The sequence below is a fragment of the Chrysemys picta genome, chromosome 3 (assembly GCF_011386835.1).
Source record: "Chrysemys picta bellii isolate R12L10 chromosome 3, ASM1138683v2, whole genome shotgun sequence".
Taxonomy (NCBI): Eukaryota; Metazoa; Chordata; order Testudines; family Emydidae; genus Chrysemys; species Chrysemys picta.
This window is the reverse complement of record NC_088793.1, coordinates 7,091,835-7,235,193: the sequence shown is the minus strand read 5'-3', so window position 1 is coordinate 7,235,193 and position 143,359 is coordinate 7,091,835. Positions and strand designations below refer to the sequence as shown.

Here is a 143,359-nt window from a genome sequence, read left to right as displayed (position 1 = left end):
CAAACTCCTTCCAAAGAGAGAGGCCCATTTCCCAGGCTGCTGCTGGGCTGGCGTGGGCTCCAGGACTGGCCGGGGGTAGACTGGGGGTCTTGGGATTTTTAATGAGGGGAAGGATGGTCCAGTGGTCAGGGCACTAGCTTAGGAGAGGGGAGTTTGGGGTTCAAGTCTCAGCTCCACCAGACTGCCTGGGTGACTTTGGGCAGGTCACGGAGCCTGGTCTACACTCGGAGACTAGGTTGGCTTAACTACACGGGAAACATCCATCCCCTGAGTGACATTGTTAAGCCGACCAAAGTCCCCGTGTAGCCAGTGCTAGGCCGAGAGAGTTATTCTGTCACTCTGGTACCACCGCGCAGGGAGGTGGGTTACCGAAGACCCCCTCCGGGCAGTGTAGTTAATGTCGACACTGAAGCACTGCGCCGCTGTTGTGTTACAAGTGTAGACGAGCCCTTAGCCTTTCCATTCGTGTTTCCCATCTGCATCGCACGGCCCGGCCTCATCGGGCTGGGGGGAAGTGCTGCGAGATCCACTGCTGAGGAGTGCTAGGTAAGAGAGATGGGGGGGGGGATATCAAATTCATGACTGTCTGTACCCCAGTAGCAGCCGGCCGGCTGAGCGAGGAAGGCTGGTCTGGTGGATATGGCAGTTATCAAAGACTCTAGAGATCTGGGTTCATTTCCGGCTCTGCTACAGCCTCCCTGGGTGCCTTAGATGGATCCTTGAGTCTCTCCATGCCTCAGTTTCCCAGCTGTAAAATGGGGGTGATGATCCTTCCATCCTGTTGCTGTCTCGTCTACGTGGACTGTCAGCTCTTTGAGGCAAGGGCTGGCTCTCGGGCTGTGGACGTGGTGCCGTGTACAATGGGTAGGGTTGCCAGATGCCGGTTTTTGACCGGAACGCCTGGTGGAAAAGGGACCCTGGCAGCTCCAGGCAGTACTGCTGACCGGGCCATGAAAAGTCCTGCCGGTGGCACAGGAGGGCTAAGGCAGGCTCCTTGCCTGCCATGGCTCCCGGAAGCAACGGCAATTCCCTCGTCTGGCTCCTAGGCATAGAGGCAACCAGCGGGCTCCACATGCTGCCCCCGCCCCCAGCACAGCTCCACAGCTCCCATTGGCTGGGAACCATGGCCAATGGAGCTGCAGGGGCAGCACCTGCAGACGGGGCCGTGCACAGAGCCACCTGCCTGCCTCTACGCGTAGGAACCAGAGGGGGACATGCCGCTGCTTGAGGGAAGCGCCGCCCGGAGCCTGCACCCCTGACCCTCTCCCATTCCCCAACCCCCTGCCCCAGCCCTGATCTCCCTCCCGCCTTCCGAATCCCTAGATCCCAGCCTGGAGCACCCTCCTGCACCCCAAACTCCTCATCCCCAGCCCCACCCCAGAGTCTGCACCCCCAGATGGAACACTCACACACCCCTGCACCCCAACCCCCTGGCCCAGCCCAGAAACCCCTCCCACACTCTGAACCCCCCCATCCCAGAGCCCCCTCCTGCACCCCAAACCCCTCATCCCTGGCCCCACACCAGAGCCCACACCCCCAGCTGGAGCCCTCACCCCATTACGCCCCAACCCCCTTCCCCAGCCCATAGCCCCCTCCCGCACCCTGAACCCCTCATTTCTGGCCCCACCCTGGAACCCACAGCCTCAGCCCGGAGCGTGTACCCCCTCCCACACCCCAGCCCCCCGAGCCAGCCCGGTGAAAATGAGCGAGTGAGTGAGGGTGGGGAGAGCGTGTGACAGAGGGAGAGAGGGGTGGAGTGAGCAGGGGGGGAGGGGCCTCGGAGACGGGGTGGGGGCGTGGCCTCAGGGAAGGGGTGGGGCAAGGGTGTTTGGTTTTGTGCGAGTAGAAAGTTGGCAACACTAACAACGGGGCCCTGCTCTCCGTTCGGCTACGGGTGCTCATGTAGCACAAATAATCACGACGCTCCTGAGGAAGGCTGAGCAGAGACGGGGGAAGGGTGGCAGGGCTGGGGTACAGGGTCTCTGGGTCAATGGGCGCTGCCTCCTGAGACCCAGAGGTTACAGGGATGGACCCCTGGGCCAGGCTGGTGAGGAGAATTGCCCTGATTTGCCGTTTCCCTGCCCCTGGCAAATGGTCTGCTCCCAGGCCTGCCAGTGGGACACACCCCTGTGCAGTGACACCTGCCTCCCCCGCTAGTGGCTGGTCCACCTGGAGGATAACAACCTACTACCAGCGAATGGAGTTACTCCTCGGCTCAGGCGGTAGAGGTCTGCGCTATGGATCTGAAGGTAGCAGGTTCAAGTTCTGCTGAGAGCCCCGGCTAGCGTTTGTTACAGCATCTGGGGGCCAGGTACCAGGGGGCCTTCAGCCAGCTCCTGGAGGAGTCCCCCGTCCCATGCCGTGCTCTGAGTGTGCTGTCTGCCTGGTGCTGCAGCGGGGACTCACGCTGGGATCCTCGTAGCCTGTCGGCAGCGACTCTGCCAGGTGAGCCTCCCGTGGGAGCTGGGAGGAGCCAGAACGGCTCTGCTCATGGCCAGAAGTCGCTCTGTGCCGATCGCACAGGGACCCTGTAGCCGAAAGCAGCCGGTGTTGGCGTGTGCTGAGCACGGGCTTGTAGGAGGCCGGGGATGCGCTCAGGCATGGAGCAGGCAGGACCAAAGGCCAGCGTTTGGGAAGCTGGTATTTCGGCCGCCCTAGGAAAGGCAGGGTAGTGAGCAAAGGAGCGGGCTAATTATTCACTCCGAGGGGAAAACAGACCGGGGGAAACTGGACGAGTGGAACTAGGCAGAAATAAATCACCACAACTTGGAGATACGGGATAGTTACCACAACATGAGCATAGACTGCAGTGTGGCCAATAAACACCACAACAGATCCCCCCACACACACATCTCGGCCTGCAGTGTGCTGCGTGCCAGGACCGCTGGGGCCTTCACGAGATGACACCCCTCATCCTCCTAGCCAAGATCTTCAGCCGGGCCCAGTGATTTCAGATGCCTCCATTTTCTGAGGCCCAGCTTGGCTCTCCTTAAAGGGTCTAATTTGTGGAGGGGAGGGTGAGAATCAGGGTCTCAAGTCAGGCGCCCAGTGTCCCTGGTCACCTCTTACTGCTCCTAAACAGCCCTGTGGCCTGATCTAAAAGAAATTCATCATCCAACACCATCCAGCCTCTTCTTCAAAGGGGAAACCAATAGGAATTCTGGGTGATCAGAAGCAGGTGGATAATCCACTAGTCCTGTATGTCCCCCGAGGGCCCCTGCTTTGTGGGAGGGAGAACATCCAACTAGAGCAGAGGGAAATGATCCCATAGTTGGGACCCTCCTTCCAGATGGTGGTGTGGTAGCCTCTTGCACTGAGGGCTCTTGTTCTCTCAGCGAGGGAACTCCAGTTATTGGGAAGAGACAGGTATTAGTTATGGGGGATTTGATCATTACAAACATAGATACCTGGGTTTGTGATGACCGGGAGAACCACATGGTGACTTGCCTGCCTGGTGCGAAGGTTGCAGAGCTCTCGAGATATCAAGATAGATTTATATGTAGTGCTGGGGAGGAGCTGGTGGTCGTGGTACATGTAGGTACCAATGACATAGGAAAGGATAGGAGAGAGGTCCTGGAGGCCAAATTTAGGCTGCTAGGGAAGAGATTGAAGTCCAAGACCTCCATGGTAGCATTCTCTGAAATGTTTCCAGTTCCACGCGCGCAGGGCCGGCTCTGGCTTTTTTGCCGCCCTAGGCAAAAAAGCCTCCCGCCGCCCCCGGCCCCCCGGAGGGGAGCGTAGCACGGGAGGGCGCCGAGTCTGGCCGGGGCCCCGCTCTCCCCGACCGGCCAGAGCGCCGGGAGGAGGGCGGAGAGCCCGGCCGGGGCCTCGCTCTCCCCGACCGGCCGGAGCGCCGGGAGGAGAACAGAGAGCCCGGCTGGGGCCCCGCTCTCCCCGACCAGCCAGAGCGCCGGGAGGAGGGCGGAGAGCCCGGCCGTGGCCTCGCTCTCCCCGACCAGCCAGAGCGCCGGGAGGAGGGCGGAGAGCCCGGCTGGGGCCCCACTCTCCCCGACCGGCCAGAGCGCCGGTAGGAGGGCGGAGAGCCCCACAGGGTCTCCATGCGTGAATGAGACGATGGTGTAGGGAGGAGGGTTTAAATTTATTAGGAACTGGGGAAGCTTTTGGGAGAGGGGGATCCTATACAGGAAGGATGGGCTCCACCTAAACCAAAATGGAACTAGATTGGTGGCCGGGCCAAACCTGAGTGGCGCTGTAATGCCACCTGCCAGGTCTCACTGCCCAATTGTCCCATGCTACACACTGAGAAAAGCTGGGCTGAGGTGTCCCGGGACCCCCTTCTCCCGGACCCCCGGCTGTCAGAGCTGGATCCAGCAAACAGAGGAGGTTGTAGATTAATAGCTATGAGCATTCCAGGTCTGGGGTTTCCATCTCGTCTAAAAGCCCGGTCAGAAGTGCTGGCTCTCAGGAGCGTTCTCTGGGGGCAGATGGCTGCTGTGGGGCAGTGATAAGGGAACCACCCCCCTCCACACACACACTCAGACGCCGCTCATTAAAGGAAAAGCTATAACTATTCATCACGTCCCCCGGGACAATGAGCGCTGACCGCAGGGGGGATGATAAATCTGGGCCAGGCGATCTTTAGGAAGCGTGTGGGGGGCCTCTGATAAATGATCTATGGCAAAATAAATGGCAGGTGGCGAAAGGGGACTGGCTGTTAGCAGCTCTATGATTAACTTATAATGAGCCGCAGCCGCTCGCCGGCTGGCTGCAGAGGTGCCCGGCTGGTAGCCTGTGAGAAGAGCTGGCCGGTCACAGGCAAGGCTGGGGAGCGCGTGCCAGGCTCTTTGGGTGGAGTTTTGAAGCAGTGGGTCAGGAGACAAGGAGATTGCTTCTTAACTCCAGGCCAGGAGGTATTTATGTCATAGAGTTTAAGGGCCACGGGGACCAGCGGATCATCTAGTATCTCACAGGCCACCAGCACTGCCCAGCACCCGCCCAATAAACCACTGAGCTCCGGCTCAGAAACCTCCAGTGACGCAGCGAGGGGACAAACCTGCAGCAGGAGCAGACAGAGGTGCAGTGGCAGAGCTGGGTACACTGACGGGCGCAGAGCCCCAGCATATGCTGTCATGGGAGCTGGGGGGATATTCCAGGCTCGGGGCTGGGGCAGAGGGTGCTGCAGGCTCAGACTGGGTGGGGCCCTGGGCTGGAATAGCATGGGGGGGGGTAGCAGGTCAGGACCGAGAGGCATTGGCAGAGCTGTGGGCGGAGCTTGCATTACATCTAATCATGATGATGATGAGGGCAGCAGCTTGGTCGTGCCATTTTCATCCACCATCCTGGCGCTGATGGTAAATGTAGTAAAACTTGAGGGGGGCGGTTCCTAAATTTCTCTCAGCCGCTCCCAGAGGCCCAACGCCCGTCTTCTCCCCTGGCAGCACAGACCACCCGCAGCAGCGGCAGCTTGGTTTTTTTGTTTGTTTTTTTTAATTAATGGAGATAGCCCATCTCCTAGAACTGGAAAGGACCTTGAAAGGTCATTTGAGTCCAGCCCCCTGCCTTCACTAGCAGGACCAAGTACTGATTTTGCCCCAGCTCCCAAAGTGGCCCCCCTCAAGGATTGAACTCAAAACCCTGGGTTCAGTAGGCCAATGCTCAAACCACTGAGCTATCCCTTCCCCCTTAGGGCTGCAGTGGCCTGCGGGATACAGGAGGTCGGATCGATGGCAACCCAGATCCCTCCTGCTGAGGAGAGGAGGAGAGGAGAGGAGAGGAGGGGAGGGGAGGGGCTTTGGGCAGTGAGCCCTGGAGGGTGGGGTCCCAGCGCTGTTCTGGTGTGACCCCCCCGTCCCCCCACCCAGCCCGCACTGTCATAATGACGGGGTGGTCGGGCCAAACCTGAGTGGCACTGTGACACCACCTGCCAGGTCTCACTGCCCAGGGCGGGATGCTCTTCTCCTCCCTCCCCCTAGGGCCTCCCCATCTCACCAGGTGGGGAGGGGGTCGCTTTCCAGCCCCTCTTCCCTCCCCCTTACTGGGCCCACTAACCACCATTCAGAAAATCACACGCGGAGCACGAAGGGATGGACAAACAGGAAAGTTACATGATGCATGGACTAGCCACCACCTGGCTCTGCACACACACACACACACACACACACACAATCGTACACACTCTCTCTCTCTCTCTCCCCGGCACTAGCCCAAGCTCTCAGGGCTGGCTGTAGGCTGCATTGGCAGCGCTGCGGGAGGAAGTTTCCACACCGGTTGCCTGTACTATGCCCGGCTCTCCTAGCTTGTCCTGCCAGCCACCCACCGCTGCAGCTGGGCAACCATCAGATGTCTCCGTTTGCTGGCAATTGCTGCTGAAAAACCGAAAACCGACGTTTGCAACGTTTTCGGCAAATGGATGCAAAAAAGATTTAATGCGCTTTTTGTCAGAATAAAATGTTTCGTTTGACCTGAAATGCGACATTTCGGTTCAGTTTTGAGCAGTTTTTTAATGCTTTAAAAATTTTAAACTCAAATTAAAGGAAATGTTGAAACAAAAAGTCACTTTGCATTGAAAAATCAAAACAATGATTTTTTTTTTTTTTTTGCGGGGCGGGAGGGGGACTGTGATTAACCGTAGCCAACAATCTATGGGCCCCACCTTGAATTTCTGCCTGACGCCTTGCCTGGCCCAAGCTCTACTGCTGTCAAAGGGAGTTTTGCTCAGTTAAGAACCAGAGAATGTGGTCAGTGAGTGAGGCCTTCGGGCTTTGGCCGGAGAGATTTATAGTGCTCCCTTGGAATATGGTTCCGATCGGAGACGTGACGGTGGGAATGTCCCCTTCTTACTGCTCATGTCTCAGCTGCTGATTTCACGTGTTTCTCCCGTCCTTAGCGCTGCAGCCGCTGGAATCCCACTCTGCTTGGGTGTCATTAGCAATATTGACAGCTAGCTTTGGACTGTGGGATCTGAATGACCAGTCTGAGCTTGTAACACGCGGCAGAGAGAGCCCCGACGGCCTTCAGGGCTTTGATTGTCAGCTACAAAACTACTACTCGGAACAGATCTCCAGTGCTAAAATCCACAAAACTTTCCGGAGTCACAATACGATCCCAGCCCAGCTTGTCTGAGGCTTGGCTTTACCAAGGAACTGGGTTAGTGCGATTTCTGTGTAAGTAATTCAATTACTGAGTGAAAAACAGCACAAAGTCACTCACTATGTAATTACTGAGCAGTAGCTCCAGATGATTATATACCACTCTGAATTGCTTGCGGAATGGACACATTCTTTTACCCATTTTAAGTCCCTACCACCCACATGTATCTTTGGCGGAGCGACTTTGTAATGTGCCCCACACAAAGATTATGGGCTAGCTAAGCAAGAATGGTTTGATCATTTCTCCTGGGTAGGGGGTTGTGCCGGGGTGATGGGCTCGGTTCATTCCAGCTGTTCTATAGACAGGTGTGCAGGGGTAATCGACTTCCTGTGTCTGAGGCCGGCTGACACCTACAGATCAGATCAACCGAGCTACGTCAATCAGCGCTGTGAACAGTGTTGTACCTTGAGCGACGTAGTTATGTCGATCTAACCCAGCGGTGGGCTAACTATGGCACATGGGCCGGATGCGGCCTGCCAGCTGTTTTAATCCGGCCCTCGAACTCCCGCTGGGATGGGATCTGGGGCTTGCCCCGCTCCAGCTGGGGAGCAGTGTCGGGGGCCACCCTGCGCGGCTCCCAGAAGCAGCAGCATCCCCCCCTCCGTCTCCTATGCGTAGGGGCAGCCAGGGGGCTCCGCCCTGCACGCTGCCCCCGCCCCAAGCACCACCCCTGCAGCGCCCATTGGCCGGGAACCGTGGCCAATGGGAGCTGCAGGGGCAGTGCCTGTGGACGGGGCAGCGCGCAGCAGAGCCGCCTGGCCGTGCCTTGGCATAGGAGCCAGAGAGGGGACATCCCGCTGCTTCCGGGAGCCGCTTGAAGTAAGAGCCACCCATCTCTGAGCCACCTCCCTGCGCCCCAACCCCCTGCCCAGTCCTGATCCCCCTCCCACCCTCCAAACCCCTCAATCCCAGCCCAGAGCACCCTCCTGCACCCCAAACCTCTCATCCGCACCCCCACCCCAGAGCCCGCACCCCCAGCTGGAGCCCTCACCCCTTACCCCCCACACCCGCTGCCCCAGCCCGGAGCCCCCTCCCGCACCCTGAACTCCTCATTTCTGTCCCCACTCCAGAGCCCGCACCCCCAGCCAGGGGCTCTCGGATGCTGGCGGGGAAGGTGGCCCAGGGGCACGGGTTCCGTTTCAGCCGGTGTCATGTGAACGTGCCCCCTCAGTGCCCAGACGCAGTCAGGGCTCGACCTGCCCCGTGCACAAGTCCCACATGCCTGGCACTGGGTCCGTGCCGTGGATTTGGGGGACGGGTGGCGTTCCCTGAGATCAGCCTCAGGCCCTGGGAGAGCATCAAAGGGACTGTCTTGAATCGGAGTGTCAGGCCCATGTCTGGATCCCCGGCCCGCCAGCCTGTGATCTCAGCACGGTTCGATGCGAAGCACGTCCTGGCACGTCCTGATCTGGGGCAGCTGGCAATTAACGACCCTCGTTCTGGGTGTCACATTAATATCGTCTTGAGAGACGTGTCCGGGAACAACAACCACAACTAACTGCCCGATGCCGTTTCTTTGTCCGCGTGCAGCTTAGGGGCCGTTTCGGAAGTGGCAGCCGCTGGGGTTATTGGAACGGGGACACACAACACGGGCATCAAACACGGCATCCTGCCCACCCAGGTAAGGCCCGGGCCTGGCGGAACGCGGGCTGGCCGGGGAACCAGAACTCTGTTGGGTGAGAAGCTTCAGAATAGGTTTGGTTGAGAACGAGCCCTGTGGGAAGAGAGGGAGACCCCCGGGGGGTAGGACGCGCTCAGCTGGGCTGTGACAGACCCCGAGTCGAGTGCCGGCGCTGAATCCGGCAGGGCAGGGCCTTGAACCCGTAACTAGGCCGGGAACGGTTTGCCTGACCCGTTTCAAGTCAGACACAGGGTGCTGTTTATCCCCCACTATAACCCAGCTCAGAATTCACTGCGCGGTGTCCAGTTCCTCTGCCCAGGCCCCAGCCTCCGAGGGAGGAAACTCCCTGAGGCTGAGCTGCCGGGGCGCTGCCCGCAAAGGGGGTCTCTGCTCACGGTGCCCGGAAGACGGCGGATTTTCCCCGTTGTAAAGTGAGCGGCTCCTTCCTCCCCATGGCTGGAATATCGCAACCCCCTGCCTCTGCTTTCAGTTCCTGAACAGGGAGGAGTGGGAGGGGTTAATAACAAACGCTTGGTCCTTTCATGCCCTTCACCTCTCAGTTAACGACTCCTCCTCACACCCCTCGGAGAGAGGAGAATCGTCATCCTTAACCCTAATCTACAGGTGGGGAAATCAGCCCCAGCCAGGTGAAGTGAGGTGCCCCTGGCCACGCAAGAAGTGCTGGAAGGCTGGCGCCCACTCCTGTGCTCCAACCACTAGACCATGCTGCCCCTCCCCACCCTGGTTAGTCCCTGGCACCCATGGGACCGCGCGGAGCACGCTGAGAGGGGGAGTTGCGCTCTTCTGGAAGAGCCGCCAGAGCGTATGATGGGCACGTCCCGTGCCTCTCGCCAGCATCGCCACGTGGCTGGATCTGGGTCTCAGTGCCAGGCTAGTCTGGACAGGATTCCCCTCACACTCTGCCCACCTGTCTTGGGCCATGTGTGGTGGTGACCGGCTCTCTGACCATGGCTCTCCCTGGAGTGCTGAGAACAGCTGACATGCAGACCTGGGACTGAGCACATGGCCCCTCAAATAAACAATATGCATTTGAATATGGATAAATGTAAGTACGTCCAGCTAGGAACAAAGACTGCAGCCCACACGTACCGGCTGGGGGACTCTATCCTGGGAAGCAGCGACTCTGCCAAAGACTTGGGGGTCATGGTGGATAATCAGCTCAACATGAACTCCCAGAGTGATGCTGTGATCAGAAGGGCTAATGCGAGCCTGGGTTGCATAAACAGGGGTAGAGAGGTTATTCTACCTCTGTATTTGGCACTGGTGCGACCGCTGCTGGAATCCTGTGTCCGGTTCTGGTGCCCCCCATTCAAGCAGGACGTTGATACATTGGAGAGGGGTCAGAGAAGAGCAACGAGAATGATGAAAGGATTAGAAAATGTGCCGGATAGTGAGAACTCCATCTCTTTAGCTTAACAAAGAGAAGGTTAAAGGCTGAGTTGAGCCCAGTCTATAAGTATCTACCTGGGGGAACAAATATTTAATCAAGGGCTCTTCAGTCTAGCAGAGAAAAGTCTAACGAGATCTAACGGCTGGGAGTTGAAGCGAGGCAAATTCAGACTGGAAATAAGGTGGAAATTTTAATGGTGACAGTAATTAACCATTAAAACCATTCATGCAGGGCTGGATTCTCCCTCACGGACAATGTTTCAATCACGTTTGATGTGTTTCTGCTCTAGGAATTACTGGGGGACGTTCTCTGGCCTGGGTTGCCCAGGGGGTCAGACCAGATGACCGCAATGGTCCCTCCCGGCCTTGGGATCAATGGTGCACTCCAGGGATGCTGAGCAAAGAGTTGCATGTTGCAAACGGAGGCAGCTTGAGGCCTGATTAATAATGAGGTGTCAGCAGGGAGGGAATCCTGCGTTCCAGCAGCTAGAGATGGAGCACACCTGGTAGGTCACAATGCAGCACCCATCCCCCTGCCAGGGCAGGACATAATCTCCCCTGCACATGCCCAGGAGAGGACACATCTGATGTTAGCCTGATTCTGGCCACGGCACCTTACATAGGATGGGGCTGTTTTTACTGTCCCTTTCCAGCCCGTGATCACATGTCCACCCGCCCCTGTGGAGGTAAAAGAGCCCTGGCTCTCCAGGCTTGGCACAGCCTCCGGACTCTGGACAGCTGTTCTCTGCAACACGGTGGCACTTGCACTCTCTGGCACCTGCGCCCTGACACGTTGGCCATGGGACTTCCAATCCATTAGACACATGCACGTTTCTGCTGACGGGGATGAATTGGGTTTGAAGGGCAGCCAAGCTCTGGGGGAATCAATGGGAGCGGCTGCCTCTAGGATTCAAAAAAGAACTACTGTAGCTAAATTCATGGAGAATAGCCAGGATGGACAGGGATGGTGTCCCTAGCCTCTGTTTGCCAGAAGCTGGGAATGGGTGACAGGGGATGGATCACTTGATGATTACTTGTTCTGTTCATTCCCTCTGGGCACCTGGCATTGGCCACTGTCGGTAGACAGGATACTGGGCTAGATGGACCTTTGGGCTGACCCAGTGTGGCTGTTCTTCCGTTGTTATGAGAGTCGAGACCCAGGGAAGTAATGGGGTTGAAGGAGGAACTGCTGTTTCCTATTGTAGTTTAGTTCAAACTAGCACACACTGCCCTGCCAAGGGACGTCAGCCTCTGCCTAGAGGGAGGGGCCCTGTTTTTCAAATGGGAATTAATTTGGGGAAGTCCTATGCAGGATGTCAGACTAGATGATCACAGTGCTCCCTTCTGGCCTTATCTGTGCGTCTTTGATGGGTAAGCAAGGAGTTCAGCCTCTATGGCCCGTGTCTTCTGAGCTGGCCTACAAGGGGTCCGGCCCAGCTGGTGGCTTTGGGGACATGGCCATCTGGTTACTAGGAACTGGAGCAGGGTCCACTGACTGAATTCACACAGTGGGCACTGAACAGCCATCAGATGGGAACAGGTTCCACTCACTGCCAAGCCAGGCCAAGGTTCTACGTCCCCTTAGCCCTCCAACCCCATCCCCTGCGGTACTTTGGGGGAGCGTCTCAGTGCCACTTCTGCCTGCTTCACGGTTTGTCTGGAGGGCCCCGGCTGTGCTGGGCTCTGCACACGCAGAGTGAAAGACGGTCCTTGCCCCAAAGAGATGACAACCAACAGCCCAAGGGAATTGCTTTCCAATGCTAGTGAACTCTCACTGGACTTGTTCTTTGGTGCGTGGGGGACATTTGAGGGTTTTCCTCGCTCTCGGAGCGTTCGCTGATGATTTTCCTATGCACTCAGATAAGTGACACCTGACTTATTGTAACAATAGTGCACTGCGCTTGTATAGCAACTTCCCCTGGTTGACCTCAAAGGACTTTGCAAATGCGAATTTAATTAAGCTCCATGACACCCCTATGAAGTAGGGCTGCATTATCTCCCACTTTACAGATCAGGAAACTGACCTGAGAGATCAGCGGCTTGCCCAGTTCCATTTCATAGGGTGAAGGACAGAGACAGAAATAGAACCCAGGAGTCCTGACGCGCAGTCCACTGTTCTAACTGCCAGGCAACACTGCACCATGCATGTTTCTGCTTTGTTTTGACAGCTGGTACTGAGCAGGTCGGCTCCTCCTGCCTGAGGAACGGGGGCTTCGCGGGGCTAGACAAGGATTTGTGGCGCATAGTTATAAATGAGCGACCATAATGCACTGCTGGTGCACAGCCCGTGATCTCCCCTACTGACTTACGGAGGAGCTGAGGGCAGGGCTCCAGGATGGGCACATCCTGAAATAAATAGAGCTGTGCTTAATTCAGCCGTTAGCCAATCAAATGTGCTTCATTTCTAGATGGAGAGCGTTCGGTCTCAAGAGCAAAGGATCTCAGTGTCAGAGCCTCGAGCCAACGTCCTTTGGAAGGGGAGAGGGGGACAGGTTGCTTTTTAAAATTGCATTTGTCTAGAGCTTCTCGGAGGGTTCGAGTGTTAAAATGAGTCCAGCGGGGTGGGTGGGAGCGAGTATTGCCTCAGGTCCGGGTGACTTGAAAACATCTAACTTGGCTAAGCAATTTTTAACTTGTTCCTTCCTAATTTCAGCCTCAGATCCTACCTCATGTTCACTGGCGTTCACTATGTTAGACAGCCAATCTCGCGTAGTGGAGAGCGTGCGGTGAGATGGCTAGAGGTGTCCCATGGCTCTGCAGGCTACCACATGAGGATATTGCCACCACTTTGTGTGTTTACAATGAAACATCACGTAAAAGGTGACTACCCGACAACAGCCCATATGTCTGGGTCCCCTCCAGGCTGTCAATTTCAGTTGCCATCTGAATGTTTGAGCTGAAGAAAATCAAACCAGTGGAAACATTAAAAAGCTGCTTCGTGAGATGCTGCAGACCGAGTAAGCACGTGGGAAATGGGCTACCCTAATTTCAGCTCAGCATCGCTGACTCTTTGGAGAGCAAAAGGGTCCTAGCAATCCTTGGTGAGCACAGGGAGGTAGCTTGCTATAGGACCGTAGCGGGATCCTGCGGAGAAAAGCAGTGAGCCGTTCCCTCTCCCGGGAGATACACTCCACCACTTCACTGCCTCCTGCTGCTCACCTCACAAGAGAGCCTTGATTTTTCACGGACACGTGGATCACTGAAAATAGTTTTTCAGTATTTTGTGCTTTTATTAATAATCTGGTCCCCTTATTCTACCAGGGCTGGATTTGTTCCGGGGGGGGGCGGGTGTGTGTGTGTCTGCCGCTCGCAGTATGGGGCCCTGAGAAAAGGTTGATTTTTCTGAACGTAGGATGGAACTGTGTTGCCAGAGGATGGGAATGTGCGTCATGTGTAACGTACAGCGGGGCACGTGCTGAGCAAATCGCAGAGCGGCACCAGTGGTATCCTTGGCACGGAGCTGCCTTTTACAGACTCCTGGAAGTTAGGTGAAAAACTTCTGCAACACTTATCACATTCCCTGCCCCCGCCTCCATTCTGCCAGTGACCCCAGCCTGGATTTTCCCTCCTTTCACTTATCCAGGCCAAGATTTATACTAATGAATTTGGGCCCTGTGACAGGGTCTGTAACTCACCGCTGTGGCGCCTCCTCCTGGCCGCTTTGGGGAATTAGTTTTGCGCCAGTAGAGCGCCCTCTTTGGGTGGCGTTCCGCCTGTCGTCTCGCCTCTGTGGGGTGCACGGACTTGCGTTACTCCCGACATCGGCGTCCTCTTCCGGAGCACTGCCCTCCGACAGTGTCCCTTTGTCCAATCACACCCCCTTCCGGGGGGGGGGGGGGGGGGTAAACAACAGCCCCACACCTTCAAGTCCAATCCTCACAGTCTAGGATCTGGTGTGGTTCTGACCGGCCGCTCCCTGCGGCCCGTGGCCGTGCGTGGGGTAGCACAACAAACAAAGGGGGAAAAGGGGGGGGGACTCAGGCCCGCCCACTACTCTGAGTCCCGGTCCAGAGGCCCTCGGGTGACAGTCTCACTGTCTTCCTTCTCCTTCCTCCTCTGACTATCCCTCTGGACCGCTTCCCCAACAGCCCTTCGCTACGCTAGGCCTCCTCCTCCCAGGCCTGCCGCCTAGCAGGCTATGGAGTAGGGCCTTCTCCCACTCTCTCAGGCTGGCCTGCACTGCGCTGTCTGTGGTGCTGGCCTCCCAGCTCTGGAGACAGACCTTCCCCTCTGGAGGTCTGGGACAGACTGACTGCTCCTGCTCTGGGCAGCCTTTTATATGGCTAAGCCGGGCCCTGATTGGCTGGCTCCAATCTGCCTTCTTATTGGCTCCCAGTAAGCCCTCTCCTGATTGGCCGCGCGTCTACGCAGGCGCCTAGGCCTGCCGCAGCCCAGTCTCTCTAGGTGTGGGGTAATCGCCCCACCACAGGCCCCAATTCGAGAGCTCTTAAAGGGGCCTGAGCACCCACTCTCTGCAAATTCAGGTCCAGTTTGGAAAGGTTTAGTGCCCTGCTGCCATCTCTTGACTCTTTCCACCCAGCCCAGCCCACCACGCCACCACCTCTCCATGTTCAATCCCTCCTCTGGGTTGGCTCTGAGCAGTGAGTTAACCTACCGTGGGATGGAAATGAATGGGAACCCAACACGTGCACTTTCTGTAACTCAGTGGAGGTGGGATCTTGCCGTCATCCTTCAGAAGGGCGAGCACCTGGGAGTCCCGAACATTAGAACAGCCACACTGGGTCAGACCAATGGTCCATCTAGCCCAGTATCCTGTCTTCCGACAGTGGCCAGTGCCAGGTGCTTCAGAGGGAATGAACAGAACAGGACATTTATTGAGTGATCCATCCCCTGTTATCAACTCCCAGTATTTGGTAGTCAGAGGTTTAGGGACACCCAGGGCATGAGGTTTGTCCCTGCCCATCCTGGCTAATAGCTAATCCTGGCTGATGGACCTATCCTGCATAAACTTATATCATTGTTTTTTGAACCCACTTATAATCTTGGCCTTCACAACATCCTCTGACAAGGAGTTCCACAGGTTGACGGTGTATTGTGTGAAGAAATACTTCCTTTTGTTTGTTTTCAACCTGTTGCCTGTTAATTTCATCCAACATCAGGCCTCATTGTCTTGGGTCCTGGGCATAGGCCTCCTGAGAGATCGCCCTGCCCTAAGGAGTTTACAATCTCGATTTAGACAAGACATAGGGTAGGAGAAAGGGAACCGTTATAGATGGGGAACGGAGACAAGTGACTTATCCTACGTCGCACGGGAAGCAAGTGGCAGAGACCCCAGTGGACTCCAGGAGTCCTGAGTGGACCCAGGTGTGAAATTTTCATAGCAAATCTTGCAGTCAGTGGAGCTGAGCCTGGCTTTGAGGTTGGCTGAGTTTTGACTTTAAGAAGTTCACCCCGTGGGAAAATGTTTTTCCCCACTTCACCCCATGTGACTCTCCTCCCCGTGACTGACAGCAGAGCAGCCAGGACACTTCCCTTCCCCAGTTTGCCCACTCAACTATTCCAAAGCCTCCTTCTCTCTGACACACCATGCTGTCCTCAGGAGGGCCCAGAACCACCCCCCCCAGAGCCATACGATAACCCATCCCCGCCACGTGCTGTTCTGGGACAGGCTTCCCAGGCCCTGGGACGTGCAGTCCCTGAGGCCTTAGGGGATGTTACCTGCCCTTACACCTCAGTGAAGAACCAACTGCAAGGAAGGATGTGTCTCTCTCTGCTGCCCTATGTGACACTTCCTGGTCCCTCCTATGGTCCTCAGGGAGGCAGTGGCTGTGCCTAAGGGCTGTCCAGGAAAAGAAGATGTGGGGAGCCGCCAGATTATGTCCCTGGGGGTCCAGGAGGCTGTTGGTCCCATCTGAATGTTGCAGCAATGCACTGAGGTGAAGATGGAGGGATTGAGGGACCATTGTGGGTTGAGGGGGGTGAGATGTTGCCTTGGGGGGAAGGGAGTCTGAATTTGTCCAAGCAAACCTGAAGAGGGTGGACGTCATTGCAGTTCCCCAAGGACTAAGCCCCAGAGTTCCCCTCATGGACGCCGTTGCAAACCCACCCCTCCATGCTTTGCCTGGCTTCAGTTCTGGCCACTAGACTAGCCAACGTACCAGCTGCTTGGAACCTGGTCGTAATTGCAAGAAAGGGGCTGTGAGCTCTCTAGACTGGAGCGTGCCTGGATGGCCTGGAGGCTGGTGACAGGGGGGTACCAGGCGCTTAGACAGACTCATTGTCAGTGTGAGAAGAGGATGCCATGCAAACCGGTCCCACCAGGCGTGAGGAACCACTTAGTGAAAGGATCATGTCACTGGGCCATCTGTCTCGTTCCATGCTTTGGGTAAGGGTTATACTGAGCGCAGCGGCCTTAGCTGCACGTGACCTATGTTTGGCGAGGGAATGGGGAGCTGCTTGATTGTGCAAAGACTGTGAAGTGCTTTGGGATCTCTGTGGGTGACGGGCGAGGTGGAAATACTGAGCCATGGTCCTTAGTGTCAGTTCAGAACAAACTCAGGATGGACATCTGGTATCTGTTACAAAGCAGCTGGCCCTTGTTTCAGAGCAGGATGGACAGCAGAGGGGATAAGGTGTTGGAGCAAGACTCAGTCAATGTGGGTCCTAGTCCTGGCTCTGCAGAATCCCAGCAAGACCTTGGCAAGTCACTCAATCTACCTCATGCCTCAGTTCCCCTGTGTGTCCAAGGGGAATGATACCCCTCTACCCCACTGGGAGGCGGTGAGGCGAAGCTCCATTAACAGTGGTGGAGCACTCAGGTTCTGTGGTGGAAGGGGCTGTATGAATCCCTTCCTAGGTGAGGAGAACTTCTTCTCACCCGCTGACAAAGCGGCAAATGATGAATCTCTTCCCCCAGGTTAGTCAATCAGCTGTTAAATTGCTCTGTCCCTGCCACTCCCTCCCCAGCGCCAGCTTTGCTCTCAATTGCCCATGAAAAATGGGAACAAAAAGATCTCTTCCAATGTGCAGTGTTGAGGCAGACACGGTCAGGGACGGAGTAATAGTGGCCCCAGGCACATTCCTAGCTCCATTTTGTTTCACTTTCCGTCCTCCATTGTTTTCATATTTTTCTTCCCTTTATCCACCGATGAGCAGCTTTTGTTCTTGCTGGGGAGATGGGTACACCCAGCTGGACAGGTTCCTCGAGAATCGAAGTAGATCTAAAATTCAACTTATAGGCCGGTTAGCTTGACATGGGTCCCAGGCAAAATCATGGAAAGGCCGGTGTGGGATGCAATCAGTGGCAGCGTAACCAACACAATGAAGCTAGATAGAGTCAGGCTAGAAATAAGGCGCACTCATGTACCAACTTACCAAGGGCTGTGGGGGGAAGTAGGTCTTGCCAAATAAACCTGATATTGTGTATTTTTTTTAGTTTGCTCCATAAGGTAACTGTGTTGACATAATAGTTCAGGTTTCTATAAGGCATTAGACTTAGTCCCACGTGACATTCTGATTAAAAAAGTACCACCACACAAAATCAATATAGCCCTAACCCTAAGGCTCTGGCCGGTGCTTACTTCAAGTGGCCCCCCGAAGCAGCAGCATGTCCCCTCTCCGGCTCCTACGCAGAGGCACGGCCAGGCGGCTCTGCTGGGCACTGCCCCATCCATAGGCACTGCCCCTGCAACTCCCATTGGCCATGGTTCCTGGTCAACGGGCGCTGCAGGGGTGGTGCTTGGGGCGGGGGCAGCATGCAGGGCGGAGCCCCCTAGCTGCCCCTATGCATAGGAACCAGAAGAGGGGGATGCTGCTGCTTCTGGGAGCCGCGCAGAGTGGCCCCCGACCCTGCTCCCCAGCTGGAGTGGGGCAAGCCCCAGACCCCATCCCCAGCGGGAGTTCGAGGGCCGGATTAAAACACCTGGCAGGCCGCATCCGGCCCGTGAGCCATAGCTTGCCCACTGCTGGATTAGGTCGACATAACTATGTCGCTCAAGGTGCAACATTGTTCACAGCGCTGATTGACATAGCTCGGTCGATCTGATCTGTAGGTGTCAGCCGGCCTCAGACACAGGAAGTCTGTTACCCCTGCACACCTTTTCTATAGAACAGCTGGAATGAACCGAGCCCATCACCCCGGCACAACCCCCTACCCAGGAGAAATGATCAAACCATTCTTGCTTAGCTAGCCCATAATCTTTGTGTGGGGCACATTACAGAGTCGCTCTGCCAAAGATACACATGGGCGGTAGGGACTTAAAATGAGTAAAAAGAATGTGTCCATTCCGCAAGCGATTCAGAGGGGTATGTAACCATCCGGAGCTACCGCTCCGTAATTACATAGTGAGTTACTTTGTGCTGTTTTTCACTCAGTAATTGAATTACTTACACAGAAATCGCACTAACCCAGTTCCTTGGTAAAGCCAAGCCTCAGACAAGCTGGGCTGGGATCGTATTGTGACTCCGGAAAGTTTCGTGGATTTTAGCACTGGAGATCTGTTCCGAGTAGTAGTTTTGTAGCTGACAATCAAAGCCCTGAAGGCCGTCGGGGCTCTCTCTGCCGCTTGTTACAAGCTCAGACTGGTCATTCAGATCCCACAGTCCAAAGCTAGCTGTCAATATTGCTAATGACACCCAAGCAGAGTGGGATTCCAGCGGCTGCAGCGCTAAGGACGGGAGAAACACGTGAAATCAGCAGCTGCAGACATGAGCAGTAAGAAGGGGACATTCCCACCGTCACGTCTCCGATCGGAACCATATTCCAAGGGAGCACTATAAATCTCTCCGGCCAAAGCCCGAAGGCCTCACTCACTGGCCACATTCTCTGGTCCTTAACTGAGCAAAACTCCCTTTGACAGCAGTAGAGCTTGGGCCAGGTAAGGTGTCAGGCAGGAATTCAAGGTGGGGCCCATAGATTGTTGGCTAAGGTTAATCACAGTCTCTTGTAACAGGAGTGTGAGACATCTCTTGCTTCTTCTTGGGCCCTACAGCCCCCGTCTCTACCAAGCCATCAACAGCAGGCATCTCTGACTTATGAGCACAACAGCAAAGAAGCTGGAGCTCTGAGGATCTGGGCACAGAGCCCATCAAACAGGGAGCAACTGGTAATGACTTCCTCTCACCTCCAACCTGGCATGAATTTGAACCAGTGACTTAAAGCGACACACTCCAATCCTAATTCCCCCAAAGCCAGCAAATCCCCTAATCACCTGATTGGCCTGACCAATGATGCCTACACCTAACCATGGCCCAATCGATCTGACAGAGCCCTGTAGCAGGCTTGCCTCTTTCATTTGATCCATTCCAGCTTTTCTTTTCTCCCTCCTCTCTCCTATTACATGCTAGAGAAGAGAGCTGGGCCAAATTTTACAACCAACACTTGTTGGGGGCAAAAAAATGCAGATTCAGCGATGCTAAAATGTTTCGTAAATTTGTATGGATTTGACTGAATTGTTCAGTTAGAAACACCCCCCTCCCGCCCCGCAAAAAAAAAATAAAATAAAATCAATCAGTGTTTTGATTTTTCAATGCAAAGTGACTTTTTGTTTCAAAATTTCCTTTAAGTTTAAAAATTTTAAAGCATTAAAAACTGCTCAAAACTGAACCGAAATGTCGCATTTCAGGTCAAACGAAACATTTTATTCTGACAAAAAGCAAAATAAAATTAAATCTTGTTTGCACCCATTTGCCCAAAACGTTGCAAACGTCGGTTTTCCAGCAGCAATTGCCAGCGAACGGAGACATCTGCTGGTTGCCCAGCTCCAGCGGCGGGTGGCTGGCAGGACAAGCTAGGAGAGCCGGGCATAGTACAGGCAACCGGTGTGGAAACTTCCTCCCGCAGCGCTGCCAATGCGGCCTACAGCCAGCCCTGAGAGCTTGGGCTGCTGCCGGGGAGAATGTGTGTGTGTCTGTGTGTGCGAGTGTGTGTGTGTGTGTGTGTGTGTGTGCAGAGCCAGGTGGTGGCTAGTCCATGCATCATGTAACTTTCCTGTTTGTCCATCCCTTCGTGCTCCGCGTGTGATTTTCTGAATGGTGGTTAGTGGGCCCAGTAAGGGGGAGGGAAGAGGGGCTGGAAAGCGACCCCGTCCCCACCAGGTGAGATGGGGCGGCCCTAGGGGGAGGGAGGAGAAGAGCATCCCGCCCTGGGCAGTGAGACCTGGCAGGTGGTGTCACAGCACCACTCAGGTTTGGCCCAGTCACACCGTCATTATGACAGCGGGGGCGGGGGGGGGGTCACACCAGAGCAGCGCTGGGACCCCACCCTCCAGTGCTCACTGCCCGAAGCCCCTCCCCTTCCCTCCTCAGCGGGAGGGATCTGGGTTGCCATCGATCCGACCTCCTGTATCCCGCAGGCCACCGCAGACCTAACAACCTGCTGCTGCAGGTGGTCTGTGCTGCCGGGGGGAGAAGACGGGCGTTTGTCCTCCAGCCGCTGGGAGCCGCCACGGGGAATTTAGTAACCGCCCCCCCTCGAGTGTTACTACATTTACTGTCCGCGCCGGGATGGTGGATGAAAATGGCACGACCAAGCTGCTGCCCTCGTTATCATGATTAGATGTAATGCAAGCTCCGCCCACAGCTCTGCCAATGCCTCTCGGTCCTGACCTGCTCCCCCCCCCCCATGCTATTCCAGCCCAGGGCCCCACCCAGTCTGAGCCTGCAGCACCCTCTGCCCCAGCCCCGAGCCTGGAATATCCCCCCAGCTCCCACGACAGCACATCCTGGGGCTCTGCGCCCGTCAGTGTACCCAGCTCTGCCACTGCACCTCTGTCTGCTCCTGCTGCAGGTTTGTCCCCTCGCTGCGTCACTGGAGGTTTCTGAGCCGGAGCTCCGTGGTTTATTGGGCGGGTGCTGGGCAGTGCTGGTGGCCTGTGAGATACTAGATGATCCGCTGGTCCCTTCTGCCCTTAAACTCTATGACATAAATACCTCCTGGCCTGGAGTTAAGAAGCAATCTCCTTGTTTCCTGACCCACTGCTTCACAACTCCATCTAAAGAGCCCGGCACGCGCTCCCCAGCCTTGCCTGTGACCGGCCAGCTCTTCTCACAGGCTACCAGCCGGGCACCTCTGCAGCCAGCCGGCGAGCGGCTGCGGCTCATTATGAAGTTAATCATAGAGCTGCTAACAGCCAGTCCCCTTTCACCACCTGCCATTTATTTTGCCAAAGATCATTTATCAGAGGCCCCCACACGCTTCCTAAAGATCGCCTGGCCCAGATTTATCATCCCCCTGCGGTCAGCACTCATTGTCCCAGGGGATGTGATGAATAGTTATAGCTTTTCCTTTAATGAGCTGCGTGCGTGTGTGTGTGGGGGGGATTCCCTTATCACTGCCCCACAGCAGCCGTCTGCCCCCAGAGAACGCTCCTGAGAGCCAGCACTTTTAAACGAGATGGAAACCCCAGGCCTGGAATGCTCATAGCTATTAACCTACAACCTCCTCTGTTTGCTGGGTCCGGCTCTGACAGCCGGGGGTCCGGAAGAAGGGGGTCCCGGGACACCTCAGCCCAGCTTTTCTCAGTGTGTAGCATGGGACAGTTGGGCAGTGAGACCTGGCAGGTGGCATTACAGCACCACTCAGGTTTGGCCCGGCCACCAATCTAGTTCCATTTTGGTTTAGGTGGAGCCCATCCTTCCTGTACAGGCTCCCCCCTCCCAAAAGCTTCCCCAGTTCCTAATAAATTTAAACCCTCCTCCCTCCACCATCGTCTCATCCACGCATGGAGACCCTGCAGTTCTGCCCGTCTAACTGACCCCGCACGTGGAACTGGAAGCATTTCAGAGAATGCTACCATGGAGGTCTTGGACTTCAATCTCTTACCTAGCAGCTTAAATTTGGCCTCCAGGACCTCTCTCCTATCCTTCCCTATGTCATTGATACCAACATGTACCACGACCACCAGCTCCTCCCCAGCACTATATATAAATCTAGCTTGATGTCTTGAGAGATCTGCAACCTTTGCATCAGGCAGGCAGGTCACCATGTGGTTCTCCCGGTCATCACAAACCCAGCTATCTATGTTTGTAATGATCAAATCCCCCATAACTAATACCTGTCTCTTCCCTATAACTGGAGTTCCCTCCCCCAGAGAGGTATCCTCAGTGCGAGAGGATACCACACCACCATCTGTAAGGAGGGTCCCAACTATGGGATCGTTTCCCTCTGCTCTAGTTGGATGTTCTCCTTCCTACAGAGCAGGGGCCCTTGGGGGACATACAGGACTAGTGGATTATTTACCTGCTTCTGAGCACCCAGAATTCCTTTTGGTTTCCCCTTTGAAGAAGAGGCCAGAGGATGGAGGATGACAAATTTCTTTTAGTTCAGTCCATGGGGCTGTTTAGGATCAGTCAGAGGTGACCAGGGACACTGGGCGCCTGACTTGAAACCCTGATTCTCACCCCCCACCCCTAAAAATTAGACCCCTTTAAGGAGAGCCAAGCCTCCGAAAATGGAGGCATCTGAAATCACTGGGCCCGGCTGAAGATCTTGGCTAGGAGGATGAGGGGTGTCATCTCGTGAAGGCCCCAGCCGTCCTGGCATGTAGCACGGTGCAGGCCGAGAACGGGGGGGGATCTGTTGTGGTGTTTATCGGCCACATTACAGCCTATGCTCACGCTGTGCTAACTAGCCCGTATCTCCAAGTTGTGGTGATTTACTCCGCAAAGTGGGTTCTCGTTCCCTCTGAAATATCCTTCTCTCGGCCATGTGTGACTGGCGCAGATTTGGTTTTGCTGAAGTGTTTCTGCCTAATTCCTATCGTCCAGTTTCCCCCGGTCCGTTTTCCCCTCGGAGTGAATAATTAGCCCGCTCCTTTGCTCACTACCCTGCCTTTCCCAGGGCGGCTGAAATACCAGCTTCCCAAACGCTGGCCTTTGGTCCTGCCTGCTCCATGCCTGAGCGCATCCCCGGCCTCCTACAAGCCAGTGCTCAGCACACGCCAACACCGGCTGCTTTCGGCTACAGGGTGTCTGTGCGATCGGCACAGAGCGACTTCTCCTGGTCATGAGCAGAGCCGTTCTGGCTCCTCACAGCTCCCACGGGAGGCTCACCTGGCAGAGCCGCTACCGACAGGCTACGAGGATCCCAGCGTGAGTCCCCGCTGCAGCACCAGGCAGACAGCACACTCAGAGCACGGCAGGGGGACTCCTCAGCTGCTGGCTGAGGGCCCCCCGGTACCTGGCCCCCAGCTGCTGTAACAAACGCTAGCCGGGGCTCTCAGCAGAACTTGAGCCTGCTACTTTCAGATCCATAGCGCAGACCTCTACCACCGGAGCCGAGGAGTAACTCCATTCGCTGGTAGTAGGTTGTTATCCTCCAGGTGGACCAGCCACTAGCGGGGGGGGCGGGGAGTGACGCTGCACAGGGGTGTGTCCCACTGGCAGGCCTGGGAGCAGACCATTTGCCAGGGGCAGGGAAACGGCAAGTCAGTGCAATTCTCCTCACCGGCCTGGCCCAGGGGTCCATCCCTGTAACCTCTGGGTCTGAGGAGGCAGCGCCCATTGACACAGAGACCCTGTACCCCAGCCCTGCCGCCCTTCCCCCGTCTCTGCTCAGCCTTCCTCAGGAGCGTCGTGATTATTTGTGCTACATGAGCACCCGGAGCCGAACGGAGAGCAGGGCCCTGTTGTTAGTGTTGCCAACTTTCTACTCACACAAAACCAAACACCGTTGCCCCACCCCTTCCCTGAGGCCACGCCCCCCACCCCGTCTCCGAGGCCCCTCCCCCCCGCTCACTCCATCCCTCTCTCCCTCTGTCACTTGCTCTCCCCACCCTCACTCACTCGCTCATTTTCACCGGGCTGGCTCGGGGGGCTGGGGTGTGGGAGGGGATACACGCTCCGGGCTGAGGCTGTGGGTTCCGGGGGGGGGCCAGAAATGAGGGGTTCAGGGTGCGGGAGGGGGCTATGGGCTGGGGAAGGGGGTTGGGGTGTAATGGGGTGTGGGCTCCAGCTGGGGGTGTGGGCTCTGGTGTGGGGCCAGGGATGAGGGGTTTGGGGTGCAGGAGGGGGCTCTGGGATGGGGGGTTCAGAGTGTGGGAGGGGTTTCCGGGCTGGGCCAGGGGGTTGGGGTGCAGGGGTGTGTGAGGGTTCCATCTGGGGGTGCGGACTCTGGGGATGAGGAGTTTGGGGTGCAGGAGGGTGCTCCAGGCTGGGATCCAGGGATTCGGAAGGCGGGAGGGAGATCAGGGCTGGGGCAGGGGGTTGGAGCATGGGAGAGGGTCAGGGGTGCGGCGCTTCCCTCAAGCAGCGGCATGTCCCCCCTCGGGTTCCTACGCGTAGAGGCAGGCAGGTGGCTCTGTGCACGGCCCCGTCTGCAGGTGCTGCCCCTGCAGCTCCATTGGCCATGGTTCCCAGCCAATGGGAGCTATGGAGCTGGTGCTGGGGGCGGGGGCAGCATGTGGAGCCCCCTGGTTGCCTCTATGCCTAGGAGCCAGACGAGGGAATTGCCGCTGCTTCCGGGAGCCATGCAGAGCCAGGGCAGGCAAGGAGCCTGCCTTAGCCCTCCTGTGCCACCGGCAGGACTTTTCAGGGTCCCTTTTCCACCAGGAGTTCCGGTCGAAAACCAGCATCTGGCAACCCTACCCATTGTACACGGCACCACGTCCACAGACCAAGAGCCAGCCCTTGCGTCAAAGAGCTGACATCCACGTAGACGAGACAGCGACAGGATGGGAGACGGGAAGGATCATCACCCCCATTTTACAGCTAGGAAACTGAGGCATGGAGAGACGCATTGATCCATCTAAGGCACCCAGGGAGGCTGTAGCACAGCCAGAAATGAACCCAGATCTCTAGTCTTAGATTACTGCCATATCCACCAGACTAGCCTTCCTCGCTCAGCCGGCCGGCTGCTACTGGGGTACAGACAATCATGAATTTGATATACCCCCCCCTCCATCTCTCTTACCTAGCACTCCTCAGCAGTGGATCTCACAGCACTTCCCCCGAGCCCCATGAGGCCGGGCCGTGCGATGCAGATGGGAAACACGAACGGAAAGGCTAAGGGCTCGTCTACACTTGTAACACAACAGCGGCGCAGTGCTTCAGTCTCGACACTAACTACACTGCCCGGAGGGGGTCTTCAGTAACCTACCTCCCTGCGCGGTGGTACCAGAGTGACAGAATAACTCTCTCGGCCTAGCACTGGCTACACAGGGACTTTGGTCGGCTTAACAATGTCACTCAGGGGATGGATGTTTCCCGCATAGTTAAGCCAACCTAGTCACCTAGTGTAGACCAGGCTCCGTGACCTGCCTAAAGTCACCCAGGCAGTCTGGTGGAGCAGAGACCTGAACCCCAAACTCCCCTCTCCTAGGCTCCTGACCACTGGACCATCCTTCCCCTCATTAATAATCCCCAGACCCCCAGTCTACTCCCAGCCAATCCTGGAGCCCGTGCCAGCACAGCGGCAGCTTGAGAAACGGGCCTCTCTCTTTTGAAGGAGTTTGTCTTAGTCAAACTTCCCTCTGCCCAGGCTGCCCGGCACTGCCTTTCACGCCACCCAATGGCTGGCAGCTCAGACTGGCGGGCTGAGACCGTGTCTGCTTCGCAGGGAGGGTTTCCCAGCGGGCTCCAGCGCGGGAGTGACTCCTGCTCCGAGGAAGGCAGGCGGGCGTGCGGCTTTGCTTGAAGTTAATGGAAATAATTAGCTAATTGCAGAGCGCCCAGTAGATCACTGCAGTTGTTTTTTCTCCACAAGTTATCTGCTAATTACCTCCGTGCGGCTTATCTCTGGGCCCCCAGAGATCCATGGGCATCCTTCTATTTACAAAATAAAACGCAGGGACACACGCACAGCAAAGCACCAGTTCCTCCCGCACGCACAGACCCACCGCAAGGGGGTTCAGAGAAGCCATTTGATGGTCCCACGCCGCTGAAACCCCCCAACTCTACGCTCAGCGAAGGATGGAGAATAGCATTCACGGGGAGGAAGTGTCGTGGAGGGGTTAGAGCAGCAGCCTGCCTTCAAGGAGCCTGTTCCATCCATCTAATACCTCCCCAGGAAGAAACCAGCACAAAAGCAGGGAGGAAGCCCCGTTCTTAGGCTGGAGGGTCCTGAGGCCACCTTGCCACAGCATGGCCGGCACTTCTTGCTCCAGGTGCTCTCTCAAAGTGCAAGAGGATGTTGTGCTGATTCTTCTCGTGCTGTCAAAGCCCAGCTCTGCCAACTGGGGAGAACGGGAATGAGACAAACCAAAGGGACTTTCGCATGAGAGACAAAAGGATGGTCTCAGCGACCGGCCGGGATGGTCTCCAAAGGAATGTGAAATGGACACGGCGGGGAGGTGCCAGGAAGGGACAGATCAAAGCAGGCTTTGAAATCGGAAGGGGACACAAGCTCCTTGGCAACGAAGAATCATAAAATATCAGGGTTGGAAGGGACCTCAGGAGGTATCTAGTCCAACCCCCTGCTCAAAGCAGGACCAACCCCAACTCAATCAAAGAGCTCTGGATCCGAGACGGGCCCCACCCGAGTTCACGTGCAGCACAGGCAGGTCAAAGTCTGCTGAGATTTAAAAAAAAAAAATCACAGAATGAGTTTGGGATTTTTGTCGGGTTTCTTATATCAAAGAAAACGTAAAATCCTTTCCCTCAACCTCTTTGCTGCTGCCTGTGCAGAGGGAGAACGCTGGAGTCCGCTCTCCTCCGTCAGCATGGCGTCCGGGGCCAGGGACCTGAGCACAGGCACGCATGAGCTGATGCAGTTCTACTTCTACTTTTCTTTTGTGCCTTGAAATAGCTGCAGAGAAACCAACCAGGAGAGAGGCCCTGCATGCCCAGTGTGGTGTGGAGGTCCTGGCTTAGATCTTAAATTCTCAGGCCAGGTCTGCACTAAAAAGTTAGGTTTCCTGAGCTCCGTCGCTTAGGGGTGTGAAAAAGGCACCCCCGAGTGACGTGGTTAAGCCGACCTAACCCCCGGTGTAGACAACGATAGGTTGTCAGAATTCTTCCATCAGCCGAGCTCCTGGGAAGCGGATTATGCAGAGTGATGGGAGAACCCTGCTGTCCCTGTAGTGAGTGGCGACACAGAGGCCCTACAGCGGCACAGCTGTAGCGTTACTCAAGATAGTTCAGTCCAAAGCTGACTGTGAAGAGCTACAAAGGGACCCCACAAAACTGGGTGACGGGGCAACAAAATGGCAGATGAAATTCAGTGTTGATAAATGCAGAACAATGCACATTGGAAGCATAATCCAAATATTAAAGGGCTAGAAAACATGGGAAGATTGAAAAAAATGGGTTTAGTGTGGAGAAGAGAAGAGCGAGAGGGACATGATAACAATTTTCAAATACATAAAAGGTTGTTACAAGGAGGAGGGAGGTAAATTGCTCTCCTTACCCTCTGAGGATAGGAGAAGCAGCAATGGGTTTAAATTGCAGCAAGGACGGTTTAGGTTGGACATTAGGAAAAATTTCCTAAATTTCAGGGTGTTTAAGCAGGTTAGGGTGGGCTGTCAAGGTGGTTAAGCACTGGAATAAATTGCCGAGGGAGGTTGTGGAATCTCCATCACTGGAGATTTTTAGGAGCAGGTTAGACAAACCCCTGTCAGGTTACCTAGGGAGGTGGTGGAATCTCCTTCCTTGGAGGTTTTTAAGGCCCGGCTTGACAAAGCCCTGGCTGGGATGATTTAGTTGGGGTTGCTCCTGCTTTGAGCAGGGGAGTTGGACTAGATGACCTCCTGAGGTCCCTTCCAACTCTGATATTCTATGATTCTATGGATGGTCTAGATAATACTTAGTCCTGCCATGAGTGTAGGGGACTGGACTTGATGACCTATTGAGGTCCCTTCCAGTCTTACAAAGCTATATACATATAAAATGATGGGGTCTAAATTAGCTGTTACTACTCACGAAAGATCTTGGAGTCATTGTGTATAGTGGTAATGAGGTGGCACCCACTTCTCACAAGTACCCTCTTGTTCAAGTGCGTGTCTGCACCTCTTTCAGTCTGTGGTGACCCCTTCTGGCAGTTTCTAGTAACTCAGCCCTCCAGCGAAGCCACACACAGTCTGTACGGAACACAACTCAAACAGACCCTTAATTTAATAATATATGGAGATATACCTATCTCCTAGAGCTGGAAGGGACCCCAAAAGGGGTTCAGCCCCCTGCCTTCACTAGCAGGACCAAATACGGATTTTAGCCCCAGATCCCTAAGTGGTCCCCTCAAGGATTGAACTCATAACCCTGGGTTTAGCAGGCCAATGCTCAAACCACTGAACTATCCCTCCCCCAATAACACCTCAACCCCAAAGCCGTGCCCCCAGGGCTTCCTACCTGGAGAATCTTTGCCTGCTCTGGTCTGTTCTAGCCCTACCTCTCCAGCTGGGCCTCTTAACAGGTCAGATCCACTTCTCAGGGTTTATCGCTGTCCACTTGTAGGCCACTTCCCCAGGGCCTTATAGGGGGGAACTGGGCCTACCCACTACTGCAGGTTCCAGCCCAGGGACCCTAAGAATAATAGCCACTTGCCACTATGTCCCTTTAACTAAAATGCTTTCAGTCCCTGGGCCACTTCCCCGCAGCCCCTGCCCTCGCCAGTGCTTCACCCTTACTTACGGACTCTTCTGTGTTCGGGCCCAGCAGCCAGGCAGCCCTTTCTTGCTCCCCAGTCCCGACCTGCACTGTCCATGGTGCTACAGTCCTTCAGCTGGCTTGGCGCTTCACCTTCACTTCTCAGCCTCCAAGCAGTAACTGATGGTGGTCTGCAATGCAGCTTCTTTTATACTAGCCTGCAACCCTCTGATTGGCTAGTCCCTTGCAGCCTCCTCCTGATTGGCTGCTTCCTGTGTAGTATCTCTAGGCTGCTTGAAGGACTTAGCTCCACTGTTCCTTTCCTGGGACAGGTGTGGCAGGACCCTGAAGCCTCCAGCAGGGGGCCTCTGGGCCTACTCCACCCCATCACACTAGTTCTCTGAAACCATCCACTCAGTGTGAAGCAGCGGTCAAAAAAGCGAAAGGAATGTTATGAACCATTTGGAAAGGGACAGATAATAAGACAGAAAATACCTAATGCCACTACATAAATCCGTGATACGCCCACACCTTGACTACTATGATTCTACTGTGTGCAGTTCTGGTCACCCCATCTCAAAAAAGATCTATTAGAATTGGAAAAGGTACAGAGAAGGGCAACAAAAATGATTATGGGTATGGAGCAGCTTCCATAGGAGGAGAGATAAAAAAGACTGGGACTTTTCAGCTTGGAAAAGAGATGACGAAGAGAGGATATGATAGAAGTCTATAAAATCATGATTGATGTGGAGAAAGGGAATAAGGAAGTGTTATTTACTCCTTCTCATAACACAAGAACCAGGAGCCACCCAAGGAAATTAATAGGCAGCAGGTTGAAAACAAACAAAAGGAAGTATTTCTTCACACAATGCATAGTCAACCAGCAGAACTCATTGCCAGGGGATGTTATGGAGATCAGAATTATAGCGGCGTTCAAAAAAAATAGGTAAGTTCATGGTGGATAAGTCCATCAATGGCTATTAGCCATGATGGTCAGGGACGCAACCTCATGCTCTGGGTGTCCCTCGCCTCGGACTGCTGGAAGCTGAGTGGACGACAGGGGATGGATCACTCAATAATTGCCCTTTTCTTTCATTCCCTCTGAAGCACCTGGCACTAGCCACTGGCCGGGAGAGCTGCGGGGGTGGTGCTTGCAGAGAGGGGCAGTGCACGGCAGTGCACAGAGCCACGTGCCCCCCACCCTCCTCCCAGGGGCTGCAAGGGGCATTGGCCCTTTCCAGGAGTGGTATGGGGCCAGGGTAGGCAGGGAGCCTGCCTTATCCTCGCTGTGTCCACCACTGACCAGGAGCCAGCGCCCCATGCCCCCTCCTGCACTCCAAACCCCACACTGAGCCCTCTCCCAGAGCCAGCACCCCAAACCCCCTTCTGCACCCCCAGCCCTGACCCCCCTCCCAGAGCCAGCACCCCAAACCCACTTCTGCACCCTGAACCCCCTCCTGCACCACAAGCCCCAGCCCTGAGGTCCCTCCCGGAGCCAGCGCCCCATGCCCCCTTCTGCACTCCAAACCCCACACTGAGCCCTCTCCTAGAGCCAGCACCCCAAACCCCCTCCTGCACCCCCAGCCCTGACCCCCCCTCCCAGAGCCAGCACCCCAAACCCCCTCCTGCACCCTGAACCCCCTCCTGCACCCCAAGCCCCGGCCCTGAGCCCCCTCCCAGAGCCAGCACCCCAAACCGCCTCCTGCACCCTGTACCCCCTCCTGCACCCCAACACTCTGCCCCAGCTCGGAGCTGAAACTTTAATAGGGAAGTTTGCAGCCTCATTCTGCATTATGCCTCACTTTATCCTCCCCAATTAATCAGCATGTTATCTGGAACCGGAACCACACAATCAGGGAGCAGCAAAAAAACAGTACAGTATAGAGTTAAACATAAATTACTAACAAAAGAACGTGATTCTGACTATACCTCATTAGCATTTCTGCACGTAGTGCATCCTGTGGTTAGGGCACGTGTTGGAAAAATGTGACTACCGGGTATCTTGTAAGCAAAAAATTACTTAATGTTAATTTTTTGAAATCTCACCCATTGGCACAGCTTTTCCTATAATCCTGTAGCACAGGGTCATTCTTTGGTCACTTGCTTATGTCAAGCAATTCTTAACTCTAAGGTCTAGTATGGACAAGCTAAAATCTTACAGGCCTCAGCCTGTAGGCCTTGTGTTTCAGCCCTACTTACTTAGATATCTAATATATACTTGTCACTGCTGACTACCGATCAATCCTATCCTTCTATAATCCTACAATTTAAATCTATTTACCACACAATGATAATAATATGTTAGTTAATCTTGACATCACACAATAAATGAATGAGAGAATGAAGTAATTGGCTACACCGTGGTCATCATGGTCCATTGTGGCACTAACGCCTATGGGGGGGAATGGAATGGACAGACCTAGCTCCAGCCGGGCAACAGCTGCGTTAGCGCTGAAAGTCCTGGCTCCAGTTCCCAGTGGTAACCAAGGTGACGGTTATTCCAGCAGTGTGGGGGGGAAGAGGTGCAAGACCTCTTCTTGGTCTCCCATGTGGGAGGCATCGTTCGGTGAGCAGAGGCCCGTCAATTCCTCTGCCCTGCTCGTTGCTGTCCCCTTGGGCTCTGAGCAGTGGGAACAGCCCAAAAGGTTTGAAAGCCACTTTGTGCACGTGGCGAATCTTTCCCCTACCCAGCCAGGCAACTCTGATCGTTCGCTGGCAGAGGTTTCATCGCGAGCGTCCTCGCCGTACTGAGGCCCTCCCAAGTGTGCCATGGCAGATGGTTTCCCGGCTCGGCCTAGAAAGGGGTTTAATAGGCTCTGACAGGCTTCAAGCCGACCCCGCCACTCTCGCCCGCTTTGTGCCAGGCTATGAAATTAACTTTTCATGGTTTGTTTAATTTGCAGCTGATGAAGAAGCAGCAGAATGAACCAAACGAAGGCCTGTTTGCAGTGGATGGAGACGGCAGATGCTGCTGCTACCACAGAATAAAACTCACCGTGGGTCCGTGCGTGCACAGGCTGCCCGATAGGGGAGACGGCTGACGCACAGCTAGGTGGTGATAATCAGCCTTTGGGTACAATGTAAAGCTTATTTATTTGGCTTATGGTAGCACCTGGGGCCCCAACGGCATTGCCACCTCCCCCCGCACAGGAGGCTACAGCGCAGTACTCTGGGGAAGAGCTCGCTTTCTAAGACAATAGAATGCACATTCTCCAGTGAGCCTTTATGATTCGCTTGGGATAAGTCGTCCAATTCCCATCTTGAGCGTGAGTCAGCCGTGGAGATAAAGCCGTCAGATGTTAAAGGATGACCATGCACACCGCCCCCAAAGGGAATACAATAAGGGGGCGTTTGAGCCTGCAGGAGACGGAGCTTTCACAGGGGCCGGAACTCGCTGACACGTGAGATGAGAGTGACCTCATCACGTTCAGAGCCAATTGCAAAATTCATCCCATGGACTTCGCTTTCACTCCGTACGCTCTTTCACACATCCCCACCCCACCCCTGCAAAAACGACAAAGTCATCAAGCTAGTTCTCTCACCGGCTGGCAAAGGAGAAAGACAGGAAGGATAGCCCAGTGGTTAGCGCACTATCCCGGGACTCAGAAGATCTGGGGCCAATTCTGTGTTCCCCACAGACTCCCTGTGAGCCCTTGGGCAAGTCACTTTGCCTCTCTGTGCCTCAGTTGCCCATCTGTACAATGGGAAACGTAGCCCTGGGGTGTGTGAGGATAGAGACTGTGGTGAGGGGCTCAGATCTCCTGGTAATGGGGGCCCTGGCCATATAAGTACCATGGAGACACGGAGCTGTGGGGAGGCTCTCAGTACAACAGTGACAGGTATGTAACCAGATTTAACAGAGGCCATCTCTTCCTCGATCTATAACCAGAATGGCTCTATGCTGCTCCATTCTGGTAGGGAAAAGGAAGCGAGTCAAGACAGTTGATGTTGGCTGTGCTCTCCCCTGTCACCTGTAGGGGGCGCTATTTAGAAGTGCCTGCCCGAAGGTGCCGGTGAATGATAAGGGATATTTTGTTACAGAGCAGAAGCTAGTTTGAGGAATTAACTTTCTCTTACCTCTGGGCAACTCCTTCATCCTAGGAATTCTGCTCAGATTTATTGCTATACTTCACTACCACTAGGGCGCTTTGAAAATTGACAGAAACCTGTGTGGGGAAAGAAACAGAGGGGAAACCCCTAAGTTCTAACACCGGGCTCTCTATAAAAAGAATGTTTAATGGCACGGATCTCGCTCTAAAAAGCCTAGTTTATATCGGAGTTTTATGTCCAGCTGAATTGCTCTATTATCTCGCCAAAGCCAGTGGAGTTACCCTACATTGGTGCTGGTGCAAAGCGGATTAGATTCTGGCTCATTGTTTCTTGGAAGCTGCTTAGCTCAAAAATATAAGTTATTAAAAATGAAGGAGGGAAGTGAGCAAACATGAGAACAGTCAGTGTGGCCCAGTGGCTCCAGGGCATTGGACTGGGTGTCAGGAAGCCTGGCTACTGTATTGGGCTCTGCCATTGCTGGGTAAAGTCGGGCAATTCCCTTCCCCCGGCCTGTGCCTCAGTTTCCCCATTTGGAAAATGGCAACCCTCGCCTCCTTTGTGAAGTGCAGAGCGATCTACAGCTGAAAAGTGCATGGGAGCTGGTTTGGGGGCTCTTGGTTGTTGGGTATTATTTAGATCGTAGTGTACAATACCTATCGTTCTCCTTTGACAAACAGACAAGAGAACAAACGCCATACAAAACAAACAACAAGCCTTCGCCCTTATCTGGTACCTCTGACCCAAGGATGTCACGGCCTTACAAATATTCACAGTTTAAGCCTTCTCAACATAACGTTTCTTTTCCAACCTCTTGAAAGCTTCCTAGGACAATTCTCCTCTAAGATGAGATGGGAAATTCCCCAAATAAATCAGTCCCATGGGTAACTTACGGATAGGCTCATGGTGGGAATCTGACTTCAGCCTTAACTCTGCAGCAGCTAACGCGGCTCTAAACCAGCCACTGGTGCCACACTCCAGAGTTCTTCTCCCTCCAGCTATTTGCAGGCTCATGTCCAACTCAGTCATCTCCTCACCAAGCTATCTACGCTTTAGCCCTTTAACTCCTACCTTGGAATTCAGCCCCTGGATCATTGTTGTTGCTCTCCTCTGAACTCCCTCCAATCTGTCAGTTTCATTCCGGTGATCAGACACCCGGGTAATAAAGGCAATATTCAAGGTGTGATTGCCCTGCAGCCGGAGAGAGAGAGACCATCACCTCCCACCACTCGCTTTGTGTACGCAGTCCCAAATCTCATTGGCCTTGTTTGCTTCCACATCACACTACGTGTCCACTTGCTGCCCATGGTACAGTACGGTGCCTGTCCCATTCCTGCCTTCCAGTTTTCATGCTCCCTTTGGGTCTTTGTGTTTTAGATTATTTCCCTGCAAACTGAATCTCATTTCATTTCTTTGCTGCCCATGTTTCTTAGCTCTCCGAGTCCACTTCACTATCCCCTTGTCTTCCGGGTTATCTGCAACCCTTCCCAGTGTAACTTGAGCGCCCTCGTGGCCAAGATGGAGTCTGCTCTGCAGGCAGCTCTGGCCAAGAGAAGGCGCGCGCAGGAATGCAGCAGGAGAAATAATCCCTTCCACCCCAGGGGCACCTGTTCCAACCCCCCCAGAGTGAACACACACCCACAGGAAAAGTACAGTGGATATAACAAGGAAAATATTTATTTATAGAGGGATGAGAGGAGAAAAACATCAAGGGGGAGCAGTAAAACAGGGCTGCATCCAAGCCAAGGTCCCACAGGCCCAGCGGTAGCACTGTCTGGAAGGGCAGACACTGAGCCATCTGTCTGCACACAGAGGTCAGGAGTCCTGAGCAAAGTTCTAGTCCAGGAGTGAGTCTTGGGTGCTCCGGTCGCCTTCGGCGCCAGTGAACTTTCCCCAACAAACCCCTCCGGTGCCCTCTTCTGCCGCTCTCTGCAAAGCCACACAGAGTGACCACCTCCCCACTTAACTAGCTACAGCCTCCCTCCTTGTCCCCAATGCAGAGTCCCAAGCCCCAGTACTCACAGCCCCGTGCAGCTCTGGGCAGCCGCGATACTGGGTCCAGCTCCGGCCTGTCCTTCTCGGCAATTCCTCCCTGGCACAGAGCTCCTCCTGGCTCCTGTCCTGGGCTGTCCCCGATCGGCCCTGTCCTTCCCAGGCCTCGGGCAGGTTCTCTGCTGCTTCCCTTTTCCAGGGCCTGCAGGCTGCCTCCCCCTCTCCCTGGAGCTCCTGCCTGCCCCTGGAGTTTCCCTCCTTTTTTATTACTCTCCCCCTCCCCCTTAGGAAAAAGATGTAAAGGGCCATGCTCTCTAAACCCCAAAGGGGTTACACCAGTTTACAGCAGTATCAGCTGTGCATTTCATTAACCCTTTTCCAGGTCATTAATGTTACATAGGACCCTGGCTAATACTGATCCCGCCAGCAATTCACTAGACCCCACCCCGCAGCTCAACCCGTTGCTGTTTATTTTTATGCTCTTGACGGCAGCTTTCACGTCCCTTCCCAGGCCAATTTGAAATAAGTTTTTCAAGGAAGATTTCACGCGGTGCAGTATCGAATGCTTTAATAAATTCAAAATTCATTACAGCATCTGCATGCCTTTCCAGCCACTTATTTTATAATCCTATCAAAAAAGCAATCAGGTTTGTCTAATAGGATTTATTCTTTATAAATCCTGTGCAGTTTATTGCTTCTGGGTTTCTATTATCCCAGAGCTGGTCAGCAATTTTTCCTCTTCATATTAACTACATCTTTTAGGGGGGTGTTTCCCCAGAATGGAGGGTGTATTACCCTAGAATTGCAGCAAGCTAATTGGAGCCATACTGGGTGCATTTAGTCACCCTGAATTAATAAACTAGAACACCACTTGTTAAGGGTTCCTTTGGACAAGCAGGGCTTCTGGAGGCAAGGTCAAATACTACCTGCAGACTGGCAGGCTCTGCTAAGGGGAGGAGGGGAGAAAAGAGTCAACAATTGGAGACTGACAGAAGATACGTGGATAGAGACCTGGAGTTTGGGGTGTCTTTCATACAGAAGTTGATGATGTCTAAGACTCTTAGGAATGTTTGTTGATAGTCGTTTATTGAAGTTGGGAGAAGTGATGACCCAGAACAGGTCACTGTGAGCTGTGTGATTTGTAAAAGTGAGTTATAAAAAGACTAGATAATAGAGTGCACTTTGGAGCAGTTTTTTGAAGCTCGCCTGAGAGTCTTTTCTGGCATCATACTCCCCGGAAGGGACGTGACCGGCCATTGCTGACCTGCTGCTAATTACTCAATACCATCTCCGATTTTAGGTAATGTGACAAAGCTCCTCCTCTATCTTGGTGGGTCCTGCGCTTATTGGTGGATTTTCTTGCCTCAGAGATTCACCATGTGGGTTGGGGAACAGCCCAGAGACCTTCCCCTCTGGAAGAACCCACAGTCCAGGTCAATTGGGAGGTTTGGGGGGAACCCAGACCCGCCCTCTACACTGGGTTCCAGCCCAGGGCCCTGTGGACTGCAGCTGTCTATAGTGCCTCCTGCAACAGCTGCATGACAGCTACAACTCCCTGGGCTACTTCCCCATGGCCTCCTCCAAACACCGTCCTTAGTCTCACCACAGGACCTTCCTCCTGGTGTCTGATAACGCTTGTGCTCCTCAGTCCTCCAGCAGCACACCCACACCCTCTCACTCTCAGCTCCTTGCGCCTCTTGCTCCCAGCTCCTCACACTCCCACCACAAACTGAAGTGAGCTCCTTTTAAAACCCAGGTGCCCTGATTAGCCTGCCTTAATTGATTCTAGCAGCTTCTTCTTAATTGGCTCCAGGTGTCCTAATTAGCCTGTCTGCCTTAACTGGTTCTAGCAGGTTCCTGATTAGTCTAGGCAGAGAGGAAGCGTGTCCCTTATAATTACAGGTGGAACACAGCATAGGATAGTGCAGCGCAGGGTTGGGATGTGGATGCTTGAGATGTGTGTGACTTTTCATTGCAATTTACACGTTTAAAATTTAAAATATAACTTTAAGAACTACTGCCAGTGATCGCTTACGGACGGGCCGTCTGGAACCGATCGCAGCACTTAGAATCGTTTAAACTGTATGATATTGCGGTGTGAATGCTCTTTAACTTGCATTTAAGGATTTGTGCTTTTATAACGTCAGTACGGGATTTGGGTCTGATTTATGTTTTTAGATTATTAGTGTTTTAGGGATTATTATTCAGATCAATAAAAAGGTTTCTTGCTTTGGAAAAGAATATTGCTTGTGTCAATCACTTATTGGAAGGCCTTATCTGTGTCCTTCAAGTATTTCCTTAACAACCCTGGTGACCGATACCTTAGGAAAAACAGATTAAGTAGATTACTTTAGGGACTCCCCAAAAGCTGTTTTTCAATGAGTTCCCGAACCAGCTCTTTTAAAACTCTTGAATGTACATTATCTGGACCTGCTAATTTAAAATTTCTAACTTTAGTATTTGTGGTTTAACATCCACCTGAGGCAATAGTGGAATAGGAAGAGTGGGATCATCATCATATGATATGAATATATCATCTGCTTTTTTGTATTATTACTGAAAATTCTATCATTTCCATCTAGTAATGGACCAATACCATTGTTAAGATTCTTTTCGTTCTTAATATACTTAAACTCCTTCTTATTGTCCTTAACTCTGCAGGCCATAGATTTTTCCTTATGTCCCTTTGCTTCCCTTATCAATTTTCTACAATTCCTAGCTTCTGATTGATATTCATTTTTATCATCAACTTCCCCTTTCTTCCATGTGCTATATATAATTTTAAAATTGTTTATAGCCTTCCCTGCCCTTCTAAACAGGTCAGTGTTTTAACCAGTACAGCCTTCTTCCTCAACTGTGGTATTGGGAGAGGGAGGGGTGGGTTGTGGCTAAATCAGACTGGGAACTCCTTGCCAAACATTTTCTACTCTCCACCCCAGACAAGGATGGGATCTTCCTCCTGGATGGACTCTCGTCATTTTCCTAAGCTTCATTTATTGAACTTCCTCCCAAGCGACAGACAGCTGGCAGGAATCAGCTCTGTATTACACCTGCCTCTGTCTGTGGCTCCTCCAGAAGAGAGGGAGGATCAGCATCATGCAGGGGAACACTGGTGTATGTGAAAGGAAAGGCTTCCTTGCGCCGCACATCCTTGCTGTGGAACCTCGAGCCCAGCTGTGTCCCTGGCATGAACCCGATGGCTGGTTCAAGGGGACGTCAAATGCTTATTAAACACCAGCCTTGGATGCTGCATTTCTCCAGCACAGACTGCCGCTTGCATTGGACTCACCTTATAAATGAAACCCTGACAGCTCTTTCCCTGGTAACTGGGCCAGGCTAATCCATCAGACCAGCATCTCCAGATTAGCTATCGACATCTGCATTAGGGATAAATGACTCGGGGGAGACGTATGAGCAGGGTTCATCTGTCTAGCTCTGACTCCTTGTCTGCCCTTAAGAGTTCGGATGCTGCAGCACGGGAGTTGTTGTCGAGTGCCCAGGAAAGATTCGTCCCCAGCGCCTGCTCCTTTGAGGATTCAACTCAAGGCCACAGAACTTGGGCTGGGGGAGTCCTGGGACCTTGGGAGACAGGCGCACGTTTCCTCCTTGGGGCAGCGACGCCACACCTGTCTCTTGTCCGTGTCGTTCCAAAGGTTCAGTATAAAGCTCTTGGCTTTCATACGTCTGCCCCAGATCCAAACCAGGTTAGAAATGCCTGAAACTCAGTAACATCCGGTGGCTTCTCCGAAATGGGCTGGTGGCTTTTTATCCAGTCGCTGTGGCTGGGCGAGCCCATTGTACAAACCCACAGGGCTGCAGCTGGCACTGAGTGGCAGCCGCAGCAGAAGCCATGGAAAGGGAGCTCACCTCCAAAGCTATTCTCCCCTGGGGGAGAGCGGCGCTGGCCTCTCGGATGGCAGGCAGGTGTTACCCGTCTACCTTGCCAGGGACACGGCCGCGGGGAGCAATTCCTCCCTGTCTTCTAAACAACCAGCTCCAACACCTGGTTTGAATGAAAGCTGAGCGAGCCGCTGCCATTCGGGGCAGCCCGAAGCGTCGGCTGAGCAGGGAAAGTCCCCTTATTCAAATCCCAGGTGCCCTTCACTGACTAGTACCTACAATGTGGTATAGTCACGGTGTTGGCCGTCTCCATTTGGGGCGGCACATCACAGGGCTTTGTCGTGGCACAGGAAGGTCGGAAAGGAGCTGCTCTCTGTCTGGCCCCCCGCTTGACACTGGTGTCCCTCGCCTCTGTTTGTCAGAGGATGGAGATGGATGGCAGGAGAGAGATCAGTTGATTATTAGCTAGTAGGTTCACTCCCTCTGGGGAACCTGGCATTGGCCACTGTCAGTAGACAGGATACGGGGCTGGATGGACCTTGTGGTCTGACCCAGTCTGGCCGTTCTTATGCTGTATCTCGTCTGACTTTCTTTGGGCAGGCACTTGGGGCCTATCGCCTCCAGCGTATTTAGGTTCCGAACTTCCAGTGAAATCAATGGAAATTAGGAGCCTAAATATCTTAGAGGATTTGAGCCTCAACGTCTAAAGTCATCCCGAAGCGACCCAATCTGACAGTTTTCACCCCCAGACTACTACTACTGAGGTCTCTAGCTGGACCAGAGAGACCACCGCCGGCCGGCTGTCAATCACAATGTTTGCTGGAATGTGCTTAAATACCGCGGTGAAGGAGAGAGTAGAAAGTGTGTGGGGAGCAGTTCTGCAGTCAGTTATTGAGCATGTGGCATTCAACAGCAAGTGGGTTGGAGGAGAAAAGGGAGGGGGAAGGGAAGGGAAGAGAGAAAGAACTAAGATCAAACTCCAGGGACCCTTTAGGAGTTGGCACCATGGAATGGAAAAAATACTTCCCCTCGAGGAGAGGCCATCAGCAAACGCAGCCCCACGGCTCTGCGCCTCTGACTCTTTACATACCGCGGCACTTATCTCCACTGTCCTTTCGCCTCCTTAATATCCCATTGCACCGAGGCTAGCGGACTGCAGGCTAAATGATCGCTGGGTTTGCCTTCGCTAACGAGCTGCAAGTGGAAGTGAAAAGCACAGTAATGAAGCTTGCAGATGCTGCGAAACACAGCACAGTTAGTACCGGCGCAGGCATTCACACAACAGAGACGCCGAGAGCACTTAGGAGCCTGGGCAGAAAAGAGAGAAATGTCTCTACCTGGTGGAATGTACCAGTCAATAGGGGACAGAGCTGGTGATCGGTAATGCGGACGGAGAGGTACTGCAGAGGTGGACAGTGAATTTGTTTTGCTCTTGTATCCTACTGAAGACGGAGGTCTCTGGGTACGTCTACACTGCAGTTAGCCATGTGCCTGCTAGAGCGGCGAGACAGACCTGCATTAGCTTTAGGGTTACCATATTTCAGCAAGCAAAAAAGAGGACGGGAGGAGCCCCGCCCTAGCCCCGCCCCTCCCACTTCCCGCCCCCCCAGAACCCCCAACCCTCCCCCCGTTCCTTGTCCCCTGACTGCCCCCTCCTGGGACCCCTGCCCCTAACTGCCCCCCAGGACTCCACTCCCTATCTAAGCCTCCCTGCCTCTTGTCCCCTGACTGCCCCAACCCTTATCCACACCCCCACCCCCAGACAGACCCCTGGGACTCCCACGCCCCATCCAACCACTCCCCACCCCCTGACAGCCCCCCCCAGAACTCCCAACCCATCTAAACCCCTCTGCTCCCTGTCCCCTGACTGCTCCGATCCCTCTCCGCACTCCTGCCCCCTGACAGCCCCCCCCAGAACTCCCAACCCATCTAAACCCCTCTGCTCCCTGTCCCCTGACTGCTCCGATCCCTCTCCCCACTCCTGCCCCCTGACAGCTCCCCCCCAGAACTCCCAGCCCCCCACCCCCCCCCGCGCCTTGTCCCCTGACTGCCCCCTCCTGGGACCCCTGCTCCTAACTGCCCTCCAGAACCCCACCCCCTACCTAAGACTCCCTGTTCCTTGTCCCCTAACTGCCCCCTCCTACACCCCAACTGCCCCCCAGGACCCTACCCCCTACCTGTACCCTGACTGCCCAAAACTTTCTCCACTCTCCCCAAAAAGCCCCCCCCCCGTTTCTTGACTGCCCCCTCCAGAACCTCCCTGCCCCTTCTCCTGCCCCCTGGCCCCCTTACCCTGCTGCTCAGAACAGGGTGTTGGGCTCTGTGCGAGCCGAGCCGGACACGTGGCTGCGCTCCCCAGCACAACAAAACCCGGTCCCTGGCCCTGCACAGTGCTGCCGGACCGGGCTGCAGGGGAGAGCTGCCGGCTCAGAATGCAGGGCGGATCCGGCTCTTCTACAGCTGCTCCGTTGTGCAGCCCGGGACTTTCCTGCAGCCCTCCCAGCCGCTCGCTCTGCTCTGCCGGGGGAGGGGGGAAATCCCGGACATTGTGAGTGCTTTACAAATTCCCCCCGGACGCTATTTTTAGCACAAAAAGGAGGACATGTCCGGGTAAATCCGGACGAATGGTAACCCTATTAGCTTTGCTTGAGCTAGCATGCTAAGAAATGGCGAGTGGATGTAGCGGCTCTGGCAGAGGCTTGGGCTAGCCCAGGGGTCGGCAACCTTTCAGAAGTGGTGTGCCAAGTCTTCATTTATTCACTTTAATTTAAGGTTTCGCGTGCTGGCAATACATGTTAACGTTTTTTGGAAGGTCTCTCTCTCTAAGTCTATTTTATATAACTAAACTATTGTTGTATGTAAAGTAAAGAAGGTTTTCAAAACGTTTAAGAAGCTTCTTTTAAAATTAAATTAAAATGCTGATCTTACGCCGCCAGCCTGCTCAGCTCGCTGGGTGGGGGGTTCAGGGCAGAAGGCTGGGTGTGGGGGGGGGACTCGAGGTCAGGGCAGAGGGCCGGGTGTGGGAGGGGGGTTCAGGGCAGAGGGCTGAGGGGTGTGGGAGGGGGGTTCAGGGCAGAGGGCTGGGAGGGACATGCCCTGTTCCAGCCCCTTCCCCCAGGCCCGTCCCGCCCTCTCTCTGCCGGCTCTAGGGAGCTGTGCGCAGGCGGCCGCTCTCCCCCCTTCCCGTCGCAAGGGCCATGCGGGCAGGGAGAGGGAGGAGGAGGGGCGGAGGGGCCGGAACGCACCAAGCTGTGGGAAGAAGCGGGGGGGGGAGGGAAACTGGGCTGCCGCAGGACCAAGCTTCTGCCTCCTGCCCCCACAGGGGAGAGCGGTGGGGGGGGGGGGGCTGAGTGGGGCGGGAGGCCGGGACCCCCCCCCCCCACTGCTCTCCCCGGCGGGGGCAGGAGGCAGAACCTTGAGCCTGCGGCAGCCAAGCTTTCCCCTCCCCCATTTCTTCCCACAGCGTGGTGCATTCCGGCCCCTCCTCTCACCAGGCCGGCAGCGTGCCACTCAAAATCGGCTCACATGCCGTGTTTGGCACAGGTGCCATGTGTTGCCGACCCCTGGGCTAGCCCCTGCCCCGAGTCCAAGCCCAGCCCACCCAGCCCCATTGGGCTGAGCTCGGCTGGCTAACCTGTCCCCACTGCTATCTTTAACCCCCAATCCAAGTGTCTGCCAGGCTGGACGGCTCACTGGCAGCTGCAGTGTAGACACATCCGCCGCGACTGTGCGGCGCACACACGTGCAGGAATAGCAGGGGGCTGCAGTCAGGACTCAGGTGAGGCAGCACAGCGGTGAGTGTGGAGCAGGTGACCAGAGGTGTCAGGGTGTTTATGGGGCAGGCTGGAGATGGAAACAAACAAAAGGACAAATTTCTTCACACAGCGCACAGTCAGCCTGTGGAACTCCTTGCTAGAGGATGTTGTGAAGGCCAAGACTATAACAGGGTTCAAAGAGGAACTAGATAAGTTCATGGAGGATGGGTCCATCAGTGGTCTATTAGCCAGGATGGGCAGGGATGATGTCCCTAGCCTCTGTTTGCCAGAAGCTGCGAATGGGCGACAGGGGATGGATCACTTGATGATTCCCTGTTCTGTTCATTCCCTCTGGGGCACCTGGCATTGGCCATTGTCGGCAGACAGGATACTGGGCTAGGCGGACCATTGGTCTGACCCAATATGGCCGTTCTTATGTTCTGGGAAGGAGAGGTGAGATCTAGATTCTAGTTGAAAGCTTTGTGTTATTAGTCCCTCCTTTTCAGAGCACAACACTTACTCACCTCAAGAGAACACCCCACCCCATTTTTGGTTCCTATTGTGGTATGTAAAGTAAACAAGGTTTTCAAAATGTTTAAGAAGCTTCTTTTAAAATTAAATTAAAATGCTGATCTTACGCCGCCAGCCTGCTCAGCCCACTCCCTTCTAAAAAGGATGTCTCAGGATCTGTGGGGTTATCCATCTGGTTCCACTGCTAACCCCACTTCCAAAAGCACTCAGGGGTGACAATGCACCGCAAACATGCCTTACAAAGAATCTCCACCAGCATGAACATAACCAGGCGCCACCTGGAAGAACACTGGACGCCATGAGATCAATTCTGGGATTTATTTCGGTTGCTGGGTTACAAAAGACGCTTGAAATAACAAAAGCAGAAGCAAGTTTTCAAAGCAGCATAAAAGAGCTATTAGTATCCAGCAAAGCCCGTATTAAACCCTCAATGTACAGCTTAAACTGACAACAAAAGCCTCAATCGCAATGAAAATAAACCCTGGTCACAAGCAAGGCAGTGCTTAGGGCTTGACTACCGTAGCTGCTGGCCAGGGTTCAAGGTTTGGGCACGAGGCCAGGTCAGAACTGACATCCCTGGTCTCCAATCTGAACAGTGGACAGCAGGGGGCGCTAGCTGCTTTCAGGAGATTTCATGGGACAAAAACTCCTCCACTCATCTCTTATCGCAAAGCTATTGGCCGTGTCTGAACTAGAAAACAGGCCTTTCTGGTTGGGGGCCGAGCCAAACCAAACCCAGAGCGGGGAGTTTGAATGCCAGAGGTGGAAGCCTAACTAGGGTTACCATATTTCAGCGAACAAAAAAGAGGACGGGAGGAGCCCCGCCCTAGCCCCGCCCCTGCCCCTCCCACTTCCCGCCCCCCCCTGACCTCCCAACCCTCCCCCCGTTCCTTGTCCCCTGACTACCCCCTCCTGGGACCCCTGCCCCTAACTGCCCCCCAGGACTATCTAAGCCTCCCTGCCTCTTGTCCCCTGACTGCCCCAACCTTTATCCACACCCCCACCCCCAGACAGACCCCTGGGACTCCCACGCCCCATCCAACCACTCCCCACCCACTGACAGCCCCCCCCAGAACTCCCAACCCATCTAAACCCCTCTGCTCCCTGTCCCCTGACTGCTCCGATCCCTCTCCGCACTCCTGCCCCCTGACAGCTCCCCCCCAGAACTCCCAACCCATCTAAACCCCTCTGCTCCCTGTCCCCTGACTGCTCCGATCCCTCTCTCCACTCCTGCCCCCTGACAGCTCCCCCCCAGAACTCCCAGCCCCCTACCCCCCCCCCGCTCCTTGTCCCCTAACTGCCCCCTCCTAAGACCCCCCCCAACTGCCCCCCAGGACCCTACCCCCTACCTGTACCCTGACTGCCCAAAACTTTCTCCACTCCCCCCAAAAAGCCCCCCCCGTTTCTTGACCTCCACCTCCAGAACCTTCCTGCCCCCTGGCCCCCTTACCCTGCTGCTCAGAACAGAGTGTTGGGCTCTGTGCAGCCGAGCCGGACACGTGGCTGAGCTCCCCTGCACAACAAAACCCGGTCTGGCCCTGCACAACAAAACCCGGTCTGGCCCTGCACAGTGCTGCTGGACTGGGCTGCAAGGGAGCTGCTGGCTCAGAATGCAGGGCGGATCCGGCTCCTCTACAGCTGCTCCGGAGTCCAGCCCGGGACTTCCCTGCAGCCCTCCCAGCCACTCTCTGCTAATCCCAGACATTGTGAGTGCTTCACAAATTCCCCCCGGACGCTATTTTTAGCACACAAAAGGAGGACATGTCCGGGGAAATCCGGACGTATGGTAACCCTAAGCCTAACCCTACAAAATATTTACAGGATTTCAGATTAGTGGCTCAGTATTATTAATAACGGAATCAGCTGTAGATGCAGGAGGCACTTGGGAAGTCACCCGTCCCCTCTAAACCCTGTATCCTAGCTTGAAATGTTCAGCCGCTTCCTAGCCAGGGAATTTCCCCCCCATTCTATTTTTCTGTAGTTTACATTATTTGCTAAATAGACGACGACGCTCGGTTTACTGCTCCCTACAACTTTGAGACTTTGATTTGGCCTCCTCATTTCCTAGGAAACGTCGGTGTCTTGCATCACAACACATGCAGGAGAACTGCCCCAAATCAGAGCGTGATGCTACAATCCCTCGCTGAGACGCTTGCATTCCCATGCCAGTGCAAAGAAAGGCAGTTATCCGGCTTGATGTGGCTAGCTGAGCCCCGGCTACCCCACCTTTCCCAGTGACTAGCTTGAAAACCAAAACCCAGAGGCAAAACCCAGCTTATCAGGTGTGTGATACTGGCAGGGCCCACACCCACACACAAGCAGCAAGCAGGAAGTTGGAGGCTGAAATCTTCCAAGGGCAAACTCAGAGTTTTGAAATCTTCTGCAGCAAAGAATTGTCGTGAACATCCTCCAGCCAGTTGATGAGGATCTTATTCAGAGCAGCTGGCCTGAAAAAAACAAAAAACAAAACAACAACACACTGCATTAAGCTCGGACTGCTCCTTACTGGGCTTTCTCCGGCCCAGCTTTCCCGGCCCAAGGAATTAGGCTTCCATCCATTTCCTAGGGAGACTGCTCACAGCCTGTGCTGCTTTGCTGTTGGGCAATGTTATTTCCCATGAAAAGTTTAGAAGAAAATGATACATTTTATTATTAACTGGCGGTAACGAGGTGGCATTAACGTGGGGAAAATGCAGGCTGCCAATTAGAAGAGGCTGAGAATTTGACCCAAAAACGCCTTTTTGACTAAATAGAATGTTAATTATTTTATTGTTCTCATTTTTCAATCAAAACATTGTCCCAAGTCCCATGCCCTATGAAGTCAATTACATCAACACTCCCACTTGTATCAACCAAACTTGTAATCTCATCAAAAAAGGAGTTGGACAAAATCTATTCTCCATAAATCCATGTTTACTGGCATGAATTATTACCCTCCTTTAATTCTTTGTTATTAGAGTCCTGTATCAGTCACTCCACTGTTTTGCCCAGGATCGATGTCAGGCTGACAAGTCTGAGACTCCCTAGCTCATCCCGTTAACACTTTTTAAATACCCGGGGAGTTCTGACAACTTGTTAAAAAAAAATCAACACTAATGGCCCAGACTGTAGGGACTCAGGCTGGAACGTAGAACTGCCGGGCTCTGGATAACTGAAGCATCTATGCCCCCACCTGGCAGAGCTGCAATCAATGCACTATAAACCCTGGGAGACTAAGGACCACAGGAAGTGCCACCCACAGATGACCTGATTGGTAGCATCTCTCAACGACTTCTGATTGGTTCAGGTGCACTATTTAAGCATGGAGGGAGTTCCAGGAAGCTGCCTGTGCAAGTTGGTGGTACCCAGTCTTCTGCTACAACATAGTCCTCTCTTATTCCCTGCATTGGACCTGGCTCTAAACCTTGGCTTGATTCCTGATCCCCACCACCAGCTACGATCTCCAGCTAGACTCCTGATCCCTGACTCTGGTTCCAATCTTCAACTTGACTCTTGGTTTCTGATGCCAGCTCTGACCCCTGACTCCTGTTCCAACTATTAGGCCCTACTTCTGCTCCGACCACTAGCCCTGACCCCTGGTTCTACCCGCTAGGTAGGCCACCCATATCCCAGTTGTGACACCAGAGCACTCTTTGGCCAGCTCTTCTAAAACTCTTGGATGCAAGTTATCTGGAGCTGCTAATTTAAAATGTCTAATATTAGGGGCTGCTGTTTAACATCCTCCTGAGTTACTGCTGGCCTGGAAAGTATTTCCTCAGCCTGTGATATGAATCCATCAGCTGGCTTTTTCCCAGTAGAGAAACACAGGTCAGCATTAACTCACTGACCTTTGTTCCCACACATCCAAGTGGGAATGTTCCTGGGAGGGGGTCTGCATCAATCCGCCAACAAGTCCATAGCACGCCAATGGATCAGCCCACACTACCCTGCTAGACAGCTTCAAAGGGGAAGACCTACTTGTCAGTGCCTACTGTCGCCTTCTTGGTATGAGCCAATCTCGTTTGGTTCCTATCCACGCAGATACTTGATATTTTATCCAAGGGTGGGAAATGGATGCATGCATTGAGAGACACAAGGGTGGTGGGCTCGGCTCTGGCGATGCCTGGCAATGGGGCACAGTGACCTCAGCCGGTATGTGGGGGGAAGCTTGGGCAGTGATTTTTCTTCAAGGAGAAGAAAGGCCAATAAGATGGTCACAGCCCCTGTGGTTGTCAAAAATAGGTCAGTGAACTGGGTGTTGAAGACTCCTTTAGCTCCTAGGTTCTGACCACCCCCTTTTGGGGACACCCAGGATTCACACAAAGAGAAGCAGAACATTTGCCTGAATGGGTTGGTGCCCAGATACCATGGTGAGAGGTGCTGCGGAAACACCCGAGACAGATCAAATCAGCCCACTTGGTTCAGAGGAAAGCAACACGTTCCAGTGTGGGTGATTTCCTTCTGCCTCCCTGAAATTCCCCTTGGATACGGGATTTTTCATTTCCCACCCTACAATGCTGCCTGGTATAGCAGCGCTGCTAAGCAGCTACACCATCCCACTCCACCCCAGGGGGGGCCTGATCAACAGAGGATGGCGAAGAAGGTGCCAGTGAGGGTTGATGAGCTAGTGTTGTAAAGCACACGGAGGTCTTTGTGAGAAAGGTGCCAAGTTCAGTAGCAGGATTGAGAAAGAGAGAAAGAAGGTGTCTAATTAATTATCTGCTACATCCACAATTCAATGAGCAGCCCTTTTTTTCCCCCCTGGGGACATGAATGAAGTTGAAACCAGCAGAAGCCACTAAACTGCAAACAGGTGGTGAGTTTGCAACATGAGGAACATGAGAGAAAGAGACAAAATAAATCAGATGTAGTCACATTAAACAGCCATGGAACCATTTAAGTTTTGAAAACATCCATTCTGAGTTATTCGACCACTGAGGAAGAAGCGAGTTTTCACCCAAGGAGATGGTGCAGATGCTGGTTGGCCAGTGAATGACTCAAACCCAGCTTTGTTTCAGAAGTTCATCAGGATCGGGGTGTCATCCTGAATGAGGAACACAAACTTTGTCTTATCTGAGGAAACCTGGTTTTGCAATCAACCTGAACACTTGAAAAAAATCACGTTCCAGTGCAGCGCTTGGGCTTTGGTGAACTATACGAGCAAACCGAGGGGTGATACTCCACATGGGTGCATGAGAGCCTATAGAACTGAAATCCATTGGTCTGAGCATAGGAGAAGGAGCCAGGAAACCTTGAGTTCTAACATGACTAGACCTCTGCCAGTGACCCGTGTGGGGCTCGACGCAAGCCAATTAATCTCTTTGCTTCCGCTGCCTTCTCTGTGGAATGAAGATGATAATGTCTATCACCCGGGGTGTTGGGAGCAGAGACTAATTAGTTTTTGAAAGAGAAAAACGCTGGGTGATGCTGTGACTCTTTAGCGATGCTCCATCACATAATACTTATGGGCCCAATTCTCTCCTGTATCCCAGTGGAACGGCCTTGACTTGAATGGAGTTACCCCAGCTTTCCACCAAACAGGGCTGAGAAGACAAATCAGGCCCAGTGAGACCAGCTGGGAAAATCAGATGGGATCCAAACTCTCCCAAAATGTAGGGAGTGTTTAGATCCCCTGGCACAATAATTCAAACCGCCGGGAGGGAGAGGGAAAGGGAAACGGAGGAAGCTCTTCAAGCCGTTCCAACAGCCATGCAGGCAACTTACGAACCCTCTGCTGGTTCTTTTCAAGGTGATCTCTGCTTAACATCCTTCCCCTGCACCATCAGTGCTCTCTGGGCCTGGCAATGGGAGGCGCTCCATTCGGCTTTGGATCAGGCCCTCCAACCTCACATACAAACGATTACGCTGTTTAACACAAAATGCTACAGTCTAGTTCTGGCTGAGGAGCCGTTTCCGTTACAAACCCGCTCCGCAGGCAGCCGGGGCCCGCCGAGAGAGATGCGAGTCTGTTCTGTTACTTTCTCTCAGCACCCGTAACATTATTCAGCACTGATCTCTCTCCAGCCTTTGGAGTGTAACGACTCCGTCCTTTACCACACTCGGCTCTCTTAACACTGGCATTCAGACCTGTAAAGCCAGGAGAATATTCCGCCTTGCAATGTAGTTGACGAGATTTTATATATCTTGTAAACCAGCAGAAATCGAGTCTGATTCAAGCGGCGCTGCAGAGATTCATCCATCAGCCGTTAGCATTGATTATATGACACATGCACTTTGCAGAGATCCAATTGCTCCTGCTGACTTAACTGCCTTTCAGTCTAGCTGCTGTTTTACACCTTCTCTGACATCCAGGCAGACCCGTGAGTGAATTCCAGGAGTCATGGACGAGCAGTCAGTGGGGGGTTATTTCCCAAGAAACCTCTCTGGAGATGACGAAGTGCTCTCTCTCGCGCTCTCTCTCTCTCTCTCTCTCTCTCAGGTGCAGAGGAGGTTTGGGGGCATGAAGAAGGGGTATGTGGGTAATTTGGGAGGATGGATCCATTCTGTGGGGCTGAGCTACAGGACCGAAATAGAACGGAGACTTGCAGAGACGTGGGGGGTGGTTTCACCCCCTGGCTGATGGGCAGGTGTAAAGGAATCTCAGCTGTGTTGTTTTCTTTCCAATGAGATGAAGAAAGTTTAATTTAAAGAAAGGGCAGAGTCTTCTTTCATTATCCCTCCCCACACCCCATTGTGGGTCTCTATTTGCTTGGGCCAGGCCCTTTCAAATACCTGCACTGTCCTGCTAGACGTCAGCGACAGCTAAGGGGAAGAAAGAACTCGCTGCTCTTGTGGAAGGGGAAGGGAGAGGTGGCGATAAGGTTGGCACTTCTTACAGTTCAGCTCAACTCTGCCTGTGTGACCTTGGGCAAGTCACTTAGCCTCGCTGTGCCTCGGTTTCCCCATCTGTAAAATGGAGATACTAGTGACGCCCTCCCTCCCAAGGGTGTGTGTGTGACAGAGTGAAGTGTCACATGGGGGGAGGGAGAGAAGAAAAAAAGCAGCTGACTCAAATTATCCAGACCTCTCAGAGACTGCTGGAAGGGTGTGTGTGCGTGTGTGTGTGTGTGTGTGTGTGTGTGTATCGGGGTGAGGGGTGTCTGGGCCTACATAAATCAGACCCAGTCCCTTGCAAGGGGCGGAGAAGGATGCGACTGCATGAGGAAGGATGCACTCTGAAGCAGAGCCTAGGGGAAAAGAGGGCCAGAAACGGGCAGGGGCAGAAGAAAAGACCAGCACCTGCTGGGGAAAATGTACTGGGTTTGGGGCGCAGGCTAGCACCTGCCTCCCCTGGAAACTGAGGCCTGGCCATAGAGGGAAGAGAACTAGAGACCCTGGGTGTAGATGAGGATACATTAAATAGTGACACAGCCCTTTTGATAAGCATTAGTACTTCAGTGACTGTCTGAACTCCCTGGGGCCGGAGAGCATCCACCACTTCACAATGCTCGCGACTGGGGTGCTCAGACACTCCGGCAAAGGAGGCCCTATAAGGACCATAGAATGTATAGGTTGAACTTTGACTAACTTTGCCTTTTCCTAACTAACCCCCATGACTCCGGCTCAGGCCCGCTTGCCTCACCATCCACAGTTCCCTTCCCCCTCCAGTGCCCTGGAGGTGCTGACAGTAATGGCCTCTCAGCCGTGCACACTTAGCTGTTCTCCTCTGTTCTCATGAGACAATCCCTCCCGGCCCAGCTCATCTTCGGCTCCTTTTCTCTGCTAATTGCTTGTGTTAAATAATGGCCAGCGGATGACATGGGCTAAGCGAATGAGGCTGGTTTAACAGAGCTCACCCCCCCCAACGGGCTGGATCGCCCGGTTCTGTACACCATTGCCAGCTGCCGGAGGACAAGCTGGGAGGCTGCAGCGCAGTAATGCAGGGATGCTCGGACGGCACACGAGCTGCCGAGGATCCCGGGGATCTCCCCGTGCGGCACGACTGGGGCTGTAATGAACTCTCTCGTTAGCTGGTGGCGGGACATGCGTTTGGGGTCGTATCCCAGCAGTCCCCATGCAGACCGAATCTCCACTGACCTCACTGGGGGATTTTGCCTGAGCAAGCGCTGCAGCAGCTGGCTGGGAGGGGGTGGCCCAGGGGGTCTCAAACTGGGGGTCGGGACCCCTTAGGGGGTCGTGAGGTTATTACATGGGGGATCGCGAGCTGTCAGCCTCCACCCCAAACCCCGCTTTGCCTCCAGCATTTATAATGGTGCTAAATATATAAAAAAATGGTTTTAATGTATAAAGGGGGGGGTCGCACTCAGAGTCTTGCTGTGTGAAAGGGGGCACCAGTACAAACGTTTGAGAGCCACTGGGGTAGCCCCTCTGAATTCTTGGGCTGGGCTATGGGATGAAGACGAATCAGGAGCCGCGTCGTGGCCCCGGGCGGTAATGCTGCCATCCAGGTAGGCTGGGTTATGCGTATATGTATTGGCCTAATTCAGGGAGGTGCTGAGCCACCCTGGCTCCCTCTGAAGTCAATGGGAGCTGGGGGCGCTCGGCCCACTGAAAATCAGAGTCAAATGTGCAGTGATCTGCCATGAGCCATTTGGTCTGGTCCCTCCAGCACAGGCCGGTACTGGAGGCTTCAGAGGAAGTGTTAAAAGTCACTAAGCCATTTAGACAGGTTTCAGAGTAGCAGCCGTGTTAGTCTGTATCCGCAAAAAGAACAGGAGTACTTGTGGCACCTTAGAGACTACAGATTTATTTGAGCATAAGCTCTAAGGTGCCACAAGTACTCCTGTTCTTTAAGCCATTTAGCTAATTGCACAAGGCTTCAGCATCGGGCGGGGGCTGTGGGGGAGATAATCCGTGGTGATCCCTGTGGGCAAATCAGTTCCCGGACCAGGCACAAGAGCTGACTGCCCTTACCAGCTTGGCTTGCAGTGCTGACCCAGCCGAGCCTTTAGCAAACGCCGGCCGCGGCGCCCCACTCCCTCGCCGCACACATTTCGACTTGCTAAAAGCTCACTCCGTGCGGCCAGGGCGCCGGAGCAAGAGCTGGCTGCCAAGCAGCGCTTACAGTCAGGCCCCCAGCGGCTGACGACGACAGGGCTTTAAACGCCAGCCAACCCGCCCCCGCGGTGCACGCGGTACCTTTCCATCTGAGTCCAGTGTCCGCACTCTTCAATGTGGCCCCGGCTCAGCTGGGGAATCTGGAGAGAGATGCACAAGAACAGTGAGACCCTGTTTCACTCCAAAGACGCTGCCGGGCCTCTCAAAGGTACAGAGGCTTTTAGAAAAGGTGGCTGCTTAGGACCTGCCATATGGGATCAGCCCCATCGAGCCTGGCACCATGAACCCGGCGCTGGACAATTCCTGACGCTTGAGAGGAAGGACAATTCCCCGGCCCGGGCATGTGGTGCTATACCTGGCTAGAAGAGCATTTCGCCCTGACCCCTGCACGTGGCCTGAAGCATGAGGTTTGATCGCCCTTCTCGGCAGGCACAGCTTGTGGGATTTATGTAGCTCGTTAGTCAAGGTGGCTGGTCCAAGACCCTCCTGCTACTGGGAACTCCCCACAGTTGCTTCACATGTGAAGCACGAGCCACTTACGAGGGATGCATTCAGTTGGGATGGAGTCCGAGGGAACCAACGTCAGCCCAATGACACTGGATATCCCTGGCCGCCGGGTAACCGGGACGCCATGGGGTGGATAATGCTGATCACTTACCCACTCCTCCATGCCTTTACTCAGATTAGGATGGAGAACAAAGTCCTTCCCGGCAGTAACCATCAAAGCCGGGACCAGGATCTGCAGGGGGATAAAGACAGGGCTAGGAAATGAGACGCCTCCAGATCAAATCCGCTCTGTAAACAGTCTCCTTGCCCAGCAGGGTAGCGATCACTAGCCGTTCCCATCGGTGCGGAGTGGAGCAGACTCACGTAGAATCCATGGGAGCGGGGTGGGCGGGGGCTGCGTAGGCACCCCCACCAGGTGATGATGCGCTGCCCAAAGGCCACGCACAACAGTGCACATGACACCCCTGCAGACAGGGAGCCTCACGGCTTGTTGCAATTGCTCCTTGGCAGATAACCACACTTGAATTTCAACCCATTTATCCAGTGTATGGAGAGCATGGGCAGCGCGAGATCCCCCCTTCGGGGAGGCTAGTCCCATAGCCCCACCTCTTCTGCCCAAGGCCACGCCTCCCGCCTACCAGAGCCCCAACCGCCCCCACCCCTGCAGATGGAGGAGCCCCAGCCCACCCACCCCGACCCCTGGGCCAGACCGAGCCCCGGCCTCACCCCAGCCCCGGCCCGACCCCCAGGCCACAGGCTGGTCGAAGCCCCGAGCTCTGGGCTGCCAGCTGGAGCTGAGCCCTCACTGGCTTCAGGGGAGAGGGGGAACGTGGGTGGGGCCACAGCCTGGGCTAGGGGAGGCTTAGCCTCCCCTGACCTTCGATACCCACCGCCCACGATGGAGAGCTACAGGCTGAACCCCCAACGTTTTGCGACCTCTGCAGGCGTTTCTGCTCTTCTGTGCGGGAAATCACTCGGGGACGCTCGCCCATCCGGCGGTACAAGGGCACTAGAGAGGAGCCCTTTCGACCTGCCCCAGTTAGGACAACTTATGCCTGTCTGAGGACTGTGGCCGTCCCAGCCAGAGCACCAGCGAACAGACTGTAGAGAGCAATTCTGCACTGGCCCCAAACGATCATTCCTAGATCTGAGCCCAGGCTGACCAACCAGTCTGACCTCCTGCGTCAACCAGCCCCGAGAAAACAGCTGGATGGATGGAGTAGATGGGATCTAATGAGCCTTCTCTGTCCCTCTTCTCTGAATTCCCCAGGGTAGCCACTGACCCAAAGAGAGCAGGGCGGGGACAGTGCAAGCGAGACCAGAGCCCCAGAGGGACGTGCCCTGGGGGCGAGAGAGAGCGGCTGCAACGTGACCGCTGTCTAATATCAATCACGGCCCAGTCAATCAATCCCCCAGCTCAGTTGCAGCGGAGGAAGTGCCCTAGGCTGGAGGCCACCCACTGGCCCAAGAGTTCTCGTTTATATTCGCCGAGACTGAAAGTGAAGCGAGGTCACAGAGCCAACGCACGTCTGAGCATCGCATTGATTGCTCCAGCCACTTGCTTAACCGCTCAATGCCCTTTGGGGGGCGGTGCTGCCCTCTTGCGAAGGCAGCATGGTTCAGTGGTTAGAGCACAGAACTGCTGTCCAGCCCACTGGCCCGCAGTGTGACCTTGGTCATGCCACCTCACTTATCCGTGCCTCAGTTTCCCCAACTCTGTAACACAGTTTGAGATCTCCGGAGGCAGAGAACAGCGTGAGTGCCAATTCCTGTTCTTCCGAGCACAGCCGCACTGACCCCGCGTTCTGGCATGGAGAATAAGGACAAGCAAGAAGGGGCAGGACAACACCAGGTACCATGGCAGGGCAGTTTGGCAACCGCTGAAAGTGAGTTGTGGGACTGTGTTCAAATCCTGCTGGGGTGGGCAGGCAGACTCTTAAAGGGATTTAGGTACCTAGAGCAGGCTGCACAATACCCGTACAAATCTGGCCCTAAGTCCGGAACCTTCCAAAGGTGCCGTTCTACCACGGAAGACAGAGCTGAGGTAGACCTATTAGATCACTCCACCCCGCCCCTGGCTAGCGGAGGGTGGTTGACTCCGGGTGACAGGGATTTCAGCCCTCCACAGCCCCATACTCCCGCCCTCTGGAAACTTTTCCTCTCTTGCGTGGAAAGGAGGCCCTGGGGGAATAGGCACAATGTTACTACAGGCTGAGACGGGACCAGTTGCCAGTTCACTCCGTGGGATGTACTGAGTGGGTGTGTGTCAATCCCAACTGCGGGACAACCCACAGCCCCACAGGGTCCCCAGGTCAGGCTCCCACATGGGGGTACCACGAAGGACACCCTGCCCTTCGCCAACACGTTGCCTCTGGCAGAGAACAGACATAGAATCACAGAATCATAGATTATAGGACTGGAAGGGACCTCGAGAGGTCATCGAGTCCAGTCCCCTGCCCGCATGGCAGGACCAAATACTGTCTAGACCATCCCTGATAGACATTTATCTAACCTACTCTTAAATATCTCCAGAGACGGAGATTCCACAACCTCCCTAGGCAATTTATTCCAGTGTTTAACCACCCTGACAGTTAGGAACTTTTTCCTAATGTCCAACCTAGACCTCCCTTGCTGCAGTTTAAACCCATTGTTTCTGGTTCTATCCTTAGAGGCTAAGGTGAACAAGTTCTCTCCCTCCTCCTCATGACACCCTTTTAGATACCTGTAAACTGCTATCATGTCCCCTCTCAGTCTTCTCTTCTCCAAACTAAACAAACCCAGTTCTTTAATCATTCTTGTTGCTCTTCTTTGGACCCTTTCCAATTTCTCCACATCTTTTTTAAAATGCGGCGCCCAGAACTGGACACAATACTCCAGCTGAGGCCTAACCAGAGCAGAGTAGAGCGGAAGAATGACTTCTCGTGTCTTGCTCACAACACACCTGTTAATGCATCCCAGAATCATGTTTGCTTTTTTTGCAACAGCATCACACTGTTGACTCATATTTAGCTTGTGGTCCACTATAACCCCTAGATCCCTTTCTGCCGTACTCCTTCCGTACATTCCAGATGCCGGATCACGACGCGCCCGCGAGCCTAGGGGAGGACAGACAGATGAGCCTAGTGCCTGTTCCCAAGCGACTGTTCATTCTGCTCCAGGGAACGAAGGCACCGCGGGCTGCTCTCGGCACGTTCCCTCATCTGCGAGCGGCCCAGGGTTCGGGCTGGAGAACGCTAACCTAGCTCCTGCCCCTGCTCTGAGATCCGAGCCCAGAGACAGCTGCTGAGTGACAGGGGCCGCTCTCACCTTCCTGCCTTTTGCAGACAGGCCCCACAGCCAGTTGGCTCGCATGTTCCGGTACCAGTTCAATGGTCTCCTAAGGGCGAGACAGAGAGAGAAAGGGGGGAGGGGCTTAAATCGTCACTGGGATCGTTCTCGGGTGCTGCATTCCTTGGGGAGGTGCAGCTGAACCAGGGGCCAAGATTTTGGCTGAGTTGGTATTTCCTTGCGATCCCAGGGCAGACCCCCCCCCCCCCCCCCCGCCCTCTTAGCTGGGCTTTCTATGGTGGCTCATCTTAGGCTCCACATGGGCACCAGCACTGCACGCCTGCCTCCAAGCCGTGGGGAGATTCTCAAGAGCCCCATGCCGGGGGGGGGGGCGTGGGGGGGTGGGGGAGGAGTGGTTTGTTTGCAAATGAAACAGCCGAAGGCCTTGTAACAACGTCTCTGGGAATATCCCAGGCAGAGCCGACGTTATCTCCAGCACCAGACTCTTGCTTCGTTCTTTAGCTTTGCTTTTACCTGAAGCCAGACTTTTTAAACTGCTGGATGAAGTACTGGAGATCCGCTCCCGCTAGGATCTGGCTTGGAGGTGGGTCTTCTGACATGCCAGCCAGAAGCCCTCCTGCCGAGAGAGAGAGGGTGAGAACATCTGATAGGCGACCTCGTGGGAAGGATCAGCTGCAAATGACCCCGAATCCGTGGCCCCAACAAAGGACTAAGGGCTTGCAAAGGGCCTCTGCAGCCTCCCTGCACCCACCCTCTCTCCCCGTGCTCAGTTTTAAAGCCGGGTGCTGCTCTGTGAATGGGATTTAGGCTGAGACGGGGGAGCCCGGTGATGACGAGTGGATGGCGTGTGAGTTTCATGCCGGCCCAGGAGTTCAGGCTCCTCATTTAAGCAGCTATGGGAGCGGCCTCCTCTCCAGAGGCACTGGGCAGCGACAGCTCCCACTGAGGGTGCTCAGTGCCCGTGATGGCAACACCGGTTATTTAGGCACTTAAATGTGGACTTAGGTGCCTCGACTTTATGCACCAGAGCTTGTGATGTTCAGCCCAACGGCTACCGGGGCAGTGGGAGAGAGGCCCAATGGTGCCGCCTGGCAAAGGGTTCCCTGATCTGTAACACCAGCGCCTAACAGGCCTGACAAACTCACTACACTCACCACCCCGCTTTCATAGAACGTATCCGTACTGGGGGTCACATGCAGCCCGGGCGAGTCTAGACGAGAACACGGCACTGGTAGAATTCACAGCGTGACGTTAAACCAATATGGTGAAACTGGTCCAGCTAAACCCAGATTAGCTGTTCACACTGAAATCCACACAGACATTCGCTCTAGGCTGGTTTCAAAGCCAACTTCAAGTCCTACCAGGGCATCTTTCTCCTTTGGACCGGCCCTTCGTGCCTGGAGTAGAACCCTGCAGCCCTGTGCATAGGCCGCCCCTCCAGCTCTCCTGGCGGTTTTTGCAGGGTGCGCGCCTCCAGCTGGAGCTGCGCAACGAATGCTTATCGCTGCTGCTATTGAGAGCGCCTTTCTGCAGCGTGCATCGCTGGGTGATTTGATTAGAACGCTGCGTAAGTGGATTTGCAAGAAAGGGAAGAAACCCAAGGAGGGAGACAGGAGTTTCAGGGGCTCTGGCTAACATGCAGCCGCTCCACGCCATCCCACTGGCCGAGGCGTCCCTCCTGCTGCCCAGCGTCTAATGAAAGGGACAGCATCAAGGGTGTTTCTCAGTGTCATAAACATACAGCTACGGGTAGCACAAAATCCCTCCTTTACCTGTACGGGGTTAAGAAGCTCAAATAACCTGGTTGGCACCTGACCAAAAGGACCAATAAGGGAAGAAGAGCCTTTCAAATCTGTGGGGGGAAGTTTTTGTTTGTGGTCTCTTTGGCTACATCTACACTACAGGGGGGGTCGATTTAAGATACGCAAATTCAGCTACGGGAATAGCATAGCTGAATTCGACGTATCGCAGCCGACTTACCCCGCTGTGAGGACGGTGGCAAAATCGACCTCTGCGGCTTCCCGTCAACGGCGCTTACTCCCACCTCCGCTGGTGGAGTAAGAGCGTCGATTCGGGGATCGATTGTCGCGTCCCGACGGGACGCGATAAATCGATCCCCGAGAGGTCAATTTCTACCCGCCGATTCAGGCAGGTAGTGTAGACCTAGCCTAAGTTGGGTTCTCTCTCGGACAGAGAGGGACCAGGGCAGGAAAAAACCATCTCCTAAAACCGTACCTGAAATAAGCATCTAAGATTACAAAAATTGTAAGTAATAGCAAGGAAATGCGTTAGGTTATCTTTTGTTTTAGCTTGTGAATTTTCCCTGTGCTAAGAGGGAGGTTTATGCCTGTTTTTGTAACCTTAAAGTTTTACCTAGAGGGGAAATCCTCTGTGTTTTGAATCTGAATGCCCTGTAAAGTTATCTTCCATCTTAATTTTACAGAGGTGCTGCTTTTACTTTTTCTTTCTTTATAATAAAGTCTGTTTTCTTTTTAGAATCTGATTGGGTTTTAGTGTCCTAAAACCCAAGGGTCTGGTCTGTGCTCAGCTTGTTACCGATCTGGTTGGTATATTATTCTCAAGCCTGCCCAGGAAAGGGGGTGAAGATGCTTGGGGAGATATTTCGGGGAAACAGGAACTCCCAGTGGTCCTTTTCCTGAATCTTTGTCTAACTCACTTGGTGGTGGCAGCGATACCGTTCAAGGACAAGGAAAGGATTTGTGCCTTGGGGAAGTTTTTAGCCTAAGCTGGTAGAAATAAGCTTAGGGGGTCTTTCATGCGGGTCCCCACATCTGTACCCCAGAGTTCAGAGTGGGGAGGGAACTCTGGCACTCAAAATGACTCATATTTCACTACATCCACCCTCGCCTAGTGCATGATCTACCCAGAGGAGCTTGCAAAGAAAAGCGATTTCTTTCTTAATACCAGCCTCTCTCCTCCCTGCAAGCACACAGGCCAGTTTGTTATCGCAGGGTCTCTCCCAAGCCTTGGGCTGCACACGCTGGGATGTTATTGTAGGGTTGCACTATTATGGGACAATTCAATGCTTCTTTTTATCCATCCCTTTTACACCCTTTCTCTCTCCTCCATCCCCTTCTGTCATGGCCCTGGACTTCCTTACGTCCAATGAACAACCCTACAATAACATACCTGTGTGCGCAGCCCAACCCTCGCGAGCAACCCAATCCTTTGTTATTGTAGGGTTGCTTGTGAAGTCGGGTCCGTTCACGTTTGGAGGGAAGGGGAGGGAGCCCCGGGAGTAGCTCGGCAGGACCCCCCTCTGGCAAGTATTTGAAACATCGTCAATAAGAGAGATCCGGCTGCGCCACTAACGACAAGGCTGGGAGATAACGGGGGAACGGGGCGACAAATCCCTTCCCACCTAGGCCATTTCGCACCCTTACCTCGCTCCCGGACGTCGGCGAAGTTGAGTGGAACAGGCAGCTCGTCCTGCAAGGGAAGCAGCTCTAATTAACGGGACGTGATTAACTCCCAGGGCAGCCGGCCAGAGGGGAACTCAGAGAAAAGCCATGGGAGCAATCACGCGGCGCCAGGGACTGACGTAGGGGGTTGGTTTAAAAAACAGACGTGCATCTAGCTAACGAGCCTGGAAACGTACTGTTCTTGGTTAACTGCCCAGCCGTTCAGGGAATGGCTCCCCCGGGCCGACTCGGCGTTGCGGGGTGGCTGCAGGGAAGGGGCAGGCCCGGCTGTGGAATGGTTCCCCAAAGCTCCATACGAAGGCACTTTGTGGCCCACAGCAGCACTGGGCCTCCTCTGTGCTCTGCTACCGAGCGCAGCCCCCAGAGCGCCCAGGGAAGGGGCTTGTTGGGGCCTTCCAAAGCCAGGAGCCGACAGACCAAAGCAGCGCAGGATTTGCACCGAGCACACGGGGGCTGCTGCTCTATGTAATGAGGCTGCTTGGATTTTAGGACCTGGCCCAGTCCTATCCAGACCAGGCCCAGTCCTGCCCAGGGTTTCCCTCGCCCAGCTGGCTCGGAGCAGACACTGCAGAGAGCTCTAACCCAGCCAGCCCCAAGCAATGCAAGACGCTGCGTCTGGGGCGACGGAGGATCCCAGTCACTCGCGAACGGGTCCCGAGTGCCCCACGCTGCTGCTGGAGCACTCGCTCTCCGCTGGGACAGCAAACACTCATTACCTGACGCCTGAACCCTGTGACGAAGTGGGGCTGTTCTTAATGTTTCCTCTGAATACTGTGTGGGTGCCTCAGTTTCCCCTATGCATTTCTTAAGTCTCCAGTGTGCATAAATGGCTGACACTCTGTATCCTGGCAACAAATGGCTGGGGCCCTTCCCCCCTTGCAAGGGAATAGCTAAAGGTGAACAAAGAGATCAGGTTACCTCCTGGTCCAGGAAAGAGACAAAGGCCAGAAAGGAGGAGCTGGAGGGGGTTCAGTTTGGAGCTGGCTGGGGATGGGGAGTGAGTGCAGACGGGATTGTCTGGCTCGCTGGGCCCCAAGAATGGACCTGGCTGAGGGGTCCTGTTCTCTGTACCTACAGGCTCTGTTTTAGACCGTGTTCCTGTCATCTAATAAACCTCTGTTTTACTGGCTGGCTAAGAGTCACGTCTGACTGTGAAGTGGGGGTGCAGGACCCTCTGGCTTCCCCAGGATCCCGCCTGGGTGGACTCGCTGTGGGAAGCACACGGAGGGGCATATGCTGAATGCTCCAAGGAGAGACCCAAGAAGGTGACACCGTGTGAGCTTCTTGCCCTGAAGATAGTCTGCTCCAAGGGAGAGGAGGCTCCCCAAAGTCCTGACTGGCTTTGTGGGGAGCAGTTCCAGAGCATCGCCTGGGGACTCCGAGACAAACCCTGATGCCCCAGGGGCATGCAAGAGAGTTGGTTCAATTCCCAGGCTGATTTCACTCCCTGGACTCTCCCGGGACGGGACTAGTACTCCATTAGCTCTGAAAAAGGCCTGGAAACCAAGCCAAAGAACTGCAGCAATGGGCCAGACGTCCCTGCTTCCAGCATGTGGCTCCCCCTCACCCCCCCTGGATTTACACTGGATATTAGGTAAATATCATGATTCCTGCGTTAATGATGGCAAAAGGCAAACTGCAGTCAGGTAACTCGCCCCAGGCTACACAGTGAGTTGCAGCTGAGCCAGGATTTAAAAAAAAGCCTTAACTATGAATCTTCTGCCTTCCAGACTTTGAGTTTCTTTACATTACAAAGCTCTCTTAAGGGTTTTTGCCCTGAAGCTGCTGATAAATATTTACTGCCTCTGTTCTAGGTTAATGACGCTATTTGTATTGTGCTCTGAGATAAAGAGACTCGATGTAACCCCTGGAGAGTGTTCAGGTTGTGCCAGATGCTCAAGGCCCTGTGCCCTCCACCGAGTCCACCCCAGCCACAACAGCATAGGGCAGAATTGGAGCGAGTTTCCTTAAAGGACATCCCAAGCCTTACTAGGTCTTCTGAATGTGAAATGGATGTAAGGCAGACAGCAGTGCCCTGGTTGAGTCTGCAGACAGCCCAAATTATTGTCTCCAAGAAAGGTGTGAACTAACACCCTGTTCATCTCACCAGAGCGCGTTAACTCTGAAACCTACCGATGATCTAAATACCAACATTCTTCTCCAAACATCCAGCGGGCCCATCACCGTTGGGTGGAGTGGCAGATAGCGGGGTTGGGGGTTGCAACAGTTGGCAAAACTTCCAGCTGAGTCTTGATGCCAAACCCTTCCCCCCGGAATTTCCAGTCAGGCCTCCCCAGGTGAGAGAGATGGGAGCAGAGAGTTAACCCAGGCTGGGGCTGGATCATCAGCCTCTGCTTCTCCTCCTTCAGACCCCAGCTATGGGATAAAGATCACACAAAGCCCCGCCCTACCCAGCCGCATGCCCCGCCCCTACCTCCTTCCTGATGGATCGGATCATGATCCTAAACGTCCTGCTCAGGTCCTTCTCCAACTCGAGCTCAGCAACACCCTGCAAGAGAAACAGCAGCAGCCGCTTTCAACAGCTCTCTCCAAAGAGGACCCAGAGTGCTGGCGGGCGGCTTGGCGGGAAGAGGCCTGCGGGGTAACGCGGCACCGGTTTCCCGGGAATGGGGCGTTTCGTTCGTTATCAGCACAGCTAAGATGGTGACATTTCAAAAGGCAACAAAACGCTACGTTAGGAGAACCCGGATCTCCCATGTCAGGGGGCCGGAGAGTTCAGGGGCCTCTTATCTCTAGTCCCCCAGCTGGAACCCAACCCAGACAGCTGTTCAGTGACCTATGTGAAATGGGTACATGGCACAGCGCAGCACAACAGTCCACAGTGTCGCTGATCCAGGGACCTCCACCACTCCCTACAAACGGTCTCCCCCCTCCACCTGCCCCCGGGGCAAAATAAGTGACACGCCAGGATCACTTCTCCTGAGAACGAATGGGGAGAGAAGTGAAGTCCCGCGGCAAATCAGAGGTCAAGTAGGAAACAGCACCCAGGAGTCCTGGCTCCGAGTCCTCTGCTTGGCCCACTGGAGGAGATCAGCGAGAATGCCAGCAACGGTGCCAGACATGACAGCAGTTTTGTAACATACACACCCAGCCGCTGGGGACTAGACTGAGACCCCCACCCCCCCGCCCCAGCTCATTTAACGTGGGGGCCACCGAGCAGACGTCAGATGTGAAAACTTCTGGTGACCATCCAGGTGAACTCCAACCCAGCTGGTGACCTAAAGAGTGAAAGGCTCCAATAACACATTGGCAATCCCCTTCCTGCCACCAACACAGGTGGGCTGTGAACTGGCACCCTAAAGGTATGAGGCTCTGTGACATTTAAAGAGACTTTATCCTAAGACCGTGCAGAAGCCAGTCAATAGTCCTGGTCACCGGCTTTCTGGGCTGGCTATTTGCTGACGCGCCCAAGCTGTCGGACGGAACGAACTGAATGGCCCTGTTTGCATTTCAGTTCTGCTTTCACTCACTCCAGCTGTCAATTAAAATGAAGCACTTATTAAAAGAAGAATTCATTTGGAGAAAAGCCAATGCTCTTAGAAGAAGAGAGAAGGGGGAAGATCAATCAGCTTTGGGGCTGGGTGATTTTTTTTGCAGGTTCCCCACAGCTCCACCAGGGCTGATAATGCATCGGGCTGGCAGGCGTCTTGTCTACCAAGTCCAGTTTGGAGAGTCACATGTGCAGTGGCTTCATATGGACTGAGAACAGGGGAGGAGAGGGTTAAACGCACCCAGGGGTTCGGTTCGGTCCTGCCCTGCAGGGACAAGCTGTGATGGGGGGAGGAGGAGACTGCAGTTGTGAGCGACTCCCGGAAAAAGAGGAAAATGTTGCTTTTCATACCAAAAAAACCCCTAATTTTAAAGCCTCCCAGAGAGAGGGGAAAAGAGAGAAAGCTGCATGCGCAGGCCACACCCCACATTTCTCACCATATTTTGCAGCCCTGAGAGGCAGAGGCACCGGAACATGGGGGCCAAGGGGCCATGGCCCTCCCACTTTTGAAAGTGTATAGGTGTTGCCCCCGTCCACTTTTCGCCAGGGGCCCCTCCTCTTCCCCCTGAGGCCCTGCCCCCCGGCCAGGCAGGAAGCTGGAGCCTAGCCCAGGTACGAGCGGCCCGGGGAGCCCGAGCAGCTGTGGGGAGTCGCTGACCCAGGGGCTGTTCTCGAGTCCCCCACCCTGGGCAGATGGAGGGGCCCGGGCTCCCCAGCCCAGCTCCGGCTTGGCCAAGGGGCAGGGCCTCTGGGAGGGGAAGCAACCGAAGTGTCGGATTCTTTCTGCTGTGTACTGAGCGGTGCTAAGCATGTCAGGGTTTTTTTAGGCTGCAGGAGACACAGGCCAGGTTCAATTCTTGATGTTGTGGTACCCTGTAGTCTGGCGTTTCTGGGTGTCATGTTCTTCTGACTTAATGTAACGGATTAGACGGGGTCACGTTGTTTCAATGGGACTCAAGGTTTCATTATCTACCTCCCACAGGATGGACCATAGGGTAAAAAATACAGTAACATCTACCTCACTGGGAGGATGGGGGTGGCATGGATTGATGTTCATTCTGCGATTCTAAGAGAGAGCCACTATCTAAGTGCTAACAACAAACAATAAATAGCAATACCAGCTCCTATAAAGGGATTTTCATCAGTAGATCTCAAAGCACTTCACAATGTTACATCATGTGTCTCCAAACAGGTATTACTCACCACTATGTACTTCTCTCTAGTGAGAGATTCGGGGGAGTCCTGGAGCATCCTCCACAGGCTGTCTACTACACTGAATTCCCACGAGAGGAACTTTACTGTTGTATAAGCCACTTAGATCGGAATCATTGTGGCCCGCACCGAAATGTAGCCAGCGCTGGGATGGAATGAGGCAGCACCAATGCTCTGAATCGCGGTGGGACACGAAGAATCTGGAAATTCCGGGAGGCAGAACCCAATTACCAAGCGTGGAGTTTGCCCAGGGCAAATGAGTTAAAGCACCGAGAGTTCTTTGATAACCACAAGTGCCTTGGGTTTACATCTAATCTGAGGGACGGTCCCTCCACCAACAGGGCTTCATGGCGCTGTTTACATGCATGGAAACTCTCAGCTATCGGTTCCCATCTGCAAGAAAGCCATCTGCACCCTGGAACGGATTGGTTTTCTCAGAGCCAGTATCAGCCGTCGCCGATGGATCCCTCTTCCCATGTAACTCAGACATGCCCTGTCCACCGGGAGCCCAGCTACATCTGCCAACAACCACATCTCCTATGAACCTCTGTGGCGGGCCTGGCACTGCACCGCCCCTTTGTGGCAGGGGTGGGATGGGGTGTCGGAACCTCGCCACTCCCAAGTTCACGTGCCCACCCCTCTGTGGGTGGCCCGATCCCTCCATGAAATCACCCCTTGTTCGGGGTAGCGTGACCTAACGGCCAGAGTCCACATAAATTGCTCCCAGCGTTGGAGCAGTGCGGCCCAATGGCCAGAGTCCATATAGCTCCCCACTCGCAGGCGGGGTAGTGCGGCCTAGCGGCCAGAGTCCATGTAACTCACCCCAAGTGTCAGGGCAGTGAGGCCCAGGGTCCATATAAATTACTTCCAGCGTTGGAGCCCTGCGGCCCAATGGCCACAGTCCATATAACTTCCCCCTCTCAGCCAGGGTAGCGTGGCCTAGCGGCCAGAGTCCGTATGATTCCTGTGATGTGGGGAAGAGGTAGGGCCCGCCCTCTCCATCAGGTCCTGACCCAGGGCCCTGGTTGTGGCAAGTTCCCCTTGTCACCGGCTCGGCGGAGATCCGCCCGCAACACGCCGAGCCTCTGTGCGGCTCTAATGCCGTTTTCCTCTAAAGTTCCCCTGGGTCACTTCCTACCAAACTCCGGGTTCTCTGCTTCGGGAGGTCCTCTGGTCTGTTACCCTCCTGTGACGTACTCCGTCTGGGCGTCAGGGTGCGTCCCGGTTTGGCTGGCCTCCAGATCCTGGAGCGCAGACTGTCCCCCCTTGGGAGCTGACGGCGTGCCTCCTTCCCCTCTGGCGGTCAGCCCCATCTGAGCAGCTCTGCAGGCTTTTATACCTGTTCTCCAGTTGGAGCATGCCCAGCAGAGCCTCAGGGGTGTGGCTTCCTCTGCTAGGAAGGAAGGGTTAATCCCTGCGGTACCAGTGCAGGGCCGCTCTGCCCCGTCACAACCTCCAAGACATTTGAATCACCTGCTTTCCGAGGGCTCCGTATCGCCCAGCAGTCACATTGCTCTTAGCTGCAGCCTGCAAGCTAGAGGGGAAGGCAATGACTTTCGCACAGGGAACCCTTGAGAGTAAGGGTGCTCGGACGCCAGAGAAAAGCTGCGGGAAGCCCGCAATGCAACACCACTGCAGCGAAGCAGCCTGGGGCTCCCAGCAGAGCCAGCCCGCTGCTTCCCAGAGTTGCATTGACGTCCGTTAGCCGGAAGAGCCTCCCACTTGAACTGACTGGATGCAGAGGGGGGCCAGGAAGTGATGGCACCACTAACTCTTACGGGTCCTGCGCTCTGAAGCCCCAGATGCCTAGCGGCCCTGGAAAGCGCAAGGGGGCTGCCAAAGTGGCAAAACTAATGAGGGGAGGAACAGACGGTTGGAAATAGAAGCCCAGCGAGGAGAGAAGAGTTTGGAGCAGAGGACAGAGAATAGTCATGGACCAGTCTCATATCCGCAGCCTGAGAGTGGGGGTAAATGGAGAGGCAGGTCACTCGGAAACCTGCAGCCTCCAATCTGGAATTGGAACCATCTAACAAGCCTGAAGGGCCACCAGGAGCATCCACTCCTTGGAGGATTTCCCCTTTAATGAAGCGTTATTTCATGTGCTCCAGTGGCGTTGCTTGGATCATGCAAGAGACTGATCCCTGCCCCAAAAGCCTACAGTCTAAGGGCCTGATCCTACACTGCACTTATGGGATTCAGTGGCTAAGTTCCTCCTGAAGCTGCTCTCCATTCATCATCATCGGCGATCCCTTGATTCGAGGATGATCTCTACCACAAATTTACATATGGGTCCTGAGATGACTTAGGATTCTGAGCCTGGAACCCCAGATCCACCTGCAGTAGGTACAGACATTTCCTGGTGGGTCAGCTGCCTGCTGGGAGAAAGTTCTTTCCTTTTCCTTCCTTCTTTCTGTCTTTTCAGCTTCTTCTCGAAGCGGGCCCCTGCCTGATGGAGGATGTAATGCCATTGAGGTCAGTTGGTGGCTTGCTCCTCCCAGCTTGTGACGTCCAAATCAGTTTTCTTAATATGCTCTTTCAGTGAGTCTTTGTAGCGCTTCCTCAGACCACCCCGGGATCTCTGACCACAGGTGAGCTGAGAGTAGAGGACTTGTTTTGGGAGGCGAGAGTCTGGCATCCGCACACAATGTCCAGCCCAGCAGAGTTAGTGCATGAGGATCATTGCTTCAATGCTGGTGACCTTGGCGTCAGTAAGGATCATAGAATCATAGGACTGGAAGGGACCTCGAGAGATCATCTAGTCCAGTCCCTGCACTCATGGCAGGACTAAGGGTACGTCTACACTACCAGCCAGATCGGCGGGTAGTGATCGATCTATCGGGGATCGATTTATCGCATCTAGTGTAGATGTGATAAAATCGATCCCTGATCGCTCTGCCGTTGACTCCGGAACTCCACCGCGGCGAGTGGAGGAAGCGGAGTTGATGGGGGAGCGGCAGCGGTTGTCTCGCCACCGTCCTCACGGCCAGGTAAATCGAACTAAGATACACCGACTTCAGCTATGCTATTCGTGTAGCTGAAGTTGCGTATCTTAAGTTGACACCCCCCCCCCCCCCAGTGTAGACCTAGCCTTAGTATTATCTAGACCATCCCTGACAGGTGTTTGTCTAACATGCTCTTAAAAATCTCCAATGATGGAGATTCCACAACCTCCCTAGGCAATTTATTCCAGTGCTTAACCACCCTGACAGTTAGGAAGTTTTTCCTAATGTCCAACCTAAACGGCCCTTGTTGCAATTTAAGCCCATGGCTTCTTGTCCTATCCTCAGAGGTTAAGAAGAACAATTTTTCTCCCTCCTCCTTGTAACAACTTTATATGTACTTGAAAACTGTTATGTTCCCTTTCAGACTTCTCTTTTCCAGACTAAACAAACCCAATTTTGTCAATTTTCCCTCATAGGTTATGTTTTCTAGACCTTTAATCATTTTTGTTGCTCTTTCTGGACTTTCTCCAATTTGTCCATATCCTTCCTGAAATGTGGTGCCCAGAACTGGACACAATACTCCAGTTGAGGCCTAGTCAGCGCAGAATAGAGCGGAAGAATTACTTCTCGTGTCTTGCTTACAATACTCCTGATAATACAACCTAGAATGATGTTCGCTTTTTTTGCAACAGCGTTACACTGTTGACTCATATTTAGCTTGTGGTCCATTATGACCCTTGGATCCCTTTCCACAGTACTCCTTCCTAGACAGTCATTTCCCATTTTGTATGTGTGGAACTGATCGTTCCTTCTTAAGTGGAAGGAACCATTGGGCATCATTTCTCCAGTTTGTCCAGATCATTTTGAATTTTAATCCTATCCTCCAAAGCACTTGCAACCCCTCCAAGCTTGGTATCGTCCGCAAACTTTATAAGTGTACTCTGTATGCCATTATCTACATCATTGAGGAAGATATTGAACAGAACCGGATCCAGAAGTGATCCCCTTGGGACCCCACTTGTTATGTCCTTCCAGCATGACTGAACCACTGATAACTACTCTCTGGGAACGGTTTTCCAACAAGTTTTGCACCCACCTTATCATAGCTCCATCTAGGTTGCATTTCCCTAGTTTGTTTATGAGCCGGTCACGCGAGACAGTATCAAAAGCTTTACTAAAGTCAAGATATACCACGTCTACCGCTTCCTCCCTATCCACAAGGCTTGTTACCCTGCCAAAGAAAACTATCCGGTTGGTTTGACACGATTTGTTCTTGATACATCCATGCTGTTATTTATCACCTCATTATCTTCTGGATGTTTGCAAATTGATTGCTTTATTATTTGCTCCATTATCTTTCCGGGTACATGCTGGCGTTAATGCGGCGATCTCCCCACTAGATGCGAAGGATCTCCTGGAGGCATCGTTGGTGGTACCTCTCCAGACTCTTGAGGTGCTGTCAATAGTCACCCAGGCTTTGCATCCGTAAAGGAGTGTAGGAATAACAATTGCTCTCCATTACCCCTTATGAAATCTGGACCCATCAGGCAAATCTGGACCCCTTATGAAATCTGGACCCATCAGCCCACTCAGTACTTCCTGCAGCTTTTCTGCTTCCCTCCAACGCTCTGCCAGGCTGACGTCCGCATGGCAGCGGCTCCACTTCCTTGGGAAGCTGCAGTGGTGGTGGCAGAGGGGCAGCACGCGGAGCTGAGAGCTGATGCAGGCTTTCCGGGGAATACGCAGTCATTTCATTGAGCTTTGCCCAGCGGAATCATTATTCGTCGAAAGGAGAGAATAAATAATAAATGCCAGGCCCTGGCTCTCGCAGCCTGGCATGACAAGGGGAAATAAAGCCAGCCTGTCACAGCCCTATTTATATTTGCTTCAGGCTGGAGGTGTTAGTGGGGGGGGATAGCTCAGTGGTTTGAGCATTAGCCTGCTAAATCCAGTGTTGTGAGTTCAATCCTTGTGGGGGCCATTTAGAGACCTGGGGCAAAAATATGTTAGGGATGGTACTTGGCCCTGTTGTGAAGGCAGGGGACTGGACTCAATGACCCTTTAAGGTCCCTTCCAGCTCTATGAGATAGGTATACCAGGCACAGGGATGTGTAGTGTATTTACAGATGCTGGTGCAGCGGTGCCCTCTACAGGGGACAATGTGCACAGCTAGCTTTGGGCAAAAGAGCCTTGGAGGAGAAGACACAGGATTACTGGTTGGCTAAAACTTACTCTCTCTAGGGAGGGGGTTCTATTGTTTGAGGGAACAGACACCCGCTGGGGGGCTGCCTTCCAAGGCACACCTCAGCATAAGCCTCCAGGTGGTACAGACCATCAGTGCTTTACAATCCTTTTACACTTCCATTAGCTTCGCTCCTACTGTTAAGATTAAACGATTCTTTGGTTTAATCCCGGGTCTGGTCACTCCATTCGCTGTTGGTCACAGATGCCCTCAGGGAAGAAGTGCAGGGGCTGAACCTGCTGGCTAAGTTCAGTGAACCACAGGGACGCTGTGCCCCAGGGCCTGGTCTGAGTGGAGAACTGCAGGATTCCATCCCAGGAGAGGTAAAGACCCCAGGCCTGGCAGCGGGGAGGTGCATTTGGAGAGACCAGAAAGGGGAGAGGGACAGCGAGCCCTGTAATTATGGCACCTGCATTCAGAAATCCTATTTACCCTGGATCTGGAGGGATTACCTCAATGGCCCTGAAGCCCTGGGCTGTTCTAGGGGTTTGCACTGCTACCCAGCCCCCTAGTATCTAGGTGCCTTTCACCTGCCAGAGACTGATACTAGTTGAACTGGGATATCGATAAAGCCCTGGCTGGGATGATTTAGTTGGGGTTGGTCCGGCTTTGAGCAGGGGTTGGACTAGATACCTCCTGAGGTCTCTTCTATGATTCTATGATATGCACCACAGCCACCGGGCAGAAACGGCAGCACACACTGCCAGGCGATCCTGCACTTCCTTGAATATCCAGATGTTCAGCTCCTAGACCGCCGGGAGTTCTCTGGCCTGTGACAGCCAGGAGGGCAGACCAGACGGTCCCAACGGCCCCTTCTGGCCTTGCTACGAGTAAGAATGGAGCTAGAGAAAACCTCACTCTGCAATGACTTTGCCATGTGTCCTTCACTGCAAGCGTGGCGAGTCTAAATGAGCCTATCAGAGGGGAACAAGTAACATATGCGCATATTCATTTGAAGCGGAGAAGCTGACACTGCATTTCCTGAGGCTGCATCAGGCCCCTTTTGAGGTTTTGCTTTCTAGTTAAATGCCAGTTGCTCCCGCTCTCCCCCCTTCAGCAGTCAGCCAAGCCCAGGGCGTGCAGCCACCCCACAAAGCCCTGCTCAAGTTCCTGCCACCCACTGGGGCTGTGCTCCCCCACGTGTGTCGCTAGGACTTCTGAGGGCGCAGCCCATGTGTTTCTGTGCTGCAGCAAACTGAGCCGCTCTATGATTCTACCCCACTGAACTGTGGGAGAGCTTGCCTGGCCTGCTGGGCACACCGGGGGAATTGTGGGAAGGCTCTGGAGGACTATCAGCACCGAGTGGTTTAGCCTGCGCCCTGGGCTACCAGCCCAAGTGAAAGCGGGACGTAGGTTCCACCCCACACCTCCAACGGGACCAGCTAACCCGAGGAGAAAGAACCATGACACTGGCGGGAGAAGGATATGTGTGGGGAGGGGAAGGTGGTTAGGGGGCACCCCCGGGTAAGAGCCTGGACTCACTGCAGTGAAGACAGATCTTCCCGTCCTCACTTTTGTAACGAAGTTTTGCAGTGGGTGAGCCATGCTGAACACCCTCGAACCCTCAAACTTCCTTTCGTCCTCAGAACAGATCCCATACCAACCGCTTCCCACTCAACGTCTCCAGTTGCAATCGGGGCTTAACGCCCAGGAAATCAACATTTGGTGGAGCTCATCCCAGGCCCCAGCTATGCCCATTAAAACACACCACAGTATCTAGCCTGACTGAATGCAGTGCCAGGCTCAGGACTGGAATGGAAAGGGGCGGGGGACAGGATTGGGGTGCACTAACTGTGTAAAAGGTTTGTGCTACACCTGAGTCTGGCCAGCATCATCAATCTGTCTTTTTCATGAGCACTAATAAAACAAATTCACTCCCAACCATCTCAAAGGGAAAGCGCTGGTTCACCAGCCTCCTTGCATCGCTATTAATTCCGGTCACTGTCTGGCAGGAACAGACTTCAAAGTACGTTCTCTGCCCATCCAGATTGGAAACTGCCTTCAGAAGAAATTGATGCTCTGATCCACCCACCCAGAAACCACATACAGAGGCTGAAGTGTAAATGCAATTCCCATTAGCTGGTGATCATCAACTCGCTCTCAGGACATGCCCTTCATGGTGTCCCTGCTCACCCCCTCCTAGGGTGACCAGATCCTAACAGTAAAATATCAGGACATGTGGTGGGGGATGGGGGGGCATTGCACCGCGGGATGCTGAACAGACTGCTCCCCCCCACCATTTGAAAAAAAGCAGACGACAGAAATACTGCTGTGTCTGGATCCGCTGCACCCTATCCAATTTGGCGTCACGCACGTGAAAGGGCAGAGAAAGGAGCTGAGAAGATAAATGGGTTTCAGTGGGATATGGAGACTTAACTTCCAGACGAAGACAGCGTGTTGATGGAGTTTAATAAATTGGCCGTTTAGGGAAAGCTGTGATTTCCGCTCAAACCTGGGATTTGTCGGGCTAGAACAGAGCAGGTTGAGAAAGATTACACCTTGCTAGCTGGCTCGGGGGGCCATTCCCTGCCAGAGGGGTGAGCTTTAAAGATGAAGGTTTGTCTTGAATTATAAAGCCAGAGGATGCCTGACGCGGCTCCTAGCGCTTGTTTGGGCGTGTGGTTAAAGGCTGTTTCATTATGCCACGCTGCCGTCCTGGGGTATTTACGACCATACCGTTCACTGCTGTTCCAAACTCCTGCCTGGGGAACGGCCTTCTATTTGTATGATCCGAAAAGCGCGCCTGTGTCCGTGCACGGAGTCAGGCCAGGTGCAAATGCGCATTCAGATGCTTCGTTACCCCTCTGCCTATGCAGTTGTCCCGTTTGCTCGTGCAGAGGCAGCCGGGACACAAGTTCCACACTCCGCTTGTGAATGTGGTCTCGGACATTTGGGCAAAGTGAAGAGAAGCTCCCGGGCTCACCTGGAAGGAAAAACCCACCATGTATAGCACATGGCTTCATTTGCCTAGCTCAGAAAGACGACTCAACCCCACAGCATTTAATAGGATTCCGGGGGGGAGCGGTTCGAACTGGGGGCTTACGCAGCCTGGCTGCTGCTCTGTGTAGATCTCACACTAGAAAGACCCAGTTTAAAACCCCTGGTCAGCAAAGCAACTCCAAACTAATGACAGGTCAGTCACATCCCCGGACGGGAACTTCCAGGCCCAGCCGTCACTCCGCTTCGGATTCAGAGCCTCCCCTTCTTCCCCCAACGTTTTCCAATAGCTCCTCACTCCTTATTTTCCTGGAGGTTGGACTATAATCTCCCCACCCAGCCACTCTGCTGTGAGAATCAATACTATGCCTGCATCTAGCCCCTCTTAAAATCCATCCCTGGCTCCCTGGCCCCTTCAATTCCTTATTCTCTAAGGCCCTATACAGCAGAGCTCAGAACATCCCCTTTCATTCCCTCTGCCAAGGCCTCTTTGCTCAAAGGGCAGGAGCGTCTTCCTATCTTGAAAGCACCAGAAGGTCCCTCTGTTCTTTCTTTATCTCCTCACCTGCCTGCCAAGCATGACAAACAAAGCCCAGCTCTGCCTCTTGGGCTGAAAACACATGTAGGGGCCATCTGCCTAATTATCATTTCAAAGACAAAGTGCGAAGGGAATATGCGAGGCCAGGGCGGAATTCACGCTGGAAAACTCGCCATGTACCACCAGTTCGAGTCAGCTAATCGGATTTCTAACGTGCTCTAAGGGACGCATGGCTCGGCCTTCTGCCTCCGACAGGCGGAAATACACTTGCCATCGTCAGCGCAGCTCAGAGGCCCGGCCCCCAGCTACGCGATGAGCATGCTCATGGTTCATTAGCCACCTGCCCTCTGTCAAGAGAGGCTGTGTTCCACATTTAATTTTGCACAGAGAACAGGGACTGAGCAGGTGGAGTTCCCACCCTGCTCCAGACAGGGGGCGGGTCTCCACGACCGCTTAAGTCGATCTAACTTACGTCGCTCAGGGGTGGGGGGGAAAGTGATGCAAGTTCCAGAGACCTAAGTGCTATCCACACTGGCGCTCTGTCGGCGGGGGACGCTCTCCCGGTGGCATACGGCGTCTTCGCCAGACGCGCTGCATCGGTGCAGCTGCGCCAATGTAGCGCTTCTAGTGTAGACATGCCCAGAGTAAAACCAAACCGCTTGCACTCCACCCTTTTCCCTCCCCGGGGCTTGTAACTCAACTCAAAGCCTCAACCTGAGTTCTCCCCCAAACGGATCTGCTCCTGGACCGTCCTTGCAGGACCTCTTCTGCCTCAGCCCTTCATTCCCACAGCCCCCAAGAGACACACCAATCCCTCTCGTACCTGGGGCTAGCTACCGGGATCCACCTGCCAGCATCAATCCGCTGCAATCACTCCACCCCCGCCTGTAATTACTCACATGCCTGGCTTTAACGCCAGAGACTTTCCCAGCAGGCTCTAGCACCCGACACTTATTAGGGCCCCCCCTCATCTCGATCCGCCCTAGACCTCTCTGGGAAGAGCCCATTTGGAACGGGTTTCGGTTCAGGCAGACATCTGCCAGCTGTGATGGGTTCCGCAGCCACGCGGCTGTGGGCATCTCTCAGAGGGATACTGGGCTGCCCTGGAACTAACCCATTGCCCTTGAGGGCACCACACAAGAAACGTGAGCTCAAGTCTCTGCCCTTGATCCATAAGCCGTTGGGTCGGAGAGCCACACGGAAGCAGGATGTTCTGCCCCAGTGGGGAGAGAGCGGAACATCCCTTGCCAGGAACGGGCCCCGGTCCTGTCCGTTCTTCTCCTGACCAAGGGTTGGTGGGGACTGTGGAAAAATTGGGGGGATCACAGGACACAAGGAGCACCCAGGGGACATAATAAGGGAGCAGACACAGGTTCCGCTGTCGAGCCAGGGGCTTTAATGTGGCCTCAGCAGCCTCCCTGCGAGTCGCTGCGATGCGGACGTGTCACCTCAGCACTGCACAATAGCTCGGGGAGGAACGATCCCGCTGCCCCAGCCTGGCTCAGCAGCTGCTGGTGGCACGTTGACCCAGCAGCCGGGGCGGCGTCCCTAGCAGGGGGCACGCAGCAAGGGAGAGTTCGGTTACATCCGATTCGAACATGAGCCCCACTCACCCAGCCAGCCGTGCAGCGAAGACACTGGGACGCCCCCCGCTGCTGCATTAGTCCAGGTAGGTACGTGCTGGGATGCAATTCCCAGCGGGGGACTTGATGCCTGTGCGCCGGTTGTGATGCAGAGTTCAAGCCGCAGGGTGCAGCTATCGGCCAGAACAGCCAGACGCCACAGCGCGCATGGACGGGAGGCAGAGCTGTTTTGAGGAGACCTGCTGTACTCTGCTGACTCGGGGTCTCTTGTGCTAGCAGGGGACTGGACTCAATGTCCCCTAGGACTTACCAGCCGGTCATGGCTGGAGAGCGTCAAGGTAGCTGTAAGTGGCAAGTGGCCAGATGAAGGCAATCCCGCCACGCCCTTTGCTGACCCATTTGCTGGGGGCAGCTTGTGAGATTTTCCATGCTTTGGCCGTGCTTGGAAAGGCCAATGGGAGCCTTGCCTAGTCCCGGCCAATGGCCTTTGCTCGTGAGCACTGCACACGCCCATTAGCGTGGCATCGTCTACCGTCCTTCAGCTGGCACTGCCCATGCCCAGCGCCTCGAACGCTCGGATAAGCCCCTTCGAACAAAGTCTCTGAGGCGCCGAAGGCAAGAGCAGGAATTTGTTGCTCGGGGCTATTTAAAAAGGCGGGCAGGGGAGCTCATGAATCTTGCAGATCCTTGCGCAAACCCCGCAGCGGCTTCCTCGATTCCATGACCCTTTCTAGACACTTAGACGTTGGAACTGGTTTCCACAGTGGTTGAGATGTCCAAGGGTGGTAAGATGGGGGGAGCAGTGCCCAGGAGTCTGTGATTGTCTCTTAACACTTTTGGAATAGTGCGAGGGGATCTTTAACCCCCTGCCTGGACAGATACCAAATACAGGCAGAATCAGTCTCAGTTTAACATTTCATCTGATGGACAGAGCGCACCCCTGGTACACACTACATCATCAGTGAGGCATACGACCAAGGGCGGATGTCTTATCAGAAGGAGAGAGAGCGTTACCAATGGAACCATCTCTGTCAGGCAAACTTTCTCCGCTCCAACTGTTTTATTACCTTACGAGCTCTCCCTTTATGGCACTATGGGGCTAGATCTGGTGGAAGCCATCAGAGCTAGGCTGAAGTCAATCCAGTTATATGGATTTACAGCAGCTCTGAATCTGGCCCTCTAGCCAGAGCCATCCTTTATATTTCCTCAGGTAGAGTTCTCTGTTGATGCCTTACATCACGGGACTGGCAGGCAGGAGAACAGAACCCATGGAGCGCATGTACCCAGCACACTGGTAATAGAACATCTTTGGCTCGTACTCACCGGCTCCTGGAAATAAAGCTGATAGTCGAACACAGGACGGGCTTTGATCGTCTCCATGACATCCACTTTGGGGTCCGCAGGTCTGTAGGGCGTGTTCAGTCCAGCCACTGCCCTAAGACACCAGCAGCAGGAATCAAAGAGGGAGAAACCAAAAGACCCAGTTTACAACCAGGAGCGATACGCTCGGATTTAAACAGCAGACTCCGACTTCGCACACTGGCATTGGGCTGCGCGCACACACAGGGGCATTGACATGGGACAGGAAGTCACCCACGAGCAGGCTTCAGAGAGAAGTGAGATATGGACCTTTGCAGGTGCTCCCTCGGAGCGTCAAGCACATGGAGCGCCTTCACTAGAACTCCACTGTGAAGGGGTCTGGGGGAAGCAGAGCCGTTGTTTCTGTGATGGGAGGGCAGTGAGAGCAGTAAATGGTGAACTGGGGCAGGGGAGATGGATAGCAGAGACCATCACTCCTATTACACCCCAGGCCCCGGGAGTAACATCATGTGAAGGACCAGGTCCGCAGCAGGCATAATTCACCATAATCATATTGGCCTAAACAGATCATCAATTTACACCATCTAAGACTCTAGCCCCGAGTGCCCAGAGCCTTCTCCCGCGGTAAAGCATCACTTGTCAGTGGAGAAGGGCCCAACGAACGAGGTCACTGAATCCCAGATCCACTCGGTCCATATACTAAGGTTCTAGCCGCCGGCACCCCAGTTCTGCAGGCTGGTCTCAGATCCAGCTGAGTCATTCACCGGGAATTGGCTCAGGCTCCAGGACTCTCACCGTGGCAACACGCGTTACGGCCACGCTGAGAGGTCAGAGTCTAAGACTAGAGAGGTTGGCGCAGCCTGGCAGGACGATGCGCAGAGAAAACTTACTGGGCTGCTGCTCAGGTTGTACTTGTTCAGTGGCTAAACAGAGAAACTCTGTCTCCCGGTCTGGGATCCTGGCAACTTTTCCCAGCACCAGCTTCACCTAGTGAGGCTCTACTCTGAAAAGTGTCCCTACAGATAGTCTTGTGAGAGGTTACGTTTGTTACACCCCAGTGACTCCATCAAGCACGCTCAGTTTGAGTACAGAGGTTTTCCTCCACTAGCCAGCACTGGGAACTCAAGCTGGGCTCGGAGTCATGCTGGGATCTTTCCTTCTCACATGGGACCACATGTTCTAAAGGTCCTGTAGGGAAAATCAGGTGCTTGGTGACACCTGCGCAGCCCCAGTGCTTTCAGGTTATGACTTCAGTAACACCTGAGCAAGGCCAGTGGTTTGCACAGGTGTAACTGACCGGAACCTTGTTAATGGTGCAATTGACGATGCCCCCAGAGGAATAGAATCCAGCTCGCTTGCTCTCAGCTGTGTTGGCTCTCGAGGGCTAACAAGAGTCAAGAGCAGTAAAAAATCACCTTTTGCCCGTCAAATGAACAGTTCTGCCTCTGCCACTCACAACAGGGAGTAGACCTGGTGAGTTGGCGGAGGCCTCTACACGGTCACTTTTCAGAGTAGAAACTCGCTTCTAACAAAGCTCTCAGCAAATAAATATTTTCAAGAGTCAAGTTGGTGATTGTGGTGATATTTTATATGGTGAACAAAAAACCTTCTGGTCACATTAGTGGGAATTGTGAGCATTTTCTCAGTATTCTCTTCCCAAAATCATCTCATTTCAGGACAGATTGGAAAAAACAAAACAAAATCCACAACTAAGTCAGAAAGCTCATTGCGTGGTACCCCTCCGCCCCCTTTGGAGATTGAATTATAGGGGAGACATCCGCCGGTGACTTACCTCACTCGCTCTGGGTAAAAGAGGGACATGTTCCACACCACAGCTCCGCCCCAGTCATGGCCGATGAACACTGCTTGGGAAATGCCCTAGGGGAGTACGGGAAACAAGGAAGGTGTCATTGCGAGTGTGTCAATGGGTTAGTGATTTTGGGAGCAAATAGGTTTTCCAGGGCAGAAGGAACTCAAGTTACTCTGGCTGGGAACACAGGAGGGTGATCCAGCACTTACCAGTGGGCACGAAGGGGCTTTGCGACAAGGAGACATTTGGAAGCTCTCCACCAGCCAGAGCGAGAGCGAAGTGCGGATCAGTTTGCCAATGTGGCACCGTCTTTCTCCCCCCCACTGCTTCCCTCACCCATTCAGAGGGCTCTGCGCCAGTCCAGGGGTCTGTCCCCCGGGGAGGGGTGGACCAGGGACTGCGGAACAGGCCAATGTCCATTGTTCCCCAGCCCTGGGAGGATGGGGAAAGAGACAGCCCAAGGAGGTGCCTTTCCACAGCCCCGCCTCTGGGGCGGGGACAGACTAGCTGCAGAAGCCCTGACAGCACGACTCCAGTTAAGCCGCAAAGCTGCTTCGTCCCCTGGCCCCGCGGCAATCGTTGCTAGCAGAGAGTTCTTTGCTTGCACTTGGCTCCTAATCCAGCAGGCTGGGTAGCCCACCCCGAGTGAAAACCAGTCTACTAGCGACCTCGCAAACCCCTGGGCACGCGATCCAGCATACCAGTCTGTTATCGCCCAGGACAAATTTCCATTCACAATGCCCCGCCGGGGGCCGAGCACAGGAACCAAGGCCAACCTCCCGCCAACCTACAAGCGGGCTGTCACGTGCAATTCAATGAGCTGCTGGCTGGCGTTTTGCTGGGCCTTTTACAGATGAATCAATTGCTCTCCTGCCTCCCGCTGGCTGGGAAGTTTAAGGCCAAAGGCTGGATTCAAAGGGGACATGGAACGTGGTGTCAGCTGGAGGCTGGGATGCTCTCACTCCCTTAGCCCTCCGGACACTGCTGTACCAGTGTGTGATGGAGCCTCTAGTGATGGAACGTGCAAAGGAGCTGGGCGGAGGGGTTTCTTCCAGTAGTGCAGGGGCTGCTTTAACTCAAGCCTTCTTCCGCCTCCTGCTCGTTGCGTTCCTTGGGTCTCTCGGCACGTGGCTTACAGGGATTAGCCTCCCTTACATTCACATCAGGCGGCCACGGTTGAAGCGGAGAGGTTAGCAGCAGGGTCAGTTACGTGTAGGCGAGTGGGTACAACTCCAAGGCAGGGCAAGAAAACGTGCAGCAGCCGAACGGATCAATTTAAGCAGGGCAAACCCTTAGCGTAACCACACTCGGACTCACTTAAACTGCTCTTAAGCTTAGTTCAGTCAGGCCTGGTCTATACACAGCGTTTCACAGTCTAACTAGAGGTGTGAATTTAAACCAGTTTAGTTAAAGCAGTTCACAAGGGCACAGGGGCCACTCTTACTGGGGCCTGAGAGGGGCTTATTACAGGTTAGCCTGAACAGATCCCGAACAGACTTAGGACAGGGCACTGGAATAAGTCGGGATATTATGGGTTCTAGTCCCAGCGCTGCTACTGGTCTGGGCAACTCGCTTCATAGAATATCAGGATTGGAAGAGACCTCAGGAGGTATCTAGTCCAACCCCCTGCTCAAAGCAGGACCAATCCCCAACTAAATCATCCTGCCCTGTGCCTCAGTTTCCCCTCTGTATAATAGGGACAGCGATATTTGCCTTTCTTTGAAGAGCTGCAGGTGGACAGTGCTACGGGAGAGCTAAGCACTGGTGTTAGCCACCACCTCTTACAACAATGACTTCGCAGTGAGGGCTCAGCTGCTGTCACTTGTCATGGGAGGCATGGCCTTGCCAGGCAATGCCCAGGCAGAAGGTCAGAGGGAAAGGGGACCCAGCTCCCAGGAGATGCCACTAAACCAACTGCAAAACAGCAGCAAGACAGAGAGAAGAGGAAAGCAATTAGTTCCAGTTTCCATTGGCCAGGCCCTGCGTTACCTTGAAAGGACCACTGCCAGCTTTGAAGCAGCATCTGTTTCAACAAGATACAGCTCAATCCACGGCGTTCCCTGTTTAGATCTTATTTATTTGTGTGTCCTGATAGAGGCTGGGCCCGGCCAGAATCTCTCTCCTCCCTTGCACGTCCAGCCGTGCTGCAGTACCGAGCTTCTTCAGATAGCACAGAATCCCCCTGGGAGCTGAGCCCCCTTGCGGGGACAGGGTGGCACGTCTGGATTTCACAAATACGACTATTTTGCGCTTCACTGGTGCTCTCACAGCACTTACAAATGCAGGCACCATTATCCCCAGATGGGAAACTGAGGCGGGGGGGGAGTGACTCATCCAAGGTCACATAGTCAATCAGTGGCAGAGGTGGGAAGAGAACCCTGTGCATTAGCCATTGGACAACACTGCCTCCTATTTCAAAGGGGACTGGATACCGAAATGAACCCAGGCCACTGTTCTGCCCACCTCATCTCTGCTAGTCTAAGGTACTTGCATGGCCCCGGCTTCCATCGTACCTGAGCGCCTCATGATCTTCTATGTGTTTATCCTCACAACCCCCCCCTCCCGTGAGGCAGGGCAGAGCCATTAGTAGAGAGGGGAAACTGAGGCACGGAGGGACTAAGGCAGATGACAGAACAAGGAGCAATGGTCTCAAGTTGCAGTGGGGGAGGTCTAGGTTGGATATTAGGAAACACTATTTCACTAGGAGGGTGGTGAAGCACTGGAATGGGTTACCTAGGGAGATGGTGGAATCTCCAGCCTGAGAGGTTTTTAAGGCCCTGCTTGACAAAGCCCTGGCTGGGATGATTTAGTTGGTGCTGGTCCTGCTTTGAGCAGGGGGTTGCACTAGATGACCTCCTGAGGTCTCTTCCAACCCTAATATTCTAGGATTCTATGAACACTGCTGTGAGGCAAGGAAGTGCTACTAACCCCAGTCTACAGAGACTAAATGACTGGCTTAAGGTTCCTTGGCAAAGCAAGGAAATGTACGCAGACCTCCTGAGTCCCAGGCCAGCACCCTAACCACTGGGCCATATTTCGTCCCCTATCAACCCATCACTTTCACAAGCAGTCAATTCCATCGGTACGCTGAAGGGGCCCTGTCCCAGGTAGGAGCCCAAAGTGAAACCTGGTATTTGCAAAAAATGCATCAAGACAGCTGTCTGATGCCAAGTTAGCACATCTGCCAAGACTCAGCTAGAGAAAGGGCTCCATTTGTGACTCACCCGGAGGAGCCTGCAAGAATCACAGCTTGAATCTTAGCTGGAGTAGCACGGAACGGACCCACACACAGTCACAGCCTATCTGGCCACCAGGTTACTCCTGGGGGAATTCTGTGCCACTGGGCACGTGCAGAATTCATCTCCCCCGGCAGATTTTTTTCTCTGCAGAAAATACATTCTGGCGGAGAGGCGCTGCAATTATGCCTTTCGCCCACCAGGGGATGCTGTGTCATCAGAACAGAGGGCAGTCGGCTCACCGGCCGTACCAGCCCAGCAGCCAATAGCGGGAGGAGAGGCTGCATTCCCCACAGCATCCTGACCATGGGGCCAGGTGAGGAGGCACAGGATATGGAGGGGAACAGACAGAGCAGGGCACATGGGGCTGCTGGGGGATGACAGACTTGGCTTCAGAATGGCTAGTGGGGGGGCAGACTGGGGCAGGGGCTGAATGGGACACATAGGGACAGGAGAAGAGGTGGCTGAGTGGGGGGGTGCAGGGACACATGGGGATGGGGGAAGTGGGGTGCAGGGACACATGGGGACAGGGGCAGATGTGCCTGACTGAATGGGAGAGGCTAGGGGTCAGCCAGGGTGTGCATGGGGGAGGCTCCCCAACTCTAACAATCCCCCAGCCCCAAAAAGTTCCATACTTCTCCCACCCACACCCAACAACCCCCAGGTTCACTCCCAGGCCCCTTCCCAGAAATTACGTTCCTCTCCCTCAGATCCTCCGTTACCCCTGACTCCCCCAAGCCTTTGCACTGCTTCTGAGGGGTGTGGGAAATACTTTTCTGCATTGTAGTTTAAATAAATTATTACTCAAAGCTCTCTATTAATATGCCTAGTAAGGAATCTATTTGTGAAAAAACAGTTCCCAGATCTTTTTTGTTGTCTATATTATTACACACATACTTCCCCACCACAGGTGTTTTGAAATAAATGACCAATATAATTGAAACTGGCGTGATTATAATGTGTTGTTTGGGGTAATAAAATATGAAGAATTTTGCAAAATTTTTATTTTTTTGGCATCGAGTTCCCCCAGGAGTAACCAGGTGCACTGGGGAGAGTGCAGATTACTGGTGAACTGCAACAGTAATCCTGCAACACCAAGCCACCAGCACGCATCGCCTAGCTCCCACATGCAACCCTACCATAACAAACCAACAGCATGTGCAGCCCAGTGCTCACATACAACCCTACCACAAACTGCGAGCGAGCCCAAGAACCCGTCTGGGTACACACAGCGAAGAGAAACATCCCAGTTACAGCCCCCAGCTCTATGGGGTTAGAAAAGAGTAGAGCAAGATGCGCTTTTAACTATTAGCAATACCTTGCTCAAGTCAACTGAGTTGGATCAGGGAGTGTTCTAGTCTGTAACGAACCTTGGATTCTCGCCAGCATTAGAATAATGAAGTGGACATGAACAATGGTCTTGGACTGAGACCAAGTTCCTCTGAAACCGGCTTGGCAGTGGATGGGGTTGTGAAATTAACAGCTGAGCAGTTATAACAGGAGACACGTGGACTGCGATGTGAAAAGGGCATCCTAAGAACCCACTAACCATTCCCAGCCTTTGAACGGAAGAGCGCCCAATGGAAGAGGATGGGGCATCTCTCACTGCAGTCCCCTGGGAACACTCTATAGCCTGCTAAGAGACCCTGAATTGAACTGGACAGGCTTGATTCTCCAGGGCCCTGCTCCATACACAGTCCTGTACACGCCCGGCCAAAGCAGGAGTAGAACTACGTACAGGTGCCAATGACAATGCAACCTGCAACGCGGTGAAGGTTCATGGCTCAGCAATCCTAGCTCCGCTGCACTCCACAGCCCATGGGCACACAATCAGCAGCCGGAAATATCTGCCACTCCAAATATGGAGAGCGTTCCATCATTTGGGGACTTGTCCATCTCTTTCTGGAGTCAGCTGGGGACTAGCTGTCCCAAACTCCATACCATACTCATCACAATCCCTTCTGTAAAGCGCCAGATGGAATGATGTTGATCTGTCCAAGCCCAGGGCAGCCACCCACCAAGAGAAGACCACCCCACGCTGAGAACACATCAACCCGCAGACAGCGGCAGGGCCTGCCACAATGGGCTTCTCAAGGCTAGGACGGGGAAGCTGGCTTCTTGTGACATTTCACTTTTCAAAGCCTTTCAGGATAGTTTATTCACAGCCGCTGCTGACAGGAAATGTTAATTGGATTTCTCGCAGACTGCGGCGGTGTCCGAGAAGGGCTGAAATGTAAGATCTGACTTATCAGCCCACGAACCTTTGTGCCGCAGTTGAGTCTCCGCATCAATTATACGACAAACTCAATTCCTCCATCTTATCTTCCTAATTATTTTTCTTTCACCCTGGCCATATTCCCTGCCCTGGACAAATGCATCAAATGGATCATCACAGATACTAACAAAGCTAGGGAAGAGCAGGAACTGAATTTCCAGATAGGAACTGAAGGTCATGCTAGATGAAAAAGTTTACCCTTAGGTCACAGAGTTGACCTACTACCTTGACGTTGAGAGATGATTCATGGTCTTGGGCTTAGCTAGGTCTCAAATCTTCTCCTACAAGCAATGTGGTCGCTCCGATGTCTTAGAGGTAAGCAGTCCCTTAGAGCAGTGGGCCAGCCGCCACGTAAGCGTTGCCCCCTGTCAGGGTTCCCTCTCCACTCTGAACTTTAGGGTACAGACGTGGGGACCCGCATGAAGACCCCCTAAGCTTATTTCTACCAGCTTAGGTTAAAAACTCCCCAAGGCACAAATACTTCCTTGTACCTTGGATTAGGTAACTCTGCCACCACCAAGTGATTTAAACAAACAAGCCCTACTTTCCCCAAATATCCTCCCAAGCCCCTACACTCCTTTTCCTGGGCAGGCTTGAGAATAATATCCTCACCAATTGGTACAGGTGAACACAGACCCAAATCCTTGGATCTTAAAACAATGAAAAAAATCAATCAGGTTCTTAAAAGAAGAATTTTAATTAAAGAAAAGGTAAAAGAATTACCTCTGTAAAATCGGGATGGTAAGTACTTTACAGAATAACAAAAGACTCAACAACACAGAAGATCTCCCCTCTAGGCAAAACCTTAAAGTTACAAAACCAGGTATAAACCTCCCTCTTGACAAAGGAAATCACAAGCCAAAATAAAAGTAAGCTAACGCATTCCTTCGCTAGTACCTACTAATACTAATGGAGTTGGATTGCTTGCTTTCTTGATCTGTCTCCGCCAGCACACAGGACAGACAAAGAACCGACAAAACAAAGCCTTTTCCCCCTCCCCAGATTTGAAAGTATCTTGTCCCCTTATTGGTCCTTTTGGTCAGGTGCCAGCTAGGTTACCTGAGCTTCTTAACCCTTTACAGGTAAAAGGATTTTGTGTCTCTGGCCAGGAGGGATTTTATAGTATTGTACACTCTTCCCTTTATATTTATGACACCCCTAGATCTCATGAGTGGTAGGGCCCCTCTAGCAGTCCTGGAAGGTGCTACAGCTACAGAAGGTCCTACCCATAGAGAGAGGCGATCGCTTGGGGAGGCTGTATGGAACCCAGAGAGCTGTAAAGCTCAGACCATGATACCCTGAGCTTCCCTGGGGGAAAACCAACAGCGTGACTGGAGCACAGGGGAGACGAAGACCCACCCTATTCACCAGACAGGCTGCCACACCCTGGACCAGTGGAAGCTTTTCTTGCAGGGCTCGCCTTCCCAGGCATAGCACATTGCAGCCAGCCAATCTGCAGGTCACAGGAGCAAATGTGAACCCTCCTAACACCCTTGGCAGGCAGCCACAGTCTGGGGAAACTGAGGCAGCGTGGGTGAGTAACTTGCCGGGAAGTTGAGCGACAGTCCAGGGGCCACAGCAATTAGAACGCTGCATTCAGTCCAGGAAAGCCAGACCCCAGAAAGGAGCCAAACAAACGGAGCTGGGCGAAGAGCCGCTGAGGCGAAGAACAGGCCAGAGGGGCTGAGATACGAAGGAAGACGGAGAGGTGGGTAGATATCACTGGGTCACGGGGGCACTCGTGGGAGGGGCAGGGCAACTCAGACACTCGAGGGGTAAATAGCAAGAACGGGAAGCAATAGTCGGTAGGTGAGTGACACATGCCCCTCCATTGTATCACCTGTCAAGAGACCCCAGCGATGAGGGTGGCATAAAAGATTGTATGTGGCAGATTCATGCAACACCATTGGCCTTTTAGGTCAGTTCCCTTCCCTCCTCCAAAGATGGACCAGGGAAGAGTCTTTAAAGGAAAGTCAGGGGCATCTGTCATTTAGGATATTTAAGAGAGGCAGCGTGGTCTAGTGGATAGGATACCAGTGACCTGAGTTTTATTCCTGGCCCTCTGTCACTGAGCAGCTGTGAAATCTTGGGCAAGTCTTATTTAGACTGTAAGCTCTTTGAGACAGGCTATCTATATCTATATGTACAGCACCTAACACAATAGCCCCAAATGCGATCCAAGAGGTCTCTATATAGATAACAGACTGGCAAAAACCCTAGAAATTATACTATACGGAAAAACCTTGCATTTACTGTAGGAGATGGACCCAATCCGTCACCTCCGTTTCTTGAATCGTGCTGTTATAGGGTTCCTGATCCCCTTACACACACACACACACACACACACACACACACACACACACACACACACACACACCCCACCTGGCTCAAAGCTGTGCTTTCACAAGCAATCACAGTCACTCAAAACATAGTTTAATAAAAGCACCAGCACTGCACTGAAGAGATCCCCAGACACACAATGCACAATTAATTAAACCTGCTAAATGCATTTCCAGCTACAGCTAATGTGGCAGAGAATCTCCAGGCCAGGCTGCTGGGATTGGGGCAGGTGACTGTAGGAGCTAAGCACACACACAGCATTCCCATCAATCAGACTGATGAACAGAAAGAATAGATTCTCTTTTTCAGGGAGGATCAAACAATAAATATATTTGGTTTTTCAAAAAGCGAGTGTTATCTGGGGAGCAAGCAAAGTTTGTTTTGTCCCAATTAATTGCTTTAAGTACCTAAGGCCTCCCAAGAAAGGTAGATTGATTTGATCTCCTGCAAACATTTTTTAGATTACTTACCTCCTGGGATCAGTAGCACGGCTCTTAAACTCCATCCCCATACAGTTATAGCTGGGCAGCAGATGGTGCAGAGAGCATTTCATCCGCAAGCGAACTAAGTGAAACACGGAGCACACCCCTCCACAAACGGGTCAGCCCCACAGATTTAACAGTTAGCACATATATGGCACGCACATGTTTAATTACATTTCAGATGCTTGCCACTGCCCTTTGGACCGTGATAAAGGGGCGGCTGAGAAAGGGCCTTTAGAGTGGGGAACGGGCAAGAAAAATAATGGAAGAACCATTCAAGTAAGGATGCTTTGAACAGTTCATCAAGTGCTGCCGGGCACTACAGAGCATTTGATACAATGTCTGCAGGGGGGATGGACTCTCAAGGGATTCGAGATGAGATATGGAGCCTTTCATCTCTAGCTTGCATTTCAAACTCTGACCTGGGTTGGTAGTTAACTCAAGGGATCTCCCTTGATGCTGAAGCAGCAAAGAGATGAAAGTATCTCTGGCTCTCAGCGTCTGTAAACCGAATGGAGTGAGGTTGGGAAGAGATCGTCTCATGGCATGGAGACAGCCGTAGGAGCTGGGAATATTCATCCAGAAGGACTCCAAGGAACATTACAAGGCACACAAGGGACCACTTTGCCCCTCACCTAAATGCAGCAACATATGGGGTAAAACACGGCAGCCACTTAACACCACACATCAATGCTAAACAATTATAGAACGAAGTGATAAACAGCCTCGTTCCCTCTCCAAGGGGGACGTTTTAGGATTGGCAGAATGCAGCTGTATGCCCCAAACAATGGCTTTTTAGCCAAAGCCCAGCTCTTAGAGAGGCTGCCCTGGGGCCCTGAATAACCACCAGTAGCAAGGACAACAAACACGTTTCCGTCTCATCCAACAGATAGCACCCCCAACAACACTGCCCCCTAGCACCAAGCTGGGGCACTGCTTCCATACCAATGAAAGGAAAAAGTGCTCAATATCAACACCATTTCCTGCCGCATGTGGGGGTTCCTTAAAAACTGCCCATCCACACACTGACCCAGCCTAGCTACAGAGTCCTGGGTAGGTAAAGAGTTAACTGCGTAACCTTTCTGCCACTGGGAGGAGGGGGAAACTATAGCGGGGTTGATTCCACTAAAGACGCAGATGCATTTCCCATCTCTTTACCAAGCGATTCAGGCATTGTTTAAAAATGATGTAGCAGAAGGTTCCCAATTAGCCAGCTGCTATTTAAGAGGCAATTAAACTTCCCCTGCAAGCAGCAAAGTGAAAAAGTCGTCACGTTCCTTGGAAGAGGCTGCAGACGGCGAAGCAGTTTTAATCCAGTCCCTGTTGCTTTACACTGGATTCTCTTTCAGCAGCACACGTGTCCTCGGAGGGAAAGCTGGCAACCTACATAGCAGGAGGATGGGCCTCCCAAGGAATTCATCAGAGCAAGGAGCTAGCAGAGAGTTGGCCAACTGTTTGCTGCTCTCCTTTGGGGCATTGTGAAATCCCAGACAGCTAATTCCTTCAGCAGTAAAGACCACAGAGGACCATAGCAACTAGAAATGAGGAGCATCTGTCAGGTTGTCTCCATGTGGAATACAGAACAGTACATACATGCAGCCACATACGGAGAGAGGAAGAGGACTAGAGTGGAACCTCAACCAAGCAGAGCCGATAGTTTGTTCCCACCAGGCCTATAGGGGTCCATCTACACGACCCATGGGCTTTTGAGTGTAGGGAAGAGCACCACGCGATGCAGCATACTTCAAAACATGGGTGTGTAGCAGTGTATGAGAAAATGCTGCTTCCCTCCCATGACTTTCCCAGACGGCTTGCACTGGGAGGGATGGAATTCAAGGCACTCTACCTGTAATTGGGATGCAAAATGCCCAAGTTACTGATACCAGGTTTGATCTCTTAGGGGGCTTGTGTGGCTGGGCCAAAAAGGGTTAAGCAACTTGCAGGCTAATTGATCCAGATTCAACCTTTAGAGACGCAGAAGTCGTTAATGTTGGTGGGTTTTGTGTGTTAACAATGTAACACAATAGTTCCTGTCTATGGCTGTATTTTGTTAATTCAGAGATCAAAAGAAGATCTTCACATTTAAAAGATATCACTGTCTTAATTTCTCTTTGAAGTCTGTGGTAAATCACCTGTAAAATGATGAAGATAGGCAATTGCCTTGTGTTAATCCATGTAGCTAATTACCAGTGATGCTTGAGAAATAGGTTTACTTCCAAGCCACAACAACTGCCTATTGTTCACCAAGGACTGCATGCTGCTACAGAACTATAAAGGGGACGCTTGGGTCCTGCTTATGCTTTATCAGGGGAAGCATTGACCTACAAGATTGAGGTCTCCAACTTTATTTTGGGTCGCCCTGATATGGAACATTGGACTAAACCTATGAACTAATTCTGAAAGAACTTTGCAACTCTCAAGTTCACCGTCTCTACTATGAAACTGGCCTACATACTTGATTCATATCTGTATGTATAACGATCTTTTAACCAATACTCTCTCTCTTCTTTTTTAATAATTTTAGTTTTGTTAATAAGAATGGGCTGTAAGCCTGTATTTGGGTAAGCTCTGAAATATTCATTGACCTGTGGTGTAATGTGTCCGAACCTTTAGGACTGGTAGAACTTTTTATATGATGAATAAGATTTCCAATAATCTTCATCCTATTTGACTGCTATCTGGGTGGAAGCCTGTTAGGATATAGATATTCAGGCCTGTCTGTAAAGGCCTATACTTGAAGAATTTTAGGTGTATTCTTACCACTTAGCTAGTTATAGAGGTAGAAAAGAAAGACAGTGATTTTGATTCTATCTGTGTAAGGGCCTTCTCTTACTGTGACAGTCTGAGGCCTGGTTCTTAGGCTAAGGCCTTCGGCTAAGCAGCAGAGGCAGCCATAAACTGGGAAGTGAACGGTCACATCCTCACATTCCAAACTAGTCACATTGAAATAAGGTGCTATTGGGCTGTTAGGAATACAATCCTGTCCTGATATTCCTGTCACCTCCAGAGAAAGGGAAGAGCCTAGAACATGTAAAAGGAAACTTAGTTTGATAGCATCCTGTCTGGCAAGAACTCACTTATCAATAGCTGGGGTGTGAAATCCGCATTTCTGTATTGTTCTATCACTGTAGTCTCCACTTCCCTATTGTTTGTCTGTATAATCTCTGTCTGGTTCTGTGATTGTTTCTGTCTGCTGTATAATTAATGTTGTTGGGTGTAAACCAATTAAGGTGGTGGGATATAATTGGTTAAATAACCATGTTACAGTATGTTAGAATTGGTTAGTTACATTTCAGTAAAATAATAGGTTAAGGTATACTAAGCAGAACTCAAGTTTTACTATATAGTCTGCAGTCAATCAGGAAGTAAGGGGGGGGGCGAATGGGAACAGGGAATGGGGGTGGGGGAATTGGAATCATGTTTTGCTAAGGGGGGAATAGGAACAGTGAATGGGAACAGGGATGGCTCTGTGGTGTCAGAGCTGGGAAGGGGGACACTGAGGAAGGAAACTGGAATCATGCTTGCTGGAAGTTCACCCCAATAAACATCGAATTGTTTGCACCTTTGGACTTTGGGTATTGTTACTCTCTGTTCACGCGAGAAGGACCAGGGAAGTGAGAGGGTGAAGGAATAAGCCCCCTAACATCTTGGTGCCGTGACTCGGGTGCATCGCATAGGATAGGTGAATGGCAGCCCGTAAGTCCCCCTCCCCCCCACCCAACAGTCCGTGCAGCTACTTGGAGGGGGTATAGCGAACTCTCGTGATGGTAGTTGCGGGTTCTGCCAAGCCAGGGAAAAGGATTTTTTGGATAAATGGATAATGAAGAACCAGGGCCCATACCAGGTACAGGGGTCAGCCTGGGATGAGATTAAAAAGGAAATGGATGCAGTGTTAGAGGACCCAGAGGGATGGGGGGTGGCTGAGGAGCCCCCCCTCCTTTGGTATCTGGGTAGTGGAAGAAGGTCCCTGCCCATGGGGACTGGATGCCCTCCAGGGAAAGGAGGCACTTCAGCCCACTTGTGAGAGGTTTGAAGTAAGGGCAGCATTATGGGAAGCTGCCAGTAAACTTTCAAGGTTGGTGCTGTTTCAGCAAGGGCTGCTGAAGGGGTGTAGAGTAGTTCGGGTGGTTAAAGATGATTTGGCCCATCAGGGTTTAGAGTCAGAAGCAGAGTTAACAGACCAGCTTTAGAGACAGGAGCTGGGACTTGGTCCTGGGGAAGTGGAGGAAAAAAGAAAAGGTTTCAACCTGAAAAATGGCCGGGTTTGCAGGAGCAGGTAACTACCCCCACTCCTCTCCCAGAGCCAGGCTGAGAACCTGGGGGGAAGGGTTCCCAACTGTTCCAACCCGGGGAGTCTACTCTTGGTTCAGCACTAACTATATCCTTTTCTTCTTTTCCTTCTTCTTTCTCTCAGTTTACTTAATTTGCTGCTGGTAGCCTGTACTTTAAACTGCCCTGACAGGCTTCATTGGTTTCTTTCCACCTCTTCCCCTCCTCTCCCCCGGCCTGTCCACACTTTTGTTTTTCTGAAGTTTTAATGGAGGGGACTTTAGATACTTATGTAAAATGTTTTGTGTTTTGTTTTATTTGGGACAAAGTATGACGGAGGTCTGCTGTAGTCCACTGGAATTTTTGGAGGAACAGATCCATGGGCAACCATGGAGACAAATGTTTTACTGCCTTTTGAACAGTCTCAGGGTAAAGACAGCACAGGTTAAGGCATCTGTGTGGCAATAATTGTACTTGGTGGCTGAGTTGTTAAAAACAAAGTGCGCTACCTTAAAAAACTAAATGTAGGAGTAAGTAATTTAAAGAAGTAAGTGAAAAGTTACAAATACCTTTTGCAAAAATTGATAATTTAGGGTTTGGAGGAAAGTAAACATTTGGGATTTGTGAAAATGGTACAGGTAACAGTTGTGGTGTTACAAGAAGCAAGTTCTTGGTTTAATAATAAAACCCAGTTCTATAAATGTAACTGTATGTGCAACTCTGTGCAATCACATTGGATGGAAGCTTGGTAATTAAATTATACCAGGGGGTCAGGTAGGGTGGCTACTACCACCACGATGCTTCTGTCCCCAGAAGCCTTTACAGCTATTCGGAGGGAAAATGGGCCCTTTTCCCACAAAAATGGTCTATAGGGGACTGCTGCAGGCAGCAGGAGGAGAAATAATCTAATCAAATTATTTAACTATTGGGTAATGTGATCAAAATCACTAAAGGAATGACAGGGGTTTCTATTGGAACTTAACTTGGCTGCCCCTGGCTGTCTCTGGTTGTACAAGATGGGAGTGTAATCGGGGTACAGTTGTGTAGAAAAGAATAATCACAGTGCAAGGGATGTTAGGCAAAAAATAGTTGTGTGTGTGCGCACAGGAAAAAGAAAAGGAAAAAGGGAGCAATGATGGGAACACTGAGCCTTGGGGGGGCTCTGGGGGATTGGACTGTCGCTTTGGTAGGTTGCATGAAAACTCTGTGGGCACGGGGAGGCAGTTATACCTTGTGTAAAATTAATATGGCTAATATAATGTTATGGAGGTTAAACTATTTCCCAGGACATGTGCAGTGTATATTGGAAAAGAGGTAAAAGAAACGCAAACAAAACATGGTACTTAATTAAAATCCTATTGGGGCTCCAAAAGGAGCCACAATAAATTGTGCTTTCTTTTTCAAATCTCTGTGTGTGGTTTGGAGCAGGAGATGAAAGTGAAAAGTAAGGAGAACTCTGGTGGAAGTGGAATGTGTCCCTTTTAAGACAGTCTCTGAGCTGCTAATAGCTTTGGATCCAAAAGCAAGCCAAGAAAGCCTCTGTGTGAATGCAAATTATCTAGCTGATGGGGGAAGGAGGAAACTGCCGATAAGTAGCAGCACAAAGAACCTGCAAATAATGAATAAATCTGGTCAGCAAACAAGCTACTAGAAGACTCAGATTATGGCCCTCCAGAAAAGGGAGGTGAAAAACAAGTCAAGCCTGAAAATAAGGGCGAGGGGGGGGAGGAGAGAGAGAGAGTGTGTGTGTGTACAAAGCTGAAATCTGAAGCTGTCTCTCAGCTATTACCTGAAAATAAACTTAAAGCTTGGTACATCAAAGAAACTATTGCAAACCTGGTCTGTTGTACAAGAGGGGAAACTGAGGCACACCACCTCATGAATTTTATAAATGACCAGTGAGTGGGGTAATTCACTAGCCTGACTATAGAACAAAATAAGGAAAGCCTGGAGGTAATTCTTCTGTTTTTCCTGCCATTAGCAAGGACGTTTGTAAAAGGAATTGGTATTATTCTTAAGCAATAATCTGTCCCCACCAGCGGGGTGGAAATTGTTTTTTGTTTGTTTGTTTGTTTGTTTTTCAGACACTCTACAAGCAAGTTGGCGCCAGCGGAAGAATAACCCAGAATACCATGGATCTATGTTCTGTGTTGTTTGTCTGTGGTGCTTGTCTCGTTGCTAGCATGACATGGGTGGGGGATGGCTTCAAAAGGCTGACCGGGGGGGGGGGGGGGGGGGAAAAGGGGGGCGGGAGATGTGTATGGGAATGCAAAATCTCAGCTAGGAGTCCAGCACCTGTGTAATAGCTACCATGGTGCCTGGAAATGAAACGGCAACTAAGGTGGGCCCCACAAGCCCTATGGGAATAATGAGAAGGGGAGGAGCTCACTGGGAATCAATGGAGGGGTGTGTAAAATGGTGTAAATCCAGAGAAGATGTTTAGATGTGCCCCTCTCCTATGACGATGGAGGAGCAGGATCAATGGCCTATGGCAAGGGGCGGACAATTGGGTGTACTGCGAATAAGGTGTTTTGCTGGAAATGTACAGATTACTGGGGGCACAATTACATCAGCCCCTAACCAAACTACACACATCTACACGTGCTATCTGGACTTTAGTGCACAAATGGATCTGTAAATCTTATTGCTGTGAATCATCAAACCAGGACATACGGCCTGATTCCTTCCCAAGTGGTTAAGTTGGTTTGGACAATAACCCATTTCTCTGTGGACATTCAGTGGACTTATGATATGGACAAAAGCACGTCAAACCTGCAGGGGCAGCTTGTTGCAACTGGATACATTAAGATCTTGCCCCTGTCGAAGGAGGAGAGGCCGTGTTTTGGTGGTAGCTTGAATGTTGGACCATACTGCAGTGGTCAGGACTCGGTGTTGCTGTGGATTGGGGATTGTTAATTGTACTTGTGTTGCGTTGCATATGGAGATAACCTATAAGTAATGTAGTAAGCCCTCCCCACCCCCCAGTGTACTAGACAACCCAGACCCAACCTCCTCGGGCCCACTCTAATGGGAAGTCTGGAACACTGATTGGAATAGGTGTGGTATGCCCGTATGAGAGAAGGTGCAAGGCACTATACTACACAAGGGGCAGCGGGACAAATGGAATATCGACACCTTCCACCTTGATGCTTGGCCCGATCATGAAATGTGTCGCCATATGTCCTATGCTTTTCCAGGGATACCTGGGCAGGAGGATCGCAAAAGAAAAAAAAAGGGGTGTGTGTGTGTGGAGTGTTAGGATATAGATATTCAGGCCTGCCTGTAAAGGCCTATACTTTAAGAATTTAGGTGTATTCTTATCACTTAGCTAGTTATAGAGGTATAAAAGAAAGAATCAAAATCACTGTCTGCCGGTGTAAGGGCCTTCTCGTACTGTAACAGTCTGAGGCCTGGTTCTTAGGCTAAGGCCTTCGGCTAAGTAGCAGAGGCCAGCCATAAACTGGGAAGTGTCTGGTCACATCCTCACATTCCAAACTAGTCACATGGAAATAAGGTGCTATTGGGCTGTTAGGAATCCAATCCTGTCCTGATATTCCTATCACTTCCAGAGAAAGGGAAGAGCCCAGAAAATGTAAAAGGAAACTTAGTTTGATAACATCCTGTCTGGCAAGAACTCACTTATCAATAGCTGGGATGTGAAATCCTCATTTCTGTATTGTTCTGTCACTGTAGTCTCCACTTCCCTATTGTTTGTCTGTATAATCTCTGTCTGGTTCTGTGATTGTTTCTGTCTGCTGTATAATTAATTTTGTTGGGTGTAAACTAATTAAGGTGGTGGAATATAATTGGTTAAATAACCATGTTGCAGTATGTTAGGATTGGTTAGTTAAATCTCAGTGAAATGATTGGTTACGGGATAAGTAAGCAGAACTCAAGTTTTACTATATAGCCCGCAGTAAATCAGGAAGTAAGGGGGGAATGGGAACAGGGACTGGGGGTGGGGGAATTGGGATCATGTTTTGTTAAGGGGAGGGAATGGGAACAGAAAGACAGGCAAGGCTCTGTGGTGTCAGAGTTGGGAAGGGGGACACTGAGGAAGGAAACTGGAATCATGCTTGCTGGAAGTTCACCCCAATAAACATCGAATTGTTTGCACCTTTGGACTTTGGGTATTGTTGCTCTCTGTTCATGCGAGAAGGACCAGGGAAGTGAGAGGGTGAAGGAATAAGCCCCCTAACAAAGCCCAAGGCTGGATTGCTTTAACGAAACTGTGTTTTGGCTTCTGTAACCAGTAGGGTATTGTAGAAGCTGTTTGGTTGCTAGCTGGGTGAATCTAAGTATTGGAATAACCACCAGCTTTGGGGATTGTCTGCCCCATTCTTTGCCATTTGGTCTAATTGAGCAACCTCAGTGTGGCCCCCCCACTCCTGGACCCCGGTCACAGTGGCGTAGTCTGGCTAGGATCCACCTCACCACAGGTTAATTGGGTTTTTTGGATCAGAATCACACGTGTCAATGTTGATACTAGAGAGTTTAAAGGTTAAAAATCAGCTACAGTGAGTGACCCACGATTATATGAAGATCTTGACAGAAAAAGCCTTGAAGAATTGTGCTCGCAGAGGGGTTGTCTTAAGAAAAAGGCCCCAGAACAAGAACTGAAAAATCTGTTAATGGCCAGTGATCAGGAAGCAGAAGCAGTGAGAAACAAGCAGCAACTTGAACATGAACAGAAACTGGTGGCTCTTCGAATGCAGGAAAAGCAAAAGAGAGCTGATATGGACTTACAGAAGAGCTTCGGAGATTTGAGATTGGTGAGGCGTATGCAGAGAGAGCAAGATTTGTATCAAAGCCCAGATCAGTAGAAGCATAATCACAACCCTACTAAGGCATGAAAAGTATAACAGAACAACCCACATTACGCGTACTGACGCATCTTACGGGGAACACATGATGGAAGAGGGAACCCCTCTTCCTTGAGTCTGGTGTTAAGGTTCTCACTATCTAACTATCCCAACTAAGGGCTGGGCGTACACCTCTTTTCTATCCCTTTCCCTTTCCTCCACATGGCTGGGACCATATCTGCTTAAGTTTCCAGCTGCTTGTATGGCCATGCCAGGCCAATGCATTTCACAGTGGCTTTGACATGTCAATGCAGTCTCAAAGGTGCTCAGAAAGTACCTAAAATAAGCTCTTAAAACCAGACTATGAACAATATAAACATATTAACTGCAATAAATCTTATGACCCTTGGGTGAATCACTCATGCTAACTGCTAGCTTATTGCCCAGTCTGTTTAAGACAAACCGTCACTTTGTATACTCTTACATTACAGCTTTAATTATTGATTTCTTAAACATCTTAACATGTCCTAGAGGTACACAGGCCTGAACCCAGATTATGAATTACCCAATCTTAGGACAGATCATACTTTGAAGATCAGGTCAACATACCCACCTTCCACCACTCAACTCACATGACTCCTTGTTTGATGACGGCCATGAATAAGGACCTGAATCTACGAGCTGCAGCTGACCCCTCACTCACAATGATCACAAACAGGAGTAGCAGGCGCTCAGCACCTCACAGGATCAAACCCACCCCGGACAGGAAGAGAGGACTCTTCCAGCTCCTTGAAAGGAAAAAGAACAAAGTTGTTCCCAAAAGGCACAAGGTGTTTGCAAATATACACATGGCCAGCAAACCTCCTGACACGATGGAGTTTTAAAATGGGCATACCCTGATCAAATAACCCTAGCCCCAGTCAGAACTCTAGCAGCAGCATTCCTTAGAGAGTGCAATGGCTCACAACAGGCCCGAAGTCCGGAGAAGAGAAAATTACGATGAGCAGTTGAAGAGAGCGTTGGTTTCCTCTGAGCCTTTTCTCAATAGAGCGGAGCCTTATTCTAGCAAAATTACAGACACATTTTGGGACAGGGGAAAGCCCATTCATGTCGGCCATGGCTGTGTTCAGGTCTGTGGCAACGGCTGCCTTCTGCTTAGAAACACACTGAGGACGGCAAACATTTTTTCTATTTGGAGTGAGTGGCTGTAACTGCTGGAGGGTGAGTGGCATTTCCTTAGAGTCTTTGCTGTCAGGGGCACGAACATGCCCTGCAGTCACATTTCACTATGCACTGCCGGATGGGGATTGCCATCTGGGGGACATGTTTACAATATATGGCAACACTGTTCTTATAGTCTTATCAATAATATAACATAGGAACAGCCATACTGGGTCAGACCAATGGTCCATGTAGCCCAGTATCCGGTCTTCTGACAGCGGCCAATGCCAGGTGCTTCAGAGGGAATGAACAGAACAGGGCAATTATTGAGAGATCCATCCCCTGTCGTCCAGTCCCAGTTTCTGGCAAACAGAGGCTAGGGATGCTCAGACCATGGGGTTGCATCCCTGACCATCTTGGCTAACTGATGGACCTATCCTTCATGAGCTTATCTAATTGTTTTTTGAACCCAGTTATGTCTTGGCCTTCACAACATCCTCTGGCAAGGAGTTCCATAGGCTGACTGTGCGTTGTGTGAAGAAATACTTCCTTTTGCTTGTTTTAAACCTGCTGCATATTAATTTCATTGGGTGATCCCTGGCTCTTGTGTTATTTGAAGAAGTAAATAACACTTCCTTATTAATTTTCTCCACATCAGTCATGATTTTATAGATCTCTGCATATCCCCTCTTAGATGTCTCTTTTCCAGGCTGAGAAGTCCCAGTCTTTTGAATCTCTCCTCATATGGAAGCTGTTCCATACCCCTAATAATTTTTGTTGCCCTTCTTTGTACCTTTTCCAATTCTAATACATCTTTTTAGAGATGGGGCAACCAAAACTGCACACACTATTCAAGGTGCAGGGGGTACCATGGATTGATATAGTGGCATTATGACATTTTCTGTCTTATTATCTATCCCTTTCCTAATGGTTCCTAAGACTGTTCGCTTTTTTGACTGCTGCTGCACTGAACAGATGTTTTCAAAGAACTATCCACAACGACTCCATGAACTCTTTCTTAAGAGGTGATAGCTAATTTAGACCCCCATCATCTTGTATATATAATTGGGATTATGTTTTCCAATCTGCATTATTTTGCATTTTATCAACCTCAAATTTCATCCACCACTTTGTTGAAGAGCACTGGTCCCAGTAAAATATATTGGGTATACAGTACCCTGTAGTACTGCTTAGGGGCCCCAAGTCATAATTCAGGACCCCATTGTGCCAGGTGCTGTACAAAGAACAGAAAGACAGCCCCTGCCCCCAAAGATTTTACAATCTAAGTAAACTGGCATCCCTTGCAGGTACCACTGCCCTGTTTGCACAGAGGGATAATGGTGTAATGCACGCCTGTGTGAAATGAGTTTGGCGGATCTCAGCCCAAACCCACCAAGCAGGCAGGTGTCTGCATCACAAAAACGATCGCTGCTGTTGGTCCCTTTTGTTGGCAGGCTCAGCGAGATGGTCAGGGATTGAAAAGGCCAGGGCGAGTGCGTTCACCTCTCGGCCAGAGAAGCGGTCCTTCCAGGTGAGGGTTGAAGCTCATTGGTGTGTTGTGTTTATGCAGATTAAGCATAGCCCCAGTGCACAGAGGGCTGTTCCTATGAGTTAGAATCCCTGCCCCCAGGAGCTTACAGGACGCATTTGGGAAACAAGCAAAGGCAAGAGACTTGTCAAGGTCTCCCAGCAGCTCAGTGGCAGACCTGGCATTAGAGCCTTGGTCTCCTGAGTCACAGTCCAGTGCCCCAGCCACTGGGCCACACCATCTTCCCCAAACCTGCCTTGCTCCTGCCTGTGCTGGGGACCTCCACCTCCAGGGCCATCTTCCTGGCATGGGATCCTTCACCCACCCTGCATTCACCAAGGGAAGCCACAAAGCACCTGGTATTTCAACAGGACAAAGTTCAGCAGCCCAGCATTCACACACACAGATGCAGGTTTGCTCCTCAGCCCCACCCTCCTCTCCACCTCCCCTGCCCTGGAACAAGCTGCATTGTATTGATCTTCCTTCTCCTTCCCCCACACCAAGTCAAATCCCTGGGTCGCATTGCGGCTTCCTTTCATTTGTACACCACAGATCTTTGTTCAGTGACCTTTGGGCTCTTGACTCATGTGTAAACATCAGCAACAACAATCAGAACCCAGCAGAGGCCCCATGACAGGTCTCTCCCCAGCTACAGTCTCCTCTTCGTCCTCGCCAACTTCTGGCATTCTGCGCGAGAACGCAAGCTTGAGGGCTGAAGACAGACTGACAATGGGTTTCCCCTCCCCCTTACATTTTTGGAGCTCCAGAGTGAAGGCGTTTCGTCCCATTCCTTATCCCTTAGTGGTAATGGCACCGCTGTCCCCTTGCTGTTTAAATCAGGCCAAGGGCAACTTACACAGGACACTGCAGCAGCCAAGCAGAATGCATTATACCAAAGGACCTTTGTTTTCAGTTTTTAGTTTATTTAATTGTTCCCAGGAATTTATCAGTGTTTCTTACCCCAACAAGAAAAACAGGTGAAAATCAGTGCAAAAAAATTATTTTTTCTGGGTAAATATCAGGGTTTATTTTGGTGGAGGGAAAGACAAGGTGTGACGTTATGAGTATAATAGAATAGCTCATTGAAAGGTGACAGGGCCAGAAAGAGTTAATTAACTCTCAGACTGACCTCACCCATGGCTGAACTGTAGAGATTGGTTAGGAAGATAGGTAAATAAATAGAGTTTTAAAATGTAAGTCTGTATTGTTAGAGGTAAAAGGGTAAATGTTTGCTTAGGGCTTGTAATGCAAGCGAACAAGTCTTGTCTATTGCTACAGTTTTAATTCAAAGATCAAAGAAGGAATATTAACATTTATAATGACACTTGAGTAAAACAGTATTATTGTCTCTATGTCTCTCTGAAGGTTCTGGTAACCTGGATCTAAACTGTTTAATGGATAAATTATCCTGTGCTAATTGCCATGAAGTTTAGAAGAAGGAAAGTTGAACCTATTGTTTTCTCAGGCCAAAAGGCTGCTGGAAATGTATAAAAACCTTGGGATTCGATCCTTCTGCATCTCAGATCTGCTTTGGGTTTCAAGAGGGGGAAACCTTAAGCCACAAGGATTAAAATCCCCAGTCATTGACTGGAGCCACCCTGAATAGGGACATTGGACTATAACCTATGGACTATTTCTAAAAACTTTTGGCAACTACAAGCTCATCTCTGCTATGTATCTGAACCTCAAAAATTAAATTCAAGTTTGTATTTATATTAATCTTTTAACCAACACTCACTTTTTTTTTTTTAATACATTTTAGTTTAGTTAATAAAAATTGACTATAGTGTGTATTTTGGGTAAGATCGAAGTTATAATTGGACCTGGGTATGTGGCTAATCCTTTGTGATTGGAAGAACCTTTTCTTTTATATGATGAGATAAGATTTTCAGTAATTATCATATCTGGATGTGTGTCTGGATGAAGGCCTGAGGCTGGGCACTTTAAGGGAACTGCGTTGGTTGGACTTCTAAGTAACCAGTGAGGTACTACAGGGGCTGTTTTGTGCTGGCTTGGTAAATCAAAGTATTAAAATATCCACCAGCGTTTGGGGTTTGTTTGCCCCGTTTTGTTTGCAGTTCACCCAAATTGAGTGACCTCAGCTGGCTCCCACGGGCAGCCCCGTCACACAAGGGAAAAAAGTATTCAGTGGATTAATGCTTTGAATTCCGTTAATCAATTGTGGTTTGCTGCAGAACTAAAACAGCATTCAAAACACAATGCCACCTCTGAGTTTAAGAAAACAATACCTCACTAGTCCCCCAATAAAACTTTTCATTTGAATAAACAAACAGTTTACTGTTGTAGACTTAGAACTATTAGCCTGTAAATATTTACATTAAATAATTGGGCCACACCATTTGCAGAGCAAACACTCAACATCCACAGTGACCCGAGGGGAACGTACCACAAGTCTGCAATGCTTTGCATGTCCTCTAAGATCGTAACATCCTTCCCCTCAGACATGCACACACCCTCCTCTCTTCTCCATCACCCCAGGGAACCATATACTTCTGTGGTTAGAAAAAAGCAAAGCCCAAGAACTTATGCTGAGCTAGTCGAACGCAACAATTATACGGGTTAATTGCTGTAAGAAGAGAGACGAGCCAGCAATCGCTGCCTTCATCTCTTACGCAAGCACATCTCCCAGCAGAGGATGTATCAGATATTAAACTAATACTAGATTTGATCTCAGCCAAGAGGCAGAATTAATTAAACCATTCACTCGAGCTGCTCAGCGAGTCACCAGGGATCTGCCTTTCGTCTTCTCTCCACCCTTTAATTCAAGATTACACGAGGTAAAGTTTTACAGGCATTTCCAGCTCATTTCTCGTCTCTCCCTGGCAACTTCTGTTCCCAGCCAGTCTGGGGTAACGCTGCACAAGGAGGGGGGGGGGGGTACAAGTTACACAGCTGATAATGCTTTTCCCCAGGATTTGGTTGTGGCCCAAAGCAATCCCACCACTTGGATTTGTACATCTCTGTACACTTAGCAAAGGGAAAACGTAAATCACAGGGGGATTCTCACCAGTTTGTCCAGGAAAACCACAAGATCCTGTGAGGGGGGAAAAAGAAACAGATAATCAGATTTCTTAGCCATGAACATGCCACTATCTTAAGTGCCAACAGGATTCTGAAGGCTGTTTGCCTTCACTAAGAGGTCTCCAAAGTCACCTGAGATCCAATACACCTCCCCATCCCTACAAGGTCAGGGCACTGTACTCCAAGCCCTCTCTCTAAGATTAGACAGGAAGGACGGTCTGGGAGGGAGGCACCGGGCTGGCATTCAGGGGATTTGGATTCAAATTGCCATCTCAGACAGAGCCCCCGTGTGCCTAGGGGAGGTCACAATTGTGCTGAAGTTCCCCATCTTTTTTTTGTCTTTTTAGACCATGAACTCTTTGGGGCAGGGACTGTCTCACTATGTCCGTGCGATGCTTTGTCCGACGGGCCCTGGAGGATCTTTGCCCCTCAGTGTTACTGTTACTACTAATGAAGATCATGCAACAAGGAGACCTCATCCTGGCATCAGGGAGTCTTCCCTTGCGGGATCTGCGGCGTTGCATGCAGCCTCGCAGACGAAGAGCCAGCTTCGCAGTGCAGTACTGCAAACCACTCAGAGAGTCGGATTTATACCGCACTCCTTGCCCAACTAAGTTCAGTCACTCAGTTTCCCCGAGTTGGGAACAGCAGCCCTGGGACTGCCTTTGTTCTCCCACCCCGTTCTGGACCCTTTTCTACCGTCCATAGAGATACGCGGGTTAGAACCTTAACTAGGGAGCTCGGAGCGTGGTTCCATGATACAGACAGACCTAGGTCACAAACAGAAATCAGGACACCGTCGCCTACCTTGCATATCTCTTCCTGGGAATATTCTTCTATGTCTGCAAACAACAACCAACATTAATTATTGAGCTCACTTAAGTGTCCTTCCATTTAATTTTTTAACATTCTAACTCTGCCATGTACCAGGCTGCAGCCCCCTGGCTCCCACCAGCTGTACAACAGTTCAGTACACACCGGGATTCATCTCATCAGCCACTGCACCACCTTTAAAGGGGGGGAGAAATAGGATTTTCCCAGGCTTTCCATAGGCCTGCTCTGGGACGTTGATGAAGTATGGCTGCCGGGTTCAACCCCAGAGGTGGGTGCATTTAGCGGTGGTGGCAGCAGGTCGGGAGGGAAATGATCCTTCTACGGCAGGTTGTCAAGTGCTTTGGGGTTCAGGATGAAAGGCCCGGCGCAGCAGGAGGCTGTGCTGATCTGATTTCAGACTCAAGGGCAGGAGGCGGTATCATGAAAAAGGGGTCTCTGCCTGCAAGGGAAAACAAGAAGCCCTCCTGAAACGAGCTCTGAAGTCTCCTCCTCTAAGCCCTGCTGTGGAGGAGTGAGGAGTAACGACGGGGGGATTTAAGGAGAGAGCAGGTACGGTCACTTCCCAAGCTGGAATAGGACCAGGACACCAGCAGCCAGAGCCGCCCAGCGACTGGAGCGATGAACGGTGCTATCAGGGACTAGGTAGATGAAAACAAAGATTAGAAAGTCTTGCGTCAAGGGGCTCCAATGACAAGTGGGTCAGGGCTAATCTAGACCAACAGGAGCAGAGGTCACATGTCGGCACCAGACCCTCCAGAAACCAACACGTATCAAGAGTGTACTATGGCCCCCAGCCCCTGCTGACTGGGATCCTAGCAAAACCAAGGCCTTTGTACCCACCGCAGGAAGGAAATTAACTGCAGTGGCCTTACAGGAGCTGCTCCCCATGCACCAGCAGGGGTTGGCTCCCTCACAGCCACTCTCTGTCCAGACATAAAAGCCCTCTGGAAAAATGCCCCTGCTGTGCTCAACCAGTTCCTAGGCAAGCAGCTCAGATGGGCTGGCCCGGTTTAAATAATGTTGTGAGTGACGGGACACTTTACCACAGGAAGCACAGGAGTATTTTCAACCATACTAAACAGGAACACATCAGTTCAACCACCGGTGACTGGGCTTGAGGGGGGGAACCAGCCAGCCGGCGAGAGTCTACAGCTGGCGTAGGGGAGAGGCTAGAGGACCGGCATTGTCCGTTCTGGCCTTCGATCTACCAGCGTGCCGATAAACACAGCAGTGGGTGTAACTCAGTGAGCAGAGGTGAGGGGGCTGGGAAACGGGGCATGTTGGAAGGGAATGGGCACGGGGTAGCCATTAAAGAGGACAACGGGCACTGGCAGTACCTAGGTGGAGGCAGCTGCAGTAGAGGGAACGGACATGGCACACGCCGATCACCCTCCTGATCACTTGTATGTAGTATCCCTCTTCCCCCACACCCATGTCTCTTTAGACTGCAAACTCCTTGGGCTGATGTTCTTCTGAGCTTTGCTAGGTCTGGAAAGCACCCAGGGCCAGATTTAGATGCCTGAAGATATAAAGAGGCGCCAAGCAGGACTTACAAAAGTGCCTAAGTGAGTTAGGTGCCTCTCCGCATCTTTAGGTGCCTAAATACCTGTGTCAATCTGGCCTCTGGTTCATTGTGGACACTACAGCAACATTCATAGTGAAATGATATTAAATGAACAGCGTGCAAAGCAGTGAGGGCTGCTGCTTTGATCAGTCCTCAAGATTAGCAATGGCATTTCACAGGGCCTTGTACCCCCAGCTCCACAGCCCTTCCCTTCCCAGCCCCGCTGGAGGTTCACTCTCAGTCGTGCGCAAACGCCCTGGAGCGAAAAGGAAGATGCACTGTACAAGAGAAAGCTATTTGGCTTGACACAGATATTGCATAACAATGTGGTTACAGCCTCGATCCAAACCCGGTTAGAACCAGCCGGTTCGGAGGGCTCTGGGGATCCCAGCCAGACTCCCAACCTCTGAATTAGAGCCATGCAGGGGAAGACTCAGGCAAGCGGGGTAGGGCAGGTGTCAATAACAAACCGCCTCAACCAGTTAGCGACACCACTCAGCTCCTGCTGCTCGGGATAGAGGAGTGTGTGCCGCACTGTCATTGCTAGTCATCAGGCATGGATGGCTGCAATGACCCCTCATCCCCCAGGTTTCCAGATGGCTCAGAGGATAGTTAATGGGTGACAGAGCCTCTCGCTCCTAGTTTGTTGGTTCAAATCCAGCCCAGGCTGGTAGTGACTGAAAGTCACTGAGATCCGGCAGCTGTTGGGTAGTTCATGCAAAGCACCTTATAAGGTAAGAGGGTGTTCGCTGCCGGTAGCCAGGGCATTCTCCCTGTCCAATGCCACCACTTCTTGGCAGCCGCAGCCAAGGCCAAGGATGGAATGGGCCAAAGAAGAGCACCACCAGTTGGATCACCACCTTGAGTTTTCTTGGAAGGTCTCCCATTCAAGTACCAACCAAGCCTGACCCTGCTCAGCTTAGAAGCTAAAGAGACAACTTGGGTATCTACAGCCAAGTCACCTCTTCTTGAGCTAGTCTCCCACGGCATCCTGTGGGCAAGTTCACATCAAGGTTGTGCCGGGGTGGAAAGAGACAGGAAATTAAAATAAGACGGCCTGAAACAATCCAGCGTCACGAGCAGCACTTTTATAACGGACATGCCAGGTGGTTTCCTCCTTGACACCATGTAAACATTGGGAGGCTTTTGTATTTACTTTCCCTGCTTCAGGAGCATTTCAAATCCAAGCCACTCCTCAGACAAACACTAGAAGGAATAGATTCCCAGCCTGAGCTCACATCACACCAGGAGATTCTAGGAACCCGTGGGAGGTTATGGGGGAGGACAAGGGGGGGCGGTCGGCAGACATACAGATACCAAGCGCATGTCAAGATGGTTTTGGCTGCTGTTCAGTTTGTGCCACACCACAGACTTAGACGTTAGCGCAATGGAAGAGATGTGTCAGACTATCCGGTTCATCTCCCTGCAAGGGTGCAATTCTTCCCTACAGTCCCTATATTCCCAGGAATATAAGCAAAGGACTGGACATTCTCCCAAGAATCAGGGCTTTCCCCACTTCCCTTGGGAGACTCCCACAGCCTAAATAGTTCTCACCAAGAGCGAATTCTACCCAATATTCAGCCTCAACTTCTCCTGGCTCATCTCCACCACAACAGTCCTAGCTAGGACCCAGCAGACACACAGACACGGCAGAAGAAGGCTGAGCAATTTATCTCTGCCCTTCATTGCTTGCCCCTCTAAGGGAGGGAGGAGGAGAGGATGGGAAACCCGACTGACCTGGGGGAGCAGTGGAATCTCCGTAGCCTTTCATATCCAAAGCCAGGACCCGGAAGCCAGCCTCAGCCAAAGCAGGGATCTAGAGCAGAAATAGAAAGAAACATGTGACCTTGGGAAACAGACTTGTGTCTGCTGTAGCTCACCACAGCTGGGAAGTGGACTTCCATTTATTTGAACTGTCCCCTTTTAGCATCCGGCACTATAGCAACTATGACACCTCAGTCACGAAAGCGAAGCTACCGTGTGAATTCCACATGCTGGAAGGGGCGTAAGAATGACAACAGACACTGCTCTAGCAAATGACTGTAGCCAGCCAAACACCGGGCAAGACAATCCACGCCAGCTAGCACCACACTCAGAACGAGAGAGTCAGCCACTAAAGAGTAAAGGTGCCTTACGTGGTGCATTGGCATTCAGACTGAGGCCGAGGCAAATTCCAGAGGCAGAGACCAAAAGAATAAACCCTGGATCGGTGCAGAGATTCCTCGGGGTTAGAGGTGGGACGTGAACTTCATACTAGACATTCAATCAGCGAGAGGGAAAGAGGGCTGGGGAGCAGAGTTCATTTGTGCACAATCACTTCTTGGCTGTGGGTTCAAAAACGTGCTTTGGGTCATAGAATCACAGAAGTGTAGGAATGGAAGGGACCTCGAGAGGTCATCGCGTCCAGTCCCCTACACTCAACGCAGGCTAAGTAATAACTAGACCATTCCCGACAGGTGTTTGTCCAACCTGCTCTTTAAAACCTCCAATGACAGAGATTCCACAACCTCCCTAGGCAAATTTATTCCAGTGCTTAATCACCCTGACAGTTAGGAAGTTTTTCCTAATGTCCAACCTAAACCGCCCTTGCTGCAATTTAAGCCCATTGCTTCTTGTCCTATCCTGAGAGGTTAGAGAACAATTTTTCTTCCTCCTCCTTGAAACAACTTTTTATGTACTTGAAAACTTATGTCTCCTTTCAGTCTTCTCTTCTCCGGTCTAAACAAACCCAATTTTTTCAATCCTCTCCCATAAGTCATGTTTTTAGACCTTTAATAATTTTTGTTGCTCTTTTCTGGACTTTCTCCAATTTGTCCACATCTTTCCTGAAATGTAGCGCCCAGAACTGGACACAATACCCCAGTTGAGGCCTAATCAATGTGGAGTAGAGCAGAAGAATTACTTTTCGTGTCTTGCTTACAACACTCCTGCTAATACATCCCAGAATGATCTTTTTTGCAACAGCGTTACACTGTTGACTCATATTTAGCTTGTGATCCACTATGAACCCGAGATCTCTTTCCACAGTAGTCCTTCTTAGGTAGTCATTTCCCATTTTGTATGTGTGAAACTGATTGTTCCTTCCTAAGTGGAGTACTTTGCATTTGCCCTTATTGAATTTAATCCTATTCACTTCAGACCATTTCTCCAATTTTTTCAGATCATTTTGAATTTTAATCCTAAACTCCTAAACACTTGAAACCCCTCCCAGCTTGGTATCGTTCGCAAAGTTTATAAGTTCTTAGTTGGTAAAGTTTATAATTGTACTCTCTTTGCCATTATCTAATCATTGATGAAGATATTGAACAGAGCTGGACCCAGAACGGATTCCTGTGGGACCCCACTCGTTATGCCCTTCCAGCTCGATTGTGAACCACTGAGGATTACTCTCTGGGATCGGTTTTCCAACCAGTTATGCGTCCATCTTATAGTAGCTCCATCTAGGCTGTATTTCCCAAGTTTATGAGATGGTCATGCCAGATAGTATCAAAAGCCTTACTAAAGTCAAGTTATACCACATCTACCGCTTCCCCCCATCCATAAGGCATGTCAAAGAAAACTATTAGGTTGGTTTGACATATTTGTTCTTGACAAATTCATAGTGACTGTTATTTATCACCTTATTATCTTCTAGGTGTTTGCAAATTGATTGCTTCATTATTTGCTCTATTAGCTTTCAGGGTACTAAAGTTAAGCTGACTGATCTGCAATTCTCCGGGTTGTCCTTATTTCCCTGTTTATAGATGGGCACTATATTCGCCCTTTTCCAGTCTTCTGGAATCTCTCCCATCTTCCAGGACTTTTCAAAGATAATTGCTAATGGCTCAGATACCTCCTCAGTCAGCTCCTTCAGTATTCTAAGATGTATTTCATCAGACCCTGATGACTTGAAGACACCTAACTTGTCTAAGTAATTTTTAACTTCCTCTTTTCCCTACTAGCGAGAGGTGCAGAGCCCAGCCAGGCTACAGCAGAGCAGGACTGCGGTGCTGCAACAGGGTGGCTTGGCCCTTCTGGGCCGGAGGGCCTGGGGCTAGCCAACCCTGCCCACTGAAGTGGCCCTGCTGGGTCGGACCAGGTAATTCCCTATCAAAGGCAGCAGGTGGCTGTAGTGAAGGGGGAAGCTCAGGAAAGCTGCAAAATGTAAGAGAGGCTCCTGCAGGGAAGACCCCAGTACCAGGCGGGTTGGAGGTCAGAGCCAGAAACCTGAGACTCCCGCCAGTTAGGGTCTGGGACTGGCCTGTCAAAGCAGGAAGGGCCCCAGGCAGGAAGGCGTGGGAGAAGGGTGTGGCTGACAGGAGAAGGAAGCCATGCCAGAGTCTGGGACTGGCGGCTTCGGGTCCTGGGACAGAGGGAGAGCTCCCTGTGTGGCAGATCAACCAGGGCCAGGTCTGAACTCTTGGGTTACCATGGTGGCCTTGGGCCCCCGAGGACTGTGTGACTCACTTGGGTTAAGCCAGCTCCAAGTGGGGCGCTGTCAGCCACAAGAGAGACTGTGTGGAGTTTAAGGGGCTCAACATGAGGGCTCAGAGGCAGCAGGGTGCCTGCAAAGCGACCGCTGGCCACGAGGGGCTGCTACAGGTGGCCCAGCAGAGCGGTGTGCAGGCCCCAGGCTGGAATAGCAGTGGGGGGAGGCAGGGGAGAAGCGAGGGGCCAAGCGGAGAGGACAAGGTGGTGCCCCGCAGCACCTAACGCTTTGCCTTCGCTTGCTCCTCCCAGCCCCTCACGGGAAGCGGGCACATCACTGAACACCTAGAGCTGCATGCCAAGACTGTCGCTCAAGAGATCTCATCAGGGCTTCGGCCCAAACCATGCGCTCAGGGGACCTCCCACCAACACCTGGCAACTACCACCTGCCGGAGCATTGCTGGGCCAGGACAGTCTGTTACTACTCTGAGTCTGCCAGGGCAAGTTCCCCACTCCTCCAAACTGACTGGGGGGGGGAGACGGGGGGACACTGCCATCACGGCCCGGCCGATCAGTCATTTCAGCAGAGCAGAAGGGGCTGGGAGAGAAGGAAGGAAGAGGTGACAAAGATGGAGGGAGGAGCTCTAGATTGCAGATGAAAAAGGGCGATGGGAGACACACCAGAAATGAGGTAGTCAAAATTGGCCTCCACCCCTCGTCATACAGTCACACAAGTGAGAGACCCCCCTCCTTTCTTCTCATGAAGGCCACACTGTTGTGTAACAAATGGCCACAACACGCTACACAGAGGTGGAGGATACACAGACAGCACCGCTGCCAGCCATTGGGCCAGCTTGGCATTACCTGGTACCTCCAGGAGAACCAGGATTCAGGGAAGCCATGGCAGAGGCACACCACTGGGCCATTCCCCATCTCGACAAAATGCAGCTGGACTCCAGGCTAGAGGGAAGAACAGGCACAAGTTTATTCCCCGCCCCACAGTCCTTCCCCCTCTGTTTTACACCCAGCAGTTACGCCCCACCTCCTTGCTGCGCGCTGGCATACGGAAGCCGGCCCCAGCGCCTGGCACTCAAGTAATTGGCCATCCAGAACCTTAGCCCCTGGCTGTAAACATTCCCCACCTTCCCGTAGCCCGGCCTACGCTGCAGCATCGAATTGTTTGCACCTTTGGACTTCAGGGTGTTGTTGCTCTCTGTTCATGCGAAAAGGACCAGGGAAGTGAGAGGGTGAAGGAATAAGCCCCCTAACATCCATCACTGGATACTAATGGCCCTCAACACCATAGTACTGGGACACTTAGCTATGAAGATGGCTTTCCTAACACACCGTTCGTTACAACCTACCTTGATTGGCACATAACCATGGGTCAGGTTCCCTGGGTCACACGCAATTGGCAGAGTCTCTTCATGGCCAAGAAGCTACATGGTGAATAAAGAAAGTTCTCAGTTCTACACCAGACCCGCCCACTGCCAATGTCGGTGCCCAGCAACACAGCGGCCACAGGCTGTTTGCCCCTTTCTACTGCTCAGCCAGCCTTCTAAACCAGCCCCACCCTCTTTGGGAAGCTTCCGTCATTCAAAATGGTCGTAGCTCATTAGGCCTCTAGCTCAGGGGTTCTCAAACTACCTTGCACCACCACCCCCTTCTGACCACAACAATTACTACACAACCCCAGGAGGGAGGACCGAAGTCTGAGCCCACCTGAGCGCCGCCAACCCAAGTAGGGGGCTAAAACCCTAGCCTGAGCCCCACCGCCCTGAGTGAGGGGGCCGAAGCCTGAGCCCCGCTGCCCCAGGCCCCAGCAAGCCAGCCCTGGCGATCCACTTTGGGGTCCCACCCCATTCTAGTACACCCAGGATACTGCTCGGCCTCTTGGGGAGACCATCAATGAGGAGGGCCAAACATGCACTAACTTTGGTGGTGGTTTGCATGACATGGGCACCTGCCACGTAGGAGACAGAATGAAACACTTGGTTTGTTCTTTCTGGTAACGTAAGCTACCAATCACCTACTCAATGGTGGTAGCTGCCGATCAGGCCTGGATTGGAGCTTGTGACCTTCAGGCAAAAGGCTTCGTGCTCAACCACCAATCCTCTGAACTATCCATTTCCACTCAAGCGCGTAGGCTAAAGCTAGGCACCCAAATGGGAAGACATTGGGCACCTAGAGTCATATTTAGGTAGCCGGGATGGGATTTTCCAAAGGTACATTGCTTCTTTAGAAGTCCCATGACAGTCAGTGGGATACTTTTGAGCTCAAAAGCTTGTCTCTTTCACCCACAGAAGTTGGCCCAATAAAATATACCTCACCCACTTGTGTGTCTGATAAAATAAAGGTCAAAGTCACAGTGCACTTCTGCACAGCAAAGTCCAGCCTCTGCTAACATAGCTCGGTGAACCATTAACCACGCCGGACAACTCTCCCAAGGGTGAGAGAAAGGGTAGAAGTTATAAGGAACCCTCTGTAGGGAGATGGGAGAGGAGCCGACTTTACAAAGTGTCAGGAAGAAGGAGCCTTGGCAGATGGCAGGCACGGCAACGTATTAATCTATGAGCAAGGCAAGCGTGGAAAGCTTCACTCAGGCTCTGCAGGTGGTAACATGATCTGCTTGTGATTCAATAAGCCAACATTAGTCCAACACTGCAAAAGGTGAGAAAGGCTGAGTGGAATTACAATCACTAGCACCTTAGCCAAGGAGAAGCCACCACTTAGTACTGATCCTCAGGGCACCACACTATTAACCTCCTTCCGTACTCATTAAAGTCTTACTTTGGTTCCTACCTGACAGTTCTTAATCCATTACAGGGCTTTACCTCCTTATCACATCCACGTGTGGGACTTTTGAAATGAATTGTATCCGCCAGATCTTTTAACATCCTCCTCTATTTTGTTACCTCTTCTACAGAATTCTAACAGATTAGAGCGGCAGGATTAACCCTTCCAAGAGCCGGACTACTTTGCTCCTGTTTTATTACATTCACCCAGGTACTTCGTAACTGAACCAAGTTCTACACTCACTCTGGATTGACAGCAGTGTTAGTAATGCCATTGCTACAACTGAGTTACTCTGGATTGACAGTGGCATAACTGACAGCACAATTTGACCCTCTGTCTTTAACGGAGATGGGCAAAATTAGGGCATTTTTAGTGTTGGGCAGCCTCATCTTATCTGAGTTTCGTTTTGCAAAGCCAGGAGTGATCTGGACCTGGGCTGAATTTGACCTGAACCCTTAAAGGACAAGCACACAGCATTTTAGCCTAAATTTTGCGAGGGATTCGGAGTCCGCTAACAAAAACAATAAATTGGAATAAAATTACCATCACAACCACACTCAGAAAAACACCGTACAGTGCAGGGTCAAGAGAGCCACTCCAGGGAAATTTCACTCTAAACGATAGTAGGCTAGACAAGAGCAGGAGTCTCTATCTACCATAGGTTAGGATATTTCTACAGCCCCCAGCTTTGCGGTATCTAAACTCTGAACTATGTGTTCTGTCCAGAGGGAGGAGACAGTAAATGCACAGATTCAGAAAGCACTTAGCCACTAGATACCTGAATTCCACACAGGTCCTGCAGTTCCTTCACGGCAGCATCCGTGTCCTTGACCAGGATGGTGGCTATTCCCATTTCCCGGGCTGGCTTTAAGTTAGCGTCGATGTCATCCAGGAAAATAACCTGGATTCAGGAGAGATTCAGAACCTGGGGTCAGTCAAGGGAGAGAAGAGTTTTGGGGAGAACAAGGAGAAGGGGACGTTGCTGTGATTCCCCAGTGATTTGGGCCAAGAGATTTTCACGTCAGTGTCTACTGATTTTGGGTGCCCAGCTTGAGAAGCCCTGGTTCACAGCCGACAGGTCTGCCCAGCACTTTCAGAAAGCCAGGCCCCTTTCGTATGTCTAGTTGGGTCGCTTTGGGCAGTCTTTGCCATTGTCCCGTAACTAGAAGTAAGTTGTGCCTGCACCTCCTGTGGTTTCGCCTTCAGCGCGCCCAGCGCGTACTCGTAAATTCGAGGGTCCGGCTTCTTCAGACCGATGCGGCAAGACTCGATCACCAGATCAAAATGCCTCCTCAGCAGAGAGAGCACGAGAGCCGTGATGTGTCTCTGAGGGCCGTCATCTATCCAGTTATTTGTGAGCACACACGTCCTGAACCCTGTAACGAACAGATGGCTAAATGGGTCGCGGGGCTATTCAGACTGGGAACGGTTAAGGAGAATCCTTCTTTCCACCACCCAGCTGTCTATCAGCAATTACACATCTCATCTCTCTATGTCCACTTTAACCACAGAGGATCTCAAAGAGCTTTACAAACAAAGGGCCCATCTTTGCGAGGCTCTACTTATGCAAGGTGTGAGACTTTATAAGTGTAATATAATATTTCACTGGAAGGTGACAGGGCCAGAAAGAGTTAATTAACTCACAGACTAACCTGACCCATGGGTGAACTTTAAAGACTGGTTAGGAAGATAGGTAAATGAATAGAGCTTTGAAATGCAAGTCTGCATTGTTAGAGATCGAAGGGTAGATGTTTGCTCAGGTACATTTATAATGGTACTTGAGTGAAATAGTATTATTGTCTATATGTCTCTCTGAAGGTTCTGGTAACCTGTATCTAAACTGTTTAATGGATAAATTACCCTGTGCTAATTGCCAGAATATTTGGGAGAAGGAGAGTTAAGCCTATTGTTTTCTCAGGCCAAAAGGCTGCTGGAAATGTATAAGAACCTTGGGACACAATCCTGCTGCATCTCAGATCTGCTTTGGGTTTCAAGAGTGGGAAACCTTAAGCCATAAGGATTGAAATTCTCAGTCATTGACTGGAGCCACCCTGAATATGGACATTGAACTATAACCTATGGACTATTTCTAAAAGGACTTTTGGCAACTGCAAGCTCACCTCTGCTATGTATCTGAACCTCAAGAGTTGAATTCAAGTCTGTCTGTATATTGATCTTTTAACCAACACTCTTTTCTTTTTAAATAAATTTTAGCTTAGTTAATAAGAATTGGCTCTAAGCATGTATTTTGGGTAAGATCTAAGTTATAATTGAACCTGAGTATGTGGCTGACCCTTTGGGGTTGGAAAACCCCTTTTTTATATGATAAAATAAGATTTTCAGTAATCATCATCATATCTGACGTGTGTCTGGACGGAGGCCTAAGGCTGGGCACTTTAAGGAAACTGCGTTGTTTGGACTTCTGAGTAACCAGGGAGGTACTATAGAAGCAGTTTTGTGCTGGCTTGGTAAATTTAAGTATTGGAATATCCACCAGTGTTTGGGGTTTGTCTGCCCCGTTCTGTTTGCAGTTGACCCTAATTGAGTGACCTCAGCTGGCTCCCACGGGCAGCACCGTCACAAGGTGTCTTTACTCCTGAAGTCAGGAGAGACCACTCGAGTGAGGACTCCCTGTTGAGCAAGGGGTGCACGATCAAGACCTTTTACCACCACCCAGTCACGTAATCCTGTTCAGAAATTTACCAAGCTCCATCTTAAGGTCAGGTAGGTTGTTAGATGAAGAGCACACCACTTCTGCTATACAACAGTTTGGGACAGGAAGTTAAGAAGAATCCCACGTCCCATTGAGACTGTTGGTGGAATTTAGGTAGGCAGAATGGAATCTGGCCACCAGCAGAGGTTTCTGCTTCTGGCCACTGGGTTGAAGAAATTGGCTTCATTTTGAAAGATTGAACAGTCCCTCTAAGGCAGCCACTCCATGCGGATTTGGATGCAGTCTCTTTCTAAGGCGGTGGTTCGGTTGCTCGGGTCTGTTTGGCCTAGTCCCAATTGAGGATTGGGGTTCTTTTTTGTTTATTTCCAATAAATCTAGCTGTTCCCAGGATTAATGCAAACCAGGTTTGATCCAAAGCCTATTTGAGCTTCAGGGGAAAGAGTCCCACTGACTTATAGTAACTATAATTCCCTCAAGTATCAGAGGGGTAGCCGTGTTAGTCTGTATCCACAAAAACAATGAGGAGTCTGGTGGCACCTTAAAGACTGACCGATTTATTCGGGCATAAGCTTTCGTAGGTAAAAACCCCACTTCTTCAGATGCATGGAGTGAAAATTACAGATACAGGCATAAATATACTGACACAGGAAGAGACGGGAGTTACCTTACAAGTGGAGAACCAGTGTTGACAAGGCCAATTCAGTCAGGGTGGATGTGGTTCACTCCCAATAATTGATGAGGAGGTGTCAATACCAAGAGAAGGAAAATTGCTTTTGTAGTGAGCCAGCCACTCCCAGTCTCTATTCAAGCCCAAATTGATAGTGTTAAAGTGCAGAGCTACAATTCATTTGCAAATGTCTCTTTGCAGTCTGTTTTTGAAGTGTTTTTGTTGAAGGATGGCTACTTTTAAGTCTGTTATTATTGAATGTCCAGGGAGACTGAAGTGTTCTCCTACTGGCTTTTATGTGTTACTATTCCCGATGTCTGATTTGTGTCCATTTATTCTTTTGCATAGAGACTGTCCGGTTTGGTCAATGTACATAGCAGAGGGGCATTGCTGGCACATCATGGCATATATCACATTGGTGGATGTGCAGGGGAATGAGCCCCTGATGCCGTGGCTCATGTGGTTGGGTCCTATGATGGTGTCGCTAGAGTAGATATGGGGACAGAGTAGGCGACAGGTTTGTTACAGGGATTGGTTAGTGTTTCTGTGGTGCAGTGTGTAGTGGACTGTGGAGTGGCTGGCTCATTACAAAAGCAATTTTCCCTCTCTTGGTATTGAGGCCTCCTCGATTATTGGGAGTGGACCACATCCACCCTGATTGAATTGGCCTTCGACATTGGTTCTCCACTTGTAAGGTAACTCCCTTCTCTTCATGTGCCAATATATATTTATGTCTGTATCTGTAATTTTCACTCCATGCCTCTGAAGAAGTTGGTTTTTTTACCCACGAAAGCTTATGTCCGAATACATTTGTTAGTCTTTAAGGTGCCACCGGACTCCTCGTTATTTTAATAATTTCCCCCTCCTCTGGAGTTCTCTTAGTGCCTCCAAAGTGGCACAGTGTTACGGAGATTGCTAGACTGTTTAGTTAATTGTTAAGTATCAAAGGGGTAGCTGTGTTAGTCTGGATCTGTAAAAGCAGCAAAGAGTCCTGTGGCACCTTATAGACTAACAGACGTCTAGGAGCACGAGCTTTCGTGGGTGAATACCCACTTCTTCAGATGCAGTCTATAAGGTGCACAGGACTCTTCGCTGCTTTTAGTTAATTGTTGTTGGCCTGGTGACAGCATGTCTAATTTATTTGATATTAAACACACAGAGAGAATATCTAATTAGTCAAGTGATGGTAAGTAAATCTCAGGGAAATATTTTGAAGATAAAAAGCCCCATCTAAGCCCCACGATTTCATTGGTTAGAGGATCTGGAATGGTTTGCTGATGAGTGATGGCTATCTGCTGCTGCCAGAGACCAACAGCAACCAGTGCTTCGGGAAAGGTGCGCCGTGGGAATTCATGATACATTTGGCCGGGGATGGAACGTTATCATCAACAGCCACAGTCAGTAAGGGATCATAGAATCATCGAATCTCAGGGTTGGAAGGGACCTCAGGAGGTATCTAGTCCAACCCCCTGCTCAAAGCAGGGTATTTCCTAGCATCGGGCACTCCATTTATAGGGAACAGAGCTCTCCTGAGAGACACGTTGCCTGCGAAGGGATGGCAATCCAAGCGAGACAAGACAAACATAGACGAGACACAGGACATCGGTACAGGGGAGGCAGGGTGTAGGGTTACTAGTGATGAGAAAGAGGACGGATTGCTGGAAGCAGCAAGTGTTCAGGAGGGATCTGGAAGAGAACCACCTGGTTGATGGCAGAGGAGGGCAGCATGGCAGGAAGGAAATGAAAGTCAGGGAGGGGAATGGGTAGAGCACAAGGAACAGGATGGGGTTCGGGGCGATACGGGGGAATGAGATCAGAGATCCAGATGGAAACAACATTGCTAAGACCATTTTCCAACATGGCTATTCTCCATTGTGGTTAAGCAACACCCAACATGGGAGGGACTCTGCTGGTCCAAACCCTCCTATGGAGTGACCACCAGTTAGCCTGCAGCACGGTTGCTGTACCTGGCTGTACCACTGTCGGGGACAAACATTAGGGTGGAGTAAAAGTCCATGTGACAGACACTTAAACTCTAGCATGGACAAGCCAGAGATTTTGCCTGCATTGCCTTCAAGCTGCAAGTCAAAGACTAACTGCACTAAGAAGAGTCCTTGGAGAAATATTGGCAATCAAATACAGTGGGTCTACGAAAGGAAGAAAACCAGGTCTAGTCTTCACTGCAAACATTAGCCATGTTTAAACATGGTTTTAGTCCAAGCAATTTCTGTCCACAGTGGCAAGCAGTAAGCCCATTTCCTAACCATGTTTTAACCTGGGGACATTCCAGGGTTGAGACATGGCCCTTCAGTGTATCTATAAACCTATTTTTTCTGTCCACATAGGCAAAGAGAAACCCTATTGTAACAAGAATGGGCCAGGGTATCACGCCTGAATGTGGTTACTGGTGTAGCATAGCCGGGTGGGAAGGAATGCTAACAGCAAGCAGCCATCACTTACCATTGTTCCTGAGCGTTACAGCAGCTTGCAGAACAGCAGTATTGAGCTTTCCTTGTGTCGTAAAATCCTCAAAGACCTGTGCTACGGAGAACGTCTCCGGGAGAGAAGCCCCCGAGGAGGCAGCAAACTTCTTGCAATCCTCTTCCAGCTCCGAAACCATCTTTAAAACCATAGAGTTCCCATCACCCAAAGGAGATCAAGTTACATCTCAACACACAATGAGAAAAAGTCACTCAAAACTCCGAGTCCCATCAATACACATAAACAACAAGGAGTCTGGTGGCACCTTAAAGACTAACCGATTTATTTGGGCATAAGCTTTCGTGAGTAAAAACCTCACTTCTTCGGATGCATAGAGTGAAAGTTACAGATGCAGGCATTATATACTGACACATGGAGAGCAGGGAGTTACTTCGCAAGTGGAGAACCAGTGTTGCGCCACACTAACTATTTCCTAATGAACTTTAAGGGTTACCAATAAGCTAGTACACCTCTACCCTGATAGAACGCAACCCCATATAACACAAATTCAGATACAACGCAGTAAAGCAATGCTCCGGGGGGGAGAGGGGGGGCCTGCGCACTCCGGTAGATCGAAGCACGTTTGATATAACGCGGTTTCACCTATAACACGGTAAGATTTTTTGGCTCCCCAGGACAGCGTTCTATCAGGGTAGAGGTGTATTAAAGACCCCGCTCCCCCAGAAAGCAGGAATGAAAGGATTTAGCCAGAAGGGATAAAGGAACCAAGTACAGTTTGTTTTAGATCTAATGAAATCGCGTTGGACATAAGCCAAGTAATTAATCTACCACTGGTGGAGGCTATTTCTCATGGTGAAACTGCCAAGCTATAGCAGACTTAAGCCCATCCTGAGGCCAGACTAGCTAAGTGTGAACGCCGCAAAGTTACCGTCGTCAAGATTCAAACCTAGCCCCTTCTTGGCCCAAAGGCAATAGCTTCACCAGGTGAGCCAAGAAGAAACCTTGTCTTGGCAGGACATCTGCACAGCTTGTGTCCAACACAAGTCGTGCCCTGCCCATCTGCTCAGCGCTCAGCTGAGATGATCTCTTACCTGAGATAAGGCGATCTCCCCTCTCATCGCTCTGGCATAGGGACCATCGGGGCCTGCTCCAACGATGACATTTTGCAAAAAGTTCCTAAAAAAAAAAAAAATCAAAGAATACATTACAGTAAGGAACGAACAAGCAGCAACTGGCTCCAGGATGCTGCTGTCAAGTTACAACTTCCTGCAAGGCAAGGACCGAGCATTGTCAATGCACTGGCGGGAACCCATTCGGCAGTTCAGTTCTACTCTGAAGAGGGACTCCCAAGAGAGCGTCTCACTCCCCAGGGATCTTTGATTCATCGAGTGGGGAAAACGTTTATTCCTGTGTCTCCTGTTGACACTGCAGAGTGCTGAGCGAGAACGCCGGATATTATTCTCCTTACGCATCATCTACCCAGTGGTCCTGCAAGCCTCAGAATAAAAACCAGTAGCATGGGAGGGAAAGTCACTTACGGAAAAGACGTCATCTTACTTGAGAGCAGAAGGCCTCCAAGTCAAACATGAGAGATGAAAATGACCTATTAAGCTAGTGGGCTAAATTAATCCCTGGTGCAACTCCAGTCAAGTCAAGTCATAGAAGAAGCTTGGTTCATCCCTTGCCACTGCAGTGTGGATCCCAAGACTCTGATGCTTTGTACAGTCCAGAACTGGAGTTCAAGTGCTGAAGCTTCTATCACATCCGCTAAAATAATACTGGTGGCCTAGTAGATTTTACGTCAGGAAAGCTTTTGTGATGTTCATCTCAGATTTTCCCTTTGCTTCGTTTCATCCCATCACTGATTTGTACTGGGAGGCAGCGCGTGGCCTAGAGGACTGGGACTGCTGGGCAACCTTGGGAAATTCACTTCACCTCCCTGTGCCTCAGTTTCCCCATCTGCTTAACTGGGATGATAGTGACCTCCTTTGTAAAGTCCTTTGAGATCTAGTATTAATTGTAGTTGTTTCAGGATTGGGGCCTCAATGTTAGAGCCCTGTGCGGATACAAAATTTCCATTTGCATCCAATCCGCAAACACGGTCCGCGGATATCCGCAGATTTGCAGGACTCTGCTCATTGTGACTATCTTAGGTACTACTATGGCCCCATTACCCTAGTATCTCAGCACCTCACTGAGTGCTATTACCCCATTGTACAGATGGGGAATGGAGAGAGATGAAGTGACCTGGCCAAGGTCACACAGCGGGTGTCTGTGGCAGAGCAGGAATCAATTCCTGGTCTCCCACAGCCCAGGCTGGTGCTCTAACCTCTAGACCAGGGGTGGGCAAACTTTTTGGCCTGAGGGCCACATCTGGGTATGGAAATTGTATGGTGGGCCATGAATGCTCACAAACTTGGGGGCTGGAGACTCTGGGCTGGGGCAGATGGTTGAGGTGCTGGGGGGGGGGGGGGTTGAGGGCTCCGTCTAGTGATGCGGGCTCTGGGGTGGGGCTGAGAGGTTTGGGGTGCAGGGAGGGTGTTCCAGGCTGGGACCGAGGGGTTCGGAGAGCGGGAGGGGGATCAGGGCTAGGGCAGGGGGTTGGGGCGTGGGGAAAGGCTCTGGGTTGCAGGCTCCAGGCGGCGCTTACCTCAAGCAGTCCTGGAAGCAGCGGCATGTCCCCCACTCCTACGTGGAGGCGCAACGCCAGCCATGCGGCTCTGTTCACTGCCCCTGCAGCTCCCACTGGCCGAGGTTCCTGGCCGATGGGAGCTGCAGAGCCGGCGCTTGGGGCGGGGGCAGCGGTCGGAGCCCCCTGGCTGCCCCTACACTTAGGAGCTTCCAAGCCCCCAACCCCGCTCTCCGGCTGGAGTTCGAGGGCCGGATTGAAAGGTCTGATGGGCCGGATGCGGACCACAGGCTGTATTTTGCCCACTCCTGCTCTAGACCATCCTCTCTCCTCCAATTCTATGCACCTCTCACAGCAGCACACAGGGTGGCACTTTCACCCTCTAGAACAGAGGTGAGCAAACTATGGCCCATGGGACCCTCCTGCCCAGCCCTTGAGCTCCCAGCCGGGGAGGCTAGCCCCCAGCCCCTCCCCCTGCAGCCTCAGTTTGCCGTGCCGCCAGCGCTCTGGGCAGTGGGGCTGCGAGCTCCTGCCGGGCAGCGCGGCGGCATGGCTGGCTCCAGCTGAGCGGCACGGTTGCCAGTCCTGCTGCTCTGAGCAGCATGGTAAGAAGGCAGGGAGGTTGGATAAGGGGCAGGGGGTTCCAGGGGGCAGACAGGGAGCAGGGGGCGATTGGATAGGCGTGGGAATCCCAGGGGGCCTGTCGGGGACAGGGGTGTGGCTAAGGGGCGGTCAGGGGATAAGGAGCGGGGGGTTGGATAGGGGGTGGAGTTCCAGGGGGTGGTCCCAGGAGGGGGCGGTCAGGGGACAAGGAGCAGGAGGGGTTGGATGGGTCGGGGGTTCTGAGGGGGGCAGTCAGGGGGCGGGAAGTGGGAGGGGGCGGATATGGGGTGGATGGGGGCGGGGGGCCAGGCTGTTTGGGGAGGCACAACCTTCCCGACCCAGCCCTCCATACAGTTTTGGAACCCCAATGTGGCCCTCAGGCCAAAAAGTTTGCCCATCCCTGCATTAGAGGAAGGAACCTTGCAATGCCGCTGCTCCAAAGCGACTTCCCCTAGCAGCAGCAGGACTTCAGAGAGGGCACCCATCCACATCAATGACTAACCCAGCCCCCACAACGAAGGGCCGAGAGGGAACTTTAAAAAAATAAAATAAAAGCCCTTATTTAAGGCTCGATCCTGTGAGATGCTGGATGCCCTCGCCTCCCACTGGCTGCCCACCAGCATCAATGCCTTGCTAGTCAGACTACAGAGCAGACGTGGCACTAGAGGGCTCTGCTACCCCACCTCAATAGTTTTGTGCCACCCAAATTAATGCCTCCCCCTTCCCATCCCCCCCCGATTACGCCCTGCAAAGTGCCACGATCCCGTCTGCGTTAGCAGCTAAATGTACAGCTTAAAACTACATTAGTTCGTTTAATCTTCCCGGATTAGCTTAATCCTTCTGGCCCCTCCAGTCATTTTGGAGAACTTCGTTCTATCAAAGGTTTGAGCAACAATTTCTCAGATACCTGGCTCCCGTCTCGCCAGGATCCAGCGGGTAATGGAAAGTCTGACACATCAAAAGAAACATCAGAAGCGACAGGAGGAGCTAAAAGGCTCCTTTTGAACGGCGAGTCGCATCACAGATCAAGTGGGGCCGCTCCAGTTTGTTGCTGACATTAAGATGGTTTAAATAATCAGATCACAGCCAGTCCAGCTTCCTGCCAATCCAGGTGTCAAGGTTGATTCCCCACTCTGGCACTTCAAGTGCAGAAGGTGGAAGCCCACAAGGATTCTAAAAATTAATACTGGCCACTCCAGGCTTGTATTAAACTCCCAAGGTTACAGCTTTTCTCTGACCTTGGATGGGGTGGTGGCAGCATCTACCAAGTGCAGAACCCCTTTGAGAGGCCGGGAATGTGCACGTGGGAATTCCTCCTTGTGGGGCACCCTCATGCCCTCTCCCCCCCCGTTCGGGGGAAGAGTTGAGGAAAAAAAAGGAAATCAGCTATTGCCACCAGCTAATTACACCTCATGTGCACAAACCTCTTAAGACACAGAAATCCAATCCTGTTCTTAGAAATGGTGAATTGTATTTAAAAAAAACATCTGGAAACTCAGGCTATTGCTAGATTTTAAAAGAGTAACTACAAGGATTAAGCACCAAGAATAGCTTTCTTGAGGTCCCGCTTAAAGGTTACAAGCAAAACAAAAGCACCTGGGGTTAGCACAGAGAAATCCACAAGCCATAAAGAAACAAAAAGAGAGAAACCTAATCGTGTCTTCCTAGACATTCCTGATCTACTTACATAGCTGGGGTTTCAAATGAGTAGTTTCTAGGTATGATACTGAGGATTTTTCATACCTGGCCCAAGCTTTTTACAGCTTAGCTCTGCCCTGTCCACCTCTCCCCGGGAGAACAACAGACAGACAGACAGACAAAAGGGGAGTCTTTTCTCAATTTAAAAAAGTTCTAGCCTTCCCACTGGCCCTTTTGGCCAGTGCCCACTCATTTCCTTTTACCTATGCAGAGCAGTGAGACTTTTTAACCCTTTACAGGTAGAGCAATTAGAGAACAGCTACTAATAGGGATTTTATAGCTACTGGCTGGCTGTTCATAAAAGGAAGCTCCCCCCCCACACACACCCATTTATCACAGCAGGCTAAACCCCTCCAGCACATTTTCTAGTGTATTGGCCACTCTGGTTGCCAGCAACCCAAACATAGGTTCCAACGCTCCCCTAGTCACCGCTCTCTTGACATGTTTCCTTCCCCGGTCCCTGCTCCATTTCATCTTCTTTCTCTACGTGCCACACTTCGTTGTTAGACATCCTTGAAGATGGCTATGCTTGGAAAGATTTAATTACCGATTTAAAAAAAAAAAAAGGTAAGTGTCAATTTCACCGAACACGCACAAACCGAGGAAAAGTATTTCCATCACGTGTAGTACAAAAAGTGCTGGTGGAGACCTGGGAGTTTGATTTAAGGATATTTACTTTATATATTTTGACTTGTGATGTTGACACTTGGTGTTTTAACTATGATAAAGCTTTAACAGTTTGAATCTCTTGGTCTACTCTCGTTAAATGAATGTCTGATCCCCCTCTAGGGTTGACAACTTTCTAATCGCACAAAACCAAACACCCTAGCCCCGCCCCTTCCCCGAGGCCCCACCCCCCACTCACTACATTCCCCCTCCCTCAGTGGCTCGCTCTCTCCCACTCTCACTCACTTTCACTGAGCTGGTGTAGCGGGCTGGGGTGCCGGAGTGGGTGTGGTTCCAGGCCAATAGGAGTGCAGAGCTGGTGTTCGGAGCGGAGGGCAGCGCACAGAGCCCCATGGGCCCCCCCTCCCAGGAGCTGGACCTGCTGGCCAGGGCACAGCGCAATGCCAGGACAGGTAGGGACGAGCCTGCCTTAGCCCCAACCAGCACCGCTGACCAGACTTAATGGCCCGGTCAAAAACCGGACACCTGGTCACACTTTTCCCTATCTGCAGAAAAGGACCTGGGGATTACAGTGGACGAGAAGCTGGATATGAGTCAGCAGGGTGCCTTTGTTGCCAAGAAGACTAACGGCATATTGGGCTGCATTAGTAGGGGCATTGCCAGCAGATTGAGGGAAGTGATTATTCCCCTCTATTCGGCATTGGTGAGGACACATCTGGAGTATTGCTTCCCGTTTTGGGCCCCTCACTACAGAAAGGATGTGGAAAAATTGAAGAGAGTTCAGTGGAGGGCAACAAAAATTACTAGAGGGCTGGAGCACATGACTTACAAGGAGAGGCTGAGGGAACTGGGCTTATTTAGTCTGCAGAAAAGAAGAGTGATGGGGGATTTGATAGCTGCTTTCAACTACCTGTGTTGAAAGAGTGAAGGGGGGGTTCCAAAGAGGATGGAGCTCGGCTGTTCTCAGTGGTGGCAGATGACAGAACAAGGAGCAATGGTCTCAAGTTGCAGTGGGGGAGGTCTAGGTTGGATATTAGGAAACACTATGTCACTAGGAGGGTGGTGAAGCACTGGAATGGGTTACCTAGGAAGGTGGTGGAATCTCCTTCCTTAGAGGTTTTTAAGGCCCGGCTTGACAAAGCCCTGGCTGGGATGATTTAGTCGGGGATTGGTCCTGCTTTGAGCAGGGGGTTGGACTAGATACCTCCTGAGGTCCCTTCCAACCCTGATAGTCTATGATTCTATGATCCCCCTTCCCCGATTGTCTGAGCCGCCCTCAGTTCCTTGCAATTGTGAACATTAAAATTGAAAAAAAATGCTTAAAAATACACATCAGTGTTATCGAAGTGATATAAAGGTTAAAACTGAATTCTGCCAAGCCTATACCAATGGCTCCAACGCTGCAACGCAGCAGCACCGGAGCACCCGGACGCATTGTGCCTACGGAGAACAAAACGCCTCCCGGTGGGCAGAGGCTGCACAGCTGCTGCAACGCCCTTTGAAAGGGCGAGCTCACAGGATCCACCCTGCTGCCCAGTGCAAGGTACCGAGCCAGGAGCAAGCCCCCTGCTGCCCACCAGCGTTAGGAGACTCCAGCCCGGCGCTGAGGGGTTTCCATGGACAGCGGCTGCACGCACAACCTGTGTGGGGACGCATGGCTCAGCACAGCCTTAGCCCGGCGCTTGTGTAACCCACACCCCTCCTGGGTGTGATGTTCTGTTGTTTGTGGTTGTTTAACCAATTATAGAGCCACCTAATGGTAGTTCCAGCAAGCCTGCATTTCTCCAGCTTATCAGAATAGGGTTGCGAACTTTCTACTGGCACTAATCCGAACACCCTTGCCTCACCCCCTGCAAGGCCCCGCGCCCCACTCACTCCATTCCCCCTCCCTCTGTCGCTCACTCTCCCCACCCTGACTTGCTCATTTTCACCGCACTGGCTCAGGGGGTTGGGGGTGCGGGAGGGGATGAGGGCTTCAGCTGGAGGTGTGGGCTCTGGGGTTGGGCCAGGGATGAGGGGTTTGGGGTGTAGGAGGGGGCTCCGGGCTGGGGGGGTGGAGCCGAGGGGTTCAGAGTATTGGTGGGGGCTCTGGGCTGAAGCAGGGGGTTGGGGTGTGGGAGGAGGTATGGGCTCTGGGCTGGGGGTGCGGATTCCAGGGTGGGGCCAGAAATGAGGGGTTCAAGGTGCGGTAGGGGGCTCCGGGCTGTGGCAGGGGGGTTGGGTGTGGGCTCCAGCTGGGGATGCGGGCTCTGGTGTAGGGCCAGGGATGAGGGATTTGGGGTGCAAGAAGGGGCTTCGGGCTAAGGCTGAGAGTTTTGGAGTGAGGGAGGGGACTCCAGGCTGGGGCAGAGGTGGGGGGGGGGGGGTAAGGGCTCCAACTGGGGGTGCAGGCTCTAGGGTGGGGCTGGGACCGAGGGGTTTGGAGGGCAGAAGGGGATCAGGGCTGGGGCAGGGATTTGAGTCGCAGGAGGCAGTCGGGATGCATCCGAGCGGCTCTTACCTCGGGCGGCTCCCAGAAGCAGCAGCAGCAGCAGCATGTCCCCCCTCTGGCTCCTACATGGAGGCACAGCCCCGTCTGCACGGTTCCCAGCCAATGGGAGCAGCTGAGCTGGTGCTTGGGGTGGGGGCAGTGCGCGGAGCCCCCTGGCTGCTCCTACGCCTAGAAGCCAGAGGAGGGACATGCCGCTGCTTCCGGGAGCTGCGCGGAGCCACGGCAGGCAGGAAGCCTGCCTTAGCCCCACTGTGCCACCGACTGGACTTTTAACAGCCTGGTCAGCGGTGCTGACCGGAGCTGCCGGGGTCCCTTTTTGACCGGGCGTTCCAGTTGAAAACTAGACACCTGGCAACCCTATATCAGAACGATATGTATCCATACCACACCATGTTGGGGATCTGGGGCATGGGGTCTCATCCCAAAATTCTGGGGTTAGAGAACAATGTGGGACCCAGTTCCCAGCAAAGCATTCCATATTCCAACCTGTAGTAGAGAGAGAGCCTGGAGCGCGAGGCCAGACTCAAGGCCTGAGGCCTGAACTAAAATCAGCAAAAGCCAGGTTTGAGCAAAACTCAGGCCCTGTCATAAAGCAGACGCTTGCCTACACGTTCACTGTCCGGTACATGAACTTGACAAAGGCACGGCTAGTGTTGCAGAAACACAGGCACCCTTAAGTAGTACTAGGCACCAGGTATTCAAAGAAACAGTCCAGAAGGTTGGCACCGACCCGGGTAATTCAAGGACAGGAGGACAAGATGATGGATGGAGATGTTCTGTTTGAACAAGCAGGTACAAGGTGCAGGCAGGGCCGGCTTTAGGCCGATTCACGCCTAACAGGGCCCCGCGCACTCACCCCGGCGGCGGTCATCTTCGAGGGCCCGCTCTCCCGGCCGGGAGCACGGCCAGCCCCGCGAGCCCCCACTCCCCCGGCCAGCAATTGAAGTGCTGCCCCGGGAATCGGGCCCCACACTTGCTAAAGCCGGCCCTGGGTGCAGGGTTAGTAACTAACCACCTCAGAGGTGTAATATATAACTTGGTTGTGTCAATCTATAATAGGGTTGCCAACCCTGCAGGATTCTCCTGAAATCTCCAGGAATCAAAGATTAATCTTTAATTACAAAAAGAAGAACAGGAGGACTTGTGGCACCTTAGAGACTAACAAATTTATAGATTATGTCATGTGAATACATCCAACCAAAACTGGCCACCCGAACGTATAAGAGAAATAATAGCAGGGGCACCTTTGTCCAGCTCAGGGGGCAGCCGAAACGCCCGCTGCTCACTGAGCGGGTACCACTGTCGTGAGCACACAGGTTAGTGTACCTGTAACCACAGGGCCAGGCCACTAGCACTGTGTTTCGTCAACAGTGAACCTGGCCGAGCGCCTTTGTCACCGAACCGAGTTTGTGGTCTTTCTGGGTAGTACTAGTACCAGTCACTTTTTTTTTTTAAAACAAACATCATCTTAATAAAATTTTTAAATCTGCTACGAGGTGCAGATGGACGCCCTGATCGTTGGAGCCCTGTGCGCCTGGGACCCCTGCAACAAGCGTGTGCTGCGGACCTGCAGGATCGGTCGTCGCTACTCATGGGTCATGCGGCGCCTCATGGTCTCAGACACCAACCGATGGTCCAGGGACATCTACATCGAGCACATCACCGGCCATTGACAGTACCAGGAGGCGTGAGCCAGAGTGACATCGTTCTCCCACTACGAGAAAGGGACCAAGCGACCTTCTCCGTTGGATCATATGAACTGGAACCATAAACTCCCTGAATATTAAATCTCACCAAATGAGGGTCAATCATCCTCATCATCATATCCACTCATTATACTCCACACCCGAACATAGCCACTCTATGAACTTCCTACCCTCATATCTCAATGTCTGTACTTTGACCCATCAACCTTTTACCCCCAACCAGGGATATTGCAGATTATGTATTGCTTATGCCACCCAATCTTAAACCAAATTTTGCACCCTCGATAATCTGCACGTTATGCCCTGATAACCAGAAACTTCTATGCTTAAACTCTGTACCGTTCACTTTTTTTTTTTTTAACATCTTAATAAAATTTTTTAATCTGTTCTTATCAAGGTCTGCTGGAAGATCTATCTGCGCAGGGCTGAGACAGCATATGAAGAGAACACGCCCCCCAACAGACAATGAAACCTAGTCATTTTGATCTGTAACCTTGAGCCGGTAACAACTCTAATGTGTCTAGGACTGTCTGTGCTGCGAAATGAGGCAGCTCTGAGGTAAGAGGTTGATTGACTTCTCTGTGCTTTATGCTTTAACAAAAACCAAATTAGTTTAAAATGGGTATTAAGCTCCTGGAGTCACGTGACTACTTGAGACCCTCAGCTTTCATTTTATTCGAAAGTTTCTAGCCCTCATGATTACACTGAAAAGCTTGAAAATATGACCACCAATAGCGACAGCAGAATACAAACAAGTCCCACAATATTTATTCTGTTTTTCAATACGCATGATTTTTAAGCCAAACTTTCATTTTGGGAAAGCATGGGGGTAGAAAGGGATTCGCAATCCAGCCCACTGTTCACTCTAGAAAGACACACATCACCTCTTCGTAGTGTGTTGCAAAAGGTTGATACCACATGCCTTCCCATGTGTCCAGTTGCTCCTCCCACAGAGATAAATTCCCAAAGGTATCTTCTGGGTAGAGGCTTGCATAGATTCCTGGCTCACAGCCGGCCAGATTTTGCTCTTAAGTGCACCCAAATTGCCTCACTGAATGTAAAGGCTGGATCATGGTGGAACAGAAGAACCTGGCCCACTCCAGGGTAGACATTGGGCCAAACTCTCCCCAAACATACAAACCACACAACCACAACAATGCTGACGTGATCTCACAGGTGGAAAGCAGTTTGGGATGACGTTTAGGAGTGAGACGGGGGTAACGTGCCCAAATCTCTTGTTCTGTCACTTTCTTGTGCGCTACTAAGTGTCAAAAATACCAGCCATTTCATTCCACCTTGTGCTCTGCATCAGTACGAGAACCTTCCATGAGAGAACCCAAGCCAAACCCAAGGCCAGATTCTCAGCTCCTGGAAGTCAGTGCAGTCAATGGCATGGTAACCATTTATGCCAGCTGAGGATCTGGCCCCAGCGTATAGTGAGAAAAATATTCAGGAGAAGATGGAGACGTGGAAGGTGAGTTTACTGGCACATGAACCCACGGTCAGCTTCGTTAGCCCCATTCACTGACATGCAATTTCCATATAATCTCCAATTTTGGCTCATTATATTGGAAAGCTGTTTCCTTTATTATGGTTCCCCTCCCCCCCTCCGCAATATCTAACCTAATCTCCCTTGCTGCATATTAAGCCCATTCCTTCTTGTCCTACCTTCAGCAGAAAAGAAATCACTTCTCCTCTTTATCACAGCCCTTAACATATCTGAAGCCTTATCACCCCCGCCCCCCTCACCACCAGTTTTCTTTTCTTCCAGATTAAACATGCCCAGTTGCTTTGAGGTTTCCTCACAGGTCAGGTATTTGCTCTCCTCTAGACTCTCTCTCATGTGTCCACATCTCTCCCAAAGAGATGGTGCCCAGAACTGGACACCCCAGCTGAGGCCTCACCCGCGCTAAACTGAGCAGGACCGTTACCTCCTGTATCTTACCGACGGTATTCCTGTTAATACGCCCTCCAGAATGATATTGGCCTTTTTTACAACTGCATCATGTTTATGATTCTCATGGAACTTGTGACCCACTAAAACCCCAGATCCTGTTCAGCAGTACGACCTGTCTAGCCAATTACCCCCCACCCCCATTTGGTAGCTCCACATTGGATTTTTCCTTCTTAAGCGTAGTTCTTGTCTCTATTGAATTTCATCTTGTTTACTTCAGACCAACTCTCCAATTTCTCAAGGTCATTCTGAACCTCCCCACACAGCCCAGGGTACACAGGTGACCTGAACCTCCTTCCACACGATCTGCAACCCCCCCATACTCCAAAGTACACAGGTACCCTGAACCTCCCACCACACGCACTGCAACCCCCCACAGCCCAGGGTATACGGGTGCCCTGAACCTCCGCACACCTGCCCTGCAACCCCTCACAGCCCAAAGTACACAGGTGCCCTGAACCTCCCCCCACACACCCTGCAACCCCCACCGTACACAGGTGCGCTGAACCTCCCTCCACATGCCCTGCAAACCCCCACACCCCAGGGTAGCCTGTATCCCCCACCTTACAGTACAAAGTCGCCTTGAACCATCCCAAATGCATGACCCCATGATGTTCCGAACCTTCCCCCCAAATGCCCATCACCCCCCACCCTAGGTACAAGGGGGCCTCGAATCCCCCCCACATACCCTTCAACCCCCCCCACCCCAACGTACAAGCTGCCCTGCACACACACCCATGCCTTGCCCACACCCGCCACCACAGTGCCCCCCATGCCCTGCACACACTCCCGCCACCACAGTGCCCGAACCCCCCCGGCGCCCTGCACCCCCGCAACCACACTCCGCCCCCGAGCCGTTCAGGTGGAGCAAAGGCTGGGGCTCTGAGAACGCAGTACGGGCGACCCCGAGACACACAAAATTAACCCATCATTTCCATGGGCTTCACTGCCCGGCAACCCGAGAAGCAGGCTCGGGCGGGCGGGGACTAGCGCCTACCTGGGCAGGTGCAGCGACGCCTCGTAGCGGCCGAAGGCGCCCAGCGGGCTGGGGGTGAAGAGCACCCCGCCCAGGTCGAACAGCACCAGCCGCCGCGCCATGACCGCCGCCTGAGCCGCTCTGGGGAGCCGCAGCCCCTCTATGGGGGGGTATAGAGCGCGCCGCCGGCCCCGCCCCTCGCCCACGCCCACCCTCCCGCCCGGCCACGCCCATCAGCGCCGCCTGGCCACGCCCCCTCCCGGGCCACGCCCCTTCTGGCACTCCAGCCCTGCCTCGAGAGCCAGGCTCCTCTGGGTCCTAGAGCCCGTTCCAGGCACCCTGGTCTCTGGAGCTGAGACCCTGCCCCGTGGGTGGTTTGGTGCAGTGACATCACAGCAGTATAAACCCTGGCAGGGGGCGGGGCTCCTTAGCAGGGCACGTGCATGGGGGCCATACTGGGTCAGACCAAAGGTCCAGCTAGCCCAGTGTCCTGTCTGCTGACAGTGGCCAATGCCAGGTGCCCCAGAGAGAATGAATAAAATGTGCAATGGCCAAGTGATCATAGAATCATAGAATATCAGGGTTGGAAGGGACCTCAGGAGGTATCTAGTCCAATCCCCTGCTCAAAGCAGGACCAGCCCCAACTAAATCATCCCAGCCAGGGCTTGGTCAAGCATGACCTTAAAAACCTCCAAGGAAGGAGATTCCACCACCTCCCTAGGCAACCCATTCCAGTGCTTCACCACCCTCCTAGTGAAAAAGTTTTTCCTAATATCCAACCTAAACCTCCCCCACTGCAACTTGAGACCATTACTCCTCGTTCTGTCATCTGCCACCACTGAGAACAGTCTAGATCCATCCTCTTTGGAACCCCCTTTCAGGTAGTTGAAAGCAGCTATCAAATCCCCCCTCATTCTTCTCTTCTGCAGATTAAACAATCCCAGTTCCCTCAGCCTCTCCTCGTAAATCATGTGATCCAGCCCCCTAATAATTTTTGTTGCCCTCTGCTGGCCTTTTCCAGTTTTTCCACATCCTTCTTGTAGTGCGGGGCCCAAAACTGGACACAGTACTCCAGATGAGGCCTCACCAGTGTTGAATAGAGGGGAATGATCACGTCCCTCGATCTGCTGGCAATGCCCCTACTTATACAGCCCAAAATGCCGTTAACCTTCTTGGCAACAAGGGCACACTGTTGACTCATATCCAGCTTCTCGTCCACTGTGACCCCTAGGTCCTTTTCTGCAGAACTGCTGCCTAGCCATTTGGTCCCTAGTCTGTAGCAGTGCATGGGATTCTTCCATCGTAAGTGCAGGACTCTGCACTTGTCCTTATTGAACCTCATCAGATCCCTTTTGGCCCAATCCTCTAATTTGTCTAGGTCCCTCTGTAGCCTATCCCTACCCTCCAGCGTATCTACCACTCCTCCCAGTTTAGTGTCATCTGCAAACTTGCTGACGGTGCAGTCCACGCCATCCTCCAGATCATTAATGAAGCTATTGAACAAAACCGGCCTCAGGACTGACCCTTGGGGCACTCTGCTTGATACCGGCTGCCAACTAGATATGGAGCCATTGATTACTACCCGTTGAGCCTGACGATCTAGCCAGCTTTCTATCCACCTTTTAGTCCATTCATCCAGCCCATACTTCTTTAACTTGCTGGTAAGAATACTGTGGGAGACCGTATCAAAAGCTTTGCTAAAGTCAAGGAATAACACATCCACTGCTTTCCCATCGTCCCCTGATCCATCCCCTGTTGTCCAGTCCCAGCTTCTGGCAACCAGAGGTTTGGGGACACCCAGAGCATGGGGCTGCATCCTTAACCATCTTGGCTAATAGCCATTGATGGACCTATCCTCGATGGACGTATAGTTTTGGCCATCACGACATCCCCTGGCAAGGAGTTCCACAGGTTGCCTGTGCGTTGTGTGAAGAAATACTTCCTTTTGTTTGTTTTAAACCTGCTGCCCGTCCATTCGGCCTAAGAAGAGAAGCCTCATCAGATACCCCAAGGCCTTGTGGGAGTGGATAGATAACCACACAGGTCCAGTGTACCCCAGAGTTCTGCAAGAAGGGAACTGTGGGAGCTTTGGCAGTTTGGTTGCTATGCAGCACCTAAGCAGCTGGACCCCATTTATGGATAGGAATTATTAAAAAATAATGTAAATCGTGAATATTAATGCTTAATTATGGACACTCTCAAGGCCACATATGGATAGAGGCAGCTATTGACCTCATTATAATCAAGGTAAACGATCAGATCTGTTGTATAACCATACTATTGCCATAAGGACGGGTATAAAATACCACACCCAGTTCCCGGGTTCGTCAGCCTCCTTTTGGTAGTCAGACCTGTTCATGATGACAACAACACCTCCTTTATCAGCCTCTTGGATTATAATGTCAGGGTTGTTTCAGAGGCTGTGGATGGCATTGCGTTCTGCATGACTTGGGTTATGAGGCAAGTGATGTTGTTTTTCCACAATTTCTGCCTGTGCACGTCGGCAGAAGCATTCTATGTATAGGTCCAGACTGTCATTTCGACCCTCAGGAGGAGTCCATGTGGAGTTCTTCTTCTTGTGCTATTGGTGGGGGGATATCTGTGTATCAGTGCGCTGTTCAGTGTTATCTTGAAAGTATTCTTTGAGTCGGAGACGGCGAAAGTAGGCTTCCAGATCACCGCAGAATACTTTCAAGATAAGACTGAACAGCGCACTGATACACAGATATCCCCCCACCAATAGCACAAGAAGCAACCCTGACATCATCATCAAAGAGGCTGATAAGGGAGGTGTTGTTTTCATCATGAACAGGTCTGACTACCAAAAGGAGGCTGCCAGACAACTCTCCAATACCAAATTCTACAGGCCACTTTCCTCAGATCCCACTGAGGAATATACTAAGAAACTGCACCATCTACTCAGGACACTCCCTACACTAACACAGGAACAAATCAACACACCCTTAGAACCCCAACCAGGTTTATTCTATCTACTACCCAAGATCCACAAACCTGGAAATCCTGGATGCCCCATCATCTCTGGAATTGGCACACTCACTGAAGGACTGTCTGGATATGTGTCAGTATCAGAGGGGTAGCCGTGTTAGTCTGGATCTCTAAAAAGCAACAGAGAGTCCTGTGGTACCTTTGAGACTAACAGATGTATTGGAGCATAAGCTTTCGTGGGTGCATGCATCCGACGAAGTGGGCATTCACCCACGAAAGCTTATGCTCCAATACATCTGTTAGTCTTAAAGGTGCCACAGGACTCGGTTGCTTTGTCCGGATATGTGGACTCTCTACTCAGACCCTACGCCACCAGCACTCCCAGCTATCTCCGTGACACCACTGATTTCCTGAGAAAACTACAATGCATTGGTGACCTCCCAGAAAACACCATCCTAGCCACCATGGATGTGGAGGCTCTCTACACAAACATCCCACACACAGATGGAATACAAGCTGTCAGGAACAGTATCCCTGATGATGCCACAACACAACTGGTTGTTGAGCTCTGTGACTTTATCCTTGTGACGAACTGGGTCTGTTCTTATTGGGGTGTGTGAATGCTGACAGGTGAGTGTGGCTGGGATAGTCTGCGTTGGGGGATGGGAGTCTGAGTCTGCCCGAGGGAACATACCTGAGCTTGTAACATGAGAACCCAGGAAGGGGTTGGAGGCCAGGTGACTCCTTAGCCCGGGAAACTGAACAAAGGCTGTGGGAGGGGTCGCTGAAGGGGGAGGGCTGGAAGCGAGCTGGAGAGATGGCTGGGAGGCAGAGATGGCTCTGACCCCCCAAAGGGGGGTGGGCTGGAATGCCCTGGGACCCCAAGCTGGACTTAACTGAGGGGGTCCTGTTGTCTGTGCCTGCAAGACCTGTCTTGGACTGTATTCCTGTCATCCAAATAAACCTTCTGCTTTACTGGCTGGCTGAGAGTCATGGTGAATCGCAGGAAGCCGGGGGTGCAGGGCCCTGAGTCCCCCAATACTCCGTGACAATCCTCATGCACAATTATTTCAAATTTGGTGACAATATATACCTCCAGACCAGTGGCACCGCTATGGGCATCCACATGGCCCCACAATATGCCAACATTTTTATGGCTGACCTGGAACAACGCTTCCTCAGCTCTCGTCCACTCACGCCCCTTCTCTACCTACGCTACATTGATGACATCTTCATCATCTGGACCCATGGGAAGGAGACTCTGGAAGAAGTCCACCATGATTTCAACAGCTTCCACCCCACCATCAACCTCAGCCTGGACCAATCTACACGGGAGGTCCACTTCCTAGACACCACGGTACAAATAAGTGACGCTCACGTTAACACCACCCTATACCGAAAACCCACCAACCGTTATGCCTACCTTCATGCCTCCAGCTTCCAACCCGGACACACCACACGATCCATCGTCTACAGCCAAGCACTGAGGTACAACTGCATTTGGCTCCAACCCCTCAGACAGACACCAACACCTACAAGATCTTCACCAAGCATTCTCAAAACTACGATACCCACACGAGGAAATAAGGAAACAAATCAACAGAGCCAGACGTGAACCCAGAAGCCTCTTGCTACAAGACAAGCCCAAGAAAGAAACCAACAGAACTCCACTGGCCACCACCTACTGTTCCCAGCTAAAACCTCTCCAACGCATCATCAGTGATCTACAACCCATCGTGGACAACGATCCCTCGCTTTCACAGACCTTGGGAGGCAGGCCAGTCCTCGCCCACAGACAACCCGGCAACCCTAAGCATATTCTCACCAGCAACCACACACCGCATCATAGTAACTCTAACTCAGGAACTCTGCCCACATATCTACACCAGCGACACCATCACAGGACCTAACCAGATCAGCCACAACATCACCAGTTCATTCACCTGCACGTCCACCAATGTAATATACACCATCATGTGCCAGCAATGCCCCTCTGCTATGTACATCGACCAAACTGGACAGTCACTACGTAAAAGAATAAATGGACACAAGCCAGATATTAGCAATGGCAATATACAAAAACCTGTAGGTAGGAGAACACTTCAACCTCCCTGGCCACACAATAGCAGATGTAAAGGTAGCCATCTTACAGCAAAAAAACTTCAGGACCAGACTCCAAAGAGAAACTGCTGAGCTCCAGTTCATTTGCAAATTTGACACCATCAGCTCAGGATTAAACAAAGACTGTGAATGGCTAGCCAACTACAGAAGCAGTTTCTCCTCCCTTGGTGTTCACACCTCAACTGCTAGATGAGGGCCTCATCCTCCCTGATTGAACTAACCTCGTTATCTCTACACTGATTCTTGTCTGCACATTGATACCTGTCTCTGGAAATTTCCATTACATGCGTCTGACGAAGTGGGCATTCACCCACGAAGGCTTATGCTCCAATACGTCTGTTAGTCTATAAGGTGCCACAGGACTATTTGTCGCTTTTTACAGATCCAGACTAACACGGCTACCCCTCTGATACAAGATCTGCAGTGTCCTGCTTTCCCCCTAAGCCTTTCCTAACCGTCTGGCTCCTCCCCGCTCTGGGTTTGCCAGGGAGTAACCGTAGAGTCCCTGTCTCTATAGCCCCAACCACCCCTCCCGTCTCCCAGGCAGTGACTGCAGCCCCCGTCTGCGCTCAGCTCCTGGGCTTTATCCGGCCCCTCCTGTTCCTGTCCAGCTGAGTCTCATCTGATTAATCCCGGCTCCCTGGCTTCTCCTCCAGGTGCAGCCTGGGCAGTTCATTGGCCTGCCCCCAGCCAGCCTTGTGTGGGGTGGGCACCCCATCACCTGCCCCACATTGCAGCAGCCTGGGGGAGCCAGAGCAGCTCTGTAGCCTGCCAGCATTGCCAGCCCTATGGAAGAGCTGAGCCATTGAATGGGCAGGGCAAGCTACGGTGCGTCTACACTGCCCAGAAACACCCGCAGCAGCGAGCCTCAGCACCCAGGTCGGCAGCCGGGGACTCCCGCTACCGGGCGCTTGGGCTGGAGCCAGGGCTGTGAAACCCGACGAGGGGCAGGTCTCAGAGCCCCAGCTCCCCCTGACTGCCGCCCGCCTGCAACCAAACCTCATCGCACCACAAGCAACACCGCACACGCAGCAGAGGATGGGCCGGTGGTGATAGCACCCAGCTGGGCCTGCCCGACCTCCCCGGGGAGGTGTCGCGGGTAAATCAGTTATTGTTAGCGACCTGCTCAGGTCCTGCGAGGGCGGGAGCATCTGAGGGTGTAGCTAAGTCAGTTCCCATCAGGTCACCTTCACCCCAGGCAGAGGGCCGGCAGGGAAGCCCCCAGGGCAGCTCTTGCTGAGTTGTATGTGCTAGGTGCTGTACAAACCACAGAACACAGAGACAGTCCCTGCCCCAAAGTGCTGCCAGGCTAAGTATAAGATGGAGACAGAGAGGGGAGGACAAGGAAACAAGGAGACAGGACTGGCCAGTAGGACAGGCTGTGGGGGACGCTTCCTAAAACTGGGGGGGGGGGTCACCTGTGCCCAAACTAAGTGGTCCTATTTGTGATCTCTCTCCCCGCCCCTTTTCCCCAAAGCCCCGCCCACATGCTGCCCCTTCCCTCCAAAGCCCTGCCTTTGCACCGCCCCTTCTCCCCGAGGCCCCGCCCTCATGCTTCCCCTGAGGCCCCACTTCCAGGCCGCCTCTTCCCCTCAAAACTCCGCCTCCCGCTCGGTCTTCTCCGCCCCCTTGCCCGCCCTTACAGATGGTAAAGAGTGTGGGGTCCATGCCCCTCCAACCCCGCCAGATACCCCTGCTCGGCACACCAGCTGCCTGACCATTGTCGAGTCTGTTCTTGGCCTCCTCGCAGAGGAGAGTTTGAAGCAGGGCCCGAAGCAGGGGAAGGAGGTAGCTCTGTGGACGACTGGGGGAGAAAGCAGGAAGGTGCTCATTGGAAAACGTAACACGCTGGCGATGGAGGCAGGCCTGAGGACCCATCGGACCGTTAGCTGGACCGGGGCTGCCCAGGGCTATTCCTGTCCCTCTGCACAGGGGTGAATTCCCCTCCCATGGTTCTTTAGACCTGCCTCGAGTTGCCAGCCTTGGATTCCCGCGGCACAAGCAGGCGCGAGGGTCGTTTTTGAAGGACACAGCAGTTGCAGTGTCAGTCAAAACCCTGCTAGGAAAGCTCCTGGTGTCAGCGGAAGGAGCGCCCCCTCTTGCCCCCCCCCCACTCATACACACACACACACACACACATATACACACCCCTGTACATTTCACCGCTCCCCTGGAATTCTGTATCCAGCCCTTCGAGCTCCGACCCTGCCAGAAATCAGTCGTTTCTTACAGCTCTAAAATTGAACTGCAGTTTTTTAAACTAACTCCCCATGGCCTCACTGGCTCAGTGTTGGTTTCCAATCCCTCCTGTGTCCTCCTTCGTGCGCGGATGGCCCCAGAAAGACGAATCGCGATTCCCTGCTCTACAGAACGTGGGACGGCTTGTGAGCTCTGGTCCTTCCCTTAACCAAGGCCAGCTTTTCGGTTGACTCATGCGCCCCCTAGTGGTCGATGCACATTCCCTCCCCCCTCTCCCTGGGCTGTGGTAGCTTCAGCTTTGCTACAACAAGCGCAAATGTCCTAAAACATCAGATCTAACGACCCATCCCCCCACCCCCAGGACAAGCTTCCGCTATTTCTTTGCAACTTTCAACCTCATCCCCACCAAGCAACTTCAGAACGTGACCTGGGCCTGCGCACACAGAGGAACGTACGAATTCCCACGCTGGATCAGAACCAGGGTCCATCTAGCCCAGTAGCCCGTCTCCGACACTGGCCGGCCCCAGATCTCTCAGAGGAAGATGTAAGAAACCCTGTGGTAGCAGATGGGGGATAATTAGGGTCACCCACCAACTTTCTAAATGCTGACAACCAGCCCCCCTGCCCTGCCCCCTGCTCTGTCTTGTCCCTCGAGGCCCCACCCCTTGCTCCGCCTCTTCCCTCGAGGCCCCGCCTCCTGCTCCACCACTTCCTCCAGGCCCTGCCCCCCACTCTCTCCTTTCCCCTTCCTGCTTCCCCATAACTGGATCCGCTCCACCTCCCGCCCCCCACCAGCTGGGCTCCCTCTGCCCTGGGGCTGGCCGGAAGCTGCAGCCCATGACACGGAGCCTGCCTGGCCATGAGATGCAGGTAGGCGCTGGCACCGGCAGAGCAGGGGCTCACACGGGTTGATGACCCGGCACCTCCCAGACCCCTGCCCGCAGTAACCGGACTCTTGGTGTCCGGTCAGTACATCTGACCAGACACTGCCCGGTCCCCTTTTGACCGGACTTTCTGGTCGAAAACCGGGCCCCTGGGAACCCTACATCATCTGCCCCCCATATAGATCTGATGCTGACATCTCACACATCCTCACACCCCTTGTGGCCATGGCAAGCTGGCCCAGGGCTGCCGAAGTGTACAAGAGACAGACTTCTCCCGCTCTGGGGGCTGAGAGAGACAGGTACCATCTGCCCAGCAGTGGGCCGCCCCGCACCCAGCCTGATTTCTCCTCACACGGACCCTGAGCACAAATCAAAAGCGATGCCCCCCCCCACCCCTGATGCTGACGATGAAACCAGAGTGAGTAGGGGGAGATTCGTGCCCCCTGCTGCTTGGGGGATGGCCCTCTGTGGCTATTTGTCCCCGATGAGGAGCATGATTCTGTCTCTTTCATGCACAGGCTTAGTGTGGGCCGGTCGCCTTGGGACAGAAGCAGGGGCCGTCTCTCTAGATGTGTGTGTACAGCTCCTAGCGCAAAGAACGGGAGCCCCATTCCTGGCTGGGAGCCACTGAATACAAACATGAAATAATACCACCACTGACCGTCATGAGGGACAGGACGGACTCCCAAGCCTTAGGGAATTCACTCCCACGATGACAAATGGAATCTGTCCAGAGGGAGAGATTATATCTGTGTGTGTGTGTGTGTGTGTGTGTGTGTGTGTGTGTTTCCCCAGGGACAGATTGTATTTGTGTGTGTGTCAGTGTGTGTCCCCACAGGGAGAGATTGCATCTGTGTGTGTCAGTGTGTGTGAGTGTGTGTGTACATGCATTGTAGCCCCTTCCCCTTTATTTTAAGTCCCCAGGACATTTGCTTCCCTCCCCCCAGGCTCTCTCAGACACAATCTGCTCCTGCTCGGGACGAGCTGGTGAATAAATCACGACGCTCCGGTGCTTTACAATCTGGGGCAGTGGCGCCGTTAGCCCCCCACAGAAGAGGAGCCCGACTGAAGCCGGAGTTAGCGGATCTAGTTGTAAAATGAACCCTCCGTCCCCAGGCCCTGAGCCCCCCACTGCAGCCAGCGCTAACTGAATGATTCCGCCGGTGCCTCCTCCCCCTACTCCCTTCATGGCGTCAGGGTCTAGTGTGAGCGCTGGGGAGATCTTCATCACTCTTGCCAGCGCTGGCTGAGATGCAGCATCCCTGAGCAAGGCGGCCACTTGGCCAAGGCGTGAAACCGCTTGGACTGGAGAGATCCCAGCTAGGACCACTTCATTCCTGGAGCACTGTTCAGTGAAGCTGGAGAGAGGAGGAGAAGGGGAGAATAGATCAGTTTGCTCCGGAGCCTGTGATTCTGCTCACCAGGGTGTTGATCAGCCCCTGCTGCGCGGTGGGGCTGTGGACAGAGCGGGAGGCTTTCAGTTCTGATTGCACGAAGAAACTTCGGTTGGACAACACTGAGCAGGGCTCCAGCTGGCATCTTCCTTAGCCATCCCAACCCTTCCTCCTCCCCGCGCTTCGTCCGACAGGTAAGGGGTCTCTTTCTGATCTTGGCAGGTTCGCTAGGAGAAAGCTGCTTTCACAAGAGCACGCCCAGGGAGATGATATGCATGTGCTTAACAGCAAAAGGGCAGCCGAGCAAAGCTTCGCCAGCAAACTCAGTGATGAGGAGAGCAAAGGGACTGGAACATAAGAACATAAGAAAGGCCGTACCGGGTCAGACCAAAGGTCCACCTAGCCCAGTATCTTGTCTACCGACAGTGGCCAATGCCAGGTGCCCCAGAGGGAGTGAACCTAACAGGCAATGATCAAGTGATCTCTCTCCTGCCATCCATCTCCATCCTCTGACAGACAGAGGCTAGGGACACCATTCCTTACCCGTCCTGGCTAATAGCCATTAATGGACTTAACCACCATGAATTTATCCAGTTCTCTTTTAAACTCTTTTATAGTCCTAGCCTTCACAACCTCCTCAGGCAAGGAGTTCCACAAGTTGACTGTGCGCTGTGTGAAGAAGAACTTCCTTTTATTTGTTTTAAACCTGCTGCCTATTAATTTCATTTGATGACCCTTAGTTCTTGTATTATGGGAATAAGTAAATAACTTTTCCTTATCCGCTTTCTCCACATCACTCATGATTTTATATACCTCTATCATATCCCCCCTTAGTCTCTTCTTTTCCAAACTGAAGAGTCCTAGCCTCTTTAATCTCTCCTCATATGGGACCCGTTCCAAACCCTTAATCATTTTAGTTGCCCTTTTCTGAACCTTTTCTAGTGCCAGTATATCTTTTTTGAGATGAGGAGACCACATCTGTACGCAGTATTCGAGATGAGGGCGTACCATCGATTTATATAAGGGCAATAGTATATTCTCCGTCTTATTCTCTATCCCCTTTTTAATGATTCCTAACATCCTGTTTGCTTTTTTGACCACCTCTGCACACTGCGTGGACATTTTCAGAGAACTATCCACAATGACTCAAAGATCTTTTTCCTGACTTGTTGTAGCTAAATTAGCCTCCATCATATTGTATGTATAGTTGGGGTTATTTTTTCCAATGTGCATTACTTTACATTTATCCACATTAAATTTCATTTGCCATTTTGTTGCCCAATCACTTAGTTTGTGAGATCTTTTTGAAGTTCTTCACAGTCTGCTTTGGACTTAACTATCTTGAGCAGTTTAGTATCATCTGCAAACTTTGCCACCTCACTGTTTACCCCTTTCTCCAGATCATTTATGAATAAGTTGAATAGGATCGGTCCGAGGGCTGACCCTTGGGGAACACCACTAGTTACCCCTCTCCATTCTGAGAATTTACCATTTATTCCTACCCTTTGTTCCCTCTCTTTTAACCAGTTCTCAGTCCATGAAAGGACCTTCCCTTTTATCGCATGGCAGCTTTATTTACATAAGAGCCTTTGGTGAGGGACCTTGTCAAAGGCTTTCTGGAAATCTAAGTACACTATGTCCACTGGATCCCCCTTGTCCACGTTTGTTGACCCCTTCAAAGAATTCTAATAGATTAGTAAGACACGATTTCCCTTTACAGAAACCATGCTGACTATTGCTCAACAGTTTATGTTTTTCTATGTGTCGGACAATTTTATTCTTAACTATTGTTTCGACTAATTTGCCCGGTACAGACGTTAGACTTACCGGTCTGTAATTGCCGGGATCACCTCTAGAGCCCTTTTTAAATATTGGCATTACATTAGCTAACTTCCAGTCATTGGGTACAGAAGCCGATTTAAAGGACAAGTTACAAACCTTAGTTAACAGTTCCGCAACTTCACATTTGAGTTCTTTCAGAACTCTTGGGTGAATGCCATCTGGTCCCGGTGACTTGTTAATGTTAAGTTTATCAATTAATTCCAAAACCTCCTCTCGTGACACTTCAATCCGTGACAGTTCCTCAGATTTGTCACCTACAAAAGCCAGCTCAGGTTTGGGAATCTCCCTAACATCCTCAGCCGTGAAGACTGAAGCAAAGAATCCATTTAGTTTCTCCGCAATGACTTTATCGTCTTTAAGCGCTCCTTTTGTATCTCGATCATCAAGGGGCCCCACTGGTTGTTTAGCAGGCTTCCTGCTTCTGATGTACGTAAAAACATTTTGTTATTACCTTTGGAGTTTTTGGCTAGCCGTTCTTTAAACTCCTCTTTGGCTTTTCTTATTACATTCTTGCATTTAATTTGGCAGTGTTTATGCTCCTTTCTATTTGTCTCACTAGGATTTGACTTCCACTTTTTAAAGGAAGTCTTTTTATCTCTCACTGCTTCTTTTACATGGTTGTTAAGCCACGGTGGCTCTTTTTTAGTTCTTTTACTGTGTTTCTTAATTTGGGGTATACATTGAAGTTGGGCCTCTATTATGGTGTCTTTAAAAAGCGCCCATGCAGCTTGCAGGGATTTCACTTTAGTCACTGTACCTTTTAACTTCTGTTTAACTAACCCCCTCATTTTTGCATAGTTCCTCCTTTTGAAATTAAATGCCACAGTGTTGGGCTGTTGAGATGTTCTTCCCACCACAGGGATGTTGAACGCTATTGTATTATGGTCACTATTTCCAAGCGGTCCTGTTATAGTTACCTCTTGGACCAGCTCCTGCGCTCCACTCAGGACTAAATCTAGAGTTGCCTCTCCCCTTGTGGGTTCCCATACCAGCTGCTCCATGAATCAGTCATTTAAAGTATCGAGAAATTTTATCTCTGCATTTCGTCCTGAAGTGAAATGTTCCCAGTCAATATGGGGATAATTGAAATCCCCCACTATTATTGAGTTCTTAATTTTGATAGCCTCTCTAATTTCCCTTAGCATTTCATCATCACTATCACCGTCCTGGTCAGGTGGTCGATAATAGATCCCTAATGTTATATTCTTATTAGAGCATGAAATTTCTATCCATAGAGATTCTATGGAATATGTGGATTTGCTTAAGATTTTTACTTCATTGGATTGTACATTTTCTTTCACGTATAGTGCCACTCCCCTCCCTGCACAACCTGTTCTGTCCTTCCGATATATTTTGTACCGCGGAATGATTGTGTCCCATTGATTGCTCTCAGTCCACCAGGTTTCTGTGATGCCTATTATATCAATATCCTCCTTTGTCACAAGGCACTCTAGTTCACCCATCTTATTATTTAGACTTCTAGCATTTGTGTACAAGCACTTTAAAACCTTGTCACTGTTTAGTTGTCTGCTCTTTTCTGATGTGTCAGATTCTTTTTTATGTGAATGTTTATCATCTGATCTGGCCCCTACTTTATCCTCCTCCATCCTCTGCTCCTGACTAGAACCTGGAGATTCTCTATCATTAGACTCTCCCCCAAGAGAAGTCTCTGTCCGATCCACATGCTCCTCTGCAGCAGTCGGCTTTCCCGCATCTCCGAGTTTCTTGCTGGTGCGTGAAGTTCCTTTTAAAACCCTCCTACAGCCGCCTTTGAAATCCAGGCACGAAATACATGGATTTATACAATGAAGCAAACTATCTGCTTCACTGTACAGCCTAGCTGTTATTTTGTACTGTGGTGGCCTTTGAGCTCATCTTTAGCAGAAAGGAAGCACGCACGATCTTACCGTTTTCATTCAGAAGATTTACACCGGAGCACTTGAAATACACATCTGCTCACAGCCCTTCATGGTACATATTTCTGTGCAGACGCACACACGCACACACACGCACACACGCTCTGAAACCTGTCTGAAGTAGAGACAGGCGCACTATTCAAACTGAACAATTGATGTTGTTGAATGTTATTAAAGTCATCAAAGAAATTATCCAACAACTAACCAGCTCCGTGATTAGCCCGTCCCTCCTAGGATAAAACACCCGGTAGACGAACAGGTAAGTGACTAAAGAAATGTGGCTCTTCATTTATAGGTGAAGCAGAATGGCCCCAGACTGTGAGTGTTTGGGAAGCTTTAAGGTGGCTGCGTAAGACAAGGAGTTGTTGCCTGGAAAGGAGACGAGTGTCCAGAGAAAGCATCCTCAAATGTTCCTGCTCACAAGGGACACAAGAGAAATGGAACCTGGCTGTTAAAGGCGAGCCGTGAAGAAAAGGATCTCTGCCGGGCGTGCGGCTAAACGGTACGTACTGATTTATTACGCACAGTTCAGCTGGAATTCCTAGACGATAAAGGGAATGATGCGATGTGCAGAATTACTCAGTTCGGTAAATGTACCGGTGTCCTTAGGGAACGTATCCATATGTATAGCTAGATGCGTGTACGTCAAATCTCTGCCTCTCGCACATGAATATGGTACACATCACAAAGTCACACATCCCTCATTCACACACACACACACACACGTCACGTTACACAACACACATGACACATGGCAGGCACGAAACACCCAGCCCCACACATTACTCAAAACAGTCACACAGCACCCATATGACACATACCAGCCACACAATGCCCATCCATACACACATTACACATCCGAGGCACACAACAGCACATATTACACATCCCAGTCACACACATATTACAGACACACACACATACAAAAGTCACACACACACACTCTCTCACAATCTTAGTTTCATAGGTTTTACCTTGTCTGGACCTATGTATTTCTCCCTCTGCTATTATTTATCTATTTATCTCTGCAAAGTCTTCAGCTATTGTGTGTATAAAATACTCAACTTTCTTTTGCATCACATTGTATAATTATGCCCATAGACATGGAGTAAATGCAGGCAAAGTCCATTGTCTGGGCCTGGCTGGCGACTCGTGGCGTGGCACATCTTAGGTTCTGTCTGCACTGCAGTCGGGGCAGCAGGGGGCGGCATACCGAGCTAGCTTGCTAAAAACAGCGGGGTAGCCGCTGCGGCCCGGGCGAGCAGCCCACGTACGTCCCCGGGGCCCTGAGCACGACTGTACTGGAGCGCTAGCCGGTGCTGCCACCCGCGTCGCCGCCGTTACACGGCTCCAGCCGAACTCGCTCAGGTGTGGCTGCGTGTGCGGCAGGGCGGAGGGACCCCCCGAGAGCTAGACCCTGTTTAAAAAGCAAGTACCTGCCTCTCTCCAGTGCTTCTCCAGTCCCTGCATGACTGCAGTACTCGAGCACCTCAGAGTCTTTACTGTATTTATCCTCACGGGGCCCCCCGAGGCAGGGCAGTGCTGTGATCCCCATGGCACAGACGGGGAACTAAGGCACTGAGACATCCTGAGAGTGACTGTCCCCAGGTCACCCGTGGCAGAGCAGGTCGCCCGAATCCCAGGCTAACACCCTAACCTCGGGCCAGCCAGAAGGCAGGGACAAAGACCCACATCGCAGGACCCTGCATTGTTCCTGCAAGGGAGAATGTTCCTGCTCTTC

General features: G+C 51.9%; 1 protein-coding gene across 1 annotated transcript; it reads right to left on the bottom strand.

The window, feature by feature from the left end:
- Positions 1-43,087: 43,087 nt before the first annotated feature.
- On the bottom strand, positions 43,088-128,525 carry LOC101948727 (bifunctional epoxide hydrolase 2). The gene is made up of 20 exons (XM_065587429.1): positions 128,338-128,525; positions 116,724-116,808; positions 115,651-115,810; positions 111,035-111,225; positions 110,628-110,750; positions 108,418-108,492; positions 107,918-108,013; positions 104,384-104,462; positions 101,056-101,090; positions 100,235-100,261; positions 77,096-77,181; positions 75,307-75,418; positions 61,453-61,527; positions 58,980-59,025; positions 56,089-56,191; positions 55,594-55,663; positions 52,439-52,519; positions 51,862-51,920; positions 44,582-45,230; positions 43,088-43,553 (listed from the first exon to the last, which is right to left on the bottom strand). The coding sequence occupies exons 1-19, from the start codon at positions 128,436-128,438 to the stop codon at positions 45,146-45,148; spliced, it is 1,689 nt and encodes a 562-aa protein (XP_065443501.1). The 5' UTR covers positions 128,439-128,525; the 3' UTR covers positions 43,088-43,553; positions 44,582-45,145.
- Between the last annotated feature and the right edge of the window lie 14,834 nt (positions 128,526-143,359).

Bases quoted from the DNA above. Each gene is read 5' to 3' on its own strand.
- LOC101948727 (XM_065587429.1), bottom strand. From the start codon at position 128,438: ATGGCGCGGCGGCTGGTGCTGTTCGACCTGGGCGGGGTGCTCTTCACC. The intron at 101,091-104,383 runs GTCAGTCGGGTT...TGTTGTTTGCAG, and splicing joins AGATTCCACTGCTCCCCCAG to ACATAGAAGAATATTCCCAG. The intron at 51,921-52,438 runs GTAAGTGATCAG...ATCTCTCTCCAG, and splicing joins GTAAAGGCATGGAGGAGTGG to ATTCCCCAGCTGAGCCGGGG.